The 144,179-nt window shown below is 48.0% G+C and overlaps 2 protein-coding genes and 4 pseudogenes across 2 annotated transcripts; all 6 read left to right on the top strand.

Annotated features, from left to right (window-relative positions):
* The first annotated feature begins 11,516 nt into the window (after positions 1-11,516).
* On the top strand, positions 11,517-11,900 carry LOC136462231 (uncharacterized). The gene has a single exon (XM_066461369.1). The coding sequence runs from the start codon at positions 11,517-11,519 to the stop codon at positions 11,898-11,900; it is 384 nt and encodes a 127-aa protein (XP_066317466.1).
* A 22,600-nt stretch (positions 11,901-34,500) lies between these two features.
* LOC136539572 (probable NADH dehydrogenase [ubiquinone] 1 alpha subcomplex subunit 12) lies at positions 34,501-48,951 on the top strand. The gene is made up of 5 exons (XM_066531542.1): positions 34,501-34,699; positions 47,586-47,612; positions 47,705-47,796; positions 48,091-48,200; positions 48,562-48,951. The coding sequence occupies exons 1-5, from the start codon at positions 34,611-34,613 to the stop codon at positions 48,721-48,723; spliced, it is 480 nt and encodes a 159-aa protein (XP_066387639.1). The 5' UTR covers positions 34,501-34,610; the 3' UTR covers positions 48,724-48,951.
* Positions 48,952-51,095: 2,144 nt separating this feature from the next.
* Positions 51,096-57,479, top strand: LOC136539554 (D-xylose-proton symporter-like 2; annotated as a pseudogene).
* A 2,891-nt stretch (positions 57,480-60,370) lies between these two features.
* On the top strand, positions 60,371-100,506 carry LOC136539563 (F-box protein PP2-B11-like; annotated as a pseudogene).
* On the top strand, positions 61,300-98,751 carry LOC136510542 (E3 ubiquitin-protein ligase AIP2-like; annotated as a pseudogene).
* Positions 100,507-105,783: 5,277 nt separating the features above from the next.
* LOC136462220 (uncharacterized) lies at positions 105,784-107,611 on the top strand (annotated as a pseudogene).
* The last annotated feature ends 36,568 nt before the right edge of the window (positions 107,612-144,179 follow it).

Here is a 144,179-nt window from a genome sequence, read left to right as displayed (position 1 = left end):
CCGTCCCGCCGGCCAGGGCCCTACCCCGCTGATCGGCCATGGCATGGAGGCCCTCACGTTCCGTAAGTCATGTATAAGGTTGAAGATCAAGTAATTACGAGCTTGACACGGGTTCGTATTATCTTCGTCGTTTCTTCATTTTAATTTTGATTCGGTTCGTTCAAGTTGCGTTAGATTCGTGTTGATGCGCTCTACACAGAAATGCTAATGTTTTTTATGTCACTTGTTTTTCTATTTATAGTTAAATATTAAAATAATTTAATGTTAATGCAACTAGTTTTATAATTAAAATCAATATAGGTTTTCTACTGTGTTGTTTTATATATAAATATTAATATGATTATTAATTGCTAATATAAATATGATTTTCAATTATCAATTTTCTTAGCTTAAACAAGCATCATGTATAGCTTGTTTAGATGTTCTCATATATTTATTTATTTTGCAAAGTTAAAGTTTAACTTGCTTAATAAATTACGTGATAATATTTATAAGATAAAATATAGTCAGCTTCAACTCGATTTTATTTTTAAATATGATTTGTTTAAACTGAATTAATGACTCTTCCATATTTTTGTTTAAGCTAAAATAAATCAAGCTTGTAGTTGTAGGCTTTTTCCTTTTATATAATATAAACTCCTAGTAGTCGTTTGTTTTTACGATAGTTTCGGTTCCGGACGTTTCTTGTGATCTCGTAGCACTAGCTCTCTTTTAGTATGTTGTTTTATCTCGTGTGGTGTACTGCCTTCTTGTATGTGTGCTTGGTGTGCTACGATCTGTGCGAGTAGAAGAAGAGCTGTCCGAAAGCGTTGGAGATTGAAAGAACAGAAGATTAAAGGTTCTACGAGGAGTTGATCGTTAGTTGTAAAGCAAGTAAAAGACAAGTATAGCATGTGATCTTTCTTGTTGTCTTATACACCTTTAATCATTTAATTCATACTGCATGTGTCTACCTTGACTACTACTAAGAATTTTCTAGTACTTTGTTACCTTGTACCTTGATTTCTATGGGTTTATGCATTTGGGTAGTATGATGCTAGTGCTTAATTAAATAACCATGATCTTGTAACTTGACTAATGGCATATGCAATAAATACTAAAAGATGCTTTTTAGCAACATGACTCAAGAGGGCTAAAGCATTAAGGCTATTATTATGGTGCTCTAGATTTCTCTCCTTAAGAACTTATCTATAAGTGGTCAACCAAGACTTACAATACAACCATGAGTGCCACATGGCTCTGGCTTTAGTCAAGTATGAGGACCTTTTCTAGCTTTTTAGTGGTTACCTTTATGGCATAAGAGGGGCTTGACTGAATCCGGTATAGTGCGACCTCTGTCTTTATGTGTATAGCATGCGCGGAATGTGCCATTTAGAAGAGAAGCTCTACATCTGTTTGCCAATTGAAAACCTAGCGGCCCTAACTTGTTAGATGAACCTTTGAAAGGTTTCATAATGTACCCTGTCTGCTCACCTTGATAGTGTTTTGGGAGTTATAAACCCAGACAAATGAGAAACACGACTCACAGTGAAAGTGTACAATCTTTGCAGAGTGTAAAACTGGTATATCAGCCATGCTCACGATCACGAGCAGGCCTTAGAACTCTTACGGAATAGATGATTATTAATGGATAATTAATTGTTTATGCTATTCATTATTCATGTTTACCTGATCATGTGTTTATATGGGCTCACGATAAATTTGATGGTACTCAATAGTTAAAATTATGACTCACTAAAAGCTAATCGCAGTAAACCAGTGTTAATATTTTCAGTCTCATGAACCCCATGTTATATTTGTTGAGTACAACATGTGCTCACCCTTGCTATTTCTCCCACACCTCAGTCTGTAGTAAAGTTGCTCAGAAGATTGATGAGGACACTAAAGGAGTTCCCAGAAGATTGATAGGAGTGTTAGGCGTATGTTACCCCTAGTCAGCTGTCCCTGTGAAGAATGGAGTCTGAAGATTAGTTACCGTTCTGCAATACTCTAATGTAAGTGTTAATATAGTTATGTATACGTTATTTAATAAGCATTGTTTCTGATACTATTCATTCTATTGTTGTATGTGTGGACTTTCTAGACACACATATGACGAATTTGATTTTGTCTTTAAAACTGGGTGTGACATTTAACATACGGGTAGACTAGGCATCCATTATTTTTTTTAAAAAAGAGTGAAATGCATAGTTTAAGCTCTAGCTTTTAGGCTTTTGGTTCAAAAGTTGGCTTTTTGTTTTTTCTTCTGATCTCTATTTTTTTCTATTGACTTTCGTAATAATGTTTTACTTTTTTTAGCGTGGCAAAAGATAAGAAAGCTCCTCTCAAGCGTGCATTGTAGCTTCTAGTTTACTTCCTTGTAAACCAGCTTTCTAGCTTTTTAAAGGTTAGCTCAACAGCTGAGCTATTTGTTTCAGCTTCTGACTTTTGGCTAGTAAAAGCCAGCAGAAAGCTAAAACAAACATGCCCTAACTTTTTCCATGCATTCTTATCTAGGTATATAAACTCTAAAAGTGATCGTCTAGATCCTTAAAATTTTGAACTGGGCCAACCCTAAAAATGCATTTCTAGAGGGTTGTTGTCTTCATCAAACCACCCCTAGAAATGCGCCCGCAGGGTGGTTGCTAAAGAAAACTACCTCTAAAAATATATTTTTATGGGCAATAGGTCCGAAATAAATTTTCATGAACAGGGCTTACTAAGATGCTGTTGGCTTAAAAAAACATTCTGACAATTTGGTTTCCCGTGCCGATTTGTTTAAAATGGACAACCCTTGAAACCACTTTTAAATTTCGTATCATATTTAGATTTTCATTAACTCACCAAATTTCACATTTCAATTGATTTTCGCATACTATTTACAATGTATTTTTTATAGTCACCTCTGATTTTTACATAAATTTAAAAAGTAATAATAAAGTCTTATACATACTTAATTTACATATTGTTTATAATGTATTTCACCTAGAATGATAAAAGGTGTATTTGACGCTGAAATCATCTATGGCCCCTAATTCGATTTTGACAATTAATGACGGTACAATCATTATGATTAACATGTATTTTTTTAGCATCGTTACTTAGTGAGGTCACAATGATGATGATTGATTTGGCAATTATGGTTTTCATACCCATATTGATGAATTCCAATTGTTTTTCAAAGGATATGTATGAAGGTTAAGGACAAATTAGTTCTAAGTGTTGTTTGGCGTTGGGAGATACTTAGAGTAGTTTATGTTCTTGCTTTTTCTTTGGCCATACTATAAAGGGGGTATGAACAGGTAAGCTTGACCTATGTGAGTCTAGTGAGTGAATACGGTGCACACTTGTGAAAATCAGCATTACGGATCTCAAATGAAGCCCAAGAATTTATGAAACCCAAAGCCAAAGTCAAATAGCATGTTCGCTTGTTGGTTTCAGCCAGCGCTTATCAGCTAGCCAATAGTATTTTCCTCTCACAACAAACCAGCAACAGCCGGGCTTATCAGCCCAGAAACCAACCAACGAACAGGCCGAAAGTGTTTGAATTGGAGGAGTTTGGTCATTTTTATATGCACCGGATTTCTATGGTTTGCTCGGACAGCGCCCACGTATATTTCTACAGAGAAAGGAAATAGAGAGGGTGCGAAAACTGTTTGAGAGGTGCAAGGCACAAGAATTCTCCGGTGCTCATAGGAGAACAAAAATGGAGAGGGTGTGTGGCCAACTTTGAGCCAGTACTCACTAGATTTCTCTATTGCATCACCAGAGAATAAGCTCTGGAGAAATTGTGTAGTAATAGTGATACCGACGTTTAAGTCTGTAGAAGGGCACCAAAATCCCTCGACGATGCACCGAAAAATGCATCAAAGAATTTTGGTGTGTGTTTTTCGGCTGAGTGGAGTTTTAACGACTATCTAGTTTCAGTTGTTGGCCTATATATACAGCCCATCCATTCGTGCATTTAGAGTTTCTTGGAAGCCATAAATAATTAGACACATATATTTCAGTTCAAGAGAGTGATTTGGCCTATTGGAGTGATTGGAAAATCTTAATTGAAGATTAAGGACTCTATTAGTGAATAGGGAGTAGCAAGTGTGTATCTACTTTTCTCATTAGGCTTAGTTCGGTCAAGCGAGAGTTTGTGCTTATTACTCTTAGTGATCAACATCACCTGGAAAACTTGGTGATAATCGGTGCTTGGTGATCTCCCGATGACAGTTGTGAGAGGCCCAAGTTGGTGTACATGGTCTTAGTAATAAATCCACCGTTCCAGAGTGAAGAAGGGTCAATTTTTATAGAGCACTTGGTCCTTACACAGATCAAGGAGGAGTTATATCTTGCAAGGTGCTCTAACGGGGACTAGTGGCCTAGTGGGAAGTTCCAACTCCTTGATATCTCGGAAAAACATTGTAGTGTTCATTGCCCCCTCATTGCGCATTTACTTTCTTGCAATTTACATTCATAGAATGGTCATGCTAGTGTAGGGTTCGAAGTTAGGGTGCAAAACTTTTATCCGATAGGCATAGAATACTTTTAGGCACAAGAGTGAATTTGGCTAAGCAATAGGTTTAATTTTTGCAAAAAAAATATTAGCCTAATTCAACCCTCCCTTTTGAGCATCTTGATCCTTTCAAATGGCACTGCGAAGTTGGTGACACCGTACCGCAAGTTGGTGGTGTTCTATAGTCTGAATAAAACTTCCAAAACATGTTGGATTTTATCTCTTTTTTTCCTTAGGCCAAAAGGAACGTGGTGTCCTAGTGGAGGATGTTGGGAATACGTGGACTTGTTCCCAACCAACTTCATTATTAACCGTTCATGATCCCAATATGCAATCAACTCTTCTATTGATCCATGTAAATACTTCTAAAAATGGAAAAGTACACACTTTATTTATGGTGCAACATCAATTCATCAAATCTATCAAAGCTAAACCTAATATAGAATGGTTGCACCTTTGGTTCATAAGCAGTGAATATGATCATATCCAAGCCGATGATATCCTCACCAAATATGCTCCATTGAGTCATCTTCATCGGAGTTGTATAAATGAAGGTCCCACAATATTTAGCATTCCATTGTGTGATTAGGCGTGCATATATACATATGACCACACATTCTTACATTTGAGTTAGGCTCAATGATTTCTAAGATTGTCTTTGGTTTTGAGGACGAGGGAGAACGTGATTGGACGGTCCTCTTTTAGGTGGTGTTTTGTTGGAGAGTGGGAGGCACTAGGTCATTCTCGAGAGGGAATATTCCTGAAAATTCAGGACAATGCGATCCCATGAAAAGAAGCATAAGAGTTTTGTCGGATACCGCGAGAAGGGGTACCCTAAGCAAGAACCAAAAAATGACTGCTTAGACTTCGTAAAGATCGAAACCAGCTAACAATCGCTGGCCTCGGCCGACTCTCCGACTCGCCCGAGGCCCCCTCATCGCTGGCCTCGGGCGACCTCTCACCAAAGGCCTCGGCCAATTCTCCGTATCGCTCGAGGCCCCCTCACCGCTGGCCTCGGGCGATCCCCCACTGAAGGCCTCGGCCGACCCCCTCTCGTCGCAGGCCTCGACCGGGTCGCCGACCCTCTGCCTCGCGCGAGGCGGGCTCGGCAACACTCCGCTGCCTCTTCCTTCACCTATCCCTCTGACAAAACATCACGTCGCATTAACTCAGCCAACTGCTGCCACTGACATCGGCCGCATGCTCGGCACAGTACAGCGGAATGGCCGACGGGACGGGGGGCGGGACTGGACAAGGGTTACCCACCACTGTGCCCACCGCTATGCACATGGTTGACGCCCATGCCTCACTGTGCTGCCAACTCCTGCTCCAAGAATAACGCGGCGTGGGGAGCCACGACCGGGATATTGTGGCCTCGGAATCGGTACCCAGGACCAATAATTCCCTCCAAAGCCTCGGCAGTTTGCTTCAGGGGCTCGGCAGCCTGGGGATCCATGTTCGCCGAGCCCCCACGATGGCTCAGCCTTAGCATCTGTAGAGCCTCGGCCCCCTACGACGTCATCGCACGATGACCGGCACGTCACCCGCCATGCCCTGCCTCAAGCTGTACTGGAGCCCCACGACGCACAAGATCAAGTATGACCGGCGCGTCACTTCTGCACGACAAGGACGGGGCCACTCCATCGACCATACCACAACAGTGGCCGACTGCAGGGCTCAGACATGCCATCCCCACTTATCAGACGCTATGTAGCAACATATGTACGTCCTGGTTCTCCCTTAGAGTATAAAAGGGAGGGGCCGGGGCCATTTCTAGGTACGAGGAGAACGACGAGCAGAAAGAGGAACTCACCAATAGAACCACACACTTTTACGCTGCTTGAGAACAACGCCTCAAGCAGCCCGCACCACCCCCGGCCGAGACCTGGGGCTAGCTCCCTCTCTCACCTAGCTTGTAACCCCCTACTACGAGCACTCCGATGCAAGGAATACAAGATCGATCTCTCAGACTGGACGTAGGGCGTTGATTGCCTGAACCAGTATAAACCTTGTGTCTCTTTGCATCACCATCGAGGATTAGGGGCACGTAGCACAAATTCACTCGTTGGTTAAGGACCCCCCCGGTCTGAAACACCGACAGTTGGCGCGCCAGGTAGGGGCACGCTGCGTGTTAGCTTCATCGTCCCAGCAAGTTCCAGATGGCAGACCCCGTACGACCATTGCGTCTCGGCACGGTGGTATGGTTTGGGAGCCTAGAGTTCATGTCTCTAGGATGTGGATACAATATGGTACTCCTCGCACCCCGAGCTCCATAGCCCGACGACGTCACCACAGACCCGCGGCCCAGGCGTAGGCAGCGTCCGAGCCACGGCTCCCGTAGCACTCGCCAGGTGCGACGCGAGCGGGAACACTCCGACACCACGCAAGCTCGGGGCGACGCGCTGCGCTCCGCCGGTATCCCTTGCCTAGCTGTTGGTGCAGAGTCCCTGGTCAAGGACTTATCTAACTTGAGCTTGGGCAAGGAAAAGATTTCGATGACGCACGGCGATGCCTCGTCATCAAGCTCTGTCTCGCCACCTCCTGAGGGGCCAGCCCCGGCGGAGCGGCGCCCGGCAGTAGCACCATCCCCGTACCCCTTCGGGTTGATAAACGCTGCCGCCGCCTTTGCTTCTGCCTACGCTTCCAAGCACGCAGAGCCCTTAGAACCCCACCAACGTTTCGCCCTCGACTTCTCCCCCGCAACATCGGCGCACGCCCACGCCGACTCCTCGGAAGAAGATGAGACGTGGGCTAGAGCAGACTTCTCCAGTCTTTGTGACCCCGAAGCCATGTGCCACTTCATGACTGCAAGCGACTACTGCTTCGGCTACTCCGACTCTGACGACAAAGGGACTTACAATCCGTCTCGTGAGTGCTTCCACGTCAGGCTCGGGATGCCAAGGGCGGGTGAAGAGGACGAGAGGACAGGCAACCCTTCCTCGCCTCGGCCAGGGGCGGGTGATGCCACACCTCCGCGTCTCGAAGCCCTGGCAGCACGGAACGAGAATCCCGTCCGCGGGGAGCATCGACGCCCAGACCTGGAGCAGCTCCGCGAGCTTCAAGCCAAGGTCGAACAAGACTGACTCCTCCTGCAACAGCTTCGGGACACTCTCGAGCAGGAGCAGCAAGGGCGTGGTGAGGGCGGAGGAGCCCGACGGAGGGCCCACGACGTCCATCACCGCATCAACGACAACGAGGGGGGTGAGCCACCCCCAATCTTTAATCGCGCTAGCCAGAATGTCGCAGCAGCTGCGATGCTGGTCCGAGCAATGCCCGAGCCCTCCACCACCGAGGGGCGACAGGTCCGCGGAGAGCTCCGCGACCTCCTCGAGACCGCTGCGGTGCAGCAGGCCAAAAGTTCCGCCTCCCGCCAGCATGGAGGCACTTCGGAGCAACCCACGGCGCAACCTCGCCGGGGCTAGGGTGCCTCGGTCCGTCCCGAGCCCGCTTGCGCGCCGACGGCCAACGGGGCCCCCTCAGTGCGTGATCGACCTAGAGACCAACGCGAGGCACAAGGCGACCATGAAGTAGTTGGCAGGCGACGGCGCCACAACGACGGAGCCGGCCGGGGCTACCACCCACACCGAGGCGGCCGCTACGATAGTGAAGAGGACCGCAGTCCTTCTCCCAAGCCACCTTGCCCTCAGGTCTTTAGTAGAGCCATCCGCAACGCTTACTTCCCAGCCCGGTTCTGGCAACCTGCCAACCTCACAAAGTATAGCGGCGAGACGAACCCCGAGCTATGGCTAGCCGATTATCGCCTGGCTTGTCAGCTAGGTGGTGTGGACGATGACCTGCTCATCATCTGCAACCTCCCTTTGTTCTTGTCAGACTTAGCGCGAGCCTGGCTCGAACACCTTCCCCCCGCACAGATCCACGACTGGCACGACTTGGTGAGGGTCTTCGTCAGAAATTTCTAGGGCACCTACGTGCGCCCTGGGAACTCCTGGGACCTCAAAGGTTGCCGCTAGAAGCTAGATGAATCTCTTCGAGATTTCATCCAGCGCTTCTCCAGGAAATGCACCGAGTTGCCCTGCGTCAGTGACTCGGAAATCGTCCAAGCATTCCTCTCTGGCACCTCCTACCGAGACCTGGTCCGAGAATTGGGCCGGAACGTACCAACCACAGCGGCCGTACTCCTCGACATCGCCACCAACTTCGCCTCGGGCGAAGAGGCGGTTGGGGCCATCTTCCCCAACAACGACGCCAAGGGGAAGTAGAAGGACGAGGCCCCCGAGGCCTCGCCCACCCGTGTCCCCAAGAGAAAGAAGAAGGGTCGCCCAGGGAAGCAAGAGGTCCTCGAGGCTGGCCATGTCGCCATAGCAGATCACAGGAATCCCCGAGGCCCTCGGGGCCCCGGGCTATTTGATGACATGCTTAAGAAGCCCTGTCCTTACCATCAAGGTCCGGTGAAGCATGCCCTCAAGGAGTGCACCATGCTCCAGCGTTACTACACCAGGCTTGGGCTCCCCGACGACGATGACGCCAGGAAAAGGGGCGCCGGCGAGAGGGACGGCAATAAAGATGATGGGTTCCCCGAGGTACGCAACGCCTTCATGATCTTCGACGGACCCTCGGCATGCCTCATGGCACGCCGGCGAAAGAGGGAACGCCGGGAGGTCTTCTCGGTCAAGGTGGCCACCCCCCGGTACCTCGATTGGTCTCGGGAGGCAATCACCTTTGATCGGGATGACCACCCTGATTATGTTCCAAACCCTAGGCAGTACCCGCTTGTCATCGACCCGATCGTCGGCAACACCCGGCTTACCAAAGTGCTCATGGACGGAGGCAGCAGCCTCAACATCCTCTACGTCAACACTCTAGAGCTCCTGGAGCTCGACTAGTCACGGCTCCGAGGTGGTTCCATGCCCTTCCACAACGTCATGCCAGGAAAGCGCACACGACCCCTCGGGCGCATCGACTTACCCGACTGCTTTGGCACTCCCTCCAACTACCGCAAGGAGGTCCTCACCTTCGAGGTGGTTGGATTCAAGGGGGCTTACCACGCCATCTTGGGGCACCCGTGCTACGCCAAGTTCATGGCGGTCCCCAACTACACCTACCTCAAGCTCAAGATGCCAGGCCCCAACGGCATCATCACCGTCAAGTCCACATACGAACAAGCATACGACTGCGACGTCGAGTGCATCGAGTACACCGAGGCCATCGTGGAGGCCGAGACCCTCATCGCCGATCTTGACCAGTTTGGTAGTGAGGTTCCCGACGCCAAGCGGCGTGTCGGGACCTTCGAGCCCACGGAGGCCGTCAAGCTCGTCCCTATCGATCCCACCGTCCCCAACGGCCAAGGACTGAAGATCAGCGCCACCCTCGACAGCAAATAGGAGGCCGTGCTCGTCGACTTTCTCCGTGCGAACATCGATATGTTGGCGTGGAGTCCCTCGGACATGCCGAGCATACCAAGGGAGGTCGCCGAGCATGCCTTAGATATCTAGGCGGGCTCCAGGCCGGCGAAGCAGCGCCTGCGCTGGTTCGACGAGGAGAAGCGTAGGGCCATCAGCGAAGAAGTGCAGAAGCTCATGGCAGCCGGGTTCATCAAGGAAGTATTCCATCCAGAGTGGTTGGCTAACCCTGTATTAGTCAGGAAGAAAAGTGGCAAGTGGAGGATGTACGTGGACTACACTGGTCTAAATAAAGCATGCCCGAAGGTCCCATTCCCACTACCATGAATTGACCAAATCGTCGACTCCACTGCAGGATGTGAAACCCTCTCCTTCCTTGATGCGTATTCCGGTTACCACCAAATCAAGATGAAAGAGTCCGACCAGCTCGTGACTTCTTTCATCACTCCATTTGGCATGTACTGCTACATAACCATGTCGTTCGGCCTTAGAAACGCAGGGGCTACTTACTAGCGGTGCATGATCCAAGTCTTTGGTGAACACATCGGGCGAACCATTGAGGCCTACATGGATGACATCGTAGTCAAGTCCAGGAAGGCTGGTGATCTCATCGGTGACTTGGAGGTTGCCTTCACATGCCTCAGAGAGAAGGGCATCAAGCTCAACCCTAAGAAGTGTGTCTTCGGGGTTCCCCGAGGCATGCTCTTGGGATTCATAGTCTTAGAACGTGGCATCGAGGCCAACCCAGAGAAGGTCTCGGCCATGACCAACATGGGCCCAATCCGAGACCTCAAAGGGGTACAGAGGGTCATGGGATGCCTTGCGGCCCTAAGCCGTTTCATCTCGCGCCTCGGCGAAAAAGGCCTGCCCCTGTACCGCCTCTTGAGAAAGTCTGAGCGCTTTTCTTGGACCACTGAGGCCGAGGAAGCCCTCGCTAGGCTAAAAGCACTGCTCACCAACCCCCCGTCCTAGTTCCGCCCACCGAGGGCGAGCACCTCTTACTCTATGTCACTGCGACGACCCAAGTGGTCAGCACGCCCGTAGTAGTCGAGAGGCAGGAGAAGGGACATGCTCTACCCGTCCAACGACCTATCTACTTCATCAGCGAAGTGCTCTCCGAGACTAAGATGCGTTACCCCCACATCCAGAAGCTGGTCTACGCCATAGTCTTGGCTCGACGCAAGCTACGTCACTACTTCGAGTCCCACCCGGTGACTGTGGTGTCATCTTTTCCTCTAGGAGAGATAATCCAAAACTAGGAGGCCTCGGGTAGAATAGCCAAGTGGGCTGTCGAACTCATGGGGGAAGGTTTGTCTTTCGCACCTCAGAAAGCGATCAAATCACAGGTCCTGGCCGACTTTGTAGTCGAGTGGACCGACACACAGCTGCCACCCGCTCAGATCCAATCAGAATGCTAGACCATGTACTTCGATGGGTCTCTGATGAAGACTGGGGCTGGCGCGGGCCTGCTCCTAGTCTCACCCCTCGGAGTACACATGCGCTACATGATCTGGCTTCACTTCGCCGCCTCCAACAACGTGGCCGAATACAAGGCCCTCATCAACGGCCTGCAAATCGCCATCGAACTGGGAGTGCGATGTCTCGACGTACAGGGTGATTCGCAGCTCATCGTCGATCAGGTGATGAAAGAGTCAAGCTGCCATGACCCCAAAATGAAGGTGTACTGCATGATAGTACGTTGCCTAGAGAACAAGTTCGACGGTCTCGAACTCAACCATGTTGTGCGAAAGTACAATGAGGCCGCGGACGAACTGGCAAAAATGGCATCGGCGAGGGCCCTGGTCCCCCCAAACATCTTCACTAGAGACCTCCGCAAACCTTCCATCGACTACACCCCGGCGGCGGAAGATGGCTCACCGGTCAAGCCCGTCGAAGGGCCCGAGGCCCCCTCTGCCGCCGAGGCCTCCGCAGTCGAGCCTGAAGTCATGGAAATCAAAGCAGAGCCTCCCGAGGCCGACCAGGGTACGGACTGGCGAGCCCCGCTCCTTGATTACATCATCCGGGGAGAGCTCCCTGCAGACAGGACCGAAGCCTGATGGCTTGCACGACGAGCCAAAACTTATGTCCTCTGCGACCGTGAGTTGTACAGGCGAAGCCCGTCAGGCGTCCTCCAATGATGCATCACTACTGAGGTAGGCCAGGCCCTGCTTTGGGACTTGCACGTGGGAGCCTGCGGGCACCATGCAGCACCTCGGACACTCATCGGAAATGCCTTTCGCCAAGGTTTCTACTGGCCAACGGCGGTTGCCAATGCCACCAAGCTAGTATGCTCCTGCGAGGGATGTCAGTACTATGCGCGGCAAACGCACCTCCCGGCCCAAGCCCTCCAAACCATCCCCGTCACATGGCCATTCGTCGTGTGGGGTCTGGACATGGTTGGGCCTCTGTAGAAGGCCCCCGGGGGCTACACCCACCTGCTGGTAGCCATCGACAAGTTCTCTAAGTGGATTGAGGCTCGCCCGATCACGCAAATCAAATCCAAGCAAGCGGTTCTATTCTTCACTGACATCATCCACAGGTTTGGGGTTCCTAACACCATCATCACTGACAATGGGACACAATTCACCGGTCACAAGTTCCTGACGTTCTGCGATGACCACCACATCTGGGTGGCCTGGTCGGCCGTAGGACACCCTAGGATGAATGGCCAAGTAGAGTGTGCCAACGGCATGATCCTACAAGGCCTTAAGCCAAGAATATTCAACCGGTTGAAGAAGTTTAGCAAGAAATGGCTTGCCAAACTCCCGTCAGTCATCTGGAGCCTAAGAAACACCCCGAGCCGAGCCACGGGATTCACACCGTTCTTCCTGGTCTATGGAGCCGAGGCCATCCTCCCCACTAACTTAGAATATGGTTCCCCGAGGCTATAGGCGTACAACGAGCAAAGCAACCGCACTACCCGTGAAGGCACCCTCGACCAACTGGAGGAGGCCCAAGACATCGCGCTGCTACACTCAGCCAGGTACCAGCAAGCCCTACGATGCTACCAAGCCTGGCGCGTCCGAAGCCGAGACCTGAAGGTGGGCAACCTGGTGCTAAGGTTGAGGCAGAGCAACAAGGGCCGCCACAAGCTGACCCCACCCTAGGAAGGGCCATACATCGTCGCTCAAGTGCTAAAGCCTGGGACCTACAAGTTAGCCAACGAGAAGGGTGAAGTCCTCACCAACGCTTGGAACATAGAACAGCTACGTCGCTTCTACCCTTAAATTTCCGAGCATTGTATATTTTGTTTCTCGAAATACATTAAAGAAGCGTCTTTAGTTGTTCTAATTTTTCGAGAAACCCCCATCAAGGGGAACCTGTCCCATACCAGGACAAGTCGATAACAAAAAAAAACCTAAGGACCAGAGGTTTGCCTCAAGAGCAAAAGGCTGGCTGAGTTGAGAGACAAGCCTACGCCTCCAGGCTACGGCAACTCCCTCACCACCTTTCACTCGAGAGGCAGCCCAGGCTCTGAGGGGGTTTTTTCAAAAGGACTTGTCTAGAAATCGGAACAGAAGGTAAAACGCTTTACGATAACGCTTCAAGGGAGACTTGGCCATGCCTCCGCATGGCTGAACCTCCCTCGGGGGCTAGAAGGGGGGGAACCCCCCTAAGTCCCGGACACCATTTCTTAATTGACCCCCCTAAGTCCCAGACACCATTTCTTAATCGATTTTCAGTTAAATTCCTACGCCAAACTCTCTCTAGCGCGCTCTAACAGATCATTTGTAAAGAACCTAAGGACCAAATGTATGTCTCAAGGCTAAAAGGCCAGCTAAGCCATGAGAATGACCTACACCTCTGGGCTACGGCAACTCCCTCACCACCTTTTACCTGAGGGACAACTTAGGCTCCAAGGGAGTTTTTACAGATGATACGTTTGGAGGTGAGACAGAGGACAGAGGCTCGGAAATACAATAAAGCGATTAGAAAAAACGTATATATACAAGCACCTCACAAAGGCCTCGATGGCCACAAACGTCATGATATAGTAATAAATCTAACTTATTACATGGCCCCCTCGGCCCAGGTCAAGGCGCAGGGTCTCCCGTGTCGGTAGACGGCGAAGGAGGGACCACCTCCTCTTCGAATAGCTTCGCCAATGCCATGCCGGGGCCTTCGACTGCTGCTTCCAGCTTCGTCAGCTCCTCCTCGGCCTCGACGGCATCCTCGGACAGGACATAGCCGTCACTGACGCCTTCGATGTCGACGCCGGCGTAGTGCGAGGAGACGACGGCCAGGGCGCGTTTGACGCCTGTGTGTAGCGCCTCTCGCAGTTGCTGATGTGCTTGGCCAATCAACGCAGTCAGGCAGCTCCTAAGGGAGCTGCCCAATTGAACCCCCTCCATCTCTAGGGCCTTGCAAATGGCGTGAGCTACGCTCTACAGCACCTTGTGCTCCTCGATCTCACGATCGAGCACTGTCTGCAGCGCGACTGAGGCCTCGGTCAACCACGAGACCTCATCATCCAACCCTGCGCCAAAACAAGTAGAATGGGATTAAGCGTCAAAGAAAATAGGCCAAACGGGGGCGCGAGGCCTGCGGGACTCACCCTTGGCCTTCTCCTTCCAGCGCTAGACCTCGACTCGAGAGGCCTCGGCTGCCCTAGAAGCCTCCTTCTCTAGTTCTGCGTCGCGACAAGAAGTCAGGTGTCGAATGCGTGAAAAGACGAACAAGACAAAGGGAACAGGACTCACCCTCGGCCTTTTCCCTCCATTTTAGGGCCTCGCCTTAGGAAGCCTCAGCCGCCTTGGTGGCCTCTGCCAAGGCACCTTTCGTCAGCTCGTGCGCCTGCTGCTCCGCACCCAGCTGCCTGGCGGTGGCTATGGTGGTGGCCCTCACTTCTTCTGCCCGGGAGTTGGAGGCGTCTCGCTCGTCGGCCACCCGGGCCAGTTCCTCCTCTAGCTCCTTGACCCGTGCTGCCAAAGGGGCGACCTGCCCCTGAGCCGTGGCCGCCTCAGCCTCCCGGTTGTCACAGTGAAGACGGAGATCCTCCACCTCCACGCTCCGCGCTGACAGAAGCTCGTTAGCATGGGCGAGCAGCTCCCTCTGCCGACAGAGCTCGTCCCAGACGCCCCTCTCCCGCCGAAGGAACAGCGACTTCCTGAAGGACCGGGCCTCGAGCTCCTAGATAGGCAGAACACAAGTTGAGCACTACGAATAAACTCGGAGAAAGATGACATCACACGAGAAAAGGGGGATACGTACCTATGAAACCCCGGGCAGGTCATTGGCCACGACGAATAGCGCTGTCCGCAACGACCGTTCCGCCAGGCTACGGTACTGCTCGAGGGTGTCCCAGCAACCCCCCTCGGCCACGTCCTCAAGTGCAAAGATGGGCTCCCCCTCGGGGTCGTCCCGGCTCTGCCACCAGACGCGCGGGTGATCCCACCCGTACGGCTCAGGCCGCACTCACACGAGGGCCGCACTTCCCTCACCCGAAGTCGAAGCCGGTTGTTCCACGGCACTGGCCGCCCTGGCATCGGCCACCCCCTTCCCCCGGGAAGCATTGTCGGCAGGGATCGAGCGGACCTCCGCCTCCCGGGCGCTCCCTTGTACCGGAAGCACGCTCTGAATTGGCGGCAGGGTTGAGGCTTGCCTCGCCTCCATCTCCACCTCGAGGTCCACCGCCCTCGCCGCGCTCACTTCGGCCTCCACCACTTCGGCCCCGAAGTTCCTGGGCGCCGCAATCTCCACCACCTCGGCCCCTAAGGTCCGGAGGGCCTCGGCGACCGTGGGGGCCTCGACCTCGACCTCACCCTCGGTGGCCTCGACGACAGAGGGGGCCTCGACCCCAACCTCGCCCTCGGTGGCCTCCATGGCCGAGGGGGTCTCGGCCGCACCCACAGTGGCCTCGACAGCTGCAGGTGCTGCGGCCTCGCAGAGTGTAGGCTCCTCCTCCTCCTCTCGCCCCACGGCCGCCTGGGTAGCCCCTACCTGGGCGACCAACTCCTATACCTCCACCGCCCCTGGGGTGATGGAACCCATGCCCACCTTGAGCGCCTTGCGCAACGCAAAGGCAGGCACTTCCGCCTGACGCTTCTTGCTGAGGGCAAAACATGGTCAGACCCACGACCAAAACAAAAGCAGGAGATGTTAAAAGACTTCACTAGCGAAATACTCACCTCGAGCGGATGCCCAACCGCTTCTTCACCGTGTCCCTCCTCTACAACGGCGGCGGTGGCGCGGCCCCCGTATCCACCGAGGCCGGCCGACCTTCGCCGGACTCTGGCGCTCGCTCAACCCTCGGTGGAGCCGGCCCCGCAGCCGCCTGCTCCACCTCTGCCATCGAGCCCAGTGGGCTAACGGCGCGCTTTCCCAACGCTCTCGTCTCGGGCGTATCAGCCTCAGCCGTGGGGCGCGCGCTCATCTGCCCCGAGTCGCCGTCTCCTCCTCCTCCTTGGGACGCCAGACCGCCCGCCGACGCCCCAAGAACCATCTCCCTGACGTCAGGGAGGCGGTCGAGGGGACCCCGCTCCACCTCACCACCATCATCGCCGCTCGAACCCTCCACTGACGTCGACGGAGATGCCTCCACTGGGAGACCCTCGAGCTTCTGCTTCCGGCGACGCTTTTCTAGAGCGTCGCGCTCAACGATCTTCTTCTTATGTTTTGCCGTCTTAGCGTCCTTCTTCTTCTGGGCCTTCGCGTATGCTCGGTTCGCCGCCCGCCGCTGTGCGTCTTTAGGGACGGGCGGTGGGGAGGCTCGTATGTCCCTCATCCCCTGCAAAAAATGACGAATACGAATAAGGGCTTAGGCCAAGGAGAGGAACAAGGAGGCCTCGGAGGCTGCAGCTGCACACAACTCACCAGGGAAAGGTACCCCGGCGTCGGGCGCATCGGGAACGAGGACAGGCCACCGATCTTCTGCCGCCCCTCGACCGCCTCGTTCACCCGGCGCAGAACCTCCTCGTCGGAGAGGGGCGTGGCGGACATCCAGATGCCATTGATCGGCTCGTCCGGCATCATCTCGAACAAACGTCGCCGCCGCGCCATCAGCGGCAGCACCCTCCGGCGATGGAAGGCCGCCATCGCCACTGCCGCCGTAAGGCCATGATCGCGCAGCCTCTCCAGCGCCTTTAGTAGTGGCCGCAGCCTGTGTTGCTCCTCGCTCGGGACGCCATACCACCAGTGCTCCAGCTGAACCTCCACTACCCTCCCAGTATAAGGAGGAAGGCCACCGTCATTGTTGCGGAGGTAAAACTAGCTGGAGTACCAGCGACGATTGGACGACGTAAGTTGGGTTGGGACGTAGAGGTTCAGCCGGTCCTGACGCACTTGGAGAGTGCAGCTGCCGGTCCTCGTCGCCTTCCTCGTGCCCGTCATACCCGTCGGCCTGGTGGTATGCGTCGCCCGAAATAGGTGAAGCCACAACTCCCAATGGGGAGGGATTCCTAGGTACCCCTCGTAGACGGCGACGAAGGTGGCCGCCTACGCAATGGAGTTGGGGTTGAAGTTGTGGAGCTCCACGCCATAGTAATGCGGGAGCGCCCGCATGAACCGATCCGCCGGAAGGCCGAAACCACGCTCGTGGAAGGACACGAAGCTCATGACGTAGCCGTCGTGAGGCCTCGGCTCTAGTTCGCCTCCCAGAGCCATCCACTCTAGCCTGCTGGGATCGGTGATCGGGCGGAGGAGACCGAAGTCGACGAGCGACTGCAGCACCCCCACGGTCACGTTAGACCAATCCCATGGGTCCGCTGGGAGGACCACGACGTTGGCCATGCGCACGGTGGAGGTCGCGACTACGGCGGTAAGGCTCGCTTTCTGCCTCTCACTCCCCCCTTTCTCCCTTCTTCCCGGTGCTCTCTGTTTTTCTTTAGCAATAGCTAGAAGGCAGCAAAGGCAGACACAGGCAAGGTAAGGGGAGAAGGGGCGAGGCTCGTTTCGTATTTATGCAGGGAAGGGAGCAAATCGTGGGCGATGAAATCGGGGAAGTTACCCCCAAAAAATTCGCTGCTGTTATCCAGATCCGGTCTTACCGCCCACGCGCCCACTCCCTCATTAATTGCGCGTACGGTTATGTCCCGTCGGCTGACACCACGTCACGTCCAACCACAGCAGCAGCAGGCGCCGTTTCGCCTCCCCAAAAAAGCCGCCTCAAAAGACGCGCTTGTCGTCGTTAGCCATAGGGAGAGAAATAACCCCCACCCGATTCCTTTTAGGCAAAGGAACTGGGCACCGAGTCCACTATGGTCCAGGGGTTCGAAGGCTGGGCCCTTAGGGGTTTTGACGGCCGCCCCAGGGCAACAGAGTCAGGGGCGACTACGGGCGAGCCTGTACGAGGCCGAGGCCCAAGCAAGCGAAACGCTTGGGACGCCCTATGTCGCGTCCGAGACCGGCAGGGAGGTCTCTGAATGGGATCCCACCATAGGGAGGCACCGAGCCACCGAGGCCCAGCGAACGGCCTCAGCACCCACTAGAGAAACCCTCCGGTACTCTTGGAGCGCGTCTCCGGACCGCTAGCCGACCCCCAGCGAACGGGGTACGGGCCTCCACTCAGACTTACCCGATAACAGCTCACCGGAAATGCCATCGCTCGCACCCACCGAGGGTAGCGTGGCACATTCCACCCCTCCTTCCGAGCGAAAAGGAAGCGCGAGGGTCGAACAAAAAGTTAGGAGAACCCCTGACGGCCCTCTTGCTCCATGCAGAGGCTAAGGGACTCTTCCTGCAAAACATTGCCGAGGCCCAGCGACTTAAGCTCGCACACGAGGGGGCTCGGCAAAACAAACCCTCCTTCCGAGCGAAAAGGAAGCGCGAGGGTCGTTCAAAAAAACAGAAGAACTCCTGATGGCCCTCTTGCTCCATGCAGAGGCTAGGGAGCTCCTTCTGCAAAGACGCCGAGACCCCGCGACCTAGGCTCGCACCCGAGGGGGGCTCGGCAGACAAACCCTCACACGCGAGGGGCGAACCAAAAGCCAGGGGGACCTTTGACCACTCTCTCGCTCCGTGCGAGAGACTCGGGGGCTCCTCCTGCAACTTTGCCGAGACCCAGCGGCTCAGGCTCGCACACGAGTGGGCTCGGCAAACAACCCCCTATCCGAGCGAAAAGGACGTGCGGGGGATGGACAAAAAAGTCGGAAGGACCCCTGACCGCCCTCTCGCTCCATGCGGAGGCTCAGGGGCTCTTCCTGCACCCAAGATAAAGGCAAGCGACCCAAGCCCGTTATGGTCCAGGGGTTCGAAGGCTGGGCCCTTAGGGGTTTCGACAGCCGCCCCAGGGCAACAGAGTCAGGGGCGACTACGGGCGAGCCTGTACGAGGCCGAGGCCCAAGCAAACGCTTGGGACACCCTGTGTCGTGTCCGAGACCGGCAGGGAGGTCTCCGAATGGGATCCCACCGTAGGGAGGCACCGAGCCACCGAGGCCCAGCGAACGGCCTCGGCACCCACTAGAGAAACCCTCCGGTACTCTTGGAGCGCATCCCTGGACCGCTAGCCTACCCCCAGCGAACGGGGTACGGGCCTCCACTCGGACTTACCTGATAACAGCTCACCGGAAATGCCATCGCTCGCGCCCACCGAGGGTAGCATGGCATCTTCCACCCCTCCTTCTGAGCGAAAAGGAAGCACGAGGGTCGTACAAAAAGCCGGGGAACCCCTGACGGCCCTCTCGCTCCAGGCAGAGGCTAAGGGGCTCTTCCCACAGCATCGTCGAGGCCCAGCGATCCGAACTCGCATCCACGGGCTCGGCAAACACAATGAAAACCCCTCACTCGAAAGAGACAAGCCCCAGAAGAAGTGAAATCACTCCTCCAGGGCCTCGGGGGCTACACCTGGCGGGTGCGCTCGCGCGCACCCACCGAAACCCTGAGTACGAAACACCATCCCGACAGGAACTATCAAGAGCCAATTCTCATCAGAACCTCAGGGGGAGTGCCTCCACTCCCCCCAAGGCTCGGGGGCTACTGTCGGATACCGCGAGAAGGGGTACCCTAAGCAAGAACCAAAAAACGACTGCTTAAACTTCGTAAAGATCGAAACCAGCTAACAATCGCTGGCCTCGGCCGACTCTCCGACTCGCCCGAGGCCCCCTCATCGCTGGCCTCGGGCAACCTCTCACCAAAGGCCTCAGCCAATTCTCCATATCGCTCGAGGCCCCCTCACCGCTAGCCTCGGGCGATCCCCCACCGAAGGCCTCGGCCGACCCCCTCTCGTCGCAGGCCTCGGCCGGGTCGCCGACCCTCCGCCTCGCGCGAGGCGGGCTCGGCAACACTCCGATGCCTCTTCCTTCACCTGTCCCTCTGACAAAACGTCACGTCGCATTAACTCAGCCAACTGCTGCCACTGACATCGGCCGCATGCTCGGCACAGTACAATGGAATGGCCAACGGGACGGGGGGCAGGACTGGACAGGGGTTACCCGCCACTGTGCCCACCGCTATGCACATGGTTGACGCCCATGCCTCATTGTGCTGCCAACTCCTGCTCCGAGAACAATGTGGCGTGGGGAGCCACGACCGGGATACTGTGGCCTCGGAATCGGTACCCAGGACCAATAATTTCCTCCAAAGCCTCGGCAGTTTGCTTCAGGGGCTCGGCAGCCTGGGGATCCATGTCCGCCGAGCCCCCACAATGGCTCGGCCTCGGCATCTGCAGAGCCTCGGCCCCCTACGACGTCATCGCACGATGACCGACACGTCACCCGCCATGCCCTGCCTCAAGCTGTACTAGAGCCCCACGACGCACAAGATCAAGTATGACCGGCGCGTCACTTCTGCACGACAAGGACGGGGCCACTCCATCGACCATACCACAACAGTGGCCGGCTGCAGGGCTCGGACATGCCATCCCCACTTATCGGACGCTATGTAGCAACATATGTACGTCCTGGTTCTCCCTTAGAGTATAAAAGGGAGGGGCCGGGGCCATTTCTAGGTACGAGGAGAACGACGAGCAGAAAGAGGAACTCACCAATAGAACCACACACTTCTACGCTACTTGAGAACAACGCCTCAAGCAGCCCGCACCACCCCCGGCCAAGACCTGGGGCTAGCTCCCTCTCTCACCTAGCTTGTAACCCCCTACTACGAGCACTCCGGTGCAAGGAATACAAGATCGATCTCTCAGACTGGACGTAGGGCGTTGATTGCCTGAACCAGTATAAACCTTGTGTCTCTTTGCATCACCATCGGGGATTAGGGGCACGCAGCACAAATTCACTCGTTGGTTAAGGACCCCCCCGGTCCGAAACACCGACAAGTTTGTCCCTTGTTCACATTGTCACGTGTTGTCTCCTCTCCACACGTCGAGCTATGGGTAGCGCCGGTATGGGTGAGCTATGACACAACCACATCGATCACTGGCATGACCACATCGACCTCTGGCACAACCAATTTGACCTCTGGCGTGGACGAGCCGACCTCGTGAGCATTTGAACACTCTCCCCCATCACCGCGAGCCCCTACGGCCTCGTGCCCGTCCTCACTGCACCTACACCGGCCATCGCTCTGAGCGCCCACATATGCTCTTCCCGTGAGTGCTCGTGGCCACTGATGTTGACCTCACCTCTAGCCCTCGCCCCGGCTGGTGGATGTGTTGTGAATCTGTTGTTCCATGGGAAAGAATGAGGAGGAAGAAGCGAGCCCCGCCCTAACGGTTGCTAATGGATCAAAATAGCCAACCATCTCCTCAATCTCTCCATCCCTTCCACAAAACATAAAATAGGGATGATCCCATCCCCTCCATCAAACAATAAAATGAAAATCATCCTATTCCTGACAATTGGGAGGGACTCATTCCATCCCGTCTTGTCTACGAACCAAATGCAACATTAGATTCCAACCCATATATATTAATGTGGGCTGGTATTGAAGTACTCCCTCTGTCTCACAAAAAAAAATGCATCATAGGATTTGTAGCACAAAGTAATGATCAAGCAAAATTACTTAATTATATAATTCTCAAAACTACTAGTGGACAGAGATAAAAGTACTGAATAGTAAGAATATAGTGTTAAACAGTGCCATAATGTTTTTCTTTGTCAGACAAATTTTGAATCGGATGGAGTAATCATGAAAGAAGGAACAAACATTCAAGTTAAGCGTTTGTATATAGCCAGTGACAAGACGGGTGCGTTGGTTTGACGGAACACAATGTACCGAATATGACTGGTAGCAGCAGGTAGGAAGCTAAGTGCGCACGATCGACGACGAACGACGACGATGGTGAGACATTTAATGTGACGGGTGAGATGTAATGTAATGCGTGAAATGAGTGAGTTGAAGCCATAAGGATCAACAGGCAGGGTAGAGCTAGGATGGAAGAGGTGATCATGCACATATGTAAAAGTGGTGATAGATTTGATTAGATGGATCGAGGGAAGAAAAGATTGGATGATATCCCCCAGCTAGGCCGGTAGCCGCATATATAGGCCGGCCTCTTTCCTGCTTTAGCTTTACCACTCCACCTCCACTCCACAATCCACATAGGATCATCGGAGGATCGGACTGCATGCGTGCGCATAATTCATTGCGCCTTGAAATCGGTTGCGCCGGCCCGCCCGGCTTCGCCTGATCAGTCGATCCATTCATCGGCGGCAGATCGAGTGCGCACACTAATCAATCAATTACTTCAGAATCTAATGATGATGATGCAACTAGCTACGTACTACTCCTAGAAACATGCATACAGTAGAGTAGATGGCTAGATAGAGACCCATAGACAGCCAGCGATTGCTGCGCAGGTCTACATCCATTTCATTCATTGTTCGATGACACAGAAATGGGCTTTACTTCCGGTTGGGAATCCTTTCAGTCCTGATTTTTCAATCAGGAGCACCAATCCGACATTAAAGGGCCCCTCCTTTAGTTCCGATTTCTCGTGCGGGACTAAAGGTGGGTTGGTAAGATCAACCAGGACTAAAGAGGCCTCCCGTCCTGGCCACGTGGGACGACCCTTTAGCCAACCGGGACTAAAGGTTTTTTTTTTCTTTTTTTTGTTTCTATTTTCAATTGATGATTCGTTTTGATTTTCGAATAGGTTTTTGAATACGCATTCTACGCTGCTAATAATATACGTATTCTACACGTTTATAGTGTTCGAACATTTTCTACAAACTAAAGTATGAAACTAACGTATATATTACATGCATATACATATATTGTACGTTATTTTATGTACATATAATATGTATATATATTACAAATAAAGCTTGTATTGTATATTCTATCATATCCTTAGATAATAAATTCACTCCATCTGGTTTGGCTTCCATATTTCGTTGACGTCATTGTAGAACTCACCGGCGGGGTTGAGGATCTGGTCATTAAGAAATCCTGCTATGGTCTCTTGAATTGCTTTCAGTTGGTCAGGTCGTATGACTTTTTTCTTCAACCATAGAGTCTTCAATAAAAATTAAAGAAAGAGTATTAATATATATATATATGTGTGTGTGTGTTGGTCACGTGATTACTTATATATATGAGCAATAAAAGAAATTGTGAATATATGAATATATTTATATAACGTACTTTGAGGTTCTCTTCAGGAGTTTTTTTTAGTACGCCATGATGAACTCGCAAATATAGTATCCGCAGTAGTTGTTTTCCTGTTCTTGCCTCAGAACCCACTTTTACGAGAAAAAAGATCCGGTGAATTAAAGCATGCATGGTGTTAATTGAATTATATATATAAATGTAGCTAGTACTTACTTTGTGTGCGATTACATCCAGTGGCGCTTTGCAATGTTTCATGTGGTGTTCCTCAATAAAACTTTTCCAAACACTACGTCCAATAAAATAAAAAATTAATTGGGCCTTTAATAATTGTTGCAGTTAAGAGATCAGGGTATATATAGTTGCTAGAGAGACCAAATTACCCTTGGATAATATCTATCATGTCTTGGTACTCTGTTTGCTTTTTTCTTAACGAGTCTAAGATGCTTAACCGACTATTGGCCATATCGATGACCATCAATATCCAGTGATTGCTGCATATGTTTTTATACACAAATATGATCGACATTAACTAGAGTCAACATATATATATATGGGGGATAGCTTAGCTAGTAAGCAAATAATTGAACAAATATTCATATGATCGACATTAATTATTTAACACTCACTTGAAGTTGTACGGGAATAGTATGTCCTTGTTTTGTTGGTTCACTAAGAACCTCATGAGATTTTTCTCGAGTTCAGCTTTCCATCCAGGCGGGGGATCAGGGTGTTTGAATACGATATTTGGATCAACGAAACCAACATCATTATCCTGTCTCTTTCTGAGTTCTGTCATCTCATATCTGCATATATAAAAATATAGTGTGAGGATATATAATTTATATATATACATGTAGCTTTATACATACACTTTAATAGTAGAAAATAATCACACTTACAGACAATAGCAGCTAATGAGACTTTTGTCGAGAGAGTCCAGGTGGCATAGTTGGTGTAATTCAAGTAATGTTGGTTTCTAACTCTGACAGAAACAAAGATCTCTCCCCGTTCACACGCCGCCATGTATCACTTGTTTAGCAGGTACATTTGCGTACCCAGTTCACCTAATGCCTCAGGGTTATATAGACTAATTCCATGTTCAAATTTCTTTCAAGGATCCACTTTCGGAGTAGATGGTCCTTCAGCGAGCACTTGTGCAAGGTCCAAACCAGTTTCTTTGTAAAACCGAACGAGTTCCTCATAATCAACGTCCAGTAAGTCTAAGTTTGAACCATATTCATTACGAATGACAAGAGGGGGGACTAATTATTGCGATTGTTATCCGAGTTGTGCAACACCTTTCCTTGCTCTAGTTTTTTTCTGCGCCGCCTCAAATGACTTGGTGAGAGAGCGGTTGTAGTCTGATTTTGGCAGGGTCTTTTGAGATTCCTATTTTTTCTGGTCCACCTTCTTTCTTAGAAGATCCGGAGGTAGGTACAAGTACGATTTCTCCGGGTTCTCTCTCGCTTCTCGTTGCTTTTTTACTTTTTTTGAAGAAACTTTTCACATCTTTTTGTACTGCATCCTTTAATTCCTTTTTATTTTTCTCGTAAGACAGTTTTTGGGGAATAACTAAATTAGATGAGGCTTTCTTCTTTGCCGACTGGTGGGCCAACGGCTTTGTTTGCGGGGCGGACCTCTTAGGAGCTGGAGACCTCCTTGGAGGCGTTGGAGACCTCCTTGGAGGTGGCGGCGGTGGAGACCTCCTTGGAGGCGTTGGAGACCTCCTTGGAGGTGGTGGCGGTGGCGGCGTTGCATAATCATTGCCCGGAGCACTATGATGATCTGGAGATTGAATAATTGGATTTAGGTTGGTGGAGGCCCTGTTGTGTGATTACAAAAAAGAATAATTAGGTATAAGAAATTGTTATTATTAATCATGCATGTCAATAGAAAATTTATGAAAAAATTGTTTCCTTCACTTTTGTCCACACCTATTGTCTAGTAGTTGAGGAGGCGGCAGTGGACTAGAGACCCCGGGAATAATGATGTAGCGCTTGCGCCATAGTATGAATGTCTTCTCTGCTTCTCCTAGAGTCTTCTCCTCATCACCTCCTGGAATGTCAAGAGACAGATCACTAAAACCTTTGTTAACTCTATCCACTAAGACGCTAACATATCCAGGTGGTATTATTGCCCCATAGATTCTTGGTGTCTTGGTAGGATCTAGAGGAGAAAAAATACCGAGAGCCACCATGATTGTGGCATTCTCTTTTGGAATATGTAGCTCACATGATATAAACAGTGCAGTGATGTCATCCACGGGGAAACGTAGCATTGCATTATCTTGATTTAGCAACTCCGTGGAAGCGCAGCTGCTTTTCAACTGATCAGGGGGCTAATATTAATGTTGATTCCTGGATCTGATGCTTGTCTTTGGGCACTCATTGCTATTTGCACTTGCTTTCTAATTTCGTCATGCATTCTAGCTTGCATGTCTTTTTCACGCTCCTATGCTTGAAGCAACGCCTCCCATGACTCACGAACTAATTCCTCCAACCTGTTGATCCGCGCTGTATCCTTATCCTTCCTTCTCTGCCAGCTTCTATAGGTATCTCTGTCGTCAGAGAAACCATGCTCCCAAGAAATGTTCTGTCCTAAACCTCTCGTTCGGCCACTGTGTTCAACGGTCCCAATGGCATACGTTAGTTCAATCCTTCTCTCTATTGGGCATAAACGCACCAATAGCTTTAGCTTGTAGAGCATAAGACAATCTTTGTGTTGCTCTTTCGAGTTTTGTGCCATGAACTAGCTTCCCGGTCTCTAGGTCCAGTCTTCCCCCATGAGCGAAAAACCAATTCTTCGCGCGTTTGGGCTAATTGAGTGATTCTGGTGTGATACCCTTGGCAAGAATGTCCGCTTCCATTTTCTCCCACTTGGAAATAGCAGTCGTGTAGCCACCTAATCCCATGCCATGGTGGTATAACTTTTGTTGGGCATTCTCTTGATTCCTTCTCACCCGTTCCTCACCCTCTTTAGATGTCTTGTACTGTACAAAATCATTCCAGTAGAGCCTCAACTTCGTGAGCAGGCCGCTAGTATTGAAATTGGGTGTTAGGTTCTTCTTGACATATTTCGTGTATAGGGATTTCTTCCAAGTCTGGAATTGTGTGGCCATCTTCTTCATAGCCCACTTTCGAACTAGTTCCTTCAATTCATCATCGTTGATAGCATCATAATCATCCGCTTGCAATGTGAAATGTTGAAGGATATCATCCCAAATTAAATTCTTATCAAGATCAGAGGCAAAACTAACATGAGGCTCATTGATCTTTTGCTTCCATTCACAGGCACTGATCAGAAGACTGTCCCTTACAAGGTACCCACAATGTTGCATGAATTTCCTTACATGTGGACCAAGTGGTTCGCCTGTCTCGATATTGAATTCCGATATTATGTAGCGTCCCTCCAATGGTTTTTTCGGGCCTCGAATATTTTTGCTTTTCGCCGTTGTGGTCGTCGATCCAGAGGGCTATGTATAAAAAAAGAATAAATAAATATCATGTCTACACATAATAGATGATAGATGTTCAAATATATATATATATATATTCAAATATATATATAAATATATATACCTCGCCAGTATTTTCTTGCACAATATTTTCTTGGTTATCTTCAAGAGCCAGGTATTGACTCCCGTCATCTACATCCTACTGGTCACCACCGGCAAATTGAGTGCTAGTGTTGATAATATCCATCATTTTTTCATCCAAGTTGTCTCTTGGGGCAGCCATCTAACTTTTACTCCACTAGATATATCTATAAAAAATAAAAACTATATCTATAAAATGGACTCCTACAGGACGTGCCACCTCGAGGATAGTAACATTTGTAGATGATATTTGTAGGTCTAAAGTTATCAAATATCCATCAAATTCTAGCTCAAAAACATGTTTAAATAAGTAACCATCCGTACTAGTTGACCTTGCTTACGTGATCATCTCGGCGAGCATTTCTCCACCGAACGACACAGTACTTGGCCATGGAAGAGCTCTGTTTCTACGAGAAAGGAAACACGGTCTTCCACGACCGTTGCCGCTCTCCCTTGTAGAATCAAAGCTCCTCCTTGACGTCCGTTACCGCTCAGCAGAGAACATGCTAGCTGAGATGAACATGGTCCACAAGTTCAACTAGTACGGATTTTCTACAATTTTCTGTATTTTCATATTTTAAAATAAGGTTCTAGCCGGGGTTCTAGCTAGATAGGTGTATGAGAAATAAGGTGTACGAAAAAGGAGCTGTCGAGTCACCCACAATGAGGTTGATAGCCACATATATGTTCCGGCGAATAACCAAAACAAACTAGATAGGTACATACAAGGTGAAACGCATACGTGTATCTTTGCTATGTACGGTTGATGTCGTCCGTGGATGTGTGTGATTGCGTCTCGACTTAATTGATAGCATGTGCGCTGATGTAGCTAAACATCCCTCGCCAAACTAAATAGCACTAAATATCATCATCTCTCAATCTATCCCTTGATGATGAAGAAGCGCCATATATTCTCTTTATTATGTTGGAGTCATATATTTGAAAATTACGAATTCCTATCCAAATCAGGGCTGTTTGTTTCCCTTTATTTGTTCTTTCAATGCTAAGAACTCAGGTTCGTGCCTACGAACGCCGCCGATGAAATAAAATAAACTCTAATGGTACATTGGAGATGAAGGGCGCCCGTTTGGTTTGTGCCTACGAATGGCGCCGATGATGCAGTCGCGGCAGAAACACGACAATGAAATCGGCAAGAAATGCGGGTTCTGCATGAACCAAACACGAGTGGATCGGAAATCATGAACCAAACAAGTTCGGCGTAGGTTCGGTGTGGCGAGCTGTGGCAAGGTGAAGGCATGAACCAAAAACGCCCGAAGTCCTCCAGAGCTATACTCCATGGCCGCCTTGTTCCCCTGCTCCCTCTCCATGGCCGTCGGTCCGAGCACACACATACACAAATACAATCTACAAATAAAATCTATCTATGTGCACACACTGTTGCTGACGACGACGACGAGGGTGGAGGACAACGAGGATGGCTTGAGGTGATCTCTCGACAACGAGGATGCGACGGGGACGACGACGAGCGCTCTGACAAAGGGGACAACGATGAGCGCTCTGGTGAAGGGGACGACGAGCGCATGGCGATGGCAAGCGCTCCGGTGAAGGGGACGATGAGTGCACGATGACGGCGAGCGCTCCGATGAAGGGGACGACGAGCGCTCTGGTGAAGGGGACGACGAGCGCATGGCGTGGATCTGGGCCGCTGACGGAGATGGCGAGAGACTGGAGAGGCGCGTGGAGGCGGCGCGGTGGCTCTTGGGCGAAGAATGAAGACAATAGATGGGAGAAGAAGACGAGGCGATATATATTAGAGATCTTTAGTCCCGGGTGAAGCCACGGACCGGGACTAAAGGCCTTTAGTCCCGGGTGATGGTAAGAACTAGGACTAAAGATCTAACCTTTAGTCCTGGGTGCATCCATTTAGTCTCGGGTGATGGTAAGAACCGGGACTAAAGGCCTGACTTTTAGTCCCGGGTGCATCCATGACCCTGGACTAAAGGTATCTTTTTGGCGGGCCGCGAAAACGTAGCCCACCTTTAGTCCTGGGTCGTTGATTGACCCGAGAGTAAAGGTGGGCTTCAGTTGGCTTCCTACCGGATCCAGAAGTTTTTCCTTTTTTATATATTTCTTTTATATAAATATGCAGACAGTTATTAATCGCCTAATAAATAAAATATCATCCAAAAAATTATAATACAAATTCCTGGCATTGGTTTTGCATTATTATACACAACAAAAATTTGTAACCTATACTCTTTTGTTTTACTGTATAAATATTTAACATTGTGTAAATAATAATTACAATTTGCACCATGCAAAAATATACTACTTGATTAAAATCATTAAAATTATTACTTTTCGACAGGAAATAAGTTTTCACATCTTATTAACGTTGATCATTTGGTTTTTTATCATATATTCTCCACGGGAAATCCACCGTCAAACAGAAAATTCATTTAAACCGTAGAAAATACGAAAACACGACAAAAAAATCTGAAGTCACAATTATTACATAATAGGTCTAATACATCACTATATATATCAAGCAGGCACAGTAGTGAACTTCTTCTTAACGTATATCCCTTGGTTATGATCGTGCCATAACCATGGAGTGTCCTCATCATTTAGCTGGATGCTTGGGTCTTTGTTCACTGTGAAGGGTGGAATTCGGTCATCCTTTTCATAATCTTCTGATATGTCTGACTTGTCTTCAATTCTGACGATGTTTCTTTTCCCTGAAAGAACTATGTGGCGCTTTGGCTCAATGATTAGGTCATTGTTGTTTTTCCCTCTCTTCGGTTTTGTAGACATATCCTTGACATAGAACACCTGATTCACATCCTTAGCAAGGACGAACGGTTCGTCTTTGTACCCAATATTGTTGAGGTCCACGGTTGTCATTCCATACTAGTTGTCGACTGCTACCCCGCCTCCAGTCGCCTTTACCCATTAGCACTTGAACAAAGGTACCTTAAAAGTAGGTGCATAGTTTAGTTCCTATATCTCCTCTATGTGGCCATAATATGTTTGCTTATTTCCATTAGGGTCGGTGGCATCTATGCGAACACCACTATTTTGGTTGGTGCTCCTTTTATCTTGGGCTACTGTGTAAAATGTATTCCCATTTATCTCGTACCCTTTGTATGTGAGGATATGCCACGATGGCTGCCTAGCCAACAAATACAGCTGGTCATCAATACTCTCATCACCCTGACATTCTTTTCGCAACCAGTCGCTGAAAGTTTCCATGTGCTAACACGTAGTCCAAGCTTCAGACTTTCCTGAAAACTCAGATCAGAGCAACTCTTTATGTGTCTCGATATACGGTGTCACCAAGGAGGAGTTTTGCAGAACTATGTAGTGTGCTTTATTAAAATAATTGTCCTACGTACCAATATATGTTTTCTTCCCTAGTGTCCTTTTTCCACTTAGTCTCCCCTCATGTCGCGATTCAGGAACACCAATCGGGTCAAGGTCGGGAATAAAGTCAACACAAAACTCAATGACCTCCTCTGTTCCATAACCCTTGGCGATGCTTCCTTCTGGACGAGCATGGTTTTGAACATATTTCTTTAGTACTCCCATGAACCTTCTCAAAGGGGAACATGTTGTGCAGGAACACAGGACCGAGAATGCTAATCTCCTTGACCAGGTGAACTAGAAGGTGTGTCATGATATTAAAGAAGGAAGGAGGGAACACCAACTCAAAGCTAACAAGACATTGAACCACATCATTCTGTAGTTTAGCTAGATTCCATTGGATCGATTGCATTCTGAGAAATTGCATTGAGGAATGCACATAGCTTCACGGTGGCTAGACGTATATTTGGAGGTAGAATTCCTCTTAATGCAACTAGAAGCAATTGCGTCATTAGCACGTGGTAGTTATGGGACTTTAAGTTTAGGAATTTCTTCTCTGGCACATTTATTATACCCTTTATATTCGAGGAGAACCCAGATGGTACCTTGATGCTTGCTAGGCATTCAAACATGCTTTCCTTCTCTTCTTTGCTAAGAGTGTAGCTGACAGGACTTAAGTAATGGCGTCCATCATCTGTCTTCTCTAGATATAGATTGTCTCGTTCTTTTAAACACCAAAGGTCCTGTCGTGCTTTAAGTGTGTCCTTAGGCTTCCCATACACACCTATGAAGCCTAGCAGGTTCACACAAAAGATTCTTTGTCAGGTGCATCACGTCGATCGCGCTACGAACCTCTAGGACTTGCCAATAGGGTAGCTCTCAAAATATAGACTTCTTCTTCCACATGGGTGCGTGACCGTCGGCGTCGTTTGGAACATGTTCACTACCATGTGCCTTTCCAAATACTACTTTCACATTCTTGACCATATTGAGTACATCCTCACCAGTTCGGTTGCCCGGCTTAGTCTGGTGGTCTGCCTTACCTTTAAAATGCTTGCCTTTCTTTCTTAGAGGGTGATTCGCAGGAAGAAATCAACGATGGCCAAGGTACATGACCTTTCAACATTTTTTCAAGAATATACCTTTAATGTCATCGAAACAATGTGTGCATGCATTATATCCCTTGTTTGATTGTTCTGAAAGATTACTTAGAGCAGGCCAATCATTGATTGTTACGAACAACAATGCTCGTAGGTCAAAGTGCTCCTGTTTGTGCTCATCCCACACACGTACACCTGGTCTGTTCCATAAAATTAGAAGTTCTTCAACTAGTGGCCTCAGGTACACATCGATGTCGTTGCCAGGTTGCCTTAGGCCTTGGATGAGCACTGACATCATAATAAACTTACGCTTCATGCATAACCGGAGACGAAGGTTGTAGATATATAGAGTAACATGCCAAGTGCATGACTACTGCTCTGCTCCTTAAAAGGATTCATACTATCCGTACTTAAAGCAAACCTTAAGTTTCTTGCGTCATTTGCAAACTCCGGGAATTCTCTATCGATTGCTCTCTACTAGGACCCATCAGCAAGGTATCTCAACATATTGTCTACCTTACGATCTTCTTTGTGCCATCACAACAACTTTGCATGGTCTTTGTTTCTGAACAGACATTTCAAGCGTGGTATTATAGGAGCATACCACATAATCTTGATAGGGATTTTCTTCGTGGAACGTTCGCCCTCAACATCACCAGAGTCGTCTCGCCTGATCTTATACCGCGATGCATGACATATCGGGCATGTATCTAACTTCTCATACTCCTCACCACGGTAGAGGATGCAGTTATTGGGACATGCATGTATCTTTTGGATTTCTAATCCTAAAGGGCAGACTATCTGTTTTGTTTCGTACGTAGTGACAGGCAATTCGTTATCCTTCGGAAGCATCTTCTTTTGGATTTTCAGTAACTCCCTAAATCTCTTGTCAGATACATCATTCTTTGCCTCCCATTACAGCAATTCTAGTGTAGTACCCAACCTTTTCTGTCCCGCATCACAAGTTGGGTATAGCAATTTCTTGTGATCCTCTAGCATGCGCTCGAACTTGATCTTCTTCTTTTCACTTTTGCATTCTCTTTGTATGCCACGAATGGCCTGACCAAGATCATCAGCAGGCTCATCTTCTGCCACTACCTCTTCTTTAGCTTCCCCCATTGCAGTATCATTGAAGGCACCATATTCAGCAATAATGTCATCATTGTCCCATTGTTCTTCTTCACCTTCTTCTATTACAACCCCGGTTTCTCCGTGTTTCGTCCAATAAATATAGTTTGACATGAAACCTGACTTCAATAAGTGTGAATGAAGACAAATATAGTTTGGCATGAAACCTGACTTTCATAAATCATCGTGTTTATTTGCCTCGGCCACACGTAAGAAAGAATGCACGCCCTTAATGAACTCTTGGGAGCGGCGATCAGCATTGTACATCCAATGTCGGCTCATCTGCATTACATGACATACATACCATATTAAAACCTAAAACATAATTAGTTAATTATAAGGCATGCATGCCACCACACAAGGTATTAATTTATGAAAGTCTCGCTACAATGTAGACAATCCTAACTACCAGTAAAAAAACTAAAGCTAAAATGCACTTCAGCATCATAAGGATTTCGCGACCAATCCCAACTAAAATAGATAGATCATGCGTTTGTTCAACATCTATAGGCTTCTTCCGCAGGATCACTGCCTCACCAGCCACCGTAGCCGCCTGTGCAAGAGAGTTTTGCACGTGTTCAACATACTCTTCCTCCCAGTACCAGCTTGAACATCCAGTACCATCCCACTGAAATTAAAACAAAAAATTAGAACTTTAATCATAATCATTATGAAAATAAGTATAAATTAACCATAATCATCAAATTCGACAAAATAACTTACATTACGATCTGGACACTTGTAGAAGATACGGCCTTTGTTGGGACACTCCTTCCTCACCCGGTACTCCATCACAATCTTCTCCTCACACTTGCCGCATACAATGAGAGGGAGGTCCGGCCTCAGTCGCTTTAGAACCCGATGAGAGGCCGAGGACCCAGAAGCAGTTGTCATCTACTCTCTATACTCATTTTTAATATAATATAAATTTCTTATTTTATAAACAAATAAAATTAAAAAAACTCTAAAATTCTCTATATCTCTAAACATGAAGTTTGCTATGCATGCTAGAAATGAAACTGAATACTAGTTTTGAATAACTACTTTAACCTTCCTTCATCCAAATATGTAAATTTTAAAGTGATTTTAAGCTTAAATGGCTTACAAATAAAAAAAATTCCACCATAAAAAACCACATATATCTAGTCTATAAAATGAGATATGCTACTGATGAAATATGAGAGTATAAAGTTGGTAACCTTTATAACCGAAGAATCGATAGAGGAATCGAAAAATCTTGTGATTATCGGCGATGAGGAAGAAGAGAGATCGGCGATGAAGCAAGAAAACACTAAGCTCAAAGTGGCTCGGGCTTGGGTAGGAAAAAATGCTATATAGGAGGGGACTTTTAGTCCCGGTTGGAGCTACCAACCGGGACTAAAGGTCCCTTTCTAGTTCTGGACGGAGCCTCCAGCCAGGAGTAGACTTTTACTCCCGGTGGGAGATACCAACCAGGAGTAAAAATTAACATTTAGTCCCGGTTGATAGCTTCAACCGGGACTAAAGGTCCCCTGCAGCAAAAGCCTGCCGCAGTAGCCATTGGACAGGGACCTTTAGTCCCGATTGGAGCTACAAACCAGAACTAAAGATCTCTTTAGTCCCGAACGCGAAAAATACCGGAACTAAAATCAAATTTCGAGGCGGTATCCAATGTCGTTTTCTACCGGTGTGAGTAGCATCGTCGTCTCGTTTTCTTTCCGCATCGATGGGATGGTGGACACGACCAAAGAGATCCAGTTCAGAACGAGTGGGCTCATCGCACCATTAGCTGGTTAAACTTTCTGCTTTCGCTGCTGGCGGGCTGCGGTTGCACCGACGGAGGACTACCGACTGACCGACAGATGATGAGCTGCTGAGCTGAAACTTTTTTTTTTTTGAGGAGTTGCTTTTTTTGAGCAGGCGGTCCGCGTCGATTGATTCATGCGCCCAGCCCATCTTTCGTCCAGTAGGCTCGATAAGCCGGCCCACATGAAGAAGAACAAGTGAAGGACGTCAGAGCCCAGACTTCTTCGGAGCCTAGCCCATGTATCTCTACGATAGGTACGGAGCCCGCGACGAGACGAGACGAGCCGGACGGACCGAATAGCGAACGCAAGCAGGAGCCACCAGTTTCCACCGCACGTCCGCACCCCTCTTCGCTCCGGTCCGGCGAGTGAGTCGTCCTGCCGCCGGTATCCATGGCGGCGGTGGTGCGCGGCGTCTTGAGGGGCATCAAGGAGAAGGGACTCACCAACTTCATCCGCGACGTCCGCGACGAAGGATACTTGTAACCCCTCAACTCCCGTCAATATCTTCTCCCCTGCGCAGATCAGATGGGCCCCATTTCGATTACGATCTCGATCCAGATCTCTCCTCTCTTCCCTTGCTTTATATTATAGATAGATTCCTCACCGCTAGTATTTTTTGTTTGTTGCGGATCTGACGGACTAGTTTCCAACTTTTAATTTGTTTCGATTCTGCTATTCCTGCGGTGTGCGCTCTAGCCTCTGGGACGGGGAAAATTACAAGTAGGGTTCCTCTCCAGATACCTTTGAATCGCTATTTGGTCCACCATAGTGTCTAGGATAATTCTTAGCTCACACAACACCACAATGGCAAAATCACTCATGCCGCATAACACCACAATCACTTACGCTGCATATGCATGTGTGGATTCATTTCAGGTATAAATCAACTAAAATGTCAGTTTACTCGTGTGCAACATATAGCATACATTGCTTGCTTGCCACTGCTTGTTAGATTGATCCATTCCACAGCCACCTGTATATATCTTTCCTGCATGTCTCGAATTTTTATATGATGAAGTAAGTCCAAGACTATATGAACTAGGCATGTAGCCTTGTATATTGTAGAGCAACTTTTTTAGACTGTCGGCAAACCTAGTGTCATGGTTCATACCAATTTTGTCGGTGCAGAAAGTGATCACGTAAATGTTTGTAGTTTTGCCATACGTTGTGATCGGAGGTGGTCTAGCACTCAATGATACAGGGTTTATACTGGTTCAGGCAACGTGTCCTACGTCCAGTTTGAGTCGGTCGGTGACTTTATTCCTGAACCCAGGTGCTCGAAGTTTGCAGTGGGGTTACAAACGAGAAGGAGAAAGATGGAGGCTACAAGAGGTCCGGTCGGACTCTGGTCAGAGGGACTGAGAGTGATGAGAACTCTGCTATGCGCTATTTGTTCGAGCGTGTGCTCGAGGTTTGAACCTGGTGGTTCTGTTGCTGAGTACTAGTGAACTTGATCGACCTGAATCCACTTATATGTTGGAAGAGATGGCATCCCCTTTTATAGATGAAGATGATGTCCTTACAAGTGAAAGGCAGGGAGTACGTTCGCTGCTAAGTCTTGTTGCCCATGCCGGCGGGTACAAGATGATGGTAGGCGCCCATAATATTGTTGAATGTTAGATGCACGTGGGAGGTTGCGTCTTCTTCAGGTATGGCAGATGTTGGTACCTACCATATTGTTGATGCTGAGAGGCATGCAGGGGGTTTTATCATGTTTGCTTAGCATGGTAAATGCCGGCGTCCACAACACTGTTGATGCCTCAGAGGCACGTGGGGGGAGCTTTACTGTGTGTCTGGTATGGGAGTTGATGGCGCCCGCAACACTGTAGGGGAAAAAATTTCAGCGCCTACAACACTGCTTGGGCTTTGTCATATCAGGGAGGTTGCAGAGTACTGTCCTGCAGGTGCACAGGGCACGTTCCTCGGTATTGCGGTTGACTTGAGTGCCCTGCCTTACTTTCTCTGTCCGTTCCCTGGTCCTTACCAAGCGGGCGTTCCCGGTCGGTTGGTCCCAGTCGGCTCTGATTGCGCCAGTCGGAGAGGAGCCGTAGGTAGGGGTCCATTGTATTCCCGGTCGGAGGAGCGGCCCGGAGTCGGAAGTGGCGTTTTGGCCAGGCCTTCCGGTCGGAGAGACCGTTCGGAGGCGGGCTAAAGACCGAAGAGAGTGCTCCGGTCGGAGAGGTGGGCCGGAGTCGGAAGTGGGCGTCGTTCCTCCTCGGTCAGGCCTTCCGGTCGGAGATTGGATCGTCTTTCTGGCCTGTCGTCTAGGTTTTTGGGCCGGCCCATGAGTTGCACATTGCTTGCAACATTGTCTATTGGGCCGACCTTTTGTTGGGAAGCCGGTCCATGAGGGACTCCGGGTTTATGAACTCGACAGGAGCCCCCGAGCCCCTGGGCAATTTAGGTAGAATCGTTTAGGGGATTTTTGTCTCGACGGCGGGTGTGCGCGAGTGCACCAGCGGGTGTACCCCCGAACCCCCGGGCGATTCGGGCAGAATCGTCTGGGGGGTTTTTCGTGTTGCCAGCAGGGGAAGTTTTTGTTTCGTCAACGAGCGCACCCGCGGGTGTAGCCCCTGAGACCCCGGGTGATTCGGGCAGAATCGCATAGGGGGTTTTGTCAGCGGGCGTGTGTGCGTGTATTTTAGTCGAGTCAGTTATTTTTAGTTTTAGGGATCGAACAAGACGGAGCTCGCGGATCCTGGCGTCGATGCGCACCGTGGGATCGGGCGAGTCGGAGTTGTGGATCCTGGCGTCGGTGCAGCCCGCGCGGCCGAGGCAGTTAGTTTTAGGGATTGGACGAGACAGAGCTCGCGGATCCTAGCGTCGGTGCGCGTCATGGGATCGGGCGAGTCAGAGTCGTGGATCCTGACGTCGGTGCAGCCCGTGCAGCCGAGACAGTTAGTTTTAGGGATCGGACGAGACAGAGCTCGCGGATCCTGGCGTTGGTGCGCGCCGTGGGATCGGGCGAGTCGGAGTCGTGGATCTTGGCGTCGGTGCAGCCCGCGCAGCCGAGGCAATTAGTTTTAGGGATCGGACGAGACAGAGCTCGCGGATCCTAGCGTCGATGCGCGTCGTGGGATCGGGCGAGTCGGAGTCATAGATCCTGGCGTCGGTGCAGCCCGCGCAATCGAGGCAGTTAGTATTAGGGATCGGACGAGACGGAGCTCGCGGATCCTGGCGTCGCTACGCGCCGTGGGAACGTGCAAGTCGGAGTCGTGGATTCTGACGTCGGTGCAGCCCGCGCAGCTGAGGCAGTTAGTCAGTTAGTTTAGTTTTTGGGATCTTGAGCCCCCGAGCCCCGTTGGGCTTTGGTAGGGGTCGGTTTAAGTTTTGTGCGTTACCCCGTCCACGGTTTCTCACAACCGCAGGGGCTGAGCTTTGTCGTTTGCCTCGATCGCTCGGGCTCGAGTGACGCACTCGGTGAGTTCGCTAATGGGTATGATCGAGTGGAATCTGGGTCCGTCGTTCATGACGGGGTCGACATTGCCCTCTTGTGACATTTCACTGCTCCTTTACCTGCAACCCGACAGATGTCTGGGTCGTTCAGGAGACCGACCTGGGTGGTCTGCTGGCCTCCCCTCGATGGAGATTCTGTGGGCTTAGCGAGAGGTTTAGGATCGAACGAAAAGGTTGAGATGACCCTATCTGCATTGGGGCAGACTGGGCAAGGGCCGCACGGGGTTCATCTGCGTTTTCTCCCCTGGCTCTGTTTGACGTGGGGCGGCCTCGAGCTCTTCGTGGGCCGGCCTTCGAACCCCAATCGGTCGTTGCTCATGTTGAATGAGGCAATTGCCGCTTCGTGACGCAACACGGAGCGTTGTGATGCATTTCACCGCACGTGGGATGGCTTAGTTCCCAAGCCCCTGGGCGATTCAGGGCCCGAATTGTCCGGGGGGTACGGGCGTATGGAATAAATGCGTGTACGAATGTATGAATGATTATATAAAGAAATAGCGGGGGTCGATAGTGTTACCTTGATGACTCGAGTGACGGGGTTTGAAGAGCTCCAATCGGAAACGTCCGACCGGGACCCGTGCTCGTCGTTCGTGACGGAGTCGGCATGGCCTACATGGGGCGTCCCTTTGCTCCTTACATGTCTCTCGGTATTTTCCTGAGCTGTTCGATCGATTTTAGGAAGCTCGATGGTCTCTCCTGGCAGAGATCTCGTTGTTTGGATTTTTTTCAAGTCCCGTCTGGGGAGGCGGAGAGCCGCCTGCGCGTGGTGACGCTTTGGTTTTTGCGCCCGGCGTGCGGTAGTGGTGGGTCATACCCAGGCCACGTCCCGTCTGACTAGGCGTCGTTCCGTCTGACCAGGCGTCGTTCCGTCGGCCAGTGTGCGTCCCATCGGTCGGGGTGCGTCCTATCGTTTTTCATCCGCATTGAATGGGGGAAGGGAGAGTTTTTCGCTCTGATCTTTTGCCCTTCTTCAGCTGTCGCGTTTTCTCCTTAAATAGGGGGAGGGAGAGGGCTTTTCGTCGCAATCCTTTACCTGTTCTCCAACTATTGCCTCTCCTCCTTCCACCTCACCGAGAGTGCCTATATGCCGCGGTGGTTCCTAAGTGAGAGAGAGGGTAAGCGAGGGGGAGGACTTATAGATCCTTTCGTGAATCCGGAGCGCGATGTCGAGCTGGAGGCTGCCCGAGGCGGCGCTGGCCGTCTTTGCCTGAGAAGGGGTGGCTTCCGTCGAAGGAGGTGGCGTGCTGGATTCATCTGCGAGGCCTTTTTCGGGATGGAGCCGTGTGTGGATTTTTTCCGGTGGATCTTCACCGGACGAGCCTTGTCGGAGGGGAAGTTGCCCAGGATCGTGCTGGTGGAGGGTTCCGTGCCTGCAGCTGCTCAGGTTGGCCAGTTCATAATGTTTTATGAGATCTCTTCTAGCCATGGTGGCCATACCTCGGTGGCAGCATCCCTGCCCAGGAGCTGCCTCGACTGCATGAGAAGGTTAGGAGCTCCATGCTCTTCTACTGAGCATCTATGGGTGCGACGCCCTTGAGGTACCCGTTGCGCTCGCCGAAGTTGAGGGAGCGGAACCGGGCGGGGCCCCTGTGGTGGTGGTTATGTCCGGCGGCGTGTGTCGTGGCCTCTCCTTTGGCGTCAGGCGATGTCGTCGAGCGGCCGCAGTAGTATTTGTAGTAGTAGTTAGAAAATGTAATAATTGAGTTCGTGGGTGAGCCCCCGTGTGAGCAGTTTTTGTATTAATGAATACATCAGTTCTGTTTTTGTGATATCCGTTTCTTGTTTTTATCTTAGCATAGCTTTTGTTTTTGTCCTTTCTTTTCCGCACCTGCTCGTTAGTTCCGTAGGCTGCAGCTTTTAAGAACCTGGGCATGGCCCACGGGGCTCGGCTGCTCGTAACCGTAGGTCGTGGCGGGGTGCGTTCGGTTAGGAGTAAGAACAAAGTCACGTAGGGCAATCAAAGGAATGGAATGCGCTTCCGTTCGGGGACAAGGTTGTTACCATGTGATAGTAAAAAAGAGAGGTATTATTTAGTATTGTACCCTCATGGAGCCTCCGAGTGACCCGGGTTGAAAGTGTTCGGGCTGGGGTGCTTTACAGGAGCAAGTGTTTTGACTAAAAAGCGGTTTGACCAAATTTAGGGAAAAAACGACGTAGCTGTTCAATGTTCCAAGTGTTGGCGAGAATGTTGCCGTTGTCGTCCCCCAGTTGATAGGCGTCCGGTCGGATTACTTTGGTTACCGTATAGGGTCCTTCGCTTGGTGGAGAGAGTTTGTGTTTTTTCTTCGTTGATTGGGTCCTCCAGAGCACGAGATCACCGACTTCGAGGATTGTCCCCGTGATCTTCCTTTCGTGGTACCTGCGGAGAGTTTGTTGGTAGCGAGCGGAGCGGATGACGGTCGTCTCGCGGGCCTCCTCGAGTAGGTCGACTGCATCTTGCTGAGCCTCCGTGACTCGGTCACGGTAGAAATCCTTCACTCTTGGGGCGCCGTGGTCGAGGTCAGAGGGCAGCACTGCTTCAGCTCCGTAGGCCAGGAAGAAAGGTGTGAACCCTGTGGATCGGTTTGGGGTCGTTTTTAGGCTCTAGAGGATTGTTGGGACCTCTGCAACCCATCGCCCGACGTACTTGATGAGTCGGTCGAAGATGCGTGGCTTAAGTCCTTGGAGGACCATGCTATTGGCACACTCGACCTGACTGTGACCGTTAGTATGTGGGTGTCCGACCAAGGCCAGTCGATCCTGATGCCATATCCATCACTGAAGTTTAGGAACTTTTTTCTGGTGAAGTTAGTCTCGTGGTCAGTGATAATACAGTTAGAAACGCCGAACCGGTAGATGATGTCGAGGAAGAATTTGACCGTCTTTTCTGAGTGGATGTTGGTGATGGGTTTGGTCTCTATCCACTTGGTGAACTTATCGACTGCTACGAGTAGGTGAGTGAAGCCGCTCGGGCCCTTTTTGAGGGGTCCTACCATGTCGAGGCCCCAGACCACGAATGGCTAGGTGATGGGGATGGTTTAAAATTCCTGTACCCGCAAATGAGTTTGCCGAGCATAGAATTGACGTCCTTCACACCTGCAGACGACCTCCTCTGCATCTCGTAGTGTGATGGGCCAGTAAAAACCTTGGTGAAAGACATTTCCGATCAGCGACCTCGGGGCCGCGTGATGTCCGCAGATCCCGGCATGGACCTCGAGGAGAAGCTGCTTCCTCTTGTTGGTGGGGATGCAGTTCATGAGCACCCCCGATGGATTCCGTTTGTAGAGTTCGTCACCGAGCGCGACGAAGGTCTTGGCGCGTTGAGCGATCTGTCGAGCGTCAGTCCTTTCGGGCGGGAGAACCTCCTCGAGGAGGTAGGCGAGTAGCGGCGCTCGCCGGTCGGTTTGATTGAGTGCCAATACGGCGACGTTAGCAGGCGACATCGTCATAGAGGCACTGGGGTCGGAGCCCCCGGGCGCCGGCTTGGCGTCGGGGTGTGTCTGGATCGGACCTTCCAGGACGCGGGCAGACGGCTCGTGGAGATCGTTGATGAAGACCCCGCTCGGGGATGGATCCCGTCTGGCGGCCAATTTTGCGAGAAAATCGGCGGCATCATTGTCCTTTCGGGGGACGTGATGCAGCTCGATTCCTTGGAATTTGTCCTCGAGCTTGCGCACCTCTTGGCAATATGTTGCCATGAGGGGGCTTTTGCAGGAGGACTCCTTTATGACCTGATCGACGACCAGCTCTGAGTCGCCATGAACGTAGAGTCGTGTAGCACCAAGTTCGATGGCGATGCGTAGTCCGTTGATGAGGGTCTCGTACTCCGCGGCGTTGTTTGAGGCTGAAAAGTGGAGGCGGCTGGCATAGCGGAGCCTACTCCTGTCTGGGGAGATCAGATGCACTCCAGCCCCCGATTCGGGCGCCATAACAGACCCGTCGAAGTACATTGTCCAATACTTGTGGGTGACGTCTGGGGTCGGTAGCTGGACCTCCGTCCATTCGGCAACAAAATCCCCGAGAGCTTGAGACTTAATGGCGGTACGGGGGATATACCTGATGTCGTGGCCCATGAGTTCGAGTGCCCATTTGGAGATCCGTCCCGCGGCGTCGCGGTTGCGGACGATGTCTCCGAGTGGGTATGAAGTGACGACCGCGACTTCCTGGTCGTGAAGTAGCGTAGGAGCTTCCGGGTCGCCATCAGCACGGCGTATATGAGTTTCTGCACCTGGGGGTACCGGACCTTGGGGTCGGTGAGTATCTCCCCGATGAAGTATACGGCCCGCTGGACATTAAGGTGGTGTCCCGGTTCCTCCCTCGATGACCAGGGCGGCGCTTACCACATGGTTGCTGGCCGCGACGTAGAGGAGGGGTTCTCCCCGTTCGGGAGCGACGAGAATTGGGGCCGACGTCAGGGACGCTTTGAGGCTTTCCAGAGCCTGCTGAGCTTCCTCAGTCCAGACGAAGACGTCCGTCTTTTTGAGGAGCTTGTAGAGTGCCATCCCTCCTTCGCCGAGCCGAGAGATGAACCGGCTCAGAGCGGCCAGACAGCCGGTAAGCCTTTGCACGCCCTTGACGTTGCGTATGGGGCCCATGTTGGAGATGGCCGTGATTTTTTCGGGGTTGGCCTCGATGCCGCGCTCAGACACAATGTATCCTAGCAGCTTCTCTTTGGAACCCCGGAAACACATTTCTCGGGATTCAATTTGATATTGAACCTTCGGAGGTTCGTGAACGTTGCGGCCAAGTTTGCGATCAGGTCGCAGCTTGAGCCGTTTTGACCACTATGCCATCAATATAGACGACGATCGTTGGTCTCGGCCGCTCGGCTTGATCAGGCTGATCAAGCGGGTCGATTTGGTCGGCGAAGCATTGCTGCATGCATCTTTGGTAGGTGGCGCCAGCGTTCTTCAGGCCGAAAGGCATGGTTACGTAGCAGTACGAACCATACGAGGTGATGAACGAGGTTGCGAGCTGATCGGACTCTTTCATCGCGATCTGGTGATAGCACGAGTATGCATCCAGAAAGGAGAGGATCTCGCAACCCGAGGTGGAGTCGACTATCCTATTTGGCAGGAAGCTGGGTCCCGATCCGCACCGTCTTGGTTGGGTCGGTGGGGTCGATTCCCACCGTCTTGGTTTCCTCGAGTGGGCGGAAGGTCGTCGAGGAGTTTGGTTTGTTGCAGTCTGGGACTGCTAGGGTCGACGACTCCCTGAGCCGCGGAGGCTCGGACGAGTTGATGACCGCGGTGGCGAGCTCGAAATGCTCGCGGTCGCACGTGAAGGCGTGCGAGAAGGCGCTGCTCACGGTGATGACGCCGTTCGGTCCCGGCATCTTCAGCTTGAGGTAGGTGTAGTTGGGGATTATCATGAATTCGGCGTAGTATGGCCGCCCCAAGACGGCGTGGTAGAACCCTAGAAAGTCCACCACTTCGAAGGTGAGGACCTCCGAGTGGAAGTTGGCTTGGTTGCCAAACGTGACGGGCATGTCGATCTGCCCGAGCGGGTATGCCTGCGCTTCCGAGATCACCCCGTGGAAGGGAGAGCCCGCTAGACGGAGTTCCGACCGGGGGATGCGCATGGCGTCGATGGTGTCGACGTAGAGGATGTTAAGGCCACTGCCTCCGTCCATCAGCACCTTGGTGAGGCGCTTCTTGCGGACGATGGGGTCGACGACGAGCGGGTAACGTCCTGGTCTCGCGACGTGGGAGGGATGGTCCCTTTGATCGAAGGTGATCGGAGATTCCGACCAGCTGAGGAGGAGGGGACGGCCGTCTCGGCGGCGCATGCCTCCCTATAGCGCACCTTGTGCTGGCGCTTGGACCAGATGGCGTCGGATCCGCCGAAGATCATGATGCATTCCTCAGGATCGGGGAAGCCGTCTCCGTCCTTACCCGCCGTGCCTCCTTTCTTGGCTGTCGGCTCTTTGCCGTCTGCTTCTTTCGGCCTGTCGTATGAAACGTTTGAGGAGCTCGCAGTTCTTGTAGAGGTGTTTGATGGGGTAACGTGGTTGGTGCACGGGCTGTCCATGAGCTTGTTGAAGTGGTCAGGCAGTCCCTGTTAGGGCTGCTTGCCCGTGCGATCAGCCGTGGCGACCAACGCGGTGTTGTCGGATCGGCGCCGATCCTTTTTGTTCTTCTTGCCCCTCTGTGTGGAGGGGCCCTTGTCTTGGTCCGTGCGCTTGGCCTTGTCTTTGTCTCGGCCTTCGTTGAAGACCGCTCCGACCGTCTTCTCGCCGGAGGCGTGGTTAGTGGCGACGTCGAGTAGGTCGCGGGTGGTACGGGGCTTCAGGCAGCCAAGCTTGTGGATCAGGGACTCGCAGGTCGTTCCGGAGAGGAATGCGCGGATGACGTCCGCGTCGACGACATCAGGGAGGGAGTTGCATCGTTGGGAGAACCTTTGGATGTAATCCCGCAGGGACTCGCTGGACTCCTGCTGGCAGCTCTTGAGGTCCCAGGAGTTACTAGGGCGGACATACGTCCCCTAGAAATTTCTGACGAAGACCCTCTCGAGGTCCGCCCAGTCGCGGATGCTGTCGTTCGGGAGAAATTCAAGCCATGCCCGAATATATTCCCTCACGCAGATGGGGAGATACTGAATGATGAAATAGTCATCATCCACTCCTCCGGCTCGGCAGGCGAGCCGGAAATCCTTGAGCCAATATCGGGGTTTGTCTCCCCGGTGTACTTGGTGATGTTGGTTGGCGGTCGAAAGCACTGTGGGAACGGCGCTCTCCGGATACGCCAGTCAAAGGCCCGTCGTCCCGGGCCCTCAAGGATGGGACTCTGGTCATTTGGCCGACGACCATGCCTAGGGCGCGTTTCACCGCTCCCCTCGATGGTTCGGCCGGGATCCGTGTCGCCTGCCCTCACACCGCCCGGTGGACGTCATCATCATGCCGGGCCTGATGCCGGTTGCTGATGACGCTGCGAGCGTCTCGGTGCGGACCGGGCCTGATGTCGGTGCGGAGCAGGCGCTAGGTCGGACCACGGCGCAGCTGCTGCCTCCCGAGCCGCGCTCGGCAGCTGTAGCGGTGAGCGGATGGAGCGATCCGTCTGGCGCGTTTCCGCTCCCTCAGTGGGGAGAGAGGGCGCATGTCGGAGTCGCGATGCGGAGCTTTCCGCCTGTTGAACGGCGGCGGCTTCTACCAGCGCCCGGAGGTTCCAGTAGACCGCCCGCTCCTGGGGTTCGACGGGCTCGGGAACGCCGCGCAGAAGTATTGCCGCAGCGGCGATGTTTTGTCTAGCCCGAGTGAACTGTGGGGGGTCGTTCCCCTCATTCATGATGTCGCGTTGGACCTGGCGGGCGCGACCCCGGGCGTCGTCCGTCGGGTCATGCGCATGGGGCGCAACGTGCTGCACCGAGCGCGCCAGCGCAGGCGGCGGCTGGTTCTGCCACTGTTGTCGTAGCTCCTCGGCGTGCCCTTGTGCGAGCGCGAGGGCCCCCGCACGTGGGTCCGGAGGGGTGTGAGTCTGCACAGACTCCGCAACCACCAGTGGCTATTCCGGAACGTCCGCCATAGCGCACTCCCGGGACGGACGGTGGCTAGGTGCCACATCGCCAATGCTGGAGCCGTCGCTCTCACCCTCGTCATCCGGGAGTTCGTGGAAAGTGCTAGCATAGCTCGCTATTCCTACGAATTCGGATGTGAGAGGGGTTGGTGCCAGCGTCCTTCGGAGCCCTCGAGCGCACGCGTCCGCGGGGGACGCGAGGTCGCAGGGGAACCGATCGTACGGTGTTCGTGGTGCGGACAATATGGTCCCTCCGGATAATCGGCGGGAGATAGTAAATAGAGAGTAAATAACAGTATGCACATTACTCACAACGGGGTTTGAGCAGAGAGTTTGCTCGGAATGAAGCGCAGATGCCTCGTCGTTGAAGTCGTCGTGCATCCCGGAGCCGATGGAGGGCGCCCCTCCGACGGGCGCCGGAATGAGTGCCTCCCCGCGGAGGTGTAGTACACCGAGCCGGTCGGCGAGGAAGTCTAGACTTCTAAAGAGGAAGGCCTGGGATGGCTCGAAGACGTGTGGAACCCACATCCCAACAGGTGGTAGTGTGGGAAACTCCAGTGAGCCGAAGCGAGTCGTATCGCTTGAGCCCGCCATGGCGAAGGTGGCGGAAAAGTGAGCCTTTCGATGATCAAAAAGTGTTAGCGTCTTCCCTACGGACGATGCCAACTGTCGGTGCAGAAAGTGACCAACACGTAAATATTTGTAGTTTTGCCGTACGTTGTGATCGGAAGTGGCCTAGCACTCAATGATATAGGGTTTATACTGGTTCAGGCAACGTGCCCTACGTCCAGTTTGAGTCGGTCGGTGACTTTATTCCTGAACCCAAGTGCTCGAAGTTTGCAGTGGGGTTACAAACGAGAAGGAGAAAGATGGGGGCTACAAGAGGTCCGGTCGGGCTCGGGTCAGAGGGACCGAGAGCGACGAGAACTCCGCTATGTGCTATGTGTTCAAGTGTGTGCCCGAGGTTTGAACCTGGTGGTTCTGTTGCTGAGTATTAGTGAACTTGATCGACCTGAATCCACTTATCTGTTGGAAGAGCGCATCCCTTTTATAGATGAAGGGATGGCCTTACAAGTGAGAGAGGGGGGGTACGTTCGTTGCTAAGTCTTGCTGCCCACGCCGGAGGGTACAAGATGATGGTAGGCGTCCATAATACTGTTGAATGTCAGATGTACATGAGGGGTTGCGTCGTCTTCTTCAGGTATGGTAGATGTCGGTACCTGCCATATTGTTGATGCCGAGAGGCATGCAGGGGGTTTTACCATGTTCGCCTGGTACGGTAAATGCCGGCGCCCACAACACTGTTGATGCCTCAGAGGCACGTGGGAGGAGCCTTACCGTGTTTGTCTGGTATGGGAGTTGATGGCGTCCACAACACTGTAGGGGAAAATGTCGGCGCCTACAACATTGCTTGGGCTCTGTCATGTTAGGGAGGTTGCAGAGTACTATCCTGCAGGTGTACAGAGCACGTTCCTCGGTATTGCGGTTGACTTGAGTGCCCTGTCTTACTTTCTGTGTCCGTTCCTTGGTCCTTACCGAGCGGGTGTCCCCGGTCGGTTGGTCCCAGTCGGCTCTGATTGCGTCAGTCGGAGAGGAGCCGTAGGTAGGGGTCCGGCGTATTCCCGGTCGGAGGAGTTGCCCAGAGTCGGAAGTGGCGTTTTGGCCAGGCCTTTCGGTCGGAGAGACCGTCCGGAGGCGGGCTGGAGACCGAAAAGAGTGCTCCGGTCGGAGTGGTGGGCCGGAGTCGGAAGCGGGCGCCGTTCCTCCTCGGCCAGGCCTTCCGATTGGATCGTCCTTCTGGCCTGTCGTCTAGGTTTTTGGGCCGGCTCATGAGTTGCGCATTGCTCGCCACGTTGTCTGTCGGGCCGAGCTTTTGTTGGGAAGTCGGTCCATGAGGGATCTCGGGTTTATGAACCCGACAAATTCCTTCCTGGTGTTCATGCATTCTTCTTTCTTGTCTTCTGTTGTATACCTTAGTACCACGTACATGTTCAGTCAGATCAAACTGCTTGACCAGACATTGCAAATTATGGTAATTAGTAGTGATAGCAACAGAATCTGCTACTCCATGTGCCAACAATTAGTGTAATCAATCTTGATGGGCTATACTTGGTTCAAAACAATGATTACTTACAGATTTCCACTTTCACCTGGAGTCCTTCAAAACGACACAGTATACCACCAATTTCAATTTTAACTGTTTACAGTAGCCATGAAAGTTTGGCTGTCTTGTTTTATAATCCTTTACTTTTCTGCAATGGTGTGTCACCATATAAATTGTGTGTCACATGTTTCTATTTCGAGGAATTGTTTTTGTGTCATGCCTGATATGAGTTCTCCAGTTTTGGAGACATAGCTAAACTCTACAGTGCAGATGTAAATGCGTTGTTGCCATATTCTAACATCTTGTTATTTACAGCAAATGCCTTCTGGATGGGAACCTTTTGTAAGTGGCCACCTACCTGTCCTCCATTTTCAAGGAATGGGTGTGGTTATGTGTCTCAGCTGTCAGCACAGCTAATCTCTTTTTTTTTTCAGGCAAACGAAAATTCACAATATTGGCGCAACACTTGTAGGAGTTGACAAGTTTGGAAACAAATACTATGAGAAACTACATGACACTCAATATGGTGAGTAAACTCTGTTCTGCTAGTTGATGTGCCATGGTTGTTTTTATTGTGAAATTATTATGTGATTCGAATTTAGATCATGAAAGCAGTAGACTGTCATTGGCAGCAATTGTATTTCACCTCTTTTTTTTTTCTTCTCGATTCTCAAACCTATTAGATAAATACCTTAGCTGTTATTCCTTTGGGCTTCACTTCACTGATGTGCATGTATTTGTAGGAGCAAAATATCTCTTGCATTGCTGGTCATTCCGCCTTGATAGTACACTAGAACACTAAGCATGGTAAATTTTGCAGGGAGGCATAGGTGGGTAGAATATGCAGAGAAAGGTCGTTACAATGCATCCCAAGTGCCTCCTGAATGGCATGGATGGCTGCACCACATCACAGATAGCACTGGGGATAAGGCAAGTTTCCCTCCATGTTATTTGCTTTAATTCCTGAATAGTGTTCATGCTTCAGTCTTCTGACGTGCTTGCAACGGTGCTTGATGCCTTGTTTCTTTGCCTTGATTGTGTGAAGTGACTTTACAATTGAGCACCAGTATTGATGATTTGGGATTTTGTTTAATATAGATGAATAAAATTTGGTTTCTCGGAAACACTTCATGTTTTTTTGTCACCCACATTTTTGGGCTATTTGCCTGAGGGGATGTGGGTGTCTATTTCATTTGCTGCAAGGAGCTTCAAGGCGATATCTTAATTAGTATCTGAAAATCAAAATTGGTTAAGCTGATTTGGTGTCTTTTTTATTTTTCCTGTGTTGCAGCTCCTGAACCAGAAGACTGCTAGGTACCTTGTAGAGCACAAGCAGAACTACTCCGGTGAGGGTGAAGAGCTGATCTACCACTCCAAGGGGCATGCTTTGAATCCGGGGCAAAGGGACTGGACGAGGTATCAGCCCTGGGAGCCAAAGAAAGAGCAAGCCTAGCTCCTGAGTATGTGGGGAAGCTGCTGAAATGTTTGCGTTTTCTTGCATTGGGCCAGGTATCACCGAGCTGAATAGCCTCTGGGTTGTTGCTTGGACTGGGCCCAAATAATGTTGTTCTGAATCCCAATACTGTATAATTCGATCATCTTTTGACATTGAAATGTTGTTGTTACTGCTGTAAAAGCAGCTTTGGGGAATATCTCATGCAGTTGTTACTGCCTTCGGTTATCTCTGAAATTGTACGAGAGAATAACAGGTCTGGTTGAGGGAGCTGTCTACCCAGCTGTTGGGTGGTGTTTGGACACCTCACACTTGAATTTCATGACCATGGATGAAGATCCAACGCTCTACGGCTTTCTTGTCCATCTCTTTACTTATTCGTACCATGAACCATTTCTCCGGTTTCTACCTCCGACAACCATCGTCAAAGCTTTTTGGGCTGAACTGCATGTCAATCAACTTCTATCTATATGATTTGGGAGGTATTTGGGTCGATATTAGTTAATTTTTCATACAAGCATCTCACAACTCATATGGATTGATGTGCTGCTAAACAAACTATCACTGCCTCTACCCACGTCATCGCACCAACATGATTTTGCGGCGGCATCACCTTGATGCTTCTGTCCCGTTCTTAGCAGCCGGAGGCCAATGTTTCTGATTCAGAAACATTTACGTTATCATACTGGTAGAATTTTGGCTGAAACTGGCTGAAACTGTTCTAGCTGAATTGTTGTGAGAGAAAGACACTGTTGCAGCTGAAAAAAGAAGCCGAACAAGCCGAATATGGGGTAAGCCGAACGGGGCCATTATAAATTATTACCTAAAGTTCTTGTTTCTGTTCCCATTCCATGTTTATATTAACCTGACTACTAAGGCCCCACCCGCCTACCTCATCTTTGTCAAGGCATCACCGAGACACTAAAACCCTTACCCATCCAACCATCGCTGCGATGCTCTCACCCCTGCCCACCCAACCATCTTTCTCCTCTTTCCAATGTCATTGCCACTCTCATCACCGCCGCCGTCGGTCTAGCCTTTTGTCCTACATTTATCTCTTTTTTTACGTCCATCAGAATCCTGGCCCAAGACCCAAAACCTCGAACCTTAGCCTTGTCGTAGGTGTTGTCAAGGTTGGAAGAGACAGCCTTGCTGCTCAAACCGGACAGATCAAAGATTGATTTGGGCATAAATCAGGCAGAAGAGGAATTGAGTATTGAATGTCACCGAAACACTTGAATTATCTTGTGGATTCCTGTTTCCAATGATCGGAGTGAGATACTTGTTGGACCGCTATGTGAAGAGAGCTGGAGATGAGAAGGTCATCATCACCAAGTCAACTAAACTTTTGGGTCATCAATCCAGCCCACACTAACAACTCAACTTCTCTGGGTCATCTCCACACTAACCCAACTTTTGGGTCATCGATCCACCACATACTAACAGTCCAACTTCTCCGGGTCATAATTCCACATCCACGGTAACCTAGCTTTGTCCGTCACCAAGTCAAAACAAACTTGTTCGGGTCATCAATCTAACCTACATTGACCTAGCTTTTGCCCATCCTAACAATTCAACTTTTTTGGGTCATCAATCCACCTCCACAATGACCTAGCTTTGCTTGTCACCAAGTCAAACCCAATTTCTCTGGGACATCAATCCACCCCACACTAATCTATTTTTGCTCACCCTAACTTCTTCAAATCACCAACCCACCCCCACGCTAACCTAGCTTTGACAGGGCATCAATCGATCTCCCACCCCCCATAGTAACCTAGCTTTGTTGAAGTATCACTATGACGTCCTCGCCCTTGCTCTGTCCAACCGTCTTCCTCTATTTCCTGATTGACAGTATCAGTGCTGTCTTGTCTCATCGCTCCTTTCACTTGCTATTACTGTCACTGTCAGTTTAGTATTTTGCCCTAGATTTTACCATACTTTTCTAAGCCTATCTGAATCATCGCTAGAGAGTAGAGACCTCAAGCCTCTAACACTAACCTTCTCAGAGCCGTTGCCGGGTTGAAGCAGATAACCTTGTTACATGAATCGGACGGATAAAGAGGTTGATTTGGACATGAACCGTCGTATAGAGATGTTGAGTTTTTGATGTCGCAAAAAATGCTCGAATTCTCGTTAGAATTGCCGTTTTCTTATGATCGGAGTGAAATAGTTGCCAGGCCGTAGAAGAGTTCAGACGCAGAATCAATCAATCTGCTGTTCTCCATTTCGACTGACGGATTTGCTCGCCCAGCTGCAGACCGGCCGGGAGGGCAACACCGACGGCAAAATCCACTGAACACGTACTCCTACGTAGCCTAACAGCAGGCAGACGTGCCCGGCTGCATCACCGATCTCTCTCCCTCGCTGGTCCCTTCCGCAGGGGCGGGCAGCCGCAGCCCGCAACTACCTACCTACCCACACACGCGACTCACGCACTCACACGCAGCCGCTCCTCAAATCGCAGGCGGACCCAGACGAGACGTGCCAAGAACCTCGAGCAGGCCTTGACCGTGTACGCTCGAGTGCTCAACGCAAACGAACACGAAGCCCTCCTACTCGAATGGCTTCCCATCCTCCTCCTGCGGAGCCGTCTTCTGACTCCAACAAGGTATGGATGGACGGGCACGCCCTCCTCGCCTTTGGGCTCCAGCAATTAACTACTTCGATTATCGCTTTCGTTCTGTTTTAGCATCTTCAGCTTTCCATCTTCTTTCTACCGATTGATTCATGCCCCCGTCGTCCTCGATTGTGCTTGCGCCAGCAGGGGCAGAGCGAGCAGGAGGAGATCCACGTCTCATCCGGCGGCGTTCAGGCTTACACCGACGACGACGACTGCGAGAGCAGGCGCCCCTTGCTGCTCAGGGCTCCCGCCTCCGTCGAGTGCTACTCCGTCTCCGCCGCCGTCTTCCCGTGAGTTTAATAAGCACCCCTCTCCACTTCCATCCTTCTCTTGTACTCTACCTGCTACAGTACCTTTCACGATTCCTATCCTGCGCTCACCAACATTCAGCCCGTGCCCCAAATCTTGCTCTCGAAATTGTGCTTCGTCTCTCCATGGAATGGATTACAGCTTCCTCTCGAGCCTCTCGCCCAAAAGTCTCTGCTCTGCCTTTTACTGCACAAATTTCGTACAGTTTCAGCTCCTTCTTGGCATTTCACCTAACAGATTCAATGCCTGACAACCAACTTTCAGGCAACCGGAATGGTTGCCACAGTTTTCATTAAAAAAAAGAATAACTTTGTGCACTGCACACATGTACAGTTTACCTTACCAAAGTCTTCCACTGTCTGTTGAATTTGTTGCAGGTTTTTCTTTCCAGCTTTGGGAGGCCTTCTCTATGGCTATGACATTGGGGCAACATCCGGTGCAACCATATCACTCAAGGTATCTGTTAGAGTAAGTCATGAGCCTATTGGGCCTAGGCTGGCGGTATAGCCCGCTAGTGTTAGGGTTAATTAGAGATAAGGGTCGTTTGCTTGAGGGTCAAGTAAGTCTTGCTTGAGAGTCAAGTAAACCTCTCTATATAAGGAGAGGAGATGTATTAATTTAATCAAGTAAGAATTAAGAAGGAAATCCCTTCCCTCTTGCTCGGCCGTGGGCAAGGCCCCCGGTCGGCCTCCCGCCTCCCTCGCAGCCCCAACCGCCACAATTATGGTCGTAAACAGTACCCACTTTACTGTGGCCCACCGGTACTGTAGCCCCGCCAGACGCTGCCTCTCCCTCAGCTCTCTCCCTCTCAATCCTAGCAGCCACATAACAATCTGGTATCAGAGATCTCTGGTTCGATCATGTTCAGCCCTCTACCAAGTTCTTCCCATCCGCCGCCGCCGCACACCCACCCGCCGCCACCGGCGTCTTCGTCGGCGCTGCTGCCCCACACAGCGGGCGCGCCGGCATTGGGCGCGCTGGCGTCCTCAGGGGCGCTTGCGCCCTCTGCTCCGGTGCCGTCCACCCTCGTCCTCACCCCAGAGCAGATGACGGCCGCAATCTTGGAATTAGGGCAGGTCGTGGCGGGCATCAGGGCCTTCCTCGTCGGGCCCTATGCGCCGCCGCTGCAACCGGCTGCGACCACCCTGCCAGCGGTGCTGCCGTATGGGATGCCTTACTCCAGCACGACGGGCGTTCCCATCCATCTCCTGCGGATGCGGCCTTCCCCGTCGCCGATCCCATCTTATGCCCTGGCCCCGACGGTAGGGCCGGTGTATACGATGACAACGTTTCCGGCGACCACGACGTTGGCTGCCCCAGCCCCTACCACAGGCGCCATGATCCACTACAGTGGGGCGGTACAGCAGCCCTCCTACACCGAGGGGTTTTTCTATGGAGGCGTTGATGGCCCTCTACTCTACGGCGGCAACATGCAGCACCACCACAACGCCTCGTCATCCGCAGCCTTTGCTCCAGAACCAGCCGCTCCGGGTGTTAGCCACGGCGCTCACCCTCCGCGCTTCTACAAGTTGGTTCCCGATGCCAGGTTCCGATGAGCCACTGCCGGATCCCTTCGCGGGGAAGATGCTTACCTGCCAGGTGTCGGTTGCGGTGCCGGCTGCGGTGCGGCTGCAGGCTGCTACGCGCGGCCTCCTAGCACGTCGGCGGGTGCGGGAGATGCGCGATCTGCAGCTGATTCAGCCCTGCACCCCTTCGCAACTCCTCCACGTTGCGCTTCGCTGCGCGGAGGACCTCGATCTCGTCCGCTGCGTCGGGGATCTCGGGCATGTGGTTTCCCCCATGGGCGGTGGAGATGCTATTTTCCCTACGGGCGGCGGTTGGGGAGGCGCATCCCTCCACCTCGTTCTCCATCGAAAGCCCTCCGCTCTTCTCTGTGCGGTGCAGACCAGCAGTCGTCTGGCGGGGAGAAGGCGTGGGGTTACCAGCGAGAGCGCACCGCGTAGCGCTGTCGCATTCTGCCACTGGCCGCCGCGAGGGCGCCTCCGCTGTTCGCTGTTGCGACCACTTCCAGGTGGCCATACACATGCACCTTCGTCTAGATGGTGTCCATGGAATCCAGGAGGCTGTACACATGCAGGTTTGGCGTGCGGATGGTGTCCACCTTATGTTCAAGAGTCAAAAATAAAGAGTCCCAGTCTATTTCAGGTTGAGAATAATAAAATAAGTCAAGATGTAAAAGGCTTGTTTTTAGGTGTTAGGAGTCGAGTCAGCGTTATAAGTTCGTTAGGTTGCAGCTCGAGGACGAGCTACATGTCCAGGTGGGGTGTAGTGTTAGAGTACGTCATGAGCCTATTGGGCCTGGGCTGGCGGTATAGCCCGCTAGTGTTAGGGTTATTTAGAGATAAATGTCGCTTGCTTAAGGGTCAAGTAAGTCTTGCTTAGGAGTCAAGTATACCTCTCTATATAAGGAGAGGAGATGTATTAATTTAATCAAGCAAGAATTAAGAAGGAAATCCTTTCCCTCTTGCTTGGCCGTGGGCAAGGCCCCCGGCCAGCCTCCCGCCTCCCTCGCATCCCAGCCACCACAATTATGGGCACGAACAGTACCCGCTTTACTGTAGCACCGTCGGTACTGTAGCCCCGCCAGACGTTGCCTCTCCCTCTCAATCCTAGCAGCCACATAACAGTATTACACTAGTGCTAATCTTGTTTTTTGTTGCTTCTAAAAAATGCCGCATTAGGACTTGCACGTCAGTTCGGTCAATATTACTAATTTGACTGTCGTCAAATCTATTTTGCAGTCATCGACATTCAGTGGTACTACTTGGTACAATTTGTCATCTGTGCAAACTGGCCTTGTGGTAATGCTTTACTCTGCGTCAAAAACTATTTCAGCAAGGTTGGGTTCACTAACTGGTGTCCTGTTGCTGAATGATGTAATCACCCAATATGCCTGATGCAGGTCAGTGGCTCACTGTATGGTGCTTTGATCGGCTCTGTCTTGGCATATACAATTGCAGACTTTTTAGGTATCACTATCACCCCTCTTCTTTTTCCATGCTACTGATGATCTACGGCGCAATTTAGTCTGGCCGTCTCATTATTATTTATCCCAACTACCTTGCACAGGACGACGCAAAGAGCTTATCCTCGCTTCTATCTCATATTTGATTGGAGTCCTGACGACAGCAGTAGCACCCAACTTCGCTATCATGGTGGTTGGCCGCTTTTTATATGGCATAGGAATTGGATTGGTAATGGAATCTCTTGTCATAGTTGACACTGCACATTGCCTAGCATATGACCACACACATTTCTTTATGAGGCCTTATGCTTATGTTTTGTTTTGGGGGGAAAAACAAAGATATGATGCTTATGTAAGCTGCTTTCATCAGGCTATGCATGCTGCTCCAATGTATATTGCAGAGACAGCACCGAGTCAGATAAGAGGCATGCTCATTTCTCTAAAGGAGTTCTTTATTGTTCTTGGGATGCTTGTAAGTGTATACTATTTTTTTTTTCTTTATCACCCCTTCAGCAATCTTTCGGTCTTCTTATTTACTTGTATTTTTGCAGCTTGGTTATATAGCAGGAAATCTCTATGTTGAAGTGGTTTGTGGTTGGCGTTACATGTATGCCTCCAGCACACCATTATGTCTCATAATGGGAGCTGGAATGTGCTGGTTACCCTCATCACCTAGGTGGCTCTTGTTATGTGCCATACAAGGGAAGGGAAATCTGCCGGAGACAAAAGAAAATGCAACCTGATGCTTATGTCGATTGAGGGGTCAAGCTTCACCTGATTTGGTCTCAGAGCAGATTGACTTGATTCTGGAGGAACTTTCGTATGTTGATCAAGAGAAGCAAGCTAGCTTTGGTGAGATCTTTCAAGGAAAATGTCTTAAAGCAATGATAATTGGATGTGGTTTGGTGTTCTTTCAGCAGGTGATCTCTTATATCTTTAATTTGGAATATATTCCTGTGCTTTTACTAACACAGGGCGTTCTTTTCTGAAAAATAAATGTTATGGTCTTTCATCTGATCCTGGCTTATGTGTATATGTAGGTCACTGGTCAACCTAGCGTGCTATACTATGCTGCTACGATCTTTCAGGTACTGACATACTGTTGATTTCCTATATGGAGTTATCCAGTTCAAGCATGTTTGGGTATTATAGAAACCCAGTTGTGTTAGGACTTACTGTGATGAATTCCAGTGTAGGGGTTCAGGGCTTCAAAACACTATCAATCTAACTTTCAGGGTGGAAATAATTGTCAAACTTGTCTGGGCAACTTGCGATTAGTACTTTTTAGATCCCACATTATTCTCTTGAGTTCCTGTATCACTCATATCTATCATTTGTTTGCAAGCAGAGTGCTGGATTTTCTGGGGCATCTGATGCCACTCGTGTGTCAATTCTTCTTGGCTTACTGAAGGTACATGTGAATACTTTTGCATATGCTTTATTGAAATTTAACCTGAGTATTTTACTATTTTAATATGATTTTTTTATGCCCCTGAAAAGGCCTTTTGCAATGCAATCTATAATTACATTACAGAATTACATTTGAGAGGAAGCATATATTGTTTTTAATCTCGGTCCAAACTGTCTTCCTTTGCAAGGTTCCATGCATCCTTACTCAATACTCAGTAATGACGTTATAGTTTCCATACTGCAGCTAATCATGACCGGAGTAGCAGTCCTTGTGGTTGACAGACTTGGCAGAAGACCATTACTTATTGGAGGTGTCAGTGGAATCGTAAGTCTGCCTCAAGTTGTTTAGCCTTTTAGCGGAAGACAAATGTCTTGATGGGTTTTCCTATGGTTACTGATTACCTGTTGATTCTACAATCTGCAGACTGTTGCCTTATTTTTGCTGTCCTCCTACTACACTTTACTGAAAGATGCCTCCTATGTGGCTGTAATAGCACTTCTACTATATGTTGGTTGTTATCAGGTACTTTCCCCCCTTGTACAATAGCCATCTTACCTTGTTTGAGAACTCCAACGAGGATTATTGTGACTTCTATCAGCTGGAGCATTATTATTTCTGAAATAGTAGTAGAATGGATTGCCTTGCACCTAAGTTTCAGTAGTTGGCTTCTGCTTCAAATCTGTGAGTTCATATGTGACAACCTAACCTATCTGACAAAGAGAACTTTCTCTGCAGCTCTCATTTGGTCCTATTGGCTGGCTTATGATCTCAGAGGTTTTCCCGCTGAGGCTGCGAGGGCGTGGACTGGGTGTTGCTGTTCTTGTGAATTTTGCGTCTAACGCTCTGGTCACCTTTGCTTTCTCTCCACTGGAGGTACGAGCCTACCCTGTCCTTCTGTTTTTGTCGCCAAGAGTGTTGCTATGAATTCATGTCATGTACAATATATGTGCTATCTGATGCCTGTTGATGATAACTGTGTGTATGCATGGTGTCGTAGGATTTGATTGGAACGGGGGTGCTCTTCTCTGGATTCGGGGTGATTGCTGTGGCATCTCTTGTATTCATATTCTGGATCGTCCCTGAGACAAAAGGACTCACCCTGGAAGAGATTGAAGCGAGTCTGTAGTTGTAGTCTGCTGCCGTAGTTAGCTTATTCCTATAAATGTTCTACAAGCTGTTGTAGCAATAATACTTCTTTCTTTCCCGGTATAAACCGAGACGGTAGGTTGCTGCAAGCCTGCAATATTAATCGATGGGGCAATGCATTGGTACTGTAGACTGTAGAGCCAGCGCATTCAGCGTTCAGCCATCTTGACAGTTGGTTGTAGAATGGGTTTACGACCTGTTTGTTTAGGCCTTTTCAAAAGCTGGGCTTCCGTGGGCTGCTTGTAAAAGCCAGCTTTTGAAAGTTTTCAGAAGTTGGCTTTTGAACAAATGAAATGCACAGACGACATCCCACAGAATCCAGAAAATAATGGCTGGCTGCGTGCAAAATTTTTGCAGAGGCTGAAATAAAATTTCCTTTTTTTCTAAAAAATTGAGGTATTATTATGATTTTGCCAAAATGACTGCCATTCAATCAATATGTCAAGCTTAGTACTGATAAAAAAAAACAAAATTGAGTCTTTGAAACATCTATACTCTTCTAATTTATTGACATATTTTGATGATTTTTCACAATATCATCGTCAAATATCAATTTGGTAATAACATGCTTAACATAATGACATACTCCATCTAGCATCATAAGATGTGCACGTGTTTCAAAATTCAAGTTTTTATTATCTTTGACCAAAGTGACCAGGCGGGTGCGAGCAAAAAGCCACCGTGGGCCGGGCAACCAAACACATCCATACTACTAGAAAAAGCCGTCGAGACCTGTTCCTTTAGTTGAAATTTGGCTTATACTAATATTTATACTGATTTATTGTAAGAGAAAAATATTGTTCGTTCGCTGAAAAGTACTGCTAAAGTAATACAGCAGAATAGAGCCTATATACTACAACAGTTGGTCTTGTTTAGATGCATTTGCCATGGCAAAACAATAGCCGTAACTTTTGGCTGCTAAACTTTAGTGTATTGCCTCGGCGCTCGTGATTTGTTGCTTTTGCACGCTGAAACATGCGAGCGAAACATGGTGCTAACCAGCTGCCCTCTCATCGGTTGGTCAGCATTCATTACACTGAAACTGGATGGCCGGCCCCTACTCTTTTCCCACTTCATTCCTGTCCATTATCATCAGGTTTGTCTTCCAGGAGTCTTCATCATTTACCCCGTTCGCTTGTTGATTTCAGCCAGCCCAAACCAGCCAGTCAACAGTATTTTTCTCTCACAACAAACCAGCACCAGCCAGTCCAAATCAGCCCAGAAACCAAACAACGAATAGACCGATTGTGCATCTTCTTACCTAGCAGCTGGCCGGCAATCTGAGGCACCAACAATTTTACATATTTATCATTATAACGATCTTCTCATCCTTAAAATGAAAATTACAAATTTACCGGATACCATAAGAGAAGTTTTAACATCTGTTTTATCACTTTTACGCATGTGACACGCCATGTCTACCTGACACGTTGGTGCTCAGTCAGATTGGGCATATAAAATGTCGATGCTGCCCTGATGACTGACGTGCTCCTCTCTCTTCCTCTCTAAGAGCCGGGTCCTGCAGCTCTGCTTAGATGGGCCTCTCTCGTCAACTTCGTCTAACACCTCCAGCACACGAAGAAACTTCTCGCAGGGCGCGGAGTTGGACGAGCTCGCCCGCGGCCATGCTCGCGCCGCTATCGAACATGTATTTGTTGCCGCAGATGGCCTCCTGGGAGCTGGAGTTGACGGAGAGCGCGGCCGCACGGTCCATAGGCTTACTGACAGCGGTGGCGCGGCGGCCGGCCCGGCGTTTGAACCGGCGGGGCGGGCGTCGGCCGGGTTTCGGATGGGGGTGGGGCTTCTCGGCGAGCTGGTCCAGGAGCGTCTTGAGCGCCCCGGCGCTGCGGCGGGATTTGGTGGCGGCGGGGAGATCGACGTCGTCCTCGGTGTCGGCGTCGGCCGCCACCCTGGACGACTCGACGGCGCGGCGTGCGGAGGGGTCCCGGAGCGAGCGCGAGCGCTGCAGCGCGAGAAGGTCGCGCATCAGCGACGCGGACGCCACGGATGCGGGGCTCCGCCTCCGGCCCGACGACGACGCGCCTCCCGCTCCCGCTCCCCCGTGCGCGTGACCATGGTGGTGGCGCAGGTGGATGCAGTTGGTGAGGTGCGCGTGGCGCGGAGGTGGCCCCCGGCACCGCCCGCCGCCGGGGCCGAGCTCGCCCGCGGCCATGGCCAGCCGCGCTGCCGGGGACGAGCTCCCCACGGCCAAGGCCAGCTGCGCCACCGGGGCCAATCTCACTCTCCGGACGGAGACGGGACCCTCACGGCGCACCTCGAGGCCCAGGTGCGCGAGAACCAGGCGCTGCTGCGGTCGTTTGACGCCGTGGTGAACCGCCTACAAGCGGCCCTCGACGCCAAGGACGTCGTGACTGGACCTCGAGGCGCTCGACAACGCCAACGCGTGGCTCGCGGCCCGCCTCGACCGCGCGCTCGCGCCTCCGCCGGGTGGTGACACCGTTGGCTCGATGCTATCCGCGGGCGTCTTCGACTCTGTCCTCCACGACCAACGTGAGCAGATCACGGAGATGTGTGCGTATATTGGAGGCGGAAGACGGAGCTAACGAGTGGGGGCCCACGTGTCAGTGAGAGGGAGCTACAGGATGTCAGAGACGGAGAGAGAGGAGCAGGTTAGACTGTTTCTGATAAGGAGACTCAAATCCAAAATGGGTAGTGAAAGATCCAAAATTAGCTTCCAACAGAGTACCTATACGGGAGACCTATTTTGGGTTGCCTGAGAGACACAACCCAAATATGGGTATCCTCTCTCCTGGAAACCCATTTGCAGAAAGAATTTTCTTTTGGGTCTTGTTGTTGGAGAAGATGACGAATAGATATGGAACCTTTTGCCTGTAGCGCTATCCAAAGTATGAATGGGTCTTGTATTTTAGGTGGTATTGTTGGAGATAGCCTTAGAGGCAGCATCCACATTTCGGGTGCCCATGCTGACTGGGTGGCATGGCCACATGCGTAAAAGTGATAAAATGGACGCTCGTAGCTGGTAAATTTATAAACAGACCCGTTATAATTGTAAATACTTAAGTCCATGCTCGACTGATTAGTTCTCTTCTTGATTCATCTTATTCTCTCACAGAATACTATTGAATGATCCGAAATCAGCCAAAACCTGATCAGCTGAACGGCCCCTTAGGGGAACAGGCGCGGGGGACCGACGATGGAGTCGATGGCGACGGCGCCCGACACCTGCAAGATCGTGCGCCTGTCGGATGACCTCCTGTTGGTGTCGCTGGCCTGGACGGGGCCACTGGACGCCTGTCGCGTAGCCGCGGTCTCGCCGGCCTTCCGTGCCGCGGCCGACGCCGACGCCGTCTGGCCCCGCCTCCTGCCCCCACTCGTCGACGGGGAGCTCCCCGCTGACCCGTAGCCCACCAAGAAGCAGCTCTTCATGCAACTCTCCGACTCGCCAGACCCGTCCTCCTCGCCGACGGCCTCACGGTATGGGATCTCGACCTGTCCCCCGCTTCTGCCATTTCGATCCATCAACTCAACTGATCACTCACCCGGTTCCGGTTGTGTTGTGTTGTGACGTGCCCCGAATTTTTTATATTTTAGCCCTTTTTTTTGAAAGTTTCTCACAAATAGACCCCTGGCGGAAAGAATTCAGAAAATGGACCCTTAGCTCGACGCCATTGGTGCTGGCGCCGAGCTAACACGTCTCGACGCCAGCGTCTCTGGCGCCGAGCTCCTGGACATAGTAGATGACATGGCAGTGAGCTCTGCACCAGTCACTCTAGCACCGAGCTCGGTGCCGTAGATCTTGGCGTTGAGCTCGGCGCCAGAGTGACTGGCGTCGAGCTCACTGCCATTTATGCAGCCTAGAAACCACGACTAGGATTCCAGCTATGCAGCCTAGAAACTAGATGATAAGATAATACATGTGGAACCCTGTATGAAATGAGTGATCTCGTGGTAATGTTGTAAGAACTACATCAAATGCCGACCATTTAATTAGATGACATATGTTGGGTTTATCAAGTTGAGCATATGTAAAAACAAAACAAATGTGAGTCTATTTTTGTTATGCACTTAACATAGCTATATCTCCTCAAAAGAATTACCTATCAATATCTATTTGTTAATAAGATGTTGCTTTTCGCAGACACCAGATTTCTTTTTGAAGGGCACCTTACTGTGGGACAGGAACCTCCACCTCCAGCATGGCTTGTTGCCCAGAATTTAACACGGGAATTGAGAATACTAACTGAATCCTCTGGAGATCAAGATGGGAACAACAATGTAACAGTGCATAGAGCCGAGGAGATTACACCTGCTATAATGAACCTCCTAGAAACCATATCAGGCGACAGGGATCTAGAAACTGCTTTGGAAGAATCACTGCAGGTGTGCATGAATACTTAATAATCATTTCATGAGAATCCACTTCTTTAGTACATTGCTAGGTCTCTTGTCAGTGCACACTGCTAGGTCTTTTAACCAACTAAAGAAGGGTGCACAATTATATGCTTCTGATCTTTAGTTTGTCCAATCTCATGACAAACTACCCTTGTACACCAAATTTGCATTGCACTCAAGTGATAGTACTAATTTGCTCAAAGGCAGAGGTAATCTCATCATGTTCTGATGGATGGGGAAATAATTCTCTTTAAATTTATTATTATCATTGTTATTGAGACCTTGCATGTAGTGGGAAGGATCTAGCTATACAATTTGTAGTCAAGTACAACTTTCTAACTCTGCCATGTAAGTCTGCTTCTGGTAGTTGAAACTGTAATAGGATGTGAAAATACTAATCTCGAGTTACATTTTGATGCCAGGGAATCATTGAGCATCCACCAAGAGCACCCCCGGCTTCAAAGGAAGTTGTTGCCAATCTATCTGTCATTACTGTTACCAAGGAAGTCATCGCTAGATTGGGTAGTGAGACGGAGTGTGCTGTCTGCCGTGAAAACTTGGTTGTGGATGACAAGATGTAGGAGCTTCCTTGCAAGCATCTCTTCCATCCTCCTTGTCTGAAGCCATGGCTGGTAAACTTCTTGTGAACCCTTCAAATAAGTAGGTAGATTTGGAGTGGAGGAGCATCATTGTTGCAATTAGTGTATCTAACTATCGGTGTTTCGAACAAACACCGGCTAGTAAATTTATGATTATTGCACGTTAGGTCTAGATGGTGCACTAAAGGACATGAGGTTTATACTGGTTTGGGCTGAACGTTCCTACGTCCAGTTTGCTGCTGCTGCTCGTGTTATTAATACCGAAAATGGTTCGTAGTAGGGGGTACAAAACAGTCGAGAGAGGGACGAGTCCCAAGTCTCTGATGGAATGATCGAAAAGGTCGCCGAGAGCTTGGTCGCTGCTCAGCTGTGTATGAAATGTCGTGTGTGTTCAACTTATCTGTCAAGAGTCATTCCCCTTAGTGAGGGGCTCTGCCCTCCCTTTTATAGACCAAGGGGGGAGCAGGGGTTACAGATGGGAGAAAAATCGGAAGCCAAGGCCCATTTGAAGGTGTTGGGCCCTCTTTTTCCACTGAGCCAGCCTTGCTGACATGGCCAAACGGTGTCAGGGATTGGCATGTTCGCCAGGTGCCCGTGTCCTGGCGACGCCATGCCCTTACCGGATCAGCAAGTGTCCCGTCCCGCCCCTCTGAGCGGCGTGCCAGACAAGGGTGTTGACCTGTGGCCCTATGGGGAGCGGGCGGCACGGTGACAGCATGTCCATCACTGTAGAGGACACGAGTCTCTTTCTGGACCGTAGTGGGTGTCGTATGCCTGTGTCAGGTTCCGTGTCTGAGGGTTGAAGGCGGTGCCTACAACACTATTTGGACTCTACAATGCCAGAATGGTCTAAAGCGCCCATCCCGTCATGCCCTGGTGGTACTTTTCCTATCGCGGCGTAGGGCATGGTCCATGGTGCTGCGTTTGACTTGAATATCATGTCGTACCCTGTGCTCATCCTTATGAAGGCGCAGGGTGTACTTGTTGGGCAAGGCAAAGTCTGCCCTTGGCCGTCGGGCGAGGTAGAGCCCACCCTCGAACGTCGAGCGAGGCGTAGCCGGCCCTCAGCCATCGGGCGAGGCGGAGCCTGTCCTCAGACGTCGGGCGAGGCGGAGCCCGTCCCCGGTCGCCGGGCGAGGCGGAGCCAGCCCTTGGGGGTCGTACGAGGTAGAGCCAGCCCTCGGGGGTCGGGCGAGGTGGAGCCAGCCCTTGGGGGTCAGGCGAGGCGGAACCAATCTTGCATCGTTCGGGCAAGAAGCGTAGTAGCATTCTTGTCTGACCGGAAGCATCAACGTTCGATGGTTATTAGTCCCACCTCATTGGGTACCCTGGTGTTAGGTCCCCGACAGTAGCCCCTGAGCCCTCGGGTGATTTAGATAGAATCGCCCAGAGGGTATTTCGATTCGCCAGAGGGTGCGTGCGAGCGCACCCGTTGGGTGTAGCCCCTGAGTGAAAGGATCTAGGATGTCACCTAGAGGGGGGGGGGGTGAATAGGCGTTTCTGAAAAATCAACACCTTTAAAAGCGGAAACGATTAGTAATAGGAGTTTCCAAAATGGAAACTCCAAATTAGAGTAATACAACCCCTCATAAGTTAGCCACAAAGTATATAAAAGATACTAGATAAACCTAGGGAGCCAAACAGCGGCAACCAAAGAGTTGAATCAAAATGCACTAGTCAGTTAATGTCGGAAGTCCCAATAGTTTGGGTCAGAACTTCCGACGTGTCAGAAGTCCTGACGTTTGGGTCAGAACTTCCGACGTGTTAGAAGTCCCGACAGTTTGGGTCAGAACTTCCAACGCAAACTGTCAGCACTTCCGACCCCTACGGGAAATGAACTACAAGTGCTAAAATGAACTTTGATGCCAATAACTTACAAACCCACTTCCTAGTGGTAAGGTAAGGTGTTGGGTCACTCTCTTGACGTTGATAAGCCACCACTCCGTAGATCGAGGCCCAAACCCTAAGAAATAGCTAGAGAGAGGAAGGCAACCAAATACATGTAATTTCGAGCAAATCACAACAACAACAACAAGCACGCGGGAGACAAGAATTTATCCCAAGGTTCGACAGTCCCACAAAGGAGCTCCTATGTCCTCGTTGTTGAGGTGACCACTTTGGTCGGAGTCTCTTCCACCTCCTTGCCTCACTCATGGATACCACAAAGGTCACTTGAGTTTCTTCACTAGAAATCAAGGGTAATACAAACTTCCCAAGGCTCTTCCACAAGATGGAAGCTCTTGGGCGACGCCTCGCTGGCTAGGGGAAAATCCCCAAGAGTAACAAATGCAAATCAAACCGGCTTGATGAAGAAATCAAGTGCTCAAGCTTGCTCAAAGTGTTTTTCTCACTCAATCCACTCTCCAATCACTCAAACCTTTTAGGAATTGAAGTTGGAGGCAAAGGAGAGAAGAGTGGCGAGCCTAGAATGCTTGGGGGCTGTTTTGGCCGAGTGTTCGTTGCAATGAAATGAGTGGGCAACGGTTAGAAAGGAGGAGAGGGGTATATATACTCCAAGGCAAAATCTAACCGTTCAGATCTACGTCGGGAGTTCTGACGTAGATCTTGGGACTTCCGACGTATGAAGAAAACACTGTTCATGCAAGGTCAAAGTCCACCCGAGACAGCCAACGTCGGAACTTCCGACGAACGTCGGGACTTCCGACGTGCACAGTCAGCAGGTCAGTAGAACCATCGATGCCGGGACTCTCGGCTTCGGTCGGGACTTCCGACTGTCGGGAGTTCCGACTCATGTCGGGACTTCCGACATCCACAATCACTGCGCAGGTTGTGACTGGGAGTCAATACTTCCGGCAAGAGTCATGACTTCTGACTGTCGGGAGTTCCGGCTTACGTCGGGACTTCCGACACCGACAGTCACAGAAAATTATTCTTTGTGCTCGTGAAGTGCTAGAGTGTCTCTCTTTTGATTTGATTATTATGCTTGAGCACTCTATCTTCCTCAGACCACCTAAACTTGCATCCCTCTTAATAGTACGGCATACCTATTAACTCAAGATCAAAAGAAAAACGAAATTAAACCTTTTGAGTTGATCTTTTTTAAATCGATGCTGTGTCTTTCAATCTTCATCAAGTGAGGGTGCCAACATGTCAATATTGATCTTGTCACTTGAGCATAGCCATCTTGAGCACCTGACTTGATTCCATTCATCAAATATGAATAACTCCAAATGCATCAAGTCACTTTAATCAACTTGTCCAATATAGATTTGATCCTTCACATCAATATGACCATCTTAGCTTGATTAGTACCTCAACTAAATGCAAGTACTTTCTTCTTCACCCTAGCTAGGTTCTTCGGCCGCCAAGCCGTCGCTTGCCCTTCACCCTTGCTTAGTACCTCGAAGCCTTTCCTTGCTATCTTCACCATCTTAAGCCATTAAGTCACATCTTGTGTTGAATCATCCATTCATATGTATTGTTATTTTTTTTATTTCAATTTTGCAAGCTTCAAATATGAGACCATTCCATATGCAATCCCTCATGTCTCATTAACTAATACTCACGAGCTTGCTTTTCACATAGTACATGGAAATCCCACCATAAACAAGCATTTGCATGAATTCCATTTGCATTGTTGTCTTGTGCTTGAACTAGATTGTTTATACAACAACACATCATGTTGGCTTTCATTAAGTACCTGTGAGATAACCTATTACCTGTCCACACTTAGCAAACGGGTTAGTTCTTTAATCACGTTGTCATTCAATCATCCAAAACCCACTAAAGGGCTAGATGCACTTTCAATCTCCCCCTTTTTGGTGATTGATGACAACTTGATTAAAGCTTACAAAATAATATAAACATTTAAACTTTTGAGTTCAATAATTTATGAGAGGCTCCCCCTTAATATGTGCTTATGATTAGAATTCACAAAATGACCTCAAATGTCAATTGCACATACTAAAACATATAGGAGACTCCCCCTAAATCATTGCATCCGTGGGGTGCATGTGTGTGTGACAAAGTGAAACCGTGATGCATATGACAAGATATATCACACAAGAATAAATATAAAGGCATCACATCAAATATTTTCATTCTAGCATGCATAGTCCTTATGAAAATAAATATAACACATGTAATTCACACATAGCACTCATTATGCATTTTCTCAAGTCCACAAGCCACTAAAATATAAATAAAGATTATGTCTCAAGAAATATATAGATAAAGCATAAGTAAGTCTCATCTCTCACATGATACAATCTATCTCAAATCCAAGATACATCAATGAAGCTCAAAAACAAGAAACGACAGCCTGTAGTACATATCTTCAGGTACAAAGAAAAGCAAATGAAACTATCCTGAAGCTTTAATCAGTCTCTCTCCCCCTTTGTCATCTATCACCACAAAGGTCCAACAATGACATACTAAGGACAAAGGGGCTACAAGCTGTCACACAAAGCACAAAGGGTGCTTAAGGTTCAAACTTTGTACTAATCTCTCCCTTTGTATTAAACTCTCTCCCTTTGTCATCTTAAAGAGGTTGTACTTGTCACTTGTTTGCAATTCAAAATAGATCAAGTACATGGGTTTACTAGCTCATGAACAAACTCATACACTAACCACTAGATTATATAATCATTCAAGCAATAGTGGTAGTCTATGAATCTAAAAATTTTCATTTGTAATGCATGATCCTATAAGCATGTACTATATGCACTAACCGCATACTAGTAAGGGATGAAAAATGATCATACACAATACAATGATACCTTTGCTATATTGGAGAGGAAGATAGTCATATAGATTTCAATTCATTTCTCCAATAGCACCATGAAGTCCAATTATAAGCTTGGTGAAGACCAATAGATACCAATTCTTTGAATTCCTATTCTTCACCTATATGAATTGAGAATCACTAATGATCAAGTGCACTCTTCTTGTTGTGGTTGGCTTGCTTCTTCTTTGATCATTGCTTGCTTAAGAGAACTAAAAGATGCACCACTTGTAATACCACTTGAAATTTCATGATGCCACTTAAAATTTCATGACTTGTTCTCTTTTGGGTGTTGCTTGCTTTCTAGACCAATCTCTTGATTTTCTTCAACCAAGTACCTCAAATGTCCCTTTAGATTACCACTTCGATTTTAGCCATCCAAGCCTAGGGCGAAGTGACATCTCTCCAAAGAACCATCCTTGATACTCACTTGAAATAACTTGAAAGAGAATCACTTGATCCACTTGAAAGATTTTGTTTGATTGATCCATATTGTTGGACTTAATTTGATAAATAACTTTGAGTCCTTCTTTAAGTCCTTTTCTTTCTACTTGTTTAAGTCCTTTTGTTTCTATCAAAAGATCTCCAATTATCACTAGAACTTAAACTTTATCTTCATCTTGATCTTGGTCTTGGTCTTGATCTCTAGCTTGAGTACCAAATGTGTACCAGATACACTCTTCAAACAAATTGTCTTGTACTCATCATTTGTCATGCTTCTATCTCAAACCAAAACCAAAACATAGGTACCTCAATCACTTATAGATATGATTCTAATTTGAGGACCTTTGAATCTAAGTGACTTTTGATCAATCCAATAATTATCACTTTCCTGGCAGATTCTGTACTCTTCAAAGAATAAATCATATCTCCCAAAGTACATATCCAAAAACCACGAAATTTGGTGAAGATGTGACACACTAAGTCTTCTAGTAGCTGTAAAAATTTTAGCTTCTTTTGACTTCTATATTGCTACCAGATTTCATATCTTTCCACACTGCTATATGCTGAAAACTGCTGCACCATAGCTGACAAGATCTACTCCAAATCCGAAGTATCACTTATCCAAATCTCATGAAATTTGCACAGCAACTAATACCATAAGTGTAGAGCATGCAGACCAAATTTTAAGCCAATACAAATAGATTTGGTTACTCAAACATGTCTATGATCACTGCTACCTCAGATTTTTAATATTGGACAGATTTCAATAATTGAGCTATTTTTCTCCAAATTGAACCAAACTTGAAATCAACTTGTTTAAATACTCTCACAAGACATATGTCCATTCAAACCACTTACTAGAAGAAATCTTATGAACATATCCAATCAAACCAACTTCAAACTTGATTACTTAAGCATTTAATCCATTCAAACATCTCATAGCAAGCAACATATGCATATATATCCAATCCAATTAACTCATATGCACCCAAATAAACTTTGATCAACAAGAGATATACCTTGATAGCTTATGATCATCTTTGCAAGCTTCAACTCCACTTATTTGCAGGCCTTCAAATATATCAATAAATTCCCACAACTTGAATATGACACTTGTATGTTGATAGCATATGGACTTCACTCAATTTTGACTTGGCATTGGGATAGAATTGCACTAGGTTTCAATACTTGACTCAACATAAGATGAATAATAATAATTCCATTGAATCAAGTCTCTAATGCCATGGTACCTACAAACGATCATCCACTTTTCGATGGTACCCAAACTAGTTTGGGTCCTCTCATGTTAGACACAACATACTTAGGCATAGCCTTAATATGAATAGTGGATTTTTTTGCAATACTAACCAATAAGATACCATAACAAACCTTCCTAGGCATAATATTAGCATCAATTGAAATAGGCTTAGGATTCTCACTTAGGGAACATGAATTAGCCAAGAATTGATTTTCTCTTTTTCAAATATTTGGCAAATTTATGATTTTCAAAACTTGAGAGAGATTTTAGAGGGACATAGGGATTTTATGGACTTGAGAGAACCATGTCACATGTGATTAGGCAAATAATCAACCAAGGGTAGCAATAATCACAATATGACATGACTAGGTCACAAAGACCAAAAAAACACATGATTTTCAAAAACCACACCACCTACACATGCTAGTTAGGGATTTTGAAAAACATCTATCCTATATCACACAAATGCACACACTAGCATATAAAGGGCCTTAGATGCACTTACAATGCATGTATGTAAATACATACCTTTGCCTTGAGCCCACAATATCACCACTGAGATAATACATGGCATGACAACATCATGTTGACCTCACTTATCAAATAATCATACCATATATGAAATCAATTTTCATCAAAAAGACTACAAATAATGCTAGATAAATTTGTTAGCCCACAATATCACCACTGAGATAATACATGGCATTACAACATCATGTTGACCTCACTTGTCAAATAATCATACTATACATCTAAAGGACTACAAATAATGCTAGATAAATTTATTAGTCCACAATGGTGCAAAATAGAAACTGAGCCCCCCCCCTAAATAAGTACCATAAGTAATTTGAATGACTTTCAACAGGCACTTTATTCGTTTAAGAATTTGGGAGTCAATTTTCTATTTTGACCAACACAAAGTAATTTGCCATATTTAAATTTCGTTGAGACATACTCACAACCCACTTAGATTTGATAGATCACAAGCTTCTGAGCAAATTAAGGATATATGAAATCATATGGATCAAACCTCAATTGCATCCCAATTAGTGCTCTGGTTCTTGCCATACCAGACACGTCCGGTAGACATACCGGATACGTCCGGCATGTGAAGAACATAAACACTTTTCCTTTCTGCCCTGGCCATACCAGACATGTCTGGTAGGCGCAGGACAGAAACAATTGAAGCGCTGCTTGTGATTCTTCATTTTAGCTCTAGTACTTCTTGTATGCCTGCATCTGAACAAATGCATTGCTCTACTAGAGAGCCATTAAAAGCATCACATGGCAAATATGATAATGATTAAATAAAACTAATTAGTCACTTCCAATTATTTCACAAATATGCTTATTTGTGAGCCATTGAGCACTAAACACAAAGTGGCTATCCTATAAGGTCTTTAGGTACTTGTTACCAATGGTAGAGATGAAGTAAACGATATGGTCATTGATTTATCTTCAGGTCAACCATATATGAGATTATGATAAGAATTGATTGATAGATTGAGTGAATATTTTCAATTTGCTTGCTCAACCACCTCGAAGCTTTCATCTCACCACCAAGTACCTACATTATCAACCTAAGCACATTTTGGTACCCAACTCTTGTTGGGTCCTTTTGGGTTAATCAACAAGTGCTTAGGCACCCAAATGGCCTTAGTACTAGTTTGTGGTGAACACATCACCTTGCTAGTGCTAACTTCATTTGTGGTCTTCCTAAGCATATTATCATAAACAAATATGTTCGGCTTAGGGATGTTACCATTTGGGCAATCATAGCTTAGATGCCCCTTTCTTCCACAAGCATAGCATATGCGACCTTTGTTTGCCCTATGCTTGTTTTGCTTGTATGGACATCCATCAACCTTGTGGCCCATCTCATTGCATCCATAGCATCTTCTTATTGCAACTTGGGCTTCCTTTCTTGCCTCCTTGTACATTGGGCATTTCTTGGTTGGATGCCCCAACTTCTTGCACATGAGATAAGTGCTTTGTCCATCACTTTTTCTTTGGTTGGCCAACTTGTTTGAGGCCATTTGATCGGCCACTTCACACTTGTCGGCCCAACTCTTGTGTGGACACATGGTAATCTCATGTCCATTCACTCCACAACCATAGCATAGTCTTTTTTCATGTTTCTTGCTCTTGGTTGTGTTGGCCTTGCTTGAAATGTGATTCTTTTGTTGGGATTTGGAGGAAGCAAGGTTTGAACCCTTCTCAAGCTTCTTCACCATGTCAACACGGTTATCTTGAGAAGGTTGTGCTCTCTCCTTACCCTTCAATCGAATCACATCATTTTTTAGCCTTTCCACTTCTTCCTTAAGCTCTACATTTTCTATAAATTTTTGCTCAATCAAAGATTGGCTTGCTTGAGAAGCACACTCATTAGCACAAGAAATATTCAATTGAGATTGTGTACAAGTGAGTGTGTGAGTGGGAGGTTGAGATGATTTTACCGTTGTAATCACAACCTCATGAGCCACCTCAAGCATGATGCTTGATTCTACTAATTCTTCATGAGAGCACTTGAGATGAACATAGTTTGCTTGTAGCACATTATATTTGCTTGAGAGTTCATCTAATTTTGCTTTGAGCTCAAAGTTTTCCTTCTCTAGTTGTGAAACACTAGAAGAGGAGTTAGTAACTAAAGCATGCTCAATTGATAATTTTTCATACCTCTCATTTATGGCCTTTAGCTCTTGCAATTTGGAGATGAGAAACTTTTCTTGATTTTGAAGTGATTGCTCTTGTTTCTCATTCTCTTCCTCTAGCTCATCATTCTTCTCAACTAGCTTCATGAGAATGAGCTTGTCTTTGTTGCTTAGATGATCAAGAGTGTAGCTATCTTCAATTTCAATATCACTCTCTTCTTGATCATCTACTCGTGCTATCTCCTTGGCTTGATCTTTCTTGCTAGCCTTCTTCTTGCTTTTCTTGGCCATGAAACACAAGTGATGAGTATCATGAGATACTGAGGTTGACTCATCACTTGGCCACCACCAGGCTTGAGCCTCATCATCATAGATTGCCTGCTGTCTGGCTGCCTCAGCCATACCAGACACATCTAGTAGGGATACCGGACACGTCAGGTATGTGCTTGTAGACAGCGCAGTCACCTCGGCTCGCACCTCTTGCTCTGGCTCAACGCTCTTGAGGTCTTGTGAGGCTTCTTCACTGCATGAAGACATAATGGACATATTTTCCATTGACTCGACCTCAAGTGCATCATCGTATTTGGATTTTCCATATAACTCAACGAGTTTGATCCAAATGAGATGAGCACTCTCCGGAGGTGGTTGTCCATTGAATATTGCCTCATCTTGAACCTCTGCACTCAATGTACTCAAAATGATATTAATAGCTTGAGCATTGAGTTGCACGCATAGCTCTTCCTCTTTTGATAAATTCTTATAGTTGCTCCAATCAACTATAGGAAGAGGTATGCTTGCAAACACAATATGCTCAACAAGAGGACTAATATCTCTAAAAGTATTGAGTACATGAATTGACCAAGGTAGGAAGTTTGAACCATCATTTTGGAGAAGCACTGGCTCCAACTCGATAGGCGTCGACATCCTTTTCTCACGGTGGTGAAGCTTTAGGTGAGAACCTCGCTCTAATACCAATTGAAAGGATCTAGGATGTCACCTAGAGGGGGGGGGGTGAATAGGCGTTTCTGAAAAATCAACACCTTTAAAAGCGGAAACAATTAGTAATAGGAGTTTCCAAAATGGAAACTCCAAATTAGAGTAATACAACCCCTCATAAGTTAGCCACAAAGTATATAAAAGATACTAGATAAACCTAGGGAGCCAAACAGCGGCAACCAAAGAGTTGAATCAAAATGCACTAGTCAGTTAATGTCGGAAGTCCCGATAGTTTGGGTCAGAACTTCCGACGTGTCAGAAGTCCTGATGTTTGGGTCAGAACTTCCGACGTGTCAGAAGTCCCAACAGTTTGGGTCAGAACTTCCAACGCAAACTGTCAGCACTTCCGACCCCTACAGGAAATGAACTACAAGTGCTAAAATGAACTTTGATGCCAATAACTTACAAACCCACTTCCTAGTGGTAAGGTAAGGTAAGGTGTTGGGTCACTCTCTTGACGTTGATAAGCCACCACTCCGTAGATCGAGGCCCAAACCCTAAGAAATAGCTAGAGAGAGGAAGGCAACCAAATACATGTAATTTCGAGCAAATCACAACAACAACAACAAGCACGCGGGAGACAAGAATTTATCCCGAGGTTCGATAGCCCCACAAAGGAGCTCCTACGTCCTCGTTGTTGAGGTGACCACTTTGGTCGGAGTCTCTTCCACCTCTTTGCCTCACTCAAGGATACCACAAAGGTCACTTGAGTTTCTTCACTAGAAATCAAGGGTAATACAAACTTCCCAAGGCTCTTCCACAAGATGGAAGCTCTTGGGCGACGCCTCGCTGGCTAGGGGAAAATCCCCAAGAGTAACAAATGCAAATCAAACCGGCTTGACGAAGAAATCAAGTGCTCAAGCTTGCTCAAAGTGTTTTTTCTCACTCAATCCACTCTCCAATCACTCAAACCCTTTAGGAATTGAAGTTGGAGGCAAAGGAGAGAAGAGTGGCGAGCCTAGAATGCTTGGGGGCTGTTTTGGCCGAGTGTTCGTTGCAATGAAATGAGTGGGCAACGGTTAGAAAGGAGGAGAGGGGTATATATACTCCAAGGCAAAATCTAACCGTTCAGATCTACATCGGGAGTTCCGACGCAGATCTCGGGACTTCCGACGTATGAAGAAAACACTATTCATGTGAGGTCAAAGTCCACCCGAGACAGCCAACGTCGGAACTTCCGACGAACGTCGGGACTTTCGACGGTCGGAACTTTCGACGAACGTCGGGACTTCCGACGTGCACAGTCAGCAGGTCAGTAGAACCATCGATGCCGGGACTCCCGGCTTGGGTCGGGACTTCCGACTATCGGGAGTTCTGACTCACGTCGGGACTTCCGACATCCACAGTCACCGCGCAGCTTGTGACTGGGAGTCAACACTTCCGGCAAGAGTCATGACTTCTGACTGTCGGGAGTTTCGGCTTACGTCGGGACTTCCGACACCGACAGTCATAGAAAATTATTCTTTGTGCTCGTGAAGTGCTAGAGTGTCTCTCTTTTGATTTGATTATTATGCTTGAGCACTCTATTTTCCTCAGACCACATAAACTTGCATCCCTCTTAATAGTATGTCATACCTATTAACTCAAGATCAAAAGAAAAATGAAATTAAACCTTTTGAGTTGATCTTTTTTAAATCGATGCCGTGTCTTTCAATCTTCATCAAGTGAGGGTGCCAACATGTCAATATTGATCTTGTCACTTGAGCATAGCCATCTTGAGCACGTGACTTGATTCCATTCATCAAATATGAATAACTCCAAATGCATCAAGTCACTTTAATCAACTTGTCCAATATAGATTTGATCCTTCACATCAATATGACCATCTTAGCTTGATTAGTACCTCAACTAAATGCAAGTACTTTTTTCTTCACCCTAGCTAGGTTCTTCGGCTGCCAAGCCGTCGCTTGCCCTTCACCTTTGCTTAGTACCTCAAAGCCTTTCCTTGCTATCTTCACCATCTTAAGCCATTAAGTCACATCTTGTGTTGAATCATCCATTCATATGTATTGTTATCTTTTTATTTCAATTTAGCAAGCTTCAAATATGAGACCATTCCATATGCAATCCCTCATGTCTCATTAACTAATACTCACGAGCTTGCTTTTCACATAGTACATGGAAATCCCACCATAAACAAGCATTTGCATGAATTCCATTTGCATTGTTGTCTTGTGCTTGAACTAGATTGTTTATACAACAACACATCATGTTGGCTTTCATTAAGTACCTATGAGATAACCTATTACCTGTCCACACTTAGCAAACGGGTTAGTTCTTTAATCACGTTGTCCTTCAATCATCCAAAACCCACTAAAGGGCTAGATGCACTTTCACTGAGCCCCCGGGTGATTCGGATAGAACCACCCGGGGGGTAGTTTCGTATCCTTCATGGGTAAGGTTGTGGGATTTGGTTTTTGTTAGCTAAATAGTTTTTATGGGGACCCTAGTATCTTGTTCACGAGGATTTCATCTAGGGTCAGCCTGGCTAGGACTCAATTGTGGATCGAGACCCCCCTGCTGATGTTCGCATACCTAGGTCTTAGTCGCCCGCGGCCTCATCCCTCATTGGGATGGCCATTGAGACCATCAGGCCAACCCTTGGGCTTTCTGGGCCCTCCTAGGCCAGCGAAGAGATTTTCTGGCCCGTATCCCCTCTGCGGGGGGGAGAGTCCGATTCATTCGGGAAGGCGAAAGCGTCCGGAGCGATTTTCGTGGGAAAGGATAGGGATCGTGGGTGCGTATCCCACGATGTGACATGGCGGCATGTCATGGCGGGCTTGGAGATCGAGGCGGATGGTTGCGCTTCTCGCATCCGTCGCCCTATAAAACCACGGGGTTCACCCCTAGGGTTCCGTACTCCGTCTTTTCGCCTTCGCATCGCCAACCTCCACCGCTAATCACCAAAGCTTCCCGCACCAGTACTATCACCGCCATCGAGCTTGCATCCGCATTGTAGCTACCGTTGGGCTCGCATCCGCATCGCAGCCGCTGTCGAGCTCGCATCCGCATCGCAGCCGCCGTCGAGCTCGCATCCGCATCACAGCCGCCGTTTCAATGGAGCCGTGGTGTAGATCTAACATTACCTCTCAGCGCCTGGAGGGCCTCATCCGCTATGGCCTCCTTTGCCTGTTGTCCACCTTCATGGAGTGGCTGCTTCCCGGTGATGAGGATGAGCCATCGCTGCCCGAGGGGTATGTTGTGTCCTTCGCTCTCTTCCATGAGCGGGGATTCACCGTCCCTGCCCATATGTTTTTTGGGGGCTATTGGATTACTACCAGGTGGAGTTGCAACATCTTAATCCTAATGGGATCCAGCATGTCGCGGTGTTCGTCACCCTATGCGAGGGGTTCTTGGGGATTAGTCCCCACTTTGATCTGTGGCGGCACTTCTTCACCGTCAGTTTGTCGAAGAAGCAGGAGCTGAGAACGCTGATAGGTTGTGCCAGCATTCATCTGCACAACTGGGTGTCCGACTACCCGTTGATGCGCTTGTTGAGCTCCAACAAGGGGTGGCACTCGTAGTTGTTCTACATCAAGAACGATGTGATCGCCCCTTTGCCGGTGTACATTGGGTGCCTCCTCGAATAGGCTCTGGGGTCATGGAGGTGGGGTGTCCTAGACAAAGATAAGAAGAGGATCAAGGACCACCTCGCCTCCAAATTCTAAAGGATAGGGGCGTGAAGGGGTTAGGGATCATCGATGCCTACCACACGCGGAGGGTAGCGCCGTTGATGAGCCGCGTGCTGTCCCTGTACCTGATGGCTCCCGAGGCATCACTTGAAGAGACGACGTTCGCCGATGGAGTGCTCCCTCCCACCGAAGTGGCGCAACAGATCAAGGATGCGATGGAGCTTTCGAAGGACACCGATGGCATTGTCCTTGACTTTGTGTATCCGGTGCCGGGACATCCTCCGATGTGGCCAGAACCAGGGTTCATCGATTTCGTAAGTTCTCCTTTCTTGTGTCTTTTACTTAAACTTTCGACCCTTTGACGCTAACCTTGGGATTACGGGACCAGTTGAGGAGTCTTGTCCTTACGGATAGCCCGGCTCCACTGCCGAAGGACCGGATCCTGGCGGCCACAAATCGTATCATAGCCGCCTAGGACAAAAGGACAAGGGAGCTCTAGAAGAAGGAGCAGCTATGGAAGCAGCAAGCGCGTGATCGAGGACAGGAGATAGAGAGTGATGATGACGACGACGATGACGACGATGAGGTAGCCACTGGCATGGATTGGGACATCCTGGAGGATGAAGGTATGCTGACAGTCGCCCACCTACCCATGTAGGGACCCTTCCCCTTCCACGCGGAGGGAAGCGAGTCCTCGGGGCCAGTGGGAGCCGGAGAGTCTGCCGCCCCATTCGGGGTGCCGCTGGAGGATCGGTGGATGGGAGGAGACGTGTCGCCCGCCACCCCCTAGTGCTGATGGAGGGGGCGGCTCTGCTACCGCGCCCCACGAGCTGATGGGGGCGAGCGGGTCCGCCGCCACGTCCGAGGCATCAACGAAGAGTGGCGGCTCTGTTGCCGCGCCCTCAGAGATGAGGGAGACAAGCCCCCCTGCCCGAGAGCAGGGGGTGTAACACCCCGGGTGTTTGCCACCAGTTAAGCAATGGGTTTGAGCTCAAACATGGCATATTAAGTGATGATGAAGATGTCAAGGTCCAACCTATAGAAACGAGCCCCAACCTAAACTTGGATATTGCACCTTTGCTCGCCTATAGACCCTTTTTTTTCAAGATATATGCTTGGGTGGTGTTATTGGAATATCTTCGTGTGTCTCACATCAATAACCATCTATATTGACCCATGGAAAAGTTTCATGAAGTTTGGAATCAAGAAGTCACATGAAATAACGAGTTATGTCGTTGCTTGAATTATTTTATAAAGTGAAGGGAATTCTCAATCATCAACCAAATCTTGCAACCATGCCCAAATGACTCTAGATGAACTCTACAACACAAGTCATGAAAGGTTCATGTTGGGCAAATGCCACGAAAACGCTCTAATGGATCAAAAAGGATAATTTAAGCTTCATCGTGATCCTACTTTGGTCAAAGTAGAACAGTAGGTTCTATACTAGTTTTGAGGTTGGACCTTAAATGAAAGTTGTAGTCCATATCATGTAGAACAAACTTTGTTTTTGGACCAAGAGCTAGATCAACTTGGAAATAAGTCAAACAGAGGCTCGAAGTTGGAACCTGCTGCTGATTTCAGCACTTAGAAATATTCTAAGTCTGAAATTCATCGACATCGGCATTGACGTCTCGCGTTCTCCAAATTTCGTTAAGTAACTTGACTTGACCCCAAAATAAAAGTTGGAGCATACATCAAGAAGAAGACCATGCAAAAGGATGGCACTCGTTGGACCTTTTTATGACCCTCAATTTTGGAGTTTGCTAATTGCCATCAATGCATTGACAATGCCACTTTGGAGATTAATTACCCATTGTTATGTTGCTCAAATGACTAGAGTGCCTTAATGAAAAATGTAGAGCAGGCCGAGGTGATCAAACTTCATTTTGGCCCAAGGTTTGATTCGGCCCGGAAGTGGCCCAAATCAGCTCCCCACCTTGTCAACTCCGGCGCACGCCACGTGCTTGATGAATTGTCTCCGTGTTAGCCAAGCACCGGAGCGCGCTCCCACCATTACCGCGTGGCCGCAGCTTGCCGACGCGCGTCCTACCCCAGTGCCACGCGCTGCTGCATGCCCTACTCCTCCTTAAACGAGCGCCAGAGCTGTCCCGTTCCTTCTCACTCTCTCGCTCACGCTCTGGCCGCACCAGAGCGGAGCCACCATGGCCGCTGCCGCCAAGCTCTTGTGCCACCGCTGCTCCCTCGCTTACAGCCCTCCTGCGCCTGCACCGAGCGTCGCTACGCATCCGTCGCATCACGACGCCCCTCCTGCGCCCCTTTTTCGGTCACCACGGCCGCCGGAGCACCGTCGCCGCCAGTTTCGGCGGGCTCAAGCCACCGGCTTCTGTGGCCACGCCACCACAGGCCGCGTCGGGCCAAGCTGGGCAGCCCAGCGTGTGCGCACAGACCCCTTGGTGCTTCCCCATCACTCCCCCGCCGATGACGTACCTTCTCTGGCCGCAACAGCAAGCTCCGGCTATCCTCTGCTCTGTTTTTCCGACCAGGGACGTCGCGCAAGAATTCAAGTAAAGGGGAGGGCCTAATTGCATAACCTGTGACTCATGTGAATAGTGCCGTAAGGACTGGTCTGTAATTATTTTGCAGGAACTTTAGAAATTCATAGTAAATCGTAGAAAATTCGTAAAATAGTAAATGAGGTAGGGGATCTATAATATGGCATGTTTTAGTTTAAATATTTTGCGGTAAAAATAGATTTGTGCAGTAAGGTTGTAATGCTAGTTGAATTTGTTATTTTTCATAACTGTAGATCTAGGGCTCGAAATGAAGTGAAATTTTTGTGGCATGCTACTCATGTGATAGTTGATGTGTGGTAAAAATTTCATGAGTATTGGATGAAGTATGAGTGAGTTATTGGTTTATCTTGTTCTCACATGATTTCTTGCTTTAGCAACTTGTCTTTTTCATAGAGGTTGCATGGAGTGAAATTTGTACAGTAGACTATTGAGAGGATATGTGAGCCACTGTAATTTTTGTAGAATTTATTGTATACTTTTGGTATATGTTCATTAAGTCACCTTGTTATCTAAAATAAATTAAGAAATGCATTAAAAGAATTTATTTGGTCATGGACACTAGGTTTTCTGGTGTTCTTTAGTCATGTGTGACATGTTGGTAAAGTTGGTTTTGCCTAATTATGTGTTTGCAACATAAGTTAATATTTATTTTCTTGCAAATGTGGTTTTTGGACAGATCTGGGAACTTAGCAAAGTTCTTCATGATAATGTGCTTTGTTGTGAAACTTGTTTATACAAAAGTTGTAGATAATTCATGTATCTAGCTTGTATTAAAATTTGGTGGAATTTGGCCAAGTAGTTTAAGAGTTACAGCTGTTTAAAGTTGGGTTTCAGAAATGGCTGCTTTCTGTCAATTGTGGACTTGTTTCTGTAAATGGATATATTTGACTTAGTTAACTTGAGAATCATGCTAATATGATTAAAGATGAATTGTAGAACATTCTATAAGCTTTCCAGATTGTCTTGTTGCATGTCTTTTGGATTAGTACAACCCCTGTTATGAGTAAAATTAGCTGCTGCTGTTGCAGCCTTGACTCTGTGATTTCTGTGAATAACTTGTTTGCTTGATATGAGTTGATGTGAGTAGCTTGCTCTCTATAGTTAGTGGTGTGAGGTTAGTTAAATAGCTATTGGTGTCTATGTCTTGCATAATCTTGTGTTTGTCTTGAATGTTTATGTGATGCATCTTGTGTTATAATTCATCACATTCATACATATGCATCTTGCATCTCATATAGGTGCGCTAGATGAACCACGTGAAGAACATGATGTTGAAGCCGAACCCGAAGACGATGTATGGAGGATCTATCCCGAAGATGGAAGGACTAAGCAAGTGCTAGGACCGGAGATGTCACCATGACGGTGCAAGCTAACTGAACTGACTTGTGTCGGATCCCAGGCAAGCCCCGGAGCATTATAACTCTCCTAATTTATAAAAGCAATTCTTTCTATATATGAGTTATATATTGTGCATTAAGTTGTAGGAGTTGATTGAAACCGTTGATGCATTTATTACTATCCTTGCCTACCTTATTATCTTTTTACCCTGTTAGGTCAGGATCGAATAACTGCTTAGCCTTGCTTAGACCGGTAGCGATCAGAGATATCCGGTCACCTACATTATAGGTGGTTACTAGAAGAATTTAGCTATGGAAAGAATGATATCCTGGAATTAACCATGTGTGATGGATAATTTGAGACCAGACGGAAAAAGTTGGAGGCAACCAGACAGGGTTCTGGGGTGCTGTTAGTTTCCGTCTGTGTCGATTAAGGACCGACCGTTGTTGGGCCTCGAGTCATGTTGAACGCATGCCTTACATTTAGCTAGCCAGATAAAGTACCTTCCGACCGCGAAGCTGGGAGATTTTTCAGGCCGAGTAGATTACCCGCAGCGCACTGTGCCGGAGCAGGTGTGGTAGGACACAGGGGTGAGATGATAAGACCAAAGTGCAGTCGGTCGGCCCCCGGGTACATGTGGTTCCTGGCAAACTCGAGATTCCTGGAAAGTTGACTCGGTGATCAATATCTCACTTTAGCGGGTGAGTGAGGTTTGTGTAAGGAATAAATCACCAACTGGTTAGGAATCGATTCGAATCGCCATCGCTCCTGGATAGTGAGCACTTGACTCGAGTTACTGCATCGTAGTAATTATTATGGAACAATGATGGTTATCTGGATGGTATGGGATATGCTAAATCTAAATTGGTAACTGGATGTTATTGGTTAATCAAGTGATTGCTATAGTACAGGTGCTTACCTAGATGGATAGGTCATAATAAAGATGATGCAAAATACTTAAAATGGTTTCTTCATGATAGCTTATGTTTTTCGCAAACAAGTCAGCTAGCCCACTAAAGAGAGCCGTGCATAATCCTTGTTGTCTATTTATTTTGGTTTAAGACGGGTAAGTCTGGCTGAGTACATTCGAGTACTCAGGGTTTATCCCACCTTGTTGTAGGTGATGTTCTCGACCTATTGATGATGGTGGCTAACCGCTGGTGGGCTCAGTGATTCTATACTTACTTCTCATCTATATGCTTTTGTCGGATGATGTCACTAAGCTAGCAATATATTTGGAACTTATATTAATGTAATCATTTGAAAGCTATGTTGTTTTCACTAAGCGGTTTTGAAACCCAAACTTGTACTATTATTTGTTAACCCCTTTGTAATATTATTTCCGTTGCAACCCGATGTATGTGATGTGTATTTGCTTAATCACGCGATCTTGGTTGTGATGTTGATTTACCGAGGTCTTTCAGGACACTCGGTGGACTACCGGGTTTATATGAGTGAAAGTATGGATGTGTCAACATGTTAGTGGGGACAACCATACTTGATCTTGTATAAATTGGGCGGTTCTGTCATAGGGGGCAGGCTCGAAGCGGTCCCACCTAGATGGCTCGTGATGGGGGTCTGGGGGTTCATCCCCAAAACATTCCCACCACCCAAAGGCGTCAGAGTAGGCCACTGACTCTCCTGTTTTCCCCTTTTCTATTCTTTTGTTTCGACCTTATGCCTTTTTTTCTCTTGCAGATTCTTGTGACGGGGCCACTCTCTAGGGCTGGTGCCCAAGAAAACCCTTGCCCTTCAGACAGGATGGACAGCCCTGCTCGATGTCGCCCCTGTTTCGAGCAAGAGTGGCACTGATGCTGCGGCCCCGTTGGCCGATTTGATGGCGCCCGTGGTGGTGCCTGTGCCCTCGATGGTTGCCAAGCGGGTGACGTCTTCCGTGGCAGGTGTAGCACCGCCAGCTAGGGGTCCGGTGTCACCAGTGGGGGTGGCCATGACCGCGCCAAGCCAGGAGCAGCCGGACGTGGCCATGGTGGTGTCCGAGGGGGCGGCGCAATCCATGCCTCCGGCGGCCCAAGTGACGGTGCCTAACACGAGCCGGGTGGAGGAGGACATGGCCGGAGGGTCCCCAACCCTGACAAGCTAGGCGCAGTCGGACGTAACCGTGGTGGTGTCCGAGGGGGCGGCGCAATCCGTGCCACTGGCGGCCCAGGCTATGGTGCCCAAGGTGGTCCGGATGGAGGAGGACACGGCCGGAGGGTCTCCAGGCGTCGTGGCGGTGGTGGAGAGGACCCGTAGGCGGTCGCCCCTGGCCTTGTTGTCGAGGGGTAGCCGCTCCCCCACGCGGGGGAGCCACTACTCCAGTGGATGGCCGCCGAGGACCCAACATCGACTCTTTTCTCGCTTGACGACGCTGCCAAGAGCTTGGAGCCGGAAAATCTTGACATCAGGTTCTCGGCTATGATGAATGCCTTGAACCAGGCCAGTGGTGCCTTGCGCGAAATCCTCGTTCCTACTAGCTAGGTATTCGCTTGATCTTCTCCCTTGTTTTCTTCTTTCTTCATGCATTTTTGTGTTTTCGTATTTTTGATACCGGTCTTCTTTTTAGTGTATCGCTGCTCGCAGCCGAAACAAGTCCCGGTTCCTCCATGAGCAAAAGGCGGAATGGGACCGCCTTACCGAGGAGGCCCAACTGCGAGGAGATGTGGGTGCATAGCTTGCTATTGCCTAGCAGCGGGAGGCCAAGGCGCGTCGGGACGCGGAGGAGGTCCATGGGATGTTCGAGGACTTGTCGGCGAGGGTGAAACTGGATGAGGAGGATGTCGCTAGGATCCAAAAGGAGCGGGACCAGCTGCTCTAGAAGGATGCCATGGCCAATGAGCGGGCCATCGAGGTCTTGGCTGAGCCGGAGACGAAGCGGGATCTTAGGCGGAAGGCCGAGGATAGGTCCACAGCCTTGCAGCAGAGGGCGGACTAGGACATCGAGGTGATCGCTCGGTTGTGCGGGGAGCGGGATGAGCTGCGCTGAACCGAAGAAAGACTTCGGTCGGAGAGCGGCACGACCCGCGAGGAGCGTGACCGGGCCATTCGAGAGCGCGACGAGGCACGTCAAGTGGTCAAATCCCTCTGGGTGGATCTTGGAGCTGCGGTGAGTCAAAGTTTGGGCGCTAAGAGCATCTCGACCGGGCTAGTCAAGGAGCTCGCTGAAGTGCGAGGGATCCTTCAGATCGAGAGTGACAAGCACGACCTTCTGCAAGCCGCTGTCAGGGTGGTCATCGACGCCTTGAGGGTGGCACAGCCAGAGGGAACCAGCTCGCTCGTGGCTCATGTTGTGGGTATCACGGCATGGGTCGGCCAACTAGAGGAGGACACCTTTCACGCCGGGATCACCCAGGCCTTTGCCGTTGCCCGTTCGCATTATGACCGGGAGATCAACTTGGAGGTAATGAGCCAAGGCTTTGTGCCTGTCTATGAAGATGCTGAGCTGGACGAGATGGAGAGGGCAGTGACTCCCCTTGCGCAGAACCTGGCGAATAGGCTAAAAGAAACGGTTCTCCCTCCGCGGAAGTAGTTAGTTGAATCAGTTCGATAATCATTTATCCGTAATATGTGAACAAGTGTCAGTCCTTTTTGTGTCTAAAAATAGATTCATGGCTTTGTTTCATAATTTCATTTTGTTTGTTTGATCTTACCTTCTTCCCATTTTGCGATGAAAAAAGATTTACACGATCGACCCTTCCATTTGTTAAGACCGTAGGGCTTGAGGTGCTCAGGGAAATTTTGATTATGCTGGTGAGCAAAATTACCGTAGCCGTCTGGGCGTGGGCCTTTTGTGGTCTTACCAATCTATTCCCCCAAACTTTGCCACCCGTCTTGGTGCGAGGAAGAGGTATGCTGTAATGACTTTTTCGAAAAAAGAAAGGAGGTACCCGTACCTTTATCAGCCCCCGAGTGAGATCCGACCCCTTGCGGTTGCTGGGGTCAGATGTTACTGGAGACCAGAGCAAGGGAAGCGAACTTACATTTGTATTCACACATACCCCTTACTTGGGATTTTGGTGATCGCTGTGTGACCGTACGTTCGGTCTCATTGCTGGTCCGGCCTTCCCCGAGCCCCCACGTGTGGTGGGGATTCGATCAAGGGCCGACTTGTTTTGTGACTGTCGCCCCATCAGTGGTTTTTCGCAACTGGAGGGGTTAAGGCGACGTCACTTGCCTCGATGGCTCGAGTGACGTGCTTCATGAGCTTGCTAATGGAATGCCTCCCGGTAGAGACCTGAGCCGTTCGATAGGCTCAGGTGGCCCATTGGCCTTTCCTCGACAGAGATTCTATGGGTTTAGCTTGGGGTTAGAATCAAACGAGAAAGGTCGAGACGTCCCTGTCCGCTTCTGAGCGGGGTCGGGCAAGGCCGCTGGGGCTCATTTCTATTTTTCTCCCCTGGCTCTATTTGACGCAAGGTGGCCTCGAGCCCTTCGTGGGCTAGCCTTTGAGCCTCGGTCGGTCGCCGCTCATATTGAATGAGGCGGCTGCCGCTTCATGACGTGGCACGAAGCGTTGAGATGCAGAGATTTGTATATGCAATGTTTGGATGTATGGAATTAGTGTATCACTTAATTGAAATGAAAGTGGGGTTTGGCAACGTTACCTTGGTGATATGAGTGATGGGAAGCTCCTACCAGACATGTCCATGTGGGATTCGGGCCCGATGTTTGCGATAAGGTCGGCAGAACCTGCATAAGCATCGCTATTTTTTGTTTCTTGTCTCTCGGCGGTGATCCAAGCCGCTTGATTGATTTAGTCGACCTAACAGGTTCTCCTCGAAGGAGGTTCTACAGGGAGACCCCTCCAAACCCTTTTCGGGAAGGCGGGAGCCAAGGCTTGTGGTGTGGGGAACTGTGAGTTCGATTTATGCTGGTGAATAAAAAACACCGTAGCCACCGAGGCGTAGGGTCTGGCGGTTCGTCCAGTTGTTTTTAAAGTTTTATACCCACACACCACGCTTCTGGTTTTAAACGTAAGGAGGGGTCAGGCGAAGAGGGTGTCTAAACAAATAGACACCCTCCATAGCCCCCAAGCAATGTCCGTGCCTTTGCTGTTGCTTGGGTCGGAGGCTCGGTAAAGAAATTAACACTCAAAGTAAGTAAATAGGGATGCTTATCTTTTAGAGGTCGTTCATTCATTGTTTTGCCTAGGCCGCCCGATCAACCTAGGAGGCCCATTGGCCCCGCCCCTAGATGGGGGTTCCGTCGTTGGGTCGTTCCACGGTCCCGCCTAGGGAAGCGGAGAGTGGCCTGCATGTGAGTGTGCCCTGGTCCTTGCGCTCAGGGCGCATTAGTGGTAGGCCATGCCTAGGCAACGTTCTGTCTGACCAAGTGACGTCTTGTCGACCAGAGCGCGTCCCACCAGCTCCGGCGCATCCCCTCGAATTTCTGTCAGCATTGATTTTGCATTTGCATTGAATAGGGGAAGGTAGAGAGTTTTTCGTCCCAACCTTTTTCCTTTCCTCAGTTGCTGAGCCCCTTCTTTAAATAGGCAGTAGGGGGGAAGAGGAGTTCTTGTCCCACCTCCTCACCAGCCGCTGAGCTGCCACCTCTTCTCCTTCCTTTCCACCGAATGTAGCGGTTCCTAAGTAAGAGAGGGTAATGCCAGGGAGAGAAGAACTCACAGATCCGCTCATGAATCTAGAGTGTGATGTCGAGCTAGGGGTCATCCAACGTAGATGAGATGGTGTAGGTCATCTTTGCTGAGGAGGGGTCGCTGCTGCCGAAGTAGGAGGAGCACTGGAGGGTGCCGAACATCATCGGTTTTGCCATCGTGTGTTGTGGCCTTCCTTCGGCGGGAGGTGCCCCCGCCTAGACACCGTTGTTGGGGCTATGGCTGATGACAATGGCGTAGTCCCTGGATGCCCCGACGGAGGGGCATCGCAGTCACCGGCGTGGTGCTCGACGTTGTAGATGACGACGCCTTCGAGGATCCCATGGAGCGGTAGGACGTCGCCGATGGAGAGCGTGGCACGGCGACGACAATAGATGAACTGGCCCATGTACATGCCCGGACGTTGCCGATGGAGAGCGTGGCACAACGACCGTAGTGGTACTCGTAGTAAAGCTAGGCAGAGACTATAATTAAATAAGTTTGTGTGGGAGCCCCCAAGTGAACAGTCCTTTGATTTTAAGAGTACATTAGTCCTTTTTGTGATGAAATCACTTTGTAAGTGGTGAATTTGTGCAAAGAATGAACAATGAACAAATTTTCATCTTTTGTTACGGCAAACAGTCTTTTCAGCTTCCTCTCTTTGTAGAAGAGGTTTTGGTGCCCTTCGACCCTTCCCATGGCTCAAGTTGTAAAGGCTAGGAGTGTGGGTGAAAAAGTTCTGATCACGCTGGTGAGCAAGGAGGTCATAGCCGTTGGGGCGTAGGTTTCCCGTAGTCCTACCAGTTGTACTCAAAAATTGTTTCTGAAATCCTAGCCCTTAGGACTTGTTACAGGGAGAGTGGAAAACTTAGAGAATGTTTGCAAAGGTAACACAGGAAGTGCTTGCAAGATAAATGTACTTGTATCATTTGTATTAGCCCCTGAGTGAGGTACGACCTCTCGCAATTTGCAGGGGTCGAATGTCACTAAAGATCAAGGATTTGTAAAGACAAGAACTGATAAGAAGAAGTATGTATTTATTTACGGGTAAAAATGATGTAGCTGCTCGATGTTCTAGGTGTTGGTGAAGACCTCACCGTTGATGGTTTTCAACTTGTAGGCGCCTGGGTGGAGTACTTCCATGATGATGTACGGCCCCTCCTAGGGTGGGAAGAGCTTATGGCGGTCCTTGTTGCTCTGCACGAGGAGGAGGACAAGGTCCCCAATGTTGAAGGGTCAGTCCTACACCCATCGGCTATGGTACCATCACAACGCCTGCTGGTACTTGGCCGAACGAAGGAGGGCAATGTCACGGGCTTCGTCTAGTTGATCCATGGCATCTTGGTGGGATGCCTCGGCTCCCTGCTCATCGTATGCTCTAATTCTTGGTGCTCCATAGTCAAGGTCCGTTGGGAGAATGGCCTCGGAACCGTAGACCATGAAGAAACGTTTGTAGCCGGTGGCTCGGCTAGGGGTATGTCCTTAGGCTCCAGAGCACCACTGGGACCACGGTGACCCAGCACACGCCGAACTTGTTCAACCGGTTGAAGATCTTGGGCTTGAGGCCCTGAAGAAGCATGCTGTTTGCACGCTCGACCTACCCATTTCTCCGGGGGTGTGCGACAGCCACCCAATCGATCCAGATGTGTTGTTCATCGAATAATCAAATGAATTTCTTGCTGGTGAACTGTGTGCCGTTGTCTATGATGATGGAGTTTGGTACTCCAAAGCAATGGATGATGTCAAGGAAGAACATCACAGCTTGCTCGGATTTGATCGTGGAGATCGGTCGAGCTTCGATCCATTTCGTAAACTTGTCTATGGTGACAAGCAGGTGGGTGAAGCCCCTGGGCGCCTTTTTGAGTGGCCCAACTAGGTCGAGCCCCTAGACCATGAAGCACCATGTGATGGGGATCATCTGGAGTGCCTGGGCTAGGAGGTGAGTCTGCCGAGCGTAGTACTGACACCCTTCGTAGGTGCGTACGATTTGCTTGGCATCGGCTACTGCAGTGGGACAGTAGAAGCCCTGTCGGAATGCATTTCCAACCAAGGTCCTCGGCGCAGCATGGTGACCGCAGACCCCACCGTGGATGTCGTTCAGCAAAAGTCTTCCCTGTTCGCTAGGGATGCAGAGCTGCAGGATCCCGGTGTGGCTCCATCTGTAGAGTTTGCCCTCTACAAGAACGAAAGACTTGGCATGACGTGCGAGCCATCAAGCTTCCATCTTGTCCGTTGGTAGTGTGTCACAGAGGAGGTAGTCGAGGTAGGGCGTTCTCCAGTTGTCCAGAGGGCCAGGCTCTACAGCCAGATCCTCTTCAAGCTCCATGACCTTGGGGTCAGACGGAGCAGTCAGCAGGTCAGCCCTCGAGGCTGGATTAGACGGGCCATCCTTGGCCCATTCTAACCCTTCGTAGAGCACTAAGGGTTTGTGTTGGTCACTGGCGAAGACGCCCGTTGGCACCGGCTCTCGACCGGACGCTGCCTTCGCGAGTGCATCGGCCGCCTCATTGAGGCACCTCGGGACGTGATTAAGTTCGAGGCCGTCGAACTTGTCCTCCATCCATTGGACTTCTTAGCAGTACGCAGCCATCTTGGCATCGTGGTAGCTAGACTCCTTCATGACTTGGTTAACGACTAGCTGAGAGTCACCCCAAATGTCGAGGCATCGGATGCCTAGCTCAATGGCGATGCGTAGGCCGTTGATGAGTGCCTCGTATTCGGCCACATTATTTGATGAGGGAAAATGGTGCCAAACCATGTACCTCATGTGGACCTCGAGGGGCGATACGAAGACCAGCACTACGCTGGCGCCCTTCTTCATCAGCGACCCATTAAAGTACATCATCCAGCACTCTTGGTCAATGACCGCCGGTGGCATCTGGACCTCGGTCCACTCCACGATGAAGTCAGCCAGCACCTGGGACTTGATCGCCGTTCGGGGGGCATACGCGATGCCTTGATCCATCAGCTCGAGTGCCCACTTTGTGGTTCTTCCTGTGGCGTCTTGGCTATGGATGACCTCGTCGAGGGGGAATGATGTTACAATAGTCATAGAGTGTGACTCAAAGTAATGGCGTAGCTTCCTCTTGGTGATGAGGACAGCGTATAGGAGTTTCTAGATTTAGGAGTAGCGGGTTTTGGAGTCGGATAGTACCTCACTGATGAAGTACATAGGGTGCTGCACCTTGAGGGCATGTCCCTCTTCTTCCCGCTCTAGCACTAGGGTGGCACTGACCACTTGCGTGGTGGCCGCTATGTACAACAGGAGGGATTCTCCATCGCTTGGAGGAACTAGGACCAGGGGTTTTGTTAGAAGTAGCTTGACCATGTCAAGCGCCTCCTAGGCCTCGGTTGTTCACTCGAAGTGGTCGGCTTTCTTCAGGAGTCGATAAAGGGGGAGTCCTCGTTCGCCAAGATGTGAGATGAAATGGCTGAGGGCGGCGAGGCACCCTATGACCCGTTGAACCCTCTTTATGTTCTGGATCGGACCCATCCTTGTGATGGCTGAGATTTTCTCCGGGTTGGCTTTGATGCCACGCTCGGAGACGATGAAGCCAAGCAGCATACCCCTCGAGACCCCGAAAACATATTTCTTGGGATTGAGTTTGATGCAATTTGCCCAGAGTTTCGCAAAGGTTTGCTCAAGATCGGCGACTAGGTGGTCAGCCCATTTGGACATAACTCCGATGTCGTCGACATAGGCCTCAACGGTCCGCCCGATGAGGTCCCCGAAGCAATTGAGCATATAGCGCTGGTAAGTGGCCCCAGCATTTTTTAGACCGAACGGCATTGAGATGTAGCAGAATGATCCAAAGGGGCGATTAAAGACGTCACGAGTTGGTCGGACTCTTTCATCGCAATTTGGTGGTAGCCGGAGTATGCATCGAGGAAGCTGAGGGTTTCGCACCCTGAGGTAGATTCGACTATTTGGTCTATGCGTGGTAAAGGAAACGGGTCCTTTGGGCACGCCTTGTTGAGACCCATGTAGTTGACACACATCCTCCATTTCCCGCTCTTCTTTCGTACAAGAATGGGATTTGCTAACCACTCTGGGTGGTGTACTTCCCTGATGAATCCGGCGGCCAACAGTTTTGCTATCTCTTCACCGATGGCCCTACACTTTTCCTCATTGAAGCGGCATAGGCGTTGCTTCACCGGCTTGGAGCCTGGGTGGATTTTCAAGGTATGCTCGGTGACCTCCCTCAGGATGCCTGACATATCCAAGGGTTTCCACATAAAGATGTCTTTGTTGTCACGGAGGAAGTCGACGAGCGCGCTTTCCTATTTAGAGGAGAGCGTTTAACCAATGCGTACCATTTTACCCTCAGAGCTGCTGGGGTCTATGAGGACCTCCTTGGAGCCCTCTGCCGATTTGAACGACCTGGTTGATTTCTTTGCGTCGGGTGCTTCTTTGACGACCTCCTTCTTGAGGGTGGCGAGTTCCCTGGAGGCAACAATTGCTGTGGCGTGGCCGCAACACTCGACTTCGCACTCGTAGGCCCGTTGGAAGGAGCTACTGATGGTGATGACCCCATGTGGGCTCGGCATCTTTAGCTTGAGGTATGTGTAGTTGGCGACGGCCATGAACTTCGTGTAGCATGGTCATCCTAAGATGGCATGGAAGGTTTTAGGGAATCCTACTACCTCGAAGGTGAGGGTCTCAGTCCTGTAATTAGACTGATCCCCAAAGGTAATGGGCAGATCGATCTGTCCGAGTGGCATGGCCTATTTTCCAGGGATGATGTCATGGAAAGGCGCTCGGACTGGGCGGAGGTGCATTCGGTCGATGCCCATTACATCGAGCGTCTTTGCGTACATGATGTTGAGCTGCTGCCTTCGTCCATCAAAACTTTGGTGGGACGCTTTGGGCCGACTATCGGGTCGACGATAAGCGGATACCTTCTCGGATGTGGGATGGCGTCCGGATGGTCGGTCTGATCGAAGGTTATGGTGGACTCCGACCACCATAGAAAGAAAGGTGTGGCCGGTTGGGCCGTGTAGACTTGGTGGCGTGCGACCTTCTGACGACGTTTGGGGTTGTAGGCCATTGATCCTCCGAAGATCATGAGGCAGCCATCTAGCGTCATTGACAGTGGGGGCGGGTTCCTTCCCCTGCTCCCCCTTGTTGGCGCTTCCAGCTAAGAACTTTCACATGAGGCCACAGTCCTTGAGCAGATGCTTTACGGGGAAGGCGTGGTTCGGGCATGGCCCCTCAAGCATTTTCTCGAAGTGGATCGGAGCGCCCTCCATGGGCTTTCGACCACCCTTATGGTCAGCAGCAGCCACGAGTGGGTCCTCGCGTCGTTGCTTCTTGTTTTTCCTTTTGGCGGAACAATTGGAGGTGCCTTCGCTGGTGCCCTCATCCCACCTTGCCTTGCCCTTGAGGCGATCAAAGATCGCTCTGACCACCTCTTCTCCTGAGGCATGGCTGGTGGCGATGTCCAAGAGCTCCTTGGTGGTCCACGGGCCCTTGCATCCTAGATTGTGAACCAAAGACTCGTAGGTTGTCCTGGACAGGAAGGCTTTTATCACGTCAGCGTCGGCGATGTTAGGGAGCTTGTTGCACTATCGGGAGAAGCACCGGATGTACCCGCGGAGGGTTTTGCTGGCCTTTTGGCGATAGTTCTTGAGGTCCCAGGGGTTCCTAGGATGTTTGTACATGCCCTGGAAGTTCCCCACAAAGATCTCCCTTAGGTTTGCCCAACCCTAGATGGCGTCGGATAGAAAGTGCTCCAACCACGCTTGTGCCGAATCGGCGAGGAATAGTGGAAGGTTGCGGATAATGAAGTCATCATTATCTACACCATCGGCTTGACAGGCAAGTCGATAGTCTTCAAGCCAAAGTCTGGGGTTTGTCTCCCTGGAGTACTTAGAGATGTTGGTAGGTGGTCGATTCCTTGGTGGGAACGTAGCATTAAGGATGTGATGGCCGAAGGCCGGAGGGCCTGGTAGGCCAGGGCTTGGGATCCGGTCCTCGCCGCTATCGTAGCGTCCGTCGTGTCGAGGATGATAGCGGTGGCGGGTTCCTTCCCTTGGGTCACTGTAGGCGCGTCTACGGGCGTCGAGGGTGCTGCGTGCGTCATGGTTGTGGCTGAGACGTTGATGCACCAGGATTGCAGTGCGCTGCCCATCGCCTTGCGGCATCTGGTGGACCAACACGTCCCTGGCGGGGTGCACCGAGGGGGTACGCTGGCTGGCGTCGGGCTCATGTCGCTGAGACATCGAGCTCTCTGCCTGCTGTGCTGTCGCACACTTAAGTAGCGTGCAAATCTCATGGTGGACCCGGCGATTCTCGGGCATCGTGGCCTCTGGAAGGCCATGAAGCAGGGCCGTCGTGGCGACGATGTTCTGGCTCACACGAGCAAAGCGGGGAAGGGTTTCATCGTCGGCGATGATCCTTCGGTTCACGTCGCGGGCCATGGCACGTGTGTGCCCTCCATCTCCGTGGTGCCTGATCTCCTCATCGATCTTCTTATACTCCTGAACAAGCTGCTATCTGGCTTCGTCTGTAACAGAACCGACCAATTTATAAGAGCACAAGTACAAAAGCAATCACCGGAGTGATCAAACAGTCATACTTGAACCCATATAAACCCGGTAGTCAACTGAAACCACGAAGGATTTCAAACCAACTTGCATACAACCAAGATCATAGTAATTCAACATAACAAGCCACATGTTACATCCATTTCACAAGTAGTTCATAAGTACCACATACATCAGAGTACACATAGTTATTACAAAACGAGTTCACAAATAGCGGAAGCAAACTAGTTTAACACCATCACACACACTTAGTTCAAATACAAGCCAATACCATAGTCATATCCAGCAAAAGTATTAAGATAAGATAATATAGATGATCATGCCCATGATCTAGTCTTCATCCCCCGCAGGGTGGAGACAATACTTGCAGTAGCCGTTATATAGCACGTCATCTGCAACAAGGGGGAATAAACCCTGAGTACGATAAGGTACTCAGCTAGACTTACCCGTCGTAAACCAGAAATAAATGACACCAAGGATTATGCAAGGCTTTAGCGGTGGGTCTAGCTTGACAACCATTTTGCATAAAAGCTTTAGTGATATGAGAGCATAATTTGCTTTATGAGTAAGCAACAATTTAACAATTTTAACCTATCAACTAGATTAGCACCTGTACTAGAGCAAGCAATTGATTAACTCCAAACATTAGTAACCATATCCGGTATAATGTTGTATCATCATCATCATCAATTTAACCATCAAGTTCAATTAAGTGCATCTACGTTGCCGCTGCTCAGTCAAGTTCTCACTATCCGGGAGAGACGGCGATTTGAATCGATTCCTATCCAGCTGGAGGGGTATTCCTAACACAAACCTAGGCATACCTCGCGAAGGCAGCCTTAGGTCACCTTTGGTACATCTCAGGAATCACGGCTCCGAGCAGCGCCGCACCCTCAGGGAGTCCACTCTGCCAGGTGGTCAATCTCACCTCGGACTTACGCCAATAGCTCCCCGCACATCCTTACTACCACCAGGGTGTGCACTTTCACTTCTCGGTCTTCCGGCCTGAGTTGAGCTACTCAGCTTCGCGGTCGGAACGAGTTATCCGGCCAACTAAGTGATAGGCATGCGTTCAACATGACATGAGGACGTACAGCGAATCGGTCCTTAACCGACACAGACGGGGATAGATCCACAACCAAGACCTCCTTGCCTTGTTGCTTCTCTATCGACCTCCCGCCCGGTCACAATTCATTATTAACACATGGTTATTCTCCACGATAGCGATTATAGCCAACCGTGATCAGACATTTTTCTAATATGCAGGTGACAGGAAATCACCCGACTTTTACCGGTCTAAGCATGGCTAAGCTTTGATTCGCTCCTGGACCTAAATAGGATTCAGGGTACGTATATTGGCCAAGGAATAGGTATATATGCAACAAGTGTTCGCATCCAATTCCTATCACTTAATGCATCAATAAATAAAGATACTCAAAGTAACCATTTTTAAAACATAGGAGTCTTAGAATGCTCCGAGGCTTGCCTTTCAGAAAAGATGAAGGTTGGTGATCGGGGCACTCAAGAACTTCTTCGTTGACTCCTTCTTCGGAGACCTGCACCTCCTGCTCCTGAGCTTGCTGCTGCTCCTCCGGAAGTACTGGCTCGAATTCTAGAAGCGTAACTCCCTCCGGAACACCTATTGCATGTCGATGCACAAGATAAATATCATGGATGCATAAGGAATGATATGATGCTCATGATGAATGAATCACAGTAAGTGTTTAATGAAACATCACTGGACACTCGTTTACCGATTAAGAATAGCCCTATTCAAATCACTTTAAAACAAGTATCTAAACTTAACTTGAAGAACAAGATCGACTAACCTAACTTGCATAACCTAAGGTAAAGCTGCTCATCTTCAGTTAAAGGCCTAACACCTAAGAACATTACCATAAACTTAGAAATAGTAACGGTATACATAATTTAACATTTAAAGCTTCGTATGCATACAAGTAGTCCCTTAATTCAATCACAACCAGAGTTCTACCATTCCGAATGACTTGTATGAGGACATTCTAGAAAACTATGAAATTCTCTACAAAACAATTGTAAACATCACAGCATGATACTTACGTTAACTAACTCGAAATTCCGTAAACCTAGAATTTGTCCAGAATGGCAGGGTTACTAACTTATTTATTTAACGATGATGCAAAAGCCTAATTTGACCAAACCAAGCTTACCAACTTGTTACACATACCAGAGGAACACTAGAAAGTATGGTGCTGACTTCTAAATAAATTATTTAATATTCTTTTCCAATTTATTTAGTTAATTAGGTGATTAAAGCAATATATAGTAAAACTGTTCATAAAAATCTACAAAAATTACAGTAGCTATCTCATGCTTCACATAGACTACCACAAAAATTTCAAATCCATTGAGCAAGCAGGACTTGCTGTACCTAAAATAACGAGTGGTATGTCCATTTTTAGCATAATTAGGAAATCCTAATGAAAAGTGTCAAGCAATAGATTTCACATTTTTCCTAGCATCATTCTAGCATAAGAACCTTACTCACCAAATTTTACCTACACTGGATCTATAGAAAAATTATGAAAATTCACATAAGATCCATCCATTGATAAAAAGAAATTCTATAACTTAAAAACTATCCATGCACTAGCTTTGAAATTTTAACCAGAGATTCTACTAAGCAATAATAGACTACCCATAAAATTTCATCATTTTGGACCACAGAAACTCAAGATAAAATTCAAACAAGTTTGCATGTATCCAAAAACACATTTCAAAGTCCTATTTAATTTATCTAGAATTTCTAAAACATGTGCTCATATAATATTTTTATTATATACTAGACAATACTAGGAACTCAACAAAATTAGAACCATAACAATTGGATCTACCAACTAGGAGATACACATTTTTGAATTTATATGCCAAACTGTGAAATAAAACAAACAAAACAAATAAGAAAACAATCACAGCCACAGCTGTTGGGCCGACCCGAGGAACGGCGGCCCGCGAGCGACGCTGGCGTGGCCCAGACATTGGAGCGGCCCACGCTGGGCTCCCGCCTCAGCCACGGCGGCTGACAAGGCGGACCCGCGCGACAGAGAGAGAAGCAGGGGAAGGAAGAAGACGACGGCGGGACTCGTCGTCGGTGGCTTCTCCGGTGAAACCAATGGCGTTACGGTGCTCACAACAGCAATGCGCAACTAGCCGTGCCCTTGATTGAAGCTTTTGGCGTGGCTATAGGGTCGGCGACGAGCAATGGTGGCGCACGGCCGCGGCAGGGTCGGCTCCGATGACGCTATGGCGTCAAGGTTCCTAACGGTGACCCTACGGGCTCCGGTGGTACTCCTATGACCTAACACGAGCCAGAGGAGGGAATGGAAGGACGCGAGGAGCACTGGCTGCGAGAAGCGCTACTCCGGCGAGGTCCGACAAGGCGGTGGTGGGGAAAAGATCGGTGATTGACCCTTACCGATGCACGACCGACTCGTGAACACGGTGGAAAAAGAAGAGGGGATCACGGCGGGGCTCTGGATAAGCTGGGCAACGCGTTTTTGCCAAGACGCGGGAGCTAGGCGAGGGCGAAGCTCCGGCGGCAATGGCGGGCGGCTTCGGTGCTGCGCTACGGGAGGCGAGAAATGCAACTGGGGCTGGCAACTCGGTCGGGCAGGCATGGGGTGGCTTCAAGACGTGGCTGGCCATGCCAGGGCGCCCACGGCGCGTGGCCTGCGCACTCAGGCGAGCGGCGACGAGTGGCGCCACGCGGCCAGTGGATTCTGAACCGGTTGGCCATGACGGTCACTGACCGTTTTCTGAAAACAGCGATTCAGGTTCATCAACGATGACTGACAGCGCCACTTCAACACCTTATCCTGACTAATCCGTTGTTCGTTAGTAAAAATGGTGTACATGAAAATTGTAGATGTACCATCCAGCTACATTTTCCTTTCAAGGACCAAGCCCTAAATCACCATGGATCAGCAGTTACATGAAGCCAAAGTTGACCTGATCCAACTGAAATTGCAGTTTAGGACTTAGACAAATTTTTCAGTGAAAACAACATGGACATCTGACTTGTGGGCCTTGTTTGAACATGTTCCACACATTTTCATGAGTTGGTCATAAAACAACTTTTGTTTCTTAATAAATTAGCTACAACTTTTGTAAAGAGTGTAAAGCCATGCAAGGTTTCTAAGTTGATCTTTTGAATCAGTCAAACAGTGACGATCCAAGGGTCAAATCTAGTCAAACCTTCACTTGAGGGCATTTTGGTCATTTTGATCTACATGAACAATGTTCCAACAAGCAACCTAAGTGAAGTTAAGGTGTACTAAACCATGATCAACCTCTTTACAAAATTGTTACACCACTTACAAAGATCACATGTGATAAAAGCAACTAAAACAAGCAATTCACTCATATGTTGCAATGCAATGTTTCATATGTTGCATGACTTTTGTTGCAAGCTTAACTTGCCACATTCCTACCATGGTGCCATGTTTCTAGGTATGAGAAATTAATGTTGCATTCCCATTTTTGCACTACTACCATTCATAAGCAAGAAAGTATGAACAGACAGAATATGCGAATGTTGCATATGCATGTTTCAGTGACAAATGGCATGATGACATAGATGATGCACATGTTTATGAAATGAAATGCAATTATGTGGAAACCAAACACCTAGGGTGTTACATCGTATATTTCCCGCTTTTGGGCTTTTAGCTGCTCCACCCCTACGTGAGGTGGGGCCGCTGCTCCCCCTTTGGCTCTGTCGCCGAGGTTGCCTGCCGGGGTGACCTCCTCCTTGGAGGCGCTTTTGATGTGTCCCTCGGAGGTTTCCGCCATGAAGCATTCCCGGGAGGGATGATGGCTCCCCCTACCAGAGTCAGAACCAGAGTTCGACCCCGGGTCTTCCACGAGGAGGCTGTGGAGGGATTCTGTGATGCTTTCAATCATCCCCATGAACTCATTGTTCGTGGGAAATGGGATCGTGCGCTAGGCCACAAGGTGGCTTATGGTCGCCATGACGTTGCAGAGACCGAACAGAAACGCCATCGAGGCGCATCGAGTGGAGCATTCTGGAGAGAGGTTGATGCGGCGCAGGGCCTCCCTGGACGGCTAGGGTCCAAGGGAGATGCCGGGCTAGCCCTCAAGCCTCCGGTAGCTGAAGTTGGCGGAGGGGAGAGACTGGACGGCCGCGTGGGCCAGCGCCAACTCTCCTCCTAGTGTGACAATGAAGTCTAGGTCACCAAAATGCACGTGTGTGCCCGGGACCCAGCTGATTGCGTGGTTAGCCATCCGAGGCTTGATTTGGAATGCGCAAAGGCCTCTACCTGGCGCCCCCACTATCGGTGTTTCGAACAAACACTGGCTAGTAAATTTATGATTATTACGCGTTAGGCCCGGATGGTGCACTAAAGGACACAAGGTTTATACTGGTTTGGGCTGAACGTCCCTACGTCTAGTTTGCTGCTGCTGCTGCTCATGTTATTAATATAAAAAATGGTTCATAGTAGGGAGTACAAAACAGTCGAGAGAGGGACGAGTCCCAAGTCTCTGATAGAATGATTGGAAAGGTTGTCGAGAGCTTGGTCGCTGCTCAGCTGTGTATGAAGTGTCGTGTGTGTTCAACTTATCCGTCAAGAGTCGGTCCCCTTAGTGAGGGGCCCTACCCTCCCTTTTATAGATCAACTGGGGAGTAGGGGTTACAGATGGGAGAAAAACTGGAAGCCAAGAAGCTCGTTCGAAGGTGTTGGGCCCTCCTTTTCCGCTAAGCCAGCCTTGCTGACACAGCCAGACGGTGTCAGGGATTGGCACATTCGTCGGGTGCCCGTGTCCTGGCGACGCCATGCCCTTACCGGATTAGCAAGTGTCCCGTCCCGCCCCTCCGGGAGGCATGCCAAACAAGGGTGTTGACCTGTGGCCCTGTGGGGAGCGGGCGGCGCGGTGACAACATGTCCGTCACTGTAGAGGGCGCGAGTCTCTTTCTGAACCATAGTGGTTGTCGTATGCCTATGTCAGGTTCCGTGTCTGAGGGGCTGAAGGCAGCGCCTACAACACTATTCGGACTCTGCAATGCCGGAATGGTCTAAAGCACCCATCCCGTCATGCCCTGGTGGTACTTTTCCTAGCGCGGCGCAGGGCATGGTCCATGGTGCTGCGTTTGACTTGAATGTCATGTCGTACCCTGTGCTCATCCTTATGAAGGCGCAGGGTGTACTTGTTGGGCGAGGCGGAGTCCGCCCTTGGACGTTGGGCGAGGCGGAGCCGGCCCTCAGCCATCAGGCGAGGCGTAGCCTATCCTTAGACGTCGGGCGAGGCGGAGCCCGTCCTCGGTCGCCGGGCGAGGCGGAGCCAGCCCTCGGGGGTCGGACGAGACGGAGCCAACCCTCGGGGGTCGGGCGAGGCGGAACCAGCCCTTGGGGGTCGGGCGAGGCGGAAACAATCTTCCATCATTCGGACAAGAAGCGTAGTAGCATTCTTGCCTAACCGGAAGCGTCAACGTTCGATGGTTATTAGTCCCACCTCATTGGGTACCCCGGTGTTAGGTCCCCGACACTAACCAGCCGTGATTTTTTGTTTCATTTAGGACAAGAACAACTCCTGCCCTATATGCCGGCATGAGCTGAGGACGGATGACCATGCGTATGAGAGCAGGAAGGAGCGTGAAAGGGAGGAGGAAGAAGATAGAAGGGGTGCCACAAATGCTGTCAGGGTGGGGAATTCATGTATATCTGAACTCAACAGTACCAGAATGTAATCACTTTGATGAACTTCGTGATTATCTGATGCATTACTGTCGTACACCTCTTGTTCTCCGCAAATACTAGGTATAACCATGTGCTACATGTACCTAGTTACATATCTTGTGATCAATCTCTGATCTGTGCTATGTGCTGTCTGTGTTTGTTTATCTTATCATCTGGTTTCTAGGCTGCATAGCTAGAATCCTAGTCGTGGTTGGCCGGGGTTAAATGGCAGTGAGCTCGGCACCGGTCACTCTGGCGCTGAGCTCGGTGGCGCCGAGCTCAGCGCCAGAGTGACTGACGCCGAGCTCACTGCCATATCATCTACCGTGTCCAGGAGCTCGGCGCTAGAGACGCTAACGCTGAGACGTGTTATCTCGGCGCTAGCATCAATGACGCTGAGCTAAGGATTTATTTTCTAAATTCTTTTCGTCAGGGGTTTATTTATGAAAAACTTAAAAAAAAAAGACTAAAATGTAAAAAATTAGGTGCCGTGCCGTGCCCCGCACCCGCAGAGCATGTGGCTGCACAGGGACACCGCCGCCAAGTGCTACACGCTGTCCGCCAGGAAGCTCTGCATCTTTTCCGGCGATACGCCACGGTACTGGCGCTGGATCCCTCTCACCGACTCCAGGTCTGTTTGTGAAATCAAAACCTCTATTTAGCCCTGGTTTAGTTTCACCTCAAAGTCTAAAAAGTTGCTACAGTACCTGTCACATCGAATGTTTGCGACCTGTGCATGGAGCATTAAATATAGACGAAAAGAAAAACTAATTGCACAGTTTCATGGGAAATTACGAGACGAACGTTTTAAGCCTAATTAGTTAATGTTTGAACACTATTTGCTAAATAAAAACGAAGGTGTTACAGTAGCCCCAAATTTCAAATTTCGCAAGCTAAACCAGGGCTTATCCGCAATCCATTTATCGGCTCGTCAGCGGCTCTGATGCGAATGTGAACTGCCAGTAAGCATACTAGTTTTGTTGCTGGGGTGGGTGCTACATCCATCCCATTGCAGCACCGTGTACCTCTGCTCTAGTCTGATACAAGTCAATAGTTGCGCGTTCGTGACGTGGGTTGCTAACCGTAAGTCTAATGGTGACATTGTTTTGAGAGCAATCACAGCAGGTTGATGGTGTTAAAGACTCCTAGGTTCGCTGTTAATTTGTAGTACTAAAGCATAATCGTACCCCCGTCCATACTGCTTTCCATATGCACTAACATGACCAAATGTTGTTTTTTCCTAGCTTTCAAGAGCAAAGATTCATGGCCTTTTTTTTTACTTTGATTCTCTAACCTGAATGAATACAGCACAATTCGCTCAAGGTCAAGGAAATTAATGCTGAATGAATGGCACTTTACCTAAACCAATGCACTCTTTCATGTACCTTGCCATTTGAATGAATTTTATAGGCTCATATATATTCCAAATTCTAATGCCGTGTGTGTTACAGGTTCTCAGAAGGCGCAGAACTCCTGAAAATTTCCTGGTTGGAAATCGGTGGCAAGATACATTGCAACATGCTCTCCCAGAACACCACTTACGCTGCCTACATGGTGTTCAAGATGTCCGACAAATCCTATGGGCTGGACTATCCACTCCAGGTGGCTGAAGTTAGCATTGGGGCAACCGAGTCCACTCGTCAGGTTTGCCTAGGATATGTGGGGTACGAACATTCATGCCAGTTGGATTAGTTCACGTACAGCACCCTCAGACAAGGGCTGATGGCTGGCTGGAGATGGAAATGGGTGAGTTCAAGAATGAAGAAGGTGAAGATGGCGAGGTGTCCATCAGTCTCAAGGACTCCTGTTTCGGCTACTGGAAGAAGGGTCTTATTGTGCAGGGCATTGAGATCAGGGTGAAGAAATAAGGCTGGGAAGGTTGTGGGAATCGGGCTTTGCGCATCCAAGTAAGAATCTTAGATTTGTAGTGCTTGTTTTGCAGCACATGCGTTGTCACGCAATGTATGTGTGTGTTTTGCCAATGCCCAGCAAAAACTAATTATGAACGTTGAACTTAAGAAAGCTTGACCAGCAGTCGCGAGTGCGCAGAGACCCTTCTCGTAAGAAAAAAGAGCGCGCAGAGATCGATTGACCATTGCAACTTGCAAGTATAGTGAGAGTGAGAATACTTCAAAAATACATGTGCTAACCATTTCAACCTTTTGATTTCTAAAAATACTACAATTTCACACAAGGCTTTGAAAATGAAACATGGATAGCAAAAGTTTAATTCTCTAAATAAGGCCGTGTGTGGATGCATGTGTATCTACTTTTATTCACATGTGTTGGAGTGGAATGGAATGAAACTTACTTTAATTGCACTCTAATTTACGTCAATACATGTGAATTGAGATGAATATATACGTATTTAAACGAAGCCTAAAAGAACTTTTAGCTGTTTCCGTCGTTGCAAATTAAAAGATGCGTAGCGCATCCAAGCCGATCAACTCAGAAAAAGTTGCCATTATGATATTGGCTCACGGCGAAGCATGCACGCGAGCATGGTTATTACTACTACTTGGCTGATTGAACTAAGGGTCTGTTGGGTTCTTTAGTCCGTAGACTAAAGTTTAGTTTCTGGACTAAAGTTTAGCCTGAATCCTGTTTTATTTTAGGGACTAAAGTTTATTAATGTAGTTATATAAATACAATATTACCTCTGTTGAGATGAAGATATTACAGCTGTTGGCCACGGTGGGATGGGGAGTAACGAGGGACAGGATTGTCTCCAGAACACTTTAATCTAGTTTAGTCACCCCCTCATGGACTAGAGGACTAAACCCTTTAATCCAAATTTTAATCCATGTGTTTAGCATTTTAGGGACTAAAAGTAAGTATTTTAGTCCATATTTTAGTTTAGTCCCTGAACCAAACAGGCTCTAATTAAGTCGCTTGTTTATGCGGTCCTCTTTTTTTTTGTCAGTCTTTGTTTGTTACTGCTCATCAATACCCGTGATTTCTAATTAAGTCGCTTGTTTATGCGGTCCTCTTTTTTTTTGTCAGTCTTTGTTTGTTACTGCTCATCAATACCCGTGATTTCACTTCAAGTTCAGTATCTGTTGTTCGAAAGCTTGATTTTTTTTAAAAAAGTGTCCGCCTGTGCTCGACTCCGGCGCGGGGCACCGTGGTGCCAGGAGGCGAGGCGACCTTGCTCAGCTGCGCTCGGCTACGTCACGGGGAGCTCCGGGTCTCGGGTGTGGCGGCGGCGTGGACGGGGGTGCTCCTACACGGCGTCCTTGCGGCCCGAGCTCAACGGCGACGGCAGCGACGGAGCAAGGTGGACATGGCCGGCTATTTAGACTGGCCAACGTATGTTTTCTGCGGTACCGAAAGAGGAGAGAGTGTTGGAGCATCGGTGCCAACCATGATGTCTATTGATGCCAAGTTTAAATTTTGTTGAGTCGAGGCATGTTCCTTCCTCGGTGTCTAGAAGAGTAAAAAATGATTTTCCAATTAACCCCTGAATGATTATCTCTATCGCCATCTATACAACTAAAAAGAACCAAATGTTATCGCCTGTGCAAAACTAATCGCCCTGCCTCCCTATTCGGGACGCTCGGTAAAAAAACATCAACTCCCGTGGGAGAGCGCTCCCTCGGCAAGCGCTGTTCCATCGAATGACGCCCTGGGCGCCATCGCGTACAGCGGGAGCGCGCACATCTTCAACGGCGCTACCCTCCTTGCGTGGTAGGCCCCGATGACGCCCGACCCCTTTAGGACGCTCTCTTTCAGGATGTGGATGGTGGCGATGTGGTCCCGGATCTTCTTCTTGTCCTTCTTCGGAACGCCCCACTTTCTCCACGACTCCGAGGCCTCTTCTATCAGGCGTCCGGTGAACTCCGGCAGAGGAGCGGCGGTGTCGTTCTTGAGGTAGAACCACTGCGAATGCCACCCCTTGTTGGACGTCGACAGCCGCATCGGCGGGTACTCGTCGACCCGGTTGTTCCAGAGTTGGATGCCGGCGCATCCCATCGGCATGTGTAGCTCCTGCATGTTCTCCCTCTTCTTCTAGAGGATGATGGCGAAGAAGTACCTCCACAGATTGAAGTGGGGGTTGATCCCCATGAATCCCTCGCACAGGGCGACGAATGCCGCCATGTGCTGGATCCCGTTGGGGTTGAGATGCTGCAGCTCGATCTTGTAGTAGTGCAGCAGCCCCCAGAGAAATCTGTGGGTAGGGGTCACGAACCCACGCTCATAGAAGTGGGCGAACGACACTATGTAGCCATCAGGCGACGATGGCAGATCCTCCTCGCCGGGCAGTAGCCACTCCTCGCCCGAGGTCCGCGTGCAGAGAAGACCGCGACGGATGAGTCCCTCCATACGTTGAAAGGTGATGTCAGAACAGATCCATTGGAGGTGGGGACGGTTGGATGCGGGCACGACGGCGGCGGGGATGCGGAGACGGGGAACCTTAGGCGATTGGTGGTGGTGATCGTGGCTGCGGAGGCAAGGATGCAAGGTATGGAACCCTGGGGGCGAACCCTTTGGTTTTATAGGGACGCCGGATGCGAGGAAATCAACCATCCACCTAGATCTCCGTGCCTACCATGATCTGCAACAACGTCCCGCCGTGGGGCATGCGCACGCAATCTCTATCCGTTCCCTCGGAAAAGTCACCGGACGTTTTGCCTCTCTGGACGGGTCACGACTCATCACGAGTAAAAGGAATACGGATCTAAAAGCATCTCTACGGCCCGACTAGGCCTAGGAGTTCATAGGTCGGCCCATCAACGGGTTCGACAAACCACTCCAGGCACCTTTAGGGTGAGAGGTGGAAAGGTTTAGGCCTGCTAATGGCCGGTACCTAGGCGCACGAGCGTCGCAGGCATCCTGGCCCACGTTCCATCAAAAAGAAAGGCAGAAGGCCCTCGGGACTGGTCGAACGGACCCGAGAACTATATGGATTGACCACCAAGGGTCTGGTGTCACTCACCAGTTGACCCAAGCCGGATCCCCGCGAATGGGATGTTGGGGCCCCACTTGGACTAGCCAGCTAACAACTCACTGAGTACCGTGGCTCATCCATAGAGGAAAATCATGACATAGCTTAGCCCCACCGATTGCGGAAACCGTAGACGGGGTGACGGTCACAAAGACGAGCTAGCCCTTGACTAGACCCCGGCTACGCGTGGGGGCTCAAGGAAAGTAGGCTCGCAAGGAGACCAGACATACGGTCGTAGAACGACAGACCCTCGAAGGGGTCAAAATCAGGGAAGGGCCTTTTCTGACCCACCAAACCTCACGACTATACCCTCGAGGGGTCCGATCTCAACGAAAGGGAATCACCGTCCCCAGATCACGCTGTGGGTGACAAAAAAAGGCCAAGGCCTTCAGAGTTGTCCCATTCCGAAAAGCCTCTGAAGGAGTATTCTACTCCTCTATAGGCTTAGGGGCTACTGTCGGGGACCAATACTGGGGTACCCGAAGAGGACGAGCTAATAACCATCAACATTGATTCGTCCGAGCAGTTAAGAGCGCGACTAAAGCTCCAACCGACCCCCAGATGCACAAACTCCACCTCGCCTGACCCCTGAGGGTGGTTCCGCCTCGCCCAACACCGATGTCGTGGGCTCTGCCTCGCCTGACTCCTGAGGGTTGGCTCTGCCTCGCTCGACCCCTAAGGGGTGGCTCCGCCTCGCTCGACCCCTAAGGGTGGCTCCGCCTAGCCCGACACCAAGGCTGTGGGCTCCACCTCGCTCGACCTCTAAGGGCTAGCTCCGCCTCGCCCGACCCTTGGGTTTGGGCTCCGCCTCGCCCAAGCCTTGGGTTTGCACTCCGCCTCGCCCGACCCCAAGGCCGAGGACTCCGTCTCGCCCGACGGAGACCCATACCGCCGCCAACCACTCTAGGTCCAAGCATATGGGCCTAGGTCAAAACTCTGATGCCAGGGAAGAGACTAGCATGCCTCAATATAGCCCGCGACCCACGATGGGTCATACCTAGAGGTTCATGTCAGGAATAGCGTCGGACGTACTGGTGCTGTTCTACCTAACCTCTGTACGAACACTTACGGGAGCGTCAGTTCACCACGATGTCTGCCAGGACAGAGTGAAGCGCCATGACCAGCAGACGATGCCTCCACATGGCGCCAGTGATGGACAAGGCCACGACAAGAAGCTATCCCTATTGATGTCTATAGGGTCGGCGGGACCCACATAGAGGAGAAGAAGGACCCAACGATCCTAAAGGACTTCTTCCTCTTGTTCTCTTTTCTTCCTCCACTATCACCCGTGCTTTCCCTTGGCCTATAAAAGGGAAAGCAGGGCGTCCCATGAAGTGGAGGGGACTCTCGACCAAACTCGACTCAACTCGACTCGACTCAACTAGAACCGATTAGAACACACAAGCACACAGCCGAGATGCGACCAAGCACTCGGCACCCATTCATTTTTCTCACCAGATATTTGGGACCTGTCCCTCTCTCGACCATTTATAACCCCTACTATGAACTTTTAGTGCTAGTAACACGAGCAGCAGCAATGAACTAGACATAGACACATTCTGCCCGAACCAATATAAACCTCGTGTCCTCTAAGCACACCATCCGAGCCAGACGCGTAATATTAGAAATTTACTAGTTGGTGGCAACTCAAAACACCGACACTATAAGTCCTAGATAATCTCTACTACAAAAGGTACACTACAGGCAATTGTGGGTTAATTCAATGGAAAGTAGTGGCTCTCCTGCACCATTGGGTGACAAGACTAACACTACTAATGGAGGTAACCCAAATAAATGGGCAATTACTATATTGAATTCAACATATTATTTATATTATATAAATGATAACCAATAGTATCTGGATGTAACACTGCATGAAGTGATGCTGGAGAATGCAAGAGAGAAAGAGAAAAGGCTCGATGGCTTGCAATGTCTCAAGAGAAAAGGGATGAAAGAAATAAAAAACATCGAGAAGCATATAAAAGAAAAAGGGGCAACACCTACATATTGAAACTTTATTTCTATCTCAATCGTGTTCATTATGTGATTGATAGAAAGCGCTAGACCAAGCAATCAAAATGCATCAACTACACTTGCATAACCATTATTTGATGACACCAGTAATTTGCACTACTTTTAACATTCTTTACAGTATTTGCTTTCCTTTATTGTTACCCAAGCTATAATATCTCATGGCACTATGCCAATCATAGACGATGATGAAGGCGATATATTCGAAGATGATGAGGAAGAGGACGAGGGATACCTGTTTGCTGGGCAAGGTATTTCTACCAAATACCGAATACCTTTCTAAACATCCACTCCCTTATCTAACCTTAATTTTTATGTTTAAATGTTATTTCAATAAAGGAATCAGATGACGATGTCCAAAGTGATACTCCTGAGGAAGACACGACTTCTAACCCTAAAGTACCTAACCCATATGAAAAGGTGTATAGTAACATTCCTAGGGTGACAAACATGCTAAAACCTATCCTAGATTGCCACCACTGCGGTGCGAAGAGGTTTCCAAAAGAACCTCCTAGGTTCTGTTGCCACAGCGGAAAGGTCGAGCTGAATGCACCGGTCATACCTGACCAGCTCATGAGGCTTTGGATGAGCTCTGACATAGATGCTAGGCACTTTCGTAACAATATCAGGTTTTAATGGCCACTTCTCTTTCACTTCCCTCTACTATCGCCTTGACAGTGCTACTACTAACATCAGAAACAGCGGCATATATACCTTCCGTGCACATGGCATGATCTATCACAACATAAGGTCATTTGGGAGAGAAGATGGTAAGGAACCCAGACATCTTGAGCTTTACTTCTATGATGACGATCCGAGCCTTGAGCACCGGTACCAAATGTGTCATGAAGAGAAGTACCAAAAAGATAAAGAAGTTATAGTGAGATTGGTGGCCATCCTTCGTGACAACCCGTACTCACAACATTTGAGGAGTATGGGGCAGGCTGAACAACTCGAGGACTATCGTCTCACACTTAACCTTGATCAGTGATTGGACCAAAGGACATACAACATGCTGTTGGCTTCAGAGGTGACTGCTGTTTGGATCGAGGGTAGTGAACTCCTTGGTTAGTTTTAGAATAGTGTTGTCCTACATGGGAAAGATAGGAGCAGGCATGGCATCCAATCATACCATGGATGCTGTGATGCTCTCTCATACCCACTCTTCTTCCCTAGTGGTGCGCTTGGATGGCATATGGATATCCCAAAGAAAGGTGTTACTATGGAGGATGTCAACATGGCTCATGCCCTGTGTAAGGCTCGTAGTGGTACAGAAGAAGAAGAAACATGTTTGTTTATCTTCTTATACTTTTCATGTATATCAAATCGTTATCCTAGAAACACCTCTAATACCATAGTTTTTTTGTAGACCCTCCAGGAAATTTATGTGTTTCTGTGCGTGACTACTACTGCTACAAGTTCTAGATATGGCCAGGAATCTTTAATCCCATACTTTATGGCAAGCGTCTTTTCCAACATTTGCAGTGGACACGTACATCAAAATTGAGAGTTCTCGATTGGATTACATACGCAATCGTCAAACAGAGATTACGGCTAACCTCTACCTAGGATTGGTTATTGATAGCTTGCATGCTAGTGAGGGAAGATCAAAAGCTGTTGGAAAGCAGACGGTGATGCCTTCCTCATGTATTAGAGGCCTAAGGGACATGAGGCATAGGTACTTGGATGCCATGGCACTGGTGCGGAGGTTTGGAAAACCAGACATCTTCTTGACTACGACATGTAATCCAAAGTGGGATGAGATCTCGCATGAGTTGCACCCTGGACAAACACCACAGGATCATCCAAATCTTATTGATCAAGTCTTTAGGGCAAAACTGGAAGAGTTTAAGCACATGTTGATAAAAAAGGATATCCTCAAAAAGGTTCATGCACACGTGTATGTTGTGGAGTTCCAGAAGAGGGGTCTACCACATGCACATTTTTTTGCTAAGCATGGAGGGACCCTACAAAATCACATGCCCAGAGCAGTATGACCTTCTCATCGCAGCCGAACTCCCAAACAAGAAGTATCTAGACTTGTATAAAATGGTTACAAAGCATATGATGCATGGCCCTAGTGGAGTACTTAATCACAATTGCCCGTGCACAAAGGGCCATGAATCATGCAAGAACCATTACCCGCGACCTTTCTATGATGCCACATTATAGGGCAAGGATTCATACCTAGTTTACAGATGGTGTGACGATGGTAGAAAAGAAAAAGTTCACATGCATGACCTTGACAACAGATGGGTTGTGCCTTACAACCCATACTTCCTACGTCTGTTCCATTGCCACATCAATGTTGAAGCATGTGGGAGCATCAAGGCTGTTAAGTATTTGTTTAAGTACATTTACAAGGGTCATGACCGTGCGTCTGTGGCTGTGAGAGAGGCTAACAAGGAGGACAATGAAGGAAACATCGATGAGATCAAACAATACATGGATGCTAGATGGGTAACTCCACCAGAAGCCTTGTGGAGGATATATGGTTTTGATATAAGTGATAGGTCCCCTTCGGTGTTGTCCTTGCAGCTCCATCTTCTTGACATGCACATGGTGTCATTTCACTAGCGCGAGGGTGTTTGACGAGTGCTTAATCGTCCAGGTGTTGAAAGGTCGATGCTTGCAGCCTACATCGATAAGAACAACACATTGTATCGGGACTTTCCTGAGTACTATAAGTGGGACTCATAGGGAAAATCATGGATTAGGAGGGTGCAAAAGAATCATTTAAGATAGATCGAAAGAGTTGTATGCGCCAATCTGGTCAAAGGGGAGCGTTACTATCTTAGGGTTCTTCTAAATCACATGCCTGGTTCAACCTCATTCGCTGATCTAAAGACAGTTTCTGGCGTACTCCTCGAGGCCTCATTTTTTCATGAAGTTGCAGAAAGAAGGGGCCTCATTGAAGCAGACAACACACTGCATGAGGGCCTTGCTAAAGCTTCTCTATGGATGATGCCATATGCACTGCGAAGGCTCTTTGCAACAATCTTGGTATTTTGTGAGCCGAGTGATGTGTTAGAACTATGGGAAAACACAAGGAGGCAATGTCAGAGGACTACAAAGCAATAACCAGTCCAGCTTCGTAGTGGAGCAGATGGCCCTCATAGATATTTGGAAGTTGTTAGAATCAATGTAGAAGGACATAAAGATGTACCCACTTCCTAATATCGACGACACATATGATCCATTTGGCGATATTCCTAGGGAGATTTTTGAGGAGGCTACCGTTGAGGCAAGCATTGATGACATGGCACTATCAAAGACCCTTAACGAGGAGTAGCAGGCTACCTACAATGAGATTATGTCTGTTGTTGATAGCGATCATGGGGGTTTCTTCTTTATGGATGGACCTGGCAGCATCAGAAAGACTTATCTATATAGGGCCACGCTCTCTACTATACGTAGTCAGAATAAGATTGTCGTGGCAATAACAACATCTAGTGTTGTAGCCTCAATAATGCCTAGTGGCAGAACTGCCCACTCGCGTTTCAAGATTCCCCTCACCCTCGATGATGGGGCCTTTTGTAGCTTCACAAAATAGAGTGGTACTACCAAGCTGCTTCGGACCGTGTCCCTTATTATTTGGGATGAGGTGACGATGATGAAGAGGCAAGGTGTCAAGGCGCTAGACAGTAGCCTCCATGATATCGTGGACCATCCTAACCTACCGTTTGGGGGGAAGACTATAGTGTTTGGTGGAGATTTCAGGTAGGTTCTCCTAGTTGTTCGAAGAGGGTCAAGGGCTCAAGTAGTTGGTGCCTCACTACGGATGTCGTACCTTTGGAATTCCATGTGACATCTCAAACTAGTATGTAACATGAGGGCAAATAGCAACCCATGGTTTGCAGAATACTTGCTACGCATCAGTGGAGGCTCTAAGGAGGCTAATGGTGATGGTGAAATCTGCCTTCCTGATGATATATGCGTACCACTAGACCGGGGAAGATAGTGATCTTGATGCATTAATTGATTGCATATTCCCTGCTCTCAATGCCAATATGTCAAATAAGAGCTACATCACCTGACTGAGCAATATTATCTATGCGCAAAATGACTGGGTTGATATGATTAACATGAAGATGATAAGCCATTTCCAAGGGGATGAGATGGTGTACCATAGCTTTGATAGTGTTGTGGATGATCCTCACAACTACTACCCATCTGAGTTCCTCAACACCTTACCCCAAACTAGTCTCCCTCCACATGTGTTAAAGCTCAAGATTGGGTGCCCGATCATATTGCTAAGGAACATTGACCCTGTGGGTGGACTTTGCAATGGAACCAGATTGGTGGTTAGAGGGTTCCAAAGAAATACCATCGATGTAGAAATTATGGTCGGAGACAATGCCAGAAAGTGAATCTTTCTACCACGATTCCATTATGCCCCTCGGATGACGAGATGTTCCTGTTCTAGTTCATGAGGAAGCAGTTTCCCATTAGAATCAGTTTTGCCATGACGGTTAACAAGGCATAGGGACAAACTATCCCCAATGCTGGTGTCTATTTGCCTGAACCGGTGTTCTCTCATGGTTAGCTGTATGTTGCGCTATCTAGAGCCATTGCCAGATTGACCATTAGGATCCTTGCCATCCCTCCTAATGATAGGATGGATAAGAAAAAAATACAAAAATAATTGGTACATACACTAAAAAGATTAGCTACAAAGTGGTCCTCACATCATGAAAAGGTATTGTCTTCTATTTTGCACAACTGTTAAATTCTTACATTTGTGTCCTTTATTACTGACATTTTTTGTATCCATCTGAATTTTAGGTAATAGAGGAAGTCAGAAAGAAATGAGAGACAAGTAGCATATGACTTGTTGATATGTCTTTGATTTGATGTAGAAATTATATATAATTTCAAACCTGTTGATTATAGTATTTCTAACATGTTTTTTTCTCTTATTGTTAATATTGTACTTATAAAAAGTTGTTAATGAGTGAGTGATGTTGGCTGCCGTCAAAAGGAAAATAGTGTATGCTAAAAAATAGTGATCTCAATGATTTATCTTTGATTAACTTATTGATCATGACATGTTATCTTATGAAAAAAAATTGGTTCTCATAGCAACGCATGGGCAGTCAACTAGTTAAAATATTATATCCTAGGCAGCTGTTGGTCTCGACCGTTGCGTTGCTTCCTAGCCGTTGCTGCTTACTGCATATATATACTCACATGAACTAGTTCAACAAACACACACCAATCATATATCCAAAGCAAAAAGTTCAAAGATGGACACCTCTTCCTCTTCTAGTTTCTCAAATCTTCTCAACTCACACATTAGTCTAGAAGCACCAATTCCAAACACATAGTAGTACCAAAACTTCCACCAATAGTAACACTACCCTATGAACTATCTACCCACCAATTTGCATGGTCCCTACCCATAAAATATCAACAATCCCTTTGGAGGACCACCAAGTTTCCAGCACTTCCCTTTCCCACCAGCGGCATACCATGGAGGTTACCACGACAATGGTCTAGCATCTCCAATTGGATCGATGGCCTTCTTTGGACCTAGTGGTGGTAGCAACTCAAGGGGTGATGAGAGCAGCCCCATTGTTTCATCTTCTCCGGTGTCTAGAGGCCCTCCAATGGAGTCAATACCTATTCACATTGAAGAAGACAGTGAGAGCAGCACAAATGATGGTGCAAAGCAAGGAGGTCACAAACTTTGGTGAGAAGAGGAGAACCTAAGCCTAGTAAGTGCTTGGCTCAAGAATTCAAATGATCCAATCATTGGCAATGGAAAGCCTAGAGATCACTTTTGGAAGGAAATTCTAGCTAAATATAACAAGCATGCACCCAAGCAGCAAAGAAGAACAACAATGCAGTGCAAAGAACAGTGGCACAAGAATACGCCTATCATTAACAAGTTTAATGGAGTCTACAATGAGGTGAAGAATAGACATGCAAGTGGTCAATCTAATGATTAGCTTATGGAGGAGGTTCGTTCGAAGTGGAAGGGACTTATGAAGAAGAAATGACCATTCTCATTGGAACATTGGTGGGCGTCAGTGAAGGACCAACCTAAATGGGCTAGAGCTTACCCAGTTCATGAAGTGCAAAAGAGGATTAAGCTGAATTCATCTAGTGCTTACACCTCTTCTTCAGCTCAAGACACAGATGGTGCATCTGTTGAATCACGGTGACCACAAGGGAGAGATGCAGCCAAATCTGAGAAGAAGAAGAAAGAAAATCATTAACAAGTTTAATGGAGTCTACAATGAGGTGAAGAATAGACATGCAAGTGATCAATCTGATGATTAGCTTATGTTGGAGGTTCGTGCGAAGTGGAAGGGACTTATGAAGAAGAAACGACCATTCTCATTGGAACATTGGTGGGCATCAGTGAAGGACCAACCTAAATGGGCTAGAGCTTACCCAGTTCATGAGGTGCAAAAGAGGATTAAGATGAATTCATCTAGTGCTTACACCTCTTCTTTAGCTCAAGATACAGATGGTGCATCTGTTGAATCGCGGTGACTGCAAGGGAGAGATGCAGCCAAATCTGAGAAGAAGAAAGGAAAACATAAGTGTTTAGAAGGAAGCCTTTTTTATAAAGGAAAGCATGCAAAAGTTCAATGAACTGCAACTATGAAAGTCTATGGCTGCTAAAAAAATGGCTGAAGCAGCATTAGCTCAAGCTACAGTAGATGACAAGAATGCTAAAAATAACAAGGAGAGGAACAAGTTAGACAAACTTGCAACATATATAGAGCTATTTAACAAGGATACTTTAGGTTATGATGAGGATGCCTTATGAAGACATAAACAAGTCTTGGATTACCTAGCTACAGAGCTTTTCCCTTGAGAAGCTCAGTTTGTACCTTTATTATTCACTGTGTTTGTACAAGTAGCTTATCATGTACTTTCCATAATGTGTTTCTAGAAGTAGCTTATCATGTACTTTCCATAATGTATCATGTTCCCTATATATGTATTGTCTTGTTATGTCAATTTATAATGTATTTAGCACTTTTATTAAGCACATTGCGGTAGCCAACAGTACAAATCACTACGAGAAATCTCCACTTCTATGATGAAAATCTTAATGATGAATCCAAAACTGTCATAGAAGATCACTTTTTATGACGAATATTTCTAATTCGTCATAGATCAGTGGTGACGATCCTACAACCCTCCTTTTCTATGATGAAATTAGGCATCATCATAAAAAATGTCATAGAAGAACGTAGGGTTTCATCATAGATCACTCACGCAACTCATCTGTGATGAATCTCCTTTAAAACTGTGACGAACAAGGATTCATCATTGAACTAATTACCTATCTATGATGAACAATATTCGATCTGTAACGAATGACTTCATCATAGATGTCCACACGGTACTTTCTCCATCCAACATGTACCTGTGGGACATGTAGTTACTCATCTATGACGCTTGTAATTCATCATAAAAGTCTTCGCTCGATCCTTTCTCCATGCGACGTGTACCTATGGGACCCATCTTCATTAAACGTCTACCTATGGGACCTGTAGTTACTCATCTGCGATGCTTGCAATTTGCCATAAAAGTCTCTGCTCGATCCTTTCTTTGTCTGACGTGTACCTATGGGACCCTTTAGCATCCAACCTGTGGGACCCGACGATTTACGTGTCACGTGTACCAGTGGGACCGTTCTTCATCTTCATCCAACCTGTGGGACTTGATGGTTCAGGTGTCACGTGTACCTGTGGGACCTTTCTCCATCTCCATCCGACCTATGGGACCCGACGACTTGCGTGTCACTTGTACCTTTTGTGCCACCGGGGTCTAATAAATTCAAAAAAACTTCAATGCCTAGGAGTCGAACCCGGACCCAGAGGAAGGAATGCATGGTCTTTACCATTGCGCTAGATGCTTGGTTATATTGGCTTATATTTGGAGTATTTATAGTATTATATTCTCTATGTGGATTGCCCTACATGTTGAGCTATATTGGATATTTCTCCTTCAAGTGGAAACAAATCTATGCCCGTTAGACTAGCGGCGGTGGCGAAGGATCCTCGGTGTGCTGTGGTGGCTCCAGCATCCTTTTGCAGGCTAGGCGGTGGGGCTTGCTGGTGGAGTGTGGTGGCATTGGCATCCATGTCCATTGTGTGCCGCAGCAAAGTGCTTGCTTGATTATACCTATTTGTCTAGGCAAACAAACAGGCCCATTGCTTCTACCATCAAAACTGTTATAATTGTCATCCTCTTAATCATTGTTTGTCTCATATGGAAGAAGCTCTGAGCTCATATACTGATGTAAGTGTGATGGATAGACTTAATTTAGCAAGAATTGTAATAGTTATAGCTCCATTAACTGCTACTCTAGTTTGAGTTATATATCTATGTGGTGCTACTCTAAATTTGTTTGATGTCGTACCATGAAAATTGTTAATGGTTGTTAAAGTTGCACTTTGGTATGAGTTGTGGACTTCACTGATGGATCTTTGTTGGATTATTTTCCTCTTCAGTGATCTCATTACTGACCAAGCTCTCATCCTATTGCACATAGACAAAATGGAGGAGGCCCCCAACAAGAGGAACACACTTGCCAGCCTCACGAATGATGCCATTGTCGAGATCCTCTGCCGCCTCCCTGCCCGCTCCTTGTTCTGTTGCAAATGTGTCTATCGCTCCTAGAACCGCCTCATCAAGGACTACAACAACCATAAGGTGCTGCCCCTAGAATGTGGTAGGCTTCTTCTATGACACCGACCAATGGCTATCGATGCTAGACTAGAGTCACCGGTGAACATCCCCTCCTTGTCCTTCTTGCCCTTCACCTTGGCCAATGTAGCTATCCTCAGATATCTGCAATGGCCTCATCCTATACTGGTGCCAAGGGGCTGATGGATCATACTACTATGTCGTCTGCAATTCGATAACCAAGGAGTTCAAGGAACTACCGCCTAGCATCCATTCTATTGGTGAGGCTCGATTGGGGTTCGATCCGAAAGCCTACTCACACTTCCATGTGATTGAATATATAGTAGTCGGTGTTTGATTGGTGCACAGGTGTGGACATCTACTCATCCAAAACTATAACATGGATCTTTAAGGAACTAAATGGGGAAGGAATACTTGTGTGACAATTGAGAGATCAGAAGATATGAGATCATCAGAAACTATGTATCTTAACGATTGTCTGCACATTATGGGGTACTTGACGTTTTACCCTCAGATACTTGTTGTGGATATGGAGAAAGAGACATGGAGGAAAATTCCTTGCCCACATGGTTCTAAAGGTTCCATCCATCAAGCTCAGGGTCACTTGTGTGTATGTACTGTTCATGGTTGCAATATTCCCAAGCGTAACATCTAGATCCTTGAAGACTATGGTACTAATAAATGGACATTGAAGCATACTGTCAGCACTTTGGACATTCTTTTGGAGACTAACATTGAATTTGGTTACTTCGATATTGATCAGTACTACAAAATGGTTCACTCGGAATGGAATTTGCTTCTCTTTGTTGAGGTTGGGGACAAAAATGACATCGTTGCATATAACATGGACAACAGAAAAGTTCATGTCATCCCTACATGTTACAGTGTGTTTTTGAAATGTGGTATCCTACCATAAATCAATGGAAGACCTTACTATCTTCCCTATGTTCCCTTGTTCTCGGAGTTGGAGTCATTAACAGAGGAGTAAATAAAGTTCCATGATGTATCTCTCTATCATGACATGTTTAAATGGATCAATGTTGTTTGATTGTCTGTGCATATGTTTAGTTTTGTTACTGTAAGTGCCTATGTGCAACTAGGCCTGTTAATTATCAAGTGCTTGCTTGATTATACCAATCTATCTATGCAAACAAATAGGCCCATTGCTTCTTCCTTCAAAACTGTTATAATTGTCGTCCTCTTAATCATTGTCTGTCTCCTATGGAAGAAGCTCTGAGCTCGTGTACTGATTGTAAGTCTGATGGATAGACTTGATTTAGCTGGAATTGTAATGGTTATAGCTCCATTAACTGCTACTCTAGTTTGAGTTATAAATATCTATGTGGTGTTACTCTAAATTTATTTGAGATCATACCATGAAAATTGTTAATGGTTGTTAAAGTCGCACTTTGGTATGAGTTGTGGACTTCACTGATGGATCTTTGTTTTATTATTTTCCTCTTTAGTGATCTCATTACTAACCAAGCTCTCATCCTACTGCACATAGACAAAATGGAGGAGGCCCCCAACAAGAGGAATGCACTGGCTAGCCTCACGGATGATGCCGTTGTCAAGATCTTCCACCGCCTCCCCGCCCGCTCCTTGTTCTGCTACAAATGTGTTTGTTGCTCCTGGAACCGCCTCATCAAGGACTACAACAACCATAAGGTGCTACCCTAGAATGTGGCAAGCTTCTTCTATGACACCGACCAAGGCTATCGATGCTACACCAGAGTCACCAGTGAACACCCCTCCTTGTCCTTCTTGCCCTTCACCTTGGCCAATGTAACTATCTCAGATATCTGCAATGGCCTCATCCTATGCTGGTGTTCGAGGCACTGATGGATCATACTACTATGTCGTCTACAATCCGGTAACCAAGGAGTTCAAGGAACTACCGCCTAGCATCCATTGTGTTGGTGAGGCTCGATTGGGGTTCGATCCGAAAGCCTACTCGTACTTCCATGTGATTGAATATATATAGGAGTCGGCGTTTGATCAGTGCATGGGTGTGGACATCTACTCATCTAAAAGTACAACATGGATCTATAAGGAATCTAAATGGGACAGGAATACTTGTGTGACAATTGAGAGATTAGAAGATATGAGATCATCAGAAACTGTGTATTTTAACGGTTGTCTGCACATTATGGGGTACTCAGGGTTTTACCCTCAAATACTTGCTGTGGATATGGAGGGAGAGACATAGAGGAAAATTCCTCACCCACGTCGGTTCTGAAGGTTCCATCCATCAAGCTTAGGGTCACTTGTGTGTATGTACTATTCATGGTTATGCAATATGCCCAAGCTTAACATCTAGATCCTTGAAGACTATGGTACTAATAAATGGACATTGAAGTAGTACTGTCAGCACTTTAGGATGTTGTTTTGGATACTAACATTGAATTTGGTTACTTGGATCTTGATCAGTACTACACAACGGTTCACTCGAAATGGAATTTGCTTCTCTTTGTTGGGGTTGGGGACGAAAATGACATCGTTGCATATAACATGGGACAACAGAAAAGTTCATGTCATCCCTACATGTTACAGTGTGTTTTTGAAACATGGCATCCTACCACAAATCAATGGTAGACCTTACTATCTTCCCTATGTTCCCTTGTTCTTGGAGTTGGAGTCATTAGCAAAGGAGTAAATAAAGTTCCATGATGTATCTCTCTATCATGACATGTTTAAATGGATCAATGTTGTTTGATTGTCTATGGACATGTTAATTTCCTCTTGGATGGATGTTGTCATTATTTTGCAGCAATTTTGACTTGTTTGTAATATAAGCTAAGGTCTGTGTAGTGTGTCAAAGTGTTCAAACCTACAGAGGTTGGACTTTCTTACGTGTGTAGTAACATTTCAACACCAATGGCTACTCTTTGTTCCCAAAAAATAAAAAAACACCAATGACTCCTCTGTAGTAGTGATATATTAACCGCCGCAATCTCTTTCGCAACTTTGCTTGTATTCCTTCCTTCCCTGAGCCCTCCCATTCCCACTGCAGATCTAAAATTGCCAGGAATGTGTGGTTGCCTTCTCCAAACCTACTTCACTCTTAGCCACCACCATGGTGAAGGGCGAGCCTTCTATGAAGCGCGCACAGGAGGGGGATGACACCATGCTCGTGGTGAAGGAGGATGGTGCCGTGCCCGTGGTGAAGGAGGATGACGTCGTGCCCATGGTGAAGGAGGATGAGATGAAGCTCCGATTTATCCCTTTGGAGATAGAGACGATTGGGCCATTGGCATCATGAGTAAGGCTTTCTTGAAGATCAGGCATGTGCTACAAAACATAGGTCTGGGCATCCTCAACCCGCCTCAGGAGGAAAAGGTGAATAGTTACATCTTCATTTTTCACCAACTCGCCGATGTCCTGGAAGAACTGCCAGCCTACCTAAACAAGAATCACACGGACAATGCAGAGTACATCCTTACCTGCTACTAGAGCTGGATAGATGACTTCGACACTAGCATCGCAACGCAAGGAATCAGCACCGCCCACAACACCAAGAAGCGCTGGAGCAACTAGGTTCATGTTGATGCTGAGCAGGTGGCCAACTGCATCACCGCTAACGAGGATGACAATGACGTTGATACCAATGAGGAGGACGAGGATGAGGATAGTGATACTGATGACAAGTAGAGGAGTAAATAAAGTTCCATTTGATGTATCTCACATTGCATTTGATGTATCTACCTTATGTTGGGAGTACAGAGGGAGTACATGTTGTTACTCTTTCCTTATGTTGTTACTCTTCCTTATGTATCTTCCCTTGTATTTTATTTTGGACGCATTCAAATGTATAGAGGTTTTGATTTGTGAAGTCTTATTTGCATGTCTGTGTTTACTATATTGTTGAACTTTGTGTTAATTAGGTGGATTAAACTCTGTTGAGCATGGTGTAGATCAGGTCCTTTGGTTATTTGGTAGCTGGTTTCTAGCCGTTGTTGGTTGGTTTTGCCTGCAAGTTTCTTTCTAGTTCTTTTTCTGATCTGTAGTTATGGTAAACATGCATAATAGAATTCATCTGATCAAGTCTCGCGTTGATGTAATGCCTAATGGAGGAGCCACATAGCTATTCAAATTTTATAGCACATGCAAGAAAGTCTGAGCATCATAAATCTGACTGGGCTAGACACATCTCACATTATACAAGGAAACTTGTTTACATATGAATACATTCGTTGAATTCCTAAAGAAACAAATAAAATTTAGAATCTTTGAGGGAAGGGGGATGCTCCTCCCATATAGACCTTGTGTGGTTGCCGAGAGTGAAGTGAATGCATAGGAAAGCTGGACATAAGAAGTGCATCTTAGAAGAAGAGCTTTTGACCACCATGACATGCTTGAGACTCAAAAGCCTAGTGCGGCTATGAAGAGGACTCACAATAGTTGAGGGGTAGTAAGGCAGTTAGCTAGCTAGAGATGGCTAAACAATGGGAGTGAGGCTAGGCTTTGTACACACATGTACGCCAGGGCTGGAATAGGCTTCTGAACATGACCACACGAGGTTCATCATGTACTATTATCCAAGTAGTGAATATTTTAGATGGTCAGGACCTTCTGTCATCCGGCGAAGTATATAGTGCACTCCAATCCAAGCAAGCGTAGGCTCGCAGCAGCCGAGGGGGCGACAACTTGCTAGAGATGGCTACATGGTTTCATAGGTTCTAATCGACTGCACTCCCTGGGCTGTGGTTGACGCTGCCGCTTTATTAGGCACCCACGGGTTTTAGAAAAAGTCCGTATTGTTAGGCATATCCTTGAAACAAAGCTGATATTAACTTCCAATGGAAGCTGAGCTCATCTCAAGTTCGTTCCAATTAAAGGTTGCATGCATACATGCATGGAAGCAAGGGAGACGGCTCCAATAGAGGCTTGGACATGATATTTTTAATTAATGCAATTTCACAGTCTTCCTCTGTTCCTTGGTATCTAAAATTTCATCCTGTGTGCCTAACAAACTGGCCCGCAGGCAGTATGAACAAATGCACTCAATTTGCTATGACATTCAAATGTATATACGACACTATATATTGTCCTACAAGATGAAATATACATCGGGCCAACTTTCTTACATGTGCAGTAAAAAATGTGAACAGAAAGAAACGTGCAGATTAGAAAGGGAACCAGAAAACTCTGCATTTCCCGGTAATTTGACTATCTCGTCCGCCCAGTCACCCGCCCATCCGGTAATCTGAACTGTGTCATCGTTGGAATTCCCACTCCAATTCATAGAGGGTATTTAAAACTCCTACTGTAAACCCCACTCGGCCACCTCCCACACCTTCCCTTAATGAACGTAAGTTGATCGCACCGCATCGCTTCTCCAGCGCTCCATCTTGCCGCTGTCCACACGCCATATCTCCATCCACGCACATGTCGTAGCTCCATCCATGCCGCCGCGCAAGCCCTCGGTTGGGCTCCTCACGCTCCACATCACGCGATGTTAATGCTGGCAATCATGGCGGTGAGGCAGCACCCCACATCACGCTTGCTGGCGCTCCCTGATGAGCTAGACATTGAGATCGCCGGCCACCTCGCTGTGACCTCGAAGCGGTCCAAGGACGACCTCCGTAGCCTACAGGCGACCGGCTCGTCCATACGCCGCATTTGTGGTGACCCCGCTGTGGCACTAGACTAGTGTAGACATGGGCTAGGGTGGGACGATGTCGACAACTACTACACCCTCCTTTCTAGCCTGACCCAACTCCATAACCTAGAGGCTTGCTTCCTCACCGGGATACCAATGGTATTTGAGGAAACCCACATGCCTCGGCCATGCCTCGATGATCTTGCTCGCGCCGCCGATGGTGGGCATAATCTGATGGCCTATCTGGTCACCATATTGCTCTATATGCACAATGGCGATGCCCGTGACAATGACACTGCGAGGCACTACATGAGATAGGTCGAGGGCGAGGAAGAATCGTGGTGGTGTCGGACCAACGAGTAGGTGGCTACGCAACAAGGGGTGTGTGTTGTGCTGTCGTGAGGTGGCCGCCGAGGTGATCCGTTAAACAAGGTGGGCCTAGGGCAAGTTGTCGCTGCCGCCGCCAGCATAGGTGCGTGGCGATCTTTTGTGCACAGGTGGCGCTTGCGGCAATGCAGACAGATGGGAAGGAAGGGCTGTGTATTGCAGCGAGGACTGTAGGCTTCATCGTGAATTTGAGTTGTTCGCATGGGAACTTGGAATAAGAAACTAGTAGTTCACTCTTCACATGCGAGAGTGAATTACTCCCTCTGTCCTGAAATATATTGGATTCTGGCTTCATCAGTACTTTTCAGTGAATGCACAGTGTTTTCCTCTCACAATAAATTAGCATAAGCATCAAGATAAGCCAAATTTTAGCAAAATGAGCTGGGCCTGATCTACACCATGCTCAACAAAGTTTAACCCACCTAATACAAAGTTGAACGAAAGTAAACACAAACATATAGAGGGCCAAAAAAGACACCCCTGCCGCTCAATACTACGGCAACAGCAAAGATCCTAGGCAATTAATATGGGTGTTCTGGTTTTTTTAACCGCTTTAGTCTCTTTTAGTCACCTAAACCAAACACCCTAGGATCTTTGCTGTTAAACTTTAGTCATATGTTCCCTTGTTCATGGAGTCATTAGCAGAGGAGTAAATAAAGTTCCATTTGATGTTATGTCATGTTGCATTTGATGTATCTTTCTTATGTTGGGAGTTGGGAGTTTCTTACGTGTGAGACGCGTCCAAACGAGGAAAAAACTATGGAGGAAACTGTCAGACATGACCAAATATACAGAGGTCGGACTTTCTTACGCATGCAATAACATCTCAACATCTCAACACCAGTGGCTACTTAGCTCAGCATTAGACTGAGGTGAGACTTGCTCCTCACTGCAAGGTTCTTGCATGTTCAATAAAGATTGATAAAGACACCAAGGCAACAAAAAAACAAATAGAAACCAAACAACCTGAGCTACACCACGCTCAACATAGTTCAACCCACCTAATACAAAGTACCATCTCATGACCAAGGAGCAATGAGACATTTGCATGGTTTAGCAGGGCAGCTTGGCTACGTCATGGCAATGTGAGCGTCCCTGCTGCAATAGGCTGCTGACGCCACCCACACGAACGCGTCTACTCGGGAATGTAGGAGCACAGAAGCAGTCACAATAGGCGAGGGGTAGACTGAAGGCTAAAGACTAATGAGTTACAGACTAAAGACTGAAGCAGGGAAGAAAATAAGACGAGTTGGGTTCAACACAGATCAAAGCCACTCATGACTACTACTACTGAACCAGGGGTCATTTGGTAGCTGGTTTCTAGCCCCTATTGGTTGGTTTTGTCTGCAGGTTTTTTCCTGGTTCTCTTTCTAATCTATAGTGTGGTAAACATGCATACGGAATTCATCCGATCTAGCCTCATGTTGATCTAATGCCTAACAGAGGTGCCACATGGCTATTCAAATTTTACTACACACGCAAGAAAGTTCGAGCATTGTAAATCTGACCGGAACGGACACATCTCACGTTATACAAGGAAACATGTTTCATACTAGTACTTTCGTTGAATAAGGAAACAAATATAACTGAAACAAAACAACAGAAAAGCAAAAACAACAGGAAATCAAAAGCTGCTGAATACACTATATTTGAGGATAAATTTCAAATGCCAGAATACACTGCATTTCAGAGAGTGAAAGGACTAGTCTCTTATTCCAAATTCCCATTCAAAAAATGGATTTCTTGATGAAGCCTACAGTCCTTGCTGTAATACACAACCCTTCCTACTCATACGTCTACATCGCCACAAGCGCCACTTGCGCAAGAAAGATCGACCGGCACCTACACTGGCGACGGCAGCGACAACCGTCCCCACATCGTATTGTAGATCACCTTGACGATCGTGCAGTGGCACAGCACACATGCCTTGTTGCTTGGCCACCTTCTCATTGGTCTACCACCATTGCCCGCCACCACCACCCTTGATTCTTCCTCGCCCTCGACCTATCTCATGCACCGCCTCATAGTGTCGTCGTCGCCGGCACCGCCATTGTGCCTATAGAGCAATATGGCGACCAGATAGGCCACCAGATTGTGCCCACCATCGGCGACGCAGGTGAGATCATCGAGGCATGGCTGGGGGCTACGCTTTTCCATGAATATGGTTTGTATCCCGGTGAGGAAGCAAGCCTTCGGGTTGCCGACTTGGGTCAGGCTAGCAAGGCGGGCGTAGTAGTTGACGGGGTCAGCCCTCATCCTCCCGCGTCTGGCCCGATCTAGTGCCAAACGCTGACCAACGGTGGGTCACCGCAGTTGCGATGCATGGATGAGCAGGTCGCCATAGGCTATGGAGGTCATGCATGGGCTGATCCGAGGTCACAGCGAGGTGGCCGACAATCTCAATTTGCACATCAGTTGGGAGCGCCGTCAGTGACATGATTCCTAGCGTGGATGGAGCTAAGGCGTGTGGACGACAGTGAGCTGGAGGGCTAGAGAGGTGGAGTGACGCGACATGCGTTGATTGTGGGGGAGGCGGCCAAGCGGCGGTTATAGTAGGAGTTCTCTAAATACCCTCTATGAGCTGGTGTGGGAACTTGCATTGACGACACGGTTCAGATTACCGGGTGGGCAGGCGACCTGGTGCATTGAGTGTACACTATTTCCAATCCTAGGAGTCAAAATGTGAAACGGGGGATGCCAACCATCGTGAAGCCTCCATCGTCGTGTCATGTGGGAGAGCAACCATTTGGCTCTCCTCTTTAAAATGACTAGTAGGCTGTAGAGAGCACCACCGACTGGGGTATTCTCTCATACATACGTACCAGTACACATCACATCACCTCCTCCGATCCCTACTCACCAGCTGATCCCTACTCACCGGCAGTGCGTAGAGTGAGCAATGGGGCTGAAAGGATCAAGATGCCCAAGAGGGAGGGGGGGTGAATTGGGCTAATTCTAATTTTTTTTCAATAATAAAACCCTATGGTTGGCCCAACTTCACCCCTTGTGCCTAGAAAGTGTTTCTAATGTTCTACCGCACAAAAAGTCTTGCAACCTAAGATCCAATCCTACTCTAGCTTGGCAATTTTATGAATATAAAGACAAAAATTGAATTGCTCAAAGTAAATGCTTAAAGTAAAGAGAGAATGAGGAACGCGGCGATGTTTTGCCAAGGTATCAGAGAGTCACCACTCCCCACTAGTCCTTGTTGGAGCACCCATGCAAGGGTGTAGCTCCCCCTTGATCTGCAGCAAGGATCAAGTGCTCTCTACGGGTTGATTCTTTGACACTCCATCACGTGGTGAATCACCCACAACCTACTCACAACTTGAGTTGGGTCATCCACAAGCTCCGTCGGATGATCACCAAGCTCCCAATCACCACCAAGCCATCTAGGTGATGGCGATCACCAAGAGTAACAAGCATGAAGTCTCACTTGACCATGACAAGCCTAATGAGAAGGGTGGATGCAAACTTTGCTACTCTTGCTTTCACTAATGAGGTCTCACTCTTGGATTCTCAAATCTCAATCACCTCACTAGGACCTTGCTCTTCTAGGACACTCTCAAGGGTGTTTCTTAGCTGTTGGAATGAAGCAAAAGTGCCCCCTCACACGAATGGAGGAAGTATTTATACACTCATAGTTCAAAACGAACCTGTTATGTGCCTCTGCGGGGTGACCGGACGCTCCTGGTCATGTTGATCCGAACGCTCCAGGTCATGTTCTCCCCAAAACCCAGTGTTTAAGTTGTGACCGGACGCTTGACAAATTCGGTCAGCACTGATCGGATGCGTCCAGTCATGATTTTCCCTCTCTGGAACCTTACTGGAGTCGACTAGATGCTGGCACCCAGCGTCCGGTCACTCATCTCTCAGCATCCAGTTGCACCAGACAATTTTACCTTGATCAAACGAACTGACTAGACTGTTTGCTAGCGTCTGGTCACACCGAAACCTACGTCCGGTCAGCATTTGACCCTCCATTCACTTCCAACTCTCAATCATATGTGAATGAAGTTTGCTCCAATTGATCTAAGGGCTTTTTATGAGCTACCTAGTGCTAGATTAGACAAGTGTGCACCACACCTAACCCACTAGACTCACCTAGGTCAATCTACCCATCCATACCCCCCTTAATTGTACAACCAAAGGAAAAACAAAGTCCTAAACTACTCTAAGTGTCTCTTCAACTCCAAACAACACTTAGAACTAGTCCATCCTTAACCTTGTCATCCATCCTTTGAAAACTGAAACGATTTCCATCAGTAGGCGCATGACAACCATGATTGCCCAATCAATCTCCATTACCATGACCTAACTTAATTGCCTCTGCAAAACACACGTTAGTCATAGTAATTACGTATTGTCATTAATCACTGAAACCCAAGCTAGGGGCCTAGATGCTTTCAATCTCCCCCTTTTTGGTGATTGATGACAATACCACCTCGAGTATGTGAAAGAGATGAGGTTTTTAACATGCTTGGTTCATATAAGCTTTTGACAATAAGAACAGAAGAGTTAGGCAAGCTTATATGACCCAAGCCAACATAATGTACTCAAAAGATATGAAATAAGCATGAGTACAAGTAATAAAGCTCATTTGCATCGGAGTAAAATGCGGAAGCAAAGCAAATGAGCATAATACATGTGATATGACATATAAATAATTCAAAGTAGAGAGCACACATATCAAAAATCATGATCACGTAGATATCACTATCACATAAATATAGTTTGATGCATGAAAGTAAACACACTGAATGCATAATAGTGTATCACACATAAAAAACCAAATATAATAGATAAACTAAGCCCCCCTAGATAAGTCGCTCCCCTAAGTCTAACATACTCGATCCCTCTCCCCCTTTGGCGTCAAACACCAAAACCTAAGGGTTGGTCAGTGGGGCTACAGCGGACGAGTCGGGCGCTAAGGTACGAGGAGCGAGCTAGAACTGTGTGCCATCATCATCTGATCCTAAGCTCATAGCTGTCTGACCCTCTATAGCTGGAAGTGATGCTAAAGCGGTCTAGGTCAAATCAGGGACTGGTGCGGCCTGAGACTCTATAGGTATGACTGTAGCAGGCGGCTCTGATGATGCAACTGAAGAAGGGAGCATCTCTGTAGTCCCGGTAATAGGTGCAACTATGGAAGGACCTATGACATGTAGATATGGCAGGAGTAGGCTGCCCTATCAACTCACTAAAGGTAGCACCAAGGCTCCTAGAAACTGTGGTATCTGGCGCTAGCAGCGAGGAAGTATGAGTCGGTGTGAAGCCCATCCGAAAAGGTGTGAACTGCGGGGCTAGCACTAGCAAGGCAAACCATTGGGACACCTACTCTATAGGAGAAGGAAACTATGCTAGTGGCTGTCCCTGACTCTAAAGCCTACTGGGCTATAAAGCTAGAGTCATAGAAATGGTGGCAGGCTGGCCGATCTGGGGTGAAGGCTCTAGCGGTGGAGCCCCAATAGCTGTCACAACATGCTGCATAAATCCAAGGAGCTACTGCTGCATGAGGAGCTATTGCTGATGCATGGCCTGCTGCTGCTGCTGTATAGCCTGTTGCTATCGCTGGAACTCATCCTGCCTAGTCTGGAACTGTGCGAAAGTAGCAGCGGTCTCCTAGGCCTGGTGAGCCTAATCCTGCCTCATCCGCTCAAGGATAGCAAGTAGAGCGGGGTCTATCTATGGTGCAAGTGGAGCTGAACTAGAGCTACTGGCCTCATGGTCATGTCTTCATGGAGGCATTTGAGGGATAGCCTGGTAGTCATCATATGAGCTATCACTAGGGTCACTCTTGATTATCCCCTCCTGCTGAGCATCTAACTACTCCTCTGTAGCTGCTATGCCTGTGATGGTCTCCACCTACTAAGCTGCAGTCTTTGGCACCTCTGGACGATGGCGCAACTAGCTAGGTGTCCTCACTGCACTATGGCGGAGCATCTGAGTCATGTTATATGTAGAGAACTCTGTAGTAGCACTACTGTACTATGCTAGCATCTCTAGAGGCCTCACTGTCACTACCCTATGAATCAAGAATGTAATCCAGTGAGCATAGGACAACTGTCGGTGACCTCTGAACCCCTTTGCAATAGTATCCTCTATCTCTAATACTAGGAGATCCCAAATATCAAAAATAGTCTGCTGCATCAGAGAGTTCAGTAGTCATAACTATATACAAGTCAGGCCCTCATGATATCCCATCCTTGGAAGCAGGGTCCTCCTCATAATAGCATCAAGCACTCTAGCTGTAGGAATGAGGTCTCTAGGTGTCCTGCTCGACCCCTCGCCAAAAGGACTCTGTGAAGCAATGGCGAAACTAGATCTGTAGGGGGCACAATGACCACCATGAGGGGCATCTAGGAGGCTCTAGTCTATCCATAGCATACCTCATGTAACCAGATGGGCTACTCCTGAAGCCTAAGTATCTCTCTAACCCTAAAGCTCATCAACCTATAGTCTCTACCTCTGAAAGCAAAATGTATAAATCTATGCTGCAGGGTCAATCCAAAGTGTAGCATAGAACTCATGGACCCAAGATGGAACATATAAGCCTGTCTATCTGAGTGAGTCTGTCAGCCCTAGCAAGTAGGATAGGTAAGGGCTGAATATGCTCTCCTAGCTGCTGCTACAATGGACTCAATGTTGCTCACCCTCTGTGATTTGAATACAACCCCACTGTTAAGATTTGCATGATAAAAATCCTCCTGCAGTGGTGTATAGAAAGCCCTCTGATGCATGCTCATCTTGCCTCAGCAGAAACCACTTCTCAAACTAAACAAACCTGAGCTGCTATACCTGCTTGGCCGTGGTGGCCCTCAAATCCGAGTGAGTCATTAGAGGCGGACCCTATGGTCTAGGTGGCGGATGAGAACCCCTCTGTTGTGTCTCTGCCCTTGGTGTCACCTAGGTACAAGTATGACTAGAGCAGCATAACTGTGGCTGAGGTGCTAGCTCTATCTCCTTAGACTACACTCCCTCCTGAGTCTGCTCTGCTAGCTGTGACTCCTGCTGTGGCTCCCCCTGAGGCTGACTCTCATCAATAGCGACACACCGTCCTCCAACCATGGTTGTCCTAGCTAGACCACCATGATGATGCTCAACCTCCTAGAGAGCGGCCCTCTTATCTGGTGATAGCTGATCTACAATGACTACACCACTCCTAGCACCTCCTACCTCTGCATGCTCTATGGTGGCTGCAACTGTAGCTGCTCTTGTTGTGTCAGCATCTAGATACTTGTGCTTCTTCATTGCAAGCTTCTTTGTCGCCTTGCCTTTTGTGTCAGTAGGCAAGCGAGGTGGACGCCTTGGATCCTCATCACCTGGACCACCACCGGCATTCTTGACATGAGGCCATCTGAAACTAACTGCTGCCTCTAACAAAGATCAACTGCCAACTATCACCTTCGAGGCTTGGCCTTGATCTGTACTCACGAGCTTGGCCCCGAGTTGACTGACAACTGCCAAGATGACCTTAGAAACACCGACTCGCTACACGTTAGAATATATCGGATATATGAATAAGTATAATATATCTAGAGACACGAAATTCTAAGAAGCAAGCAATAGATACAGAAATTGGAAATGAGGGCTTTTCTACATGACAAATCGGTGATCCGAAAAGAAGAGGAACGGCAATCGGGGAACCATTGGGAGGCAATGTGAGGCTAGGGTTGGCACTACGCGGTGAATTGATGGCTAGGGTTCAGGTAGGGCTCTGGTGGCGATGCTGGTGAAGTTGGCGGTGCGGCGGCGCTGGAGCAGGGCACGAGCACGATGGCGGCTAGGGCACTGCGTGAGCGAGCAGCTATGCGGGCACAATGTGAGCAGGGTGCGGCGGCTCGGGGTACGGCGGTGCTGGAGCATGGCGCGATCGAGCAACATCGCTGGCGGTAGCGACGAGGTCGGCAGCTCAGGATCGAAGGATGCACGGTGGATGCGGGTAAGGTCTATGCGCGGCGTGGCGGTTATATGGTAGCCCCCAGCGAGATAGAAAAGGAAACGAAGAAGAAGTCCTGAACTCGCACGATTTCTACTGACCGGACGCTCCGGTGGCAACGATCGGACGCTACCACCCAGAGTCCGGTCGATTCTAGAGAGGTCCAAAACCCCTGGAATTGTGACCGGATGCGTTCGATCACCACTGACCGGACACAGCCAGAATTTGGCAAACTTGTCTTCATCATCTTCGATCGACCGGATGCAGGAACGCCTTCTGACCGGACTCTAGACAGTAGTGTCTGGTCACTCCTTGCAGCAAGGTTCACCTCCTGTGAACTGACCGAACGCTAGACATCAGAGTCCGGTGCAGCGTCCGATCACTCTTTTCGAGCAAATCTTTAAAGTTCCTTCACGCTGCCTATTGCCAATCAAGTCCCAACTTCAATAAGATCCAAATAAACACCAATTGGGACTGATGTGAGTGACCTCTCTCAAACCCTCAAATTTTTCAAAGTATTTGGCCTTAGGCTATAATTCTTTTTAAGAAAATAGGCAATAAAAGGGTGATTGAAGAGAAATGACAAAACAACATTCATGCATACACAATGCAATACTTGAAAGTAAATCTAGTTGCTTGTCAAGTTTGATCCAAGGTTAAGCTTCTTCACTCGCTTTTCGGCGGTTATCTTAACCATGTTAGACAAGCCCTATATGCATTACCACAAAGTAAACATGTTGTATATTACAATGCAATGCGAGGGACAACACAAGGTCATTTTTTAGTGAAGTTACTAAAATCAAGCACATTGAGCTCATTCCGCAATCGACAAAAAGTCACCTCATCTAGCGGTTTAGTGAAGATATCCGCTAATTGATCCTCGGTCCTTACACCTTCTAATGAAATATCATTCTTTGCAACATGATCTCTAAGAAAGTGATGGCGGATATCTATGTGCTTGGTGCGAGAGTGTTGAACCAGATTATTTGCAAGTTTTACCGCATTTTCATTGTCGTACAAAAGAGGTACTTTTTCTAGAACTACACCATAGTCTAGCAAAGTTTGTTTCATATAAAGTATTTGAGCACAACAAGCACCTACGTGCAATGTATTCCGATTCTAGCGGTGGACAAAGCCACACTATTTCATTTCTTGGAGGACCAAGACACAAGTGATCTACCAAGCAAATGGCACCCTCCGGATGTGCTTTTTCTATCAACTTTGCAACCAGCATAATCCGAATTGGAATAGCCAACTAATTCAAATATAGCTCCTTTGGGATACCAAAGGCCAATGCTTGGTGTGTGCTTAAGATACCTAAGGATTCTTTTAACGACAATCAAATGAGTTTCCTTAGAATTAGCTTGAAATCTTACACACATACACACACTAAACATGATGTCGGGCCTAGATGCGGTTAAATATAACAAGCTACCAATCATAGAGCGGTAGAGAGTTTGATCAACCGTGTTACCTCCCTCATCTAGGTCAAGATTTCATTAGTTGGCATTGATGTCTTGATTGGCTTGCATTCATCCATCTTGAATCTCTTGAGAAGATCATTTGTATATTTCTCTTGAGAGATGAAAATCCCTTCTCTCATTTGCTTGACTCGAAAACCAAGAAAGAATGTAAGCTCTCCAATCATTGACATCTTGAACTCTTTGACATCAATTCACCAAACTCTTTGCAAGAATCTTCATTTGATGATCCAAAGATGATATCATCAACATACACTTGACAAATGAAGATATGTCCATCAAGTTTCTTGGTGAATAGTGTGGTGTCGACCTTCCCAATGGTGAAGCACTTCTCAATGAGGAAGTCCCGAAGGCGCTCATACCAAGCTCTTGGGGCTTGCTTAAGCCCATATAATGCCTTGGACAACCTATAAACATGATTAGGATATCTAGGGTCTTCAAACCTGAGAGGTTGATCAACATAGACTAGTTCATTAATAAAGCCATTTAAAAATGCACTTTTCACATCCATTTGATATAGTTTTATTTCATGATGTGATGCATATGCAAGGAGGATACGAATGGCTTCTAGTCTTGCAACCAGTGCAAAAGTCTCTCCAAAATCCAAACCTTCAACTTGAGAGAACCTCTTTGCAACTAGTCTTGCCTTGTTCCTCACAACAACGCCTTGATCATCTTGCTTGTAGCAGAACACCCACTTTGTTCCAATGACTCTTGCACCTTGTGGTCGCTCTTCAAGAGTCCATACTTCATTGTGGGTGAAGTTGTTTAATCTAGATCTTAAAGAGCTTCTTCTACCTTAGTAGGCTCAAAGCAAGAGACAAAGAGTGATGTTCAATAAATGAAGCAGGCTTTTGAGAGCGAGTCATTACTCCCTTTGATGGACTCCCTATGATGAGATCTTGTGGATGAGCTTGTAGTAGAGGTGAATTTCTTCTATCAACCACTTAAGGGGGGGTTGTGGAGCATCAACATCATGTGCTTGTGTCACCATTTGCTCATGGGAGACATGAGTATCTTCATTTTCTACTCTCCCATCTTTTCACCATCTTGTGACACATTTGATGAAGAAGGTGGATTGATCACTTGTACATCATATTCATCATCATTAGGCTTGATGTCTCCAACCGGAATATTCTTCATGGCCTCCCTCAATGGTTCATCACCTACATCATCAAGATTCTCATGTGCTCCTTGGAAGCCATTAGATTCATCAAATTCCACATCATATGTTTCTTCAACCAAGCCGGTGGCATGATTAAATACTCTATATGCTTTGGACTTTGATGAGTAACCAACAAGAAAACCAATATCACAACATCTTTGAAACTTCCCTAGGTGTTGCCACTTCTTGTAGATGTAGCATTTGCAACCAAACACCCTAAAGAAGGAGACGTCTGACTTCTTCCCATTGAGCAACTCATAAGGTGTCTTGCCAAGAAAGTTTTGAAGGAATAGGCGGTTGGATGCATAGCATGCGGTGTTGATAGCTTCCGCCCATAGAGCTTCGGGAGTGTTGTACTCATCAAGCATTGTTCTTGCTAGTGTGATCAATGTCTAGTTCTTTCTCTCAACTACACCATTTTGTTGAGGAGTATACGTTGCGGAGACCTCATGCTTGATTCCAACTTCATCACAATAAGCTTCTATGTTTGTGTTGTCAAATTCTTTCCCATTGTCGCTTCTAATCTTCTTGAGCTTTACTTCAAACTCATTTTGTGCTCTCTTGGCAAACTTCTTGAAGCATGATGCAACTTCGGATTTGTCATGAAGGAAGAATACCCATGTGTATCTTGAATAGTCATCAACAATCACAAGACAATAAAGATTTCCTCCCAAACTCTTGTGTGTTGTTGGTCCAAATAAGTCCATGTGAAGGAGTTCTAGCACTCTTGTGGTTGACATGAAAGCTTTTATTGGATGAGTATTTGCAACTTGCTTGCTGGCTTAACATGCACTACAAAGCTTGTCCTTTTCAAACTTCACATCCTTCAACCCTCTCACCAAATCATTCTTCATTAGCTTCTTGAGTGAGCTCATCCCAACATGAGCAAGTCTTCTATGCCATAGCCACCCAAGAGTTGTTTTGGTGAATAGGCAAGTCTTCAAATTAGCATCTTTGGAGGTGAAGTCCACTAGATATAGGTTGTTGTATCTAAATCCCTTGAATATCACTTGATCATCATCCTTCTTAGATACAACAACTTCCTTCTTGGTAAATAGGCATTGAAAGCCAAGATCACACAATTGTCCAACGGATAGCAAGTTGAAGCTCAATGAAGCAACATATAGCACATTTGAGATTGAATGGTCATTTGATATTGCCACTTTGCCCAATCCTTTGACTTTTCCCTTTGAATTATCTCTAAATGTGATTCTTTCTTATCCATCTACTTCTTCATCTAGTGAGGTGAACATACGAGGATCACCGGTCATATGTTGTGTGCAACCACTATCAATTACCCAATGATTTCCACCGGTCTTGTAGTTCACCTACACACAAGAGATCAAGCTTTAGGAACCCAAACTTGTTGAGGGCCCTTCACCTTCTCAACAAGTGACTTTGCTACTCAAATTTTCTTAGGCCTATTCTTATTGGGAGGTCCTAAGAACATGACTTTCGTGTGGAAGTCCTTCTTGCCATCCTTCTTCTTGTATGGCTTGTTTTTCTTCTTCTCATCTTCTTCTTCATTACTTGAATCATCTTTCTTGTCCTTGTACTTGTTCTTGTACTTGTCTTTCTTGGGCTTTGTGCATTGGTGTGCTAGATGACCAAGTTCTCCATAATTGTAGCAATCCATCTCTGAGATTGGCTTTCTTCTAGAGCTAGTGAAGAACTTCTTTTTCTTGCCATCAAACTTGATGCCACTCTTGTTAAGCTTCTTTAGCATCTTGGCGGTTCTTCTCACCATGAGAGCAAGACTTGCATCATCAATTTCATCATCACTTGAGCTCTCATACTCAAGCCTTGCTTTGCCCTTCTCTTGGCTAGCTTTGAATGCTAAGTCCTTATCTTTCTTCTTAGTAGAGGTTGAGCCATCTTGTGGTGTGATGTGCATGTACATCTCATGAACATGGATCTTTCCAAAGATTTGTGTTGGTGTAGTAGTGGAATGATCACCTTGATGAAGCACGGTCACAATATGCCCATATTTGTCAATGGGGAGGACACTCAAGATTTTTCTTACAACATCGGATGGTTGCATTCGAGTAAGTCCAAGCCCATTAACTTCCTCTACAAGAACATTCAAGCATGAGTACATTTCATTAGCACTCTCTTTAGGAAGCATCTCAAATGAATTTAACTTTTTCATGACAAGATGATAGCGTTCCTCATGCTCGCTCTTTGTTCCCTCATGGAGCACACAAATATCTGACCATAGTGCATGGGTGTCTTTGTGGTTCCTCACCCGGTTAAACACATCTTTGCAAAGGCCTCTAAAGATGGTGTTTCGAGCCTTTGTATTCCATTTTTCATAATTCACCTCATCGCCTTGTAGGTGTGTGGCATCCTGGGGTCTTGGGAAACCTTGTGAGGCGGCTCTAAGTATTCCAGCATCTAGAGCTTCTAAGTATGCCTCCATGTAGATTTTCTAATAAGGAAAATCATCCCCCTCAAAGATAGGAGGAGGTCCATCTTTGAGGGGGATGATTTTCCTTATTGGACCAAGGGTTGGGTTCAACAGAGACTAAAGACTAAAGCAGGCAAGAAAATAAGATGAGTTGGGTTCAACATAGATCAAAGCCACTCATGACTACTACTACTGAACCAGGGGTCATTTGGTAGCTGGTTTCTAGCCCCTATTGGTTGGTTTTGCCTATAGGTTTTTTCTGGTTCTCTTTCTAATGTATAGTGTGGTAAACATGCATACGGAATTCATCTGATCTAGTCTCACGTTGATCTAATGCCTAACGGAGGAGCCACATGGCTTTTCAAATTTTACTACACACGCAAGAATGTCTGAGCATTGTAAATCTGAACGGGCCAGACACATCTCACGTTATATGTAGCACCCGATTTTAAAGACAAAACCAGATACACACTATATGTGAGCCTAGGAAGTCAAATCTCACATATAGCCACAAAATAAGGGTAATATCAAGAGACAATACTTATTACATAACGTACTAGTAAAAGGAAATAACCTCAGAGTATAGACGGCAGAAAGGCAACTTCAATCTTCTGGTGAAGACTCCAAATCTACAGGGACGACTGACTAGTTGACCACAAGCCTAACTCCTCCAAACCAGCAATCTAGTACCCATCCGGGATTTTCATTGGATGTAAATCAAGTGTAAGCTCACCATGCTTAGCAAGTAAATCAAAGGGATCTATGAGGCTCAAAAGGCTTGACACTGTTTAACTATGGTTCACAATTTTAGTTGATCAAATTTTAGCATCCTGAATCACTACTTTAATGAACAGTCCCAATTCCCAAGTGATATTAAAGTATAGTCATGTTTATCTTAATTCCCAACCATCCACCATCCATAGTAACCACTAATCTTGAAGGATCCAGACCACTCGTATCCGTGAGCACGGCTGTTATAACAGGTTAATTATTTCTGTAGAAATTGTACATCTTTACCCACCGAGTCGTGATTCCCAATGTCGGGGTTTGCAAGGCCCACTACACCTCTTCCTAGGAAATGTTGGGGTTCTAACAAGTCATAGCTACAAAGGAGTGGCACACGTGGGCATCGCAGCACAGTACACACCCTAGCAGAAAAAGAAAAGATACCCTCTTACCCTTACTAGAGCTACAGATGAGCTAGTACAATCTAGTTAATAGGTTAAAGTCAGAGCCATATGACACTCGGGGTTGTACGGAACCTCCTGGGTTGCCGCTTCAGGATTAAGTCCTTATGGAGAGGCACTAGAGTACTCAACCCCGTACTCTAGCCCCCTATCTGTTGCTAAAAAACTCCATTTTATCACATTGCATATAGCCTTTAGTCATGTTTAACAATTATTTTATGTTAAGCGCTGCAGCATCTATCCAAAATGCCTACCAAAAAACCCTAGGTATCAAGGATATGTGGTACAAAAATTCATCTAGGTAAAGTCCTTAAAGGTATTTCAAATTAAACACATGCATGAATATGAATGGTAATAGTTCATAGGTAACAAGGGGCCTTTGGTACACTTGCCTTAAATACTGATCCTTCGGTAAGCTTTAATCTTCAACGTCCTTCTTCTTCTGGATCACCACGTATATCTCACCGACTGGACGTAATCGTAGAACACCACACAAACATCCATACACATACATGCATAGCATACAATTGCATCTATATCAGAACAGTACACCAATCATAGAAAAATAAGTAAAAGAGTTTGAAATACGATTCTATGCATCGCTACGAACACACAAACGCAAAAGACACGCTATATGCGATTCAACGGAAAAGCGACTATCGAAGGATTTTTGGTGCAACGAAAAATAAAACCTATCCATTTAACTTATTTTAACTGTAGAAACACATGTAAATATTTTCATTAATCAACTTGTTTCATTGCTTAAGAAAGAGCATATTATAAACCCTATATTGACTTTATATTCCGAAAACGATGCAAGTGATAGTATTAATACAATTAAGTTTTTAACTACCAAAACACATTTGAGTAACATGAGAACCACTAACGCCACTGCGTAGAACACGCCGATAACGAAACTATCGTTAAGAAGAAACAACTACCAAACAGTTTTATATATATTACAAAAGAAACATTTACGAGCTTGATTCATGTTAATTAAGAAAAACTATGTGAGTAGTACCCACTCAGGTTACTCAGAACGTATTCAATTTGAAAAGTTGAGTTAAAGCTAATTATATTTTATTTATAAAAATATCTCATATCATTTAAGTCATTTAAACATTTAACTGGAAAGATTAAAGGACATATGACAAAAGCCATACGAAAGCATCATGTGTTGAAGTTGAACTAAGCATGCTATAAATTAAAATTTATTAATGTTGATATTAATCATAATGATAGTGATTTATGAAAGACTGATGTATTCACCTAAGTTGCTTTTAATTATAAACCCAGTTGCATAACCATTAAACAAATTAACATTTAACTTATAAAATTTTGAGATATGAGACATGCTAAACGTCACTGCTAACACATAGCATTAGTCAAATTATATTTTAATTTAGAAACTGAGTTAGAGTAATCATGTTTTATATATAAATGTTGCCAGGTAGATTAAGTAAGTTAAACTTAAACTTTACAACAGTAAAATGCATGTGAGAGCATCTATACAAGTTTATCATATATACAACGGGTTTAAACTAACCAAACTTATAATTGAAAAGAATATTAATATCAACAATTAATCATATTAATATTATACAAGAAATGTCGAGATATGAAACATATATTACTTAATTATAAAACTATTTGCATGCATACTTAATCATTTTAATATTTAATTATAAAAGCATAATAAACACATCGTCATGAACACGTATCACCCATTGCGATGAAACTCACGCAATCGAATCGAAATTAAAAACCTAAATCGACTTTAATTAATCAGCGATTAATTAATTATAGACACAATTAACATTTTAATAAAATAAATTCATAAACATATGATATGAAAACTAATAACTCTACTGTGTAGATCTCCACGACATGAAACTAACGCAACTGGAACGAACGAAAACGGAGCTAAAACGATTAAATGGCGGGGAATAACAATAAGATGGCAAAATCGTAAATAAGATCATCTTCTGCCTTTGGTTGTTCACGTACAGAACATGTCCATGGAAGGCTGCTGTGTTACTCGCTGAGGGGAGCCGACGCGGGGGCAGGGCCTCGGCAGCGGGGCCTACTGGCCTACCGGTGGCGGCGCAGCATCGGGACAGGGGCGGCGTAGGGCCACGGCAGCGTGGACCCACTCGGTTGGCGCAGGATGGCCAAGCAGCTGTACAGGCAGCGGCGGCGATGCTCCACCCACGTGGGATGCACGAAGGGGCAGGGCACAGCTCTAAGGCAGTAGCGGGGTTGGGCGCTGGGTTCTAGACTATGGTGGTGGACGGGCGACTGCAGGGGAAGCTTCCTCGGCTAGAGAGAGAGGAAGAAGGTGCCGGCCATGGATGAACTCGTCGGAAAACGACCGGAAAAAGGAAAACAAAGGGGAAACAGTCAAACGATGATGGATTCAAGAAAAGGACACTATGGTGTAGAGAACGATGAGATCTACCTTTTGGTGGTGCTGGGTGACGCCGGAACGCGATGGTTTGGCCGGAAAAGCTCACCGGAAGTTCGTCGGAAACCTAGTTTTTTCGAACTTCGGCGTCCGATCTGCGGGGCTACGAGTGGCGACTCGAAAAACGGGCTGTACTTCTGGAATCCTCACGTCGAGGGCTACGTAGACATATATATATACGTAGGGTTTGTCGATTTTGGAAAGTGAAGATATTTTAGCCATTATTGATTTTCGGAATTAAAATAATTACAAAAAATTGGGAATTATTATTTAGGCTCCGAAAAAATATCTCTGAGCTCCGAAAAATTCTATAAAAATTCCTAAGGATAAATGGAAGAATGAGGAACACAACCAAAGTGGTTTTAGCTCCCGGAAAAGACTTTTGGATTGATCGAGGAAAAAGACAAAGCTCCAAGAAATAGGAATTTAATCCCAAAAAAGGTCGGAAAGATTCCCGGAAAGAGAGACATCGTTCTAACACATCTTAAAGCATTTTCCAAGCCTTTGGATTTTGAAAACAAAGCATCTTATCTAAGTTTTTTTTTTGCAAGTTTTCAAATTCTTTTTAAACTACTACTTGAAAGCAATATTTTAAAGATTGAGATTTGAATTTATTTTCCAAACCCCTCATCACAAAAGTATCAATGCAATGGCACGTATGCGCAAACATATTGCTACCCTTATGTTGGATTTTAAATTTTCTTTTACCTATATTTTTATGAGCACAAAATAATTAACAGAAATCATTTTACTCTTTTTAGAAAGTAGCTAATTTTAGGGTGTTACATTATACAAGGAAATTTGTTTCATACTAGTACTTTCATTGAATAAGGAAACAAATATAATTGAAACAAAACAATAGAAAAGCAAAAACAACAGGAAAACAAAAGCTACAGAATACACTATATTTGAGGATAAATTTCAAATGCCAGAATACACTGCAATTCAGAGAGTGAAAGGACTAGTCTCTTATTCCAAATTCCCATTCAAAAAAATGGATTTCTTGATGAAGACTACAGTCCTCACTGTAATATACAACCCTTCCTACCCATACGTCTGCATCACCACAAGCGCTGCCTGCGCAAGGAAGATCGCCGCGCACCTACACCGGCGACGACAGCGACAATCGTCCCCACATCGTATTGTAGATCACCTTGACGACCGTGCGGCGACATAGCACACACGCCTTGTTGCTTAGCCACCCACTCATTGGTCTACCGCCGCTGCCCACCGCCGCCACCCTTGATTCTTCCTCGCCCTCGACCTGTCTCATGCACTGCCTCATAGTGTCGTCATCGCCGACACCGCCATTGTGCCTATAGAGCAATATGGTGACTAGATAGGCCGCCGGATTGTGCCCACCATCGGCGATGCAGGTGAGATCATCGAGGCATGGCTAGGGGCTACGCTTTTCCATGAATATGGTTTGTATCCTGGTGAGGAAGCAAGCCTTCAGGCTGCCGACTTGGGTCAGGCTAGCAAGGCGGGCGTAGTAGTTGACGGGGTCAGCCCTCGTCCTGCCACGTCTGGCCCGATCTAGTGCCAGACGCTGACCAACGATGGGGTCACCGTAGATGTGGCGCATGGATGAACAGGTCACCCATAGGCTATGGAGGTCTTGCATGGGCCGATCTGAGGTCACAGTGAGGTGGCCGACAATCTCAATTTGCACATCGGTTGGGAGCGCCGTCAGCAACATGATTCCTGACATGGATGGAGCTAAGGCGTGTGGGTGGTAGTGAGCCAGAGGGCTAGAGTGGCAGAGTGGCACGACATACGTTGATTGTGGGGGAGGTGGCTAGGTGGCGGTTATAGTAGGAGTTCTCTAAATACCCTCTACAAACTGGTGTGGGAACTTGCATTAACGACACGGTTCAGATTACCGGGTGGGCAGGCGACCGGGTGCATTGAGTGTACACTGTTTCCAATCCTAGGAGTCAAAATGTGAAATGGGGGATGCCAACCATCGTGAAGCCTCCATCGTCGTGTCATGTGGGAGAGCAACCATTTGGCTCTCCTCTTTAAAATGACTAGTAGGCTATAGAGAGCACCACCGACTGGGGTATTCTCTCATACATATGTACCAATACACATCACATCACCTCCTCCAATCCCTACTCACTAGCCGATCCCTACTCATCAGCAGCGCGTAGAGTGAGCAATGGGGTTGAAAGGATCAAGATGCCTAAGAGCGGGGGTGAATTGGGCTAATTCTAAATTTCTTTGCAATAATAAAACCCTATGGTTAGCCCAACTTCACCCCTTGTTGATGAAATATGGTCAACAGTCCATCTAGGGGTATGCCCATGATGGTAGATTGTCAGTAGACGGTGCGTGTAATCAGGAACCAGATGGTGACACAAGGCGTAAAGATAGCGGTTTAGATAGGTTCGGGCCGTCTGATCGACGTAATACCCTACGTCCTGTGTCTTTAGTGTATTATATTGAGATGTCCCTAGATTAACCTGTCCTCTAGGGGACCCTTGTCTCTCCTTATATACTCCGAAGAGACAAGGTTACAAGTAAAGTATCCTATTTGGTACTATTACAATATCTAATACAATTTGTAATCTTGTTGTGCACGTCTTGATCTTACGGGCCGGACCACCTCGGATGGTGCGGCCCATGTACCATCTTGTGGTACCCGGGGGTATATCCCCCACAGCTAGTCCCTGAGCGCCATGTATTCTGATGCGACATGCCATTTCAACCTTCTCTGAACAGTGAAGCTTGAGTTCTTGACATCTCCGACCACCGTTGTCACCGGAGAAGTAGGTTGTCCAAAGAATGTATGGTGCTCTTAAGAAGAAAGAAAAAGATTTTCGTCCTAGGAAGTGTGCCCACTTGTATTTCTGAAAAGAAATGTAAGTGCGTCTTGAAGCGTAGCGTCCTTGATCATCAGAGGCGTAGGGATCGAAAAACAAACACATTCACCACAAGGTGAATTGTGCCCACTTAGTCCTCGAGCCTGGTAGTAGGTGACGTAGGCACGTGGTGCCAGGGTCTAAAAAGAATTCCCAGTTAAGTTGAGAACCCAATCGTCGTATAGGCGATACGAGATGCACCGGTAGGTGCATCGTACCGATGTAGTCCCTAAGCTTGCTGGAAGGCGAGGTATGAGCCTTGTAGCAAGGTCTAAGTGAGAAAAAAATATCCCAACTGTATGCGAGTTGCCAGTCACATGTAGTCGAGACACAAAGTCTTCGAGCCATGGTCGGAGAGTGGTCGAGGCAGTCCCTGAGCACAGGTCGAGGAGCGAGCGACGAAGTCCCCGAGCCATGGTCAGAGAGTGGTCGAGGCAGTCCCTGAGCACAGGTCGAGGAGCGAGCGACGAAGTCCCCGAGCCATGGTCGGAGAGTGATCGAGGCAGTCCCTGAGCACAGGTCGAGGAGCGAGCGACGAAGTCCCCGAGCCATGGTCGGAGATTGATCGAGACAGTCCCCGAGCATAGGTCGAGAAGCGAGCGATGAAGTTCCCGAGCCATGGTCGGAGAGTGATCGAGGCAGTCCCCGAGCACAGGTTGAGGAGTGAGCGATGAAGTCCTCGAGCCATGGTCGAAGAGTGGTCGAGGCAGTCCCCGAGCATAGGTCGAGGAGCGAGCGACGAAGTCCCCGAGCCGTGGTCAGAGAGTGATCGAGGCAGTCCCCGAGCGTAGGTCAAGAAGCGAGCGACGAAGTCCCCGAGCATAGCTCAAAATTACTGCAATATAAATACATAGAACGGTAGTACATGATGTACAAAATAATAAATTATGGAGAAAAATCAGCGGTGAAGAAATAGCATATGACGCTCAGTAGTCATTTGCAAATGAGCATGATGTGATAAAGCAATTGGTGCTTTGTAAACATCAGTGTTAATGTGAAGTTTGTGTTTATACTTAATATAAACTGCCCGACCAGTTAGTATGTAGCTGAGTCTCCAGCCCTAGCTAGCCCGTTAACCATAACACGGGGCGCGGAGCCCATGCACATGTAGGAAGAACAAAGCATCGCTAAGGAGCCGCTGCCGACCACCCATAATGCAGAGGGCAGACGCTCGTGCACATGTAGGGAGGAGCCGGAGACAGGGCCGTCTCTAGAGGCATCGAGCGTCAACATGACTGGTCGAGGATTTGCATTAAGTATAGCTGTATGTTATATTTAAGATGGTATACATGGACAAATGTTATTTGAAGAATAATCATGACAAGGACGTTGTGGAGGAACGTCGTAATGAAAATTATATTAAATATAAATATTAGAAGTGTACTTATCTTTGATAGAAATCTGGTCGGTGGTGATGAAGTTGTCCGGTCCTCGAGCTTTTCGGCCTGTTGTCATGACGGTAGTCGCGGTTGTCATAGCGCCGTTCTTTGTGGCGATCATCATTGCGACATGGTCTAGTGGTCGAGGTGGCCAGAGCTCGGCAGAGCCGCTCAGGACGTGGTCTGGTGGTCTGGTGGTCGGAGCTCGGTGGAGCTGCTCGGGACGTGGTCGACATGGTTCGCTCAGCGGCTTGCTCCATTGCTCAGCGTGGCTTGCGTGATGGCTTGACAACAACCCGGATGGCTTGCTTCTGGCTCGCTTGGCGGCTTGACTTCATGCTGTCAGGTATGTTGGCTTGTATCTCGCACGTGGATCTGCTCCATACGCGCATAAGATGCGTACATACTCCTCTGATGAAATCTTCATGCATGCACACGTATATGGTATATGCAGCAATCAATTAATGAATCAAATATCTTTGATTAATTAATGCTGGCATGCACATGTATTTAAGCAGATGGACATGGTCTTCATCTTCGTGGCCTCCTTGCTAGCTTGTCGCCATAGCACGCATAGGATCGTGCATGGTGCCGATGCTTTAGTGCGCCTCATACAGGAGATGGGATCATTAGCACGGCGTCGATTCAGAGATGTGTCGAGTTGACGATACGGATCGAGATGTGCTTGGTCGATGACATGGATTCGACTTTAGAGAGCTCGACGCTGTGCTGATCCAAGATTTACGGGGTTCAGCACAAGCCGAAGGTGGTCAAGTGTGACGTGCCAGCCTAGGCCGGCAAGCCACGGTGTAGCCCCGTATGTACTCCATGTACTTGTGTAGACGATGTTGTGCCCCTTCAGAGTTTTCATCGCTAGTGTAGATGGATTCCGCCATCAGCATGTCTCTTAGGACGAGGCCAAGATGAACATGTCCGCACACGACATGGTGCACGCTGCCACTATAGTCTGGTGCACACTGCCGCTGTAGCCGACCACGTTATGACGAGTCGCCATAGATATCATAGTTCAAGGACGCCCGCCGAGTTGCCGCGGAGGACGTTGATGAAGAAAATCACCATCTGATTCGCCGAAAGATCAGCACGCACAACCCCTAAAAGGGGACCCCTACCTAGCATGCCACTGTCGATGAAATATGGTCGATAGTCCATCTAGGGGTATGCCCATGATGGTAGATTGTCGATAGACGGTGCATGTAATCAGGAACCAGATGGTGACATAAGGCGCAGAGACAACGGTTTAGACAGGTTCGGGCCGTCTGATCGACGTAATACCCTACGTCCTGTGTCTTTGGTGTATTGTATTGAGATGTCCCTAGATTAAGCTGTCCTCTAGGGGACCCTTGTCTCTCCTTATATACTCTGAAGAGACAAGGTTATAAGTAAAGTATCCTATTTGGTACTATTACAATATCTAATATAATTTGTAATCTTGCTGTGCACGTCTTGATCTTACGAGCCGGGCCACCTCGGATGGTGTGGCCCATGTACCATCTTGTGGTACCCGGGGGTATATCCCCCACACCCCTTGTGCCTAGAAAGTGTTTCTAATGTTCTACTGCACAAAAACTCTTGCAACCTAAGTTCCAATCCTACTCTAGCATGGCAATTCTATGAATGTAAAGACAAGAATTGAATTTCTCAAAGTAAATGCTCAAAGTAAAGAGAGAAGGAGGAACACAGCGATGTTTTGCCAAGGTATCGGAGAGTCACCACTCCCCACTAGTCCTCATTGGAGCACCCACACAAGGGTGTAGCTCCCCCTTGATCCATGCAAGGATCAAGTGCTCTCTACAGGTTGATTCTTTGACACTCTGTCGTGGTGAATCAACCACAACTGCTCATAACTTGAGTTGGGTCACCACAAGCTCCGCTGGATGATCACCAAGCTCCCAATCACCACCAAGCTGTCTAGGTGATGGCGATCATCAAGAGTAACAAGCATGAACTCTCACTTGACCATGACAAGACTAATGAGAAGGGTGGATGCACACTTTGCTACTCTTGCTTTCACTAATGTGGTCTCACTCTTGGATTCTCAAATCTCAATGACCTTACTAGGACCTTGCTCTTCTTAGCACTCTCAAGGGTGTTTCTCAGCTGTTGGAATGAGCAAAAGTGCCCCCTCACGCGAATGGAGGAAGTATTTATACACCCATGTTTAAAACAAACCGTTATGTGTGTCTGCGGGGTGACCGGACGCTTCGATCAGTTCTCCCTAAAACCTAGTGTTTAAGTTGTGACCGGATGCTGGACAGCGTCTGGTCATGATTTTCCCTCTCTAGAACCTTACTGGAGTCGATCGGATGCTAGAACCCAGCGTTCGGTCACTCAACTCTCAGTGTCCGGTCGCACCAGACAATTTCACCTTGATCAAACAAACTGATCGGACTCTGCGTCAGTGTCCGGTCACACCGAAACCAGCGTTCGGTCATAATTTGACCCTCCATTCACTTTCAACTCTCAATCATATGTGAATGAAGTTTGCTCCAATTGATCTAAGGGATTTTTAGGAGCTACCTAGTGCTAGATTAGACAAGTGTGCATCACACCTAACCCACTAGACTCACCTAGGTCAAGCTACCTGTCCATACCCCCCTTAATAGTACGGCCAAAGGAAAAACAAAGTCCTAAACTACTCTAAGTGTCTCTTCAACTCCAAACGACACTTAGAACTAGTCCATCCTTAACCTTGTTGTCCATCCTTTGAAAACCAAAACGATTTCCATCGTAGGGGCATGACAACCATGATTGCCCAATCAATCTCCATTACCATGACCTAACTTAATTGCGTCTACAAAACACACATTAGTCATAGTAATTATGTATTGTCATTAATCACCGAAACCCAACTAGGGGCCTAGATGCTTTTTGGGGCACTGGTCATTCAGCAAGTTTTCCACCGACTACGAAGACGAGGACGCCAATGAGGTGAATCAACCGATGTCGAGCCCCAAGCATGAGGAGGAGCTCACCAAAGATGATGAGGAGCTCACCGA

The sequence above is a fragment of the Miscanthus floridulus genome, chromosome 1 (assembly GCF_019320115.1).
Source record: "Miscanthus floridulus cultivar M001 chromosome 1, ASM1932011v1, whole genome shotgun sequence".
In the NCBI taxonomy this organism is placed as follows: Eukaryota; Viridiplantae; Streptophyta; class Magnoliopsida; order Poales; family Poaceae; genus Miscanthus; species Miscanthus floridulus.
Note: the sequence above shows the minus strand (reverse complement) of the source record. Positions and strands in the feature narration are given on the sequence as shown.

Bases quoted from the DNA above. Each gene is read 5' to 3' on its own strand.
- LOC136462231 (XM_066461369.1), top strand. From the start codon at position 11,517: ATGAAGGTGTACTGCATGATAGTACGTTGCCTAGAGAACAAGTTCGAC.
- LOC136539572 (XM_066531542.1), top strand. From the start codon at position 34,611: ATGGCGGCGGTGGTGCGCGGCGTCTTGAGGGGCATCAAGGAGAAGGGA. The intron at 34,700-47,585 runs GTAACCCCTCAA...TGTTATTTACAG, and splicing joins GTCCGCGACGAAGGATACTT to CAAATGCCTTCTGGATGGGA. The intron at 47,613-47,704 runs GTAAGTGGCCAC...TTTTTTTTTCAG, and splicing joins CTTCTGGATGGGAACCTTTT to GCAAACGAAAATTCACAATA.